The sequence below is a fragment of the Chenopodium quinoa genome, unplaced genomic scaffold (assembly GCF_001683475.1).
Source record: "Chenopodium quinoa cultivar QQ74 unplaced genomic scaffold, ASM168347v1, whole genome shotgun sequence".
Classification (NCBI taxonomy): Eukaryota; Viridiplantae; Streptophyta; class Magnoliopsida; order Caryophyllales; family Amaranthaceae; genus Chenopodium; species Chenopodium quinoa.
In genome coordinates this window covers 226,536-357,294 of record NW_018745542.1, presented here as the reverse complement: position 1 = coordinate 357,294, position 130,759 = coordinate 226,536, and the positions used below count along the sequence as shown (strand labels likewise).

Here is a 130,759-nt window from a genome sequence, read left to right as displayed (position 1 = left end):
CGTGAACGGTTTACAAGTTCCTAAAACTTGTTGGCGACTCTTTTGCTCTATCTTCTTTCCCTTTAGACGCCACCGTACTTTAGTGTATGATCACAGTGGGGTTCAAGTCAGGGATAATGCTTGAAATATTCCCTACAGCATCGAACAGGTTTCCCCCCTAACCTGCCCCAATAAAGGAATATTAACACGGGAGCTAACCGTGCCTGTATAAAAGAACCACTCGTCAGTGGCGGAATTCTTGCTCATAATAAAAAGGAATGTACAGCGTCCTGTAATCCCATTAGAAGTTATGGTTAAATATAAAACCCGATAACTCCCCCCCCCCATATGTTCATACTCAAGGTATATACGTTCCAAGAGTTTTTTTGCGTAATCTCTTTCACTTTACATTATTTACATTTTTTTAGACTTGGTGATGACTCTCAAACCATAAGTCCATAACACAATCAATCATTATAAATCATTCAAGCAATCAAACATACCAATTTAATTCTTGAATAATTAGTGACCATATAAATATAATGTTGAATCCTTTTTAAACTATTTCGGTGTTAAATAACACCTTTAACGCATAATGAGCCACAAATCTTATTTCTCGGTGTTTAAAACACCTTAAGTTCACTTAGGCACCAAAATATAATTTAATTATCGTGTACATAGACACTTAAATATATATAGCTCCTTTCTCATGCTTATAGTATAAATAAAAATTATATGAACCATAATAAAATACCCTTTCAATACTCTAAACCAAATTAAACATTTAGTTTAATTAAACATGTTCTCAATCATGCCAATAATAAAAGTGTGGTTCATAAACATGCCAACATAATTAATTCCATCAACAATTCACCACCAATAATTCATACTACACAAATCAATCACCAACATCAATCCAATCAACAAATTCCAATCAACACCTATCATGATACTACTTTGCAATTAATTAATCAAAGCCTAGCATGCTTTTATACACTTAAATAATTACCTAGTATGCGAACGTACCTCGAATATAATCTCAAAATCGCCACGACTAAATGAAAACACTCACTTGGAAGTCTTCTACAACCCAAAATTACAAAGAGACATTAATACCTATTCAATATAAATTTCCAGCAATATATAAACTCTTTAAATCACTTATAAATTCTGTAAAACAAGCTGAAAATTAAATTAAAACCCATGCTTTTATTCCCAATTAATGGGTAATTAAAGATCCTTTCAGGAAACATATAATTCTAACTTTCGTATAAAAATTCCTACTTTATTGTTTTTGGTGTTTAGAGAGCCACAAGGGTGAGTGATGAGAATCGATCCCATAATGATCACCTAGATCGGAAGGGGGGCTCTAACAAACCACTCATGTGTATCTCTAGCAAACCACTCAATAAAATCCCAACCAAAAGATTCTTCACTACATATAAACTCAACAATAAACTGGCTTCTTCATTTAGACCCTTATAAATCACTAAGCACATATCCCATTCTTCAATTCCATGATTAGGACCAACAAAGTCACCAAGCCTATAACAATATCTCCAAAACACCTTATTCTCATATTGTGAAAAATATAAAATAGCCATTAAAATAAATCCACAAAAGAGCAAGAAAACCTACAAACACAAGAATTAGTAGAAGAAAAAACAAGAAAGAAAAAATATATACAGATTAATCTCACCAAATAAGAAGCTAAATAAATTAAGACGTCTCCTCGGCAACGTTGCCAAAATTTGATAGGTTGTCGTATACCTGTCAAAATTAAATTCCTAACAAAATCAACTAACAATGTAGTAGGGCAAGTAGAGTCAAATCCACAGGGATATGGTATTCTATCTGACTTCTAAGAAATTGGAGAAACTAAAGTTATTGTCGGATTATTTCTAATTATTTTACTCATGAATGGACTAGTAGCTAGCCATTGTAATTAGAAACAATTGTGTAAGTTGTACTGCAACCGTGCAAGTGCAAGCGGTTATATAGGAGAAAGCAGACGTTTGAGAGAAAAAAAGGAAAAAAAAACGATGGAATAAAAAGATAGTCTAAATTAAAGTAAGAATAAAAAACAATTAAAAGGCCTAGGGTTATGGTTAACCATGCTAATAATTCTAAATCTATCAAAATATATATGAATAACAATTCGATTAATCAATAATCTAGATCAGTGGCTAAGCCTACGGTCGGGTCTTAATGCTCCCAATTCAACATGTGCAGTTTGGTCGCTAACATAATCAAAATTGCTAATTGTAGGTAAGCCTCTAAAAGTAAGAAGAGCTTTTGATTCAAACTCTTATTAACAATAATTAATCAAACAATTGATCAGGTTGCAAGATTAACAATATAACACTATCAATTAGAGAAATTAATACTTAAAATATCAATAAGATCAGTCAAGATTCATCATATAAACATGGATTCTCGAACCCTAGCAATAAAACTATTCAAACATAAAATAAATAATTAAACTAACTCTAAGGAATAAAACATAATTAAAAGTAAGAAACATAAATAAAATGGAAAATTTGAGTTTATAATTCCCAACTTTGGGTGGTTTACTATGAAAAATCTCAACTATGTATTATCCCTAAAAAAATCCCAACTTTGATACCCATCTTCTTTTAAAGATCTTAGATGACCGGTTACCTGAAGAGAAGGTTAACTCATTTTTTCTAAAAAAAATGTCACTTGTAAGAATTTTAGAGGTCCAAAAAATAAAATTAATTGTTTTTTTAAAAAAATCTGATTTATTCAAAAAAAAAAAAAAAAAACAATCCAGCCCCCACCCCATCCTGGAAAACACCTCACCCCCACCCTAACCTGCCAGAAAATCGCCCCTCATCCCCGAAAACCACTCCTTGTCGTTGTAAAACGGCGCCCATCCTTCCCCTACCCCCGATAATCCCTCCCTGTCGCCGAGATCCGGCGAAAAACCCTCCCCCACCCTCGCGAAACCCTCCCACCCTAAACCGTTAAACCCCCTCCCAAAACCCCCACCTCGAAATCGCCCCCTTCCCTACCCCCACCCTTGAAATCAACTCACGATTGGGGAAGGGGAAGGGGGCGTTTTCGAAGGTGGGGGTTAGGGGAAGGGTGTTTTTCGGGTTAGGGGGGTTAGTGGGTGAGTTTCACGAGGGTGGGAGGAGCGATAGGGGTGGGTTTCGAGGGTGGGAGAGGGTTGGTCGTTGGATTCCGGCGACGGGGAGAGGTTGTCGGGGGTGGGGGCGATAATACGGCGGAGGTGGGGTGTTTTCCGGGATGGGGTGGGGGCGGTTGTTTTAATTTTTTTGGTTTTTTAGTTTTTTTTTTGAATTATTTTTTGACCAATCCCGTGTTGACACGTGGATTGTAACCTAAAGTAACAAGTTTGGTGACCTGTTGGGATCTTTAAAAGAAAATGGGTATCAAAGTTAGGATGTTTGAGGGATAATGCATAGTTGGGATTTTTCATGGTAAATCTCCCAAAGTTGGGATTTATAAACTCAATTTTTCCTAAATAAAATACCTCAATGAATTGAAATAATAAATCCAAGAATCATCCATGGAAGAATCCATGGAGATGCCTTCCATGAGAAACTAGGGTTCCAAAGAAAACAATATCGGATATAAAAGTAGCATAAAGGAAAAATAATATCCCTTGAGATATTTATAAATTTCCTAAATTCTAATATAAAAATAATTAAATAAATAAATAAGAAAATATATACATAAGTTGCAATACTATTAGACGATAGAAGCTGACGTGGCACGAATAAGATCAATGGAATCGAGGGACGAGTGAAAATGTGCGGTGATGAAGCCTCGTGGTCATGGGCTGGTTGTGCACTCGCCATATCATTCGGGCGCAGGCTAGGCTGCAGCCTAGCAGTAGCTACGGAGCTTTGATTAGACACAGGGTATGGTTGCAGGCTATATAGCTCGGATTAAAACAGCAATAACTTCTAGTCTAGAAGGCTTCTTGGGGAAGGTGACCTATCATTAGAAATCTATTCAAGTCTACTTCCCAACGCAATTTGAATCTCTTCAATTTGTTATGTAGAACTTAAGTTATGATTAAAAGAGTGAGCAAGGGTTAGTTAGGAGACTTCATAAACCATCGCTTTTCTTTGTTTCAAACTCAAATTAAATTTCGAAAAGTGAATAACGATCCTTGTGGATTCTATATATATTCATTTCCCATGCATAAAATCCTTAGAGCCAACATCCACGAGCATAAATCCCTCGATTAATGAACTCGAACAATTGAATTTCATTCAAATATCTTCTGAATCATCTTCAAACACTTCAAAAGCGTCCAAATGACTATGAAATCGCCTGAAACATTATGAAAAACACAAGCAAAGTCTAATAAAACCTTAAACAGACACTTTGTGCAATTGCGACCTAAAAAGCGACGAAAAACTAAAAAAATAATTATAAATGTGCCCATAAATCCTATATAAATGTGATTCATCAAAACTCAATGAATTGTTTCATTTTGAAACCGTAGACCAGTAACTTATGGTGACCAGCTTTCACTTTTCTTCATTTCTTACTGGAACTCACGGTCTAAGTTCTTGTGGAACTTGTTGTTATCTTCTCTATTCCTTGTTGGAACTCATAGTCCATGCTGCTATTATGCCGTCCCTGTGATAAATTTTGGGTCAAGTGAGAATGGAATAACTTAATTATTATTCCAATCTGTAAAATATTTATACAAAACCTACAACATAAGATATTAAACAATCTTCCTAAAAGATATACTACATTAACTATATATCCTAAATATATAGTCACTATATATTTACTTTAACATAAATAAACCTAAACATATTATTCTCCTAATAAGATCAATACAAAAAAATATATCACACATATATTTTTCGATAATATTGATTGTCTCATATCTTTTCACCCTCTCGCAATCATAATGGCAGTAACACGAACGTTGTGATTGGAAATTATTCACTTTGTCGAAGTTGAGATGCCTAATTTGGTGATGTCGCCTTCATTTTTTTTTCTTTTGAACAATAAGAATGTTCAGCTTTTCGAACCCATCAATCGTTAAACAAGCAAGAACATCATTCGTTTTGAACCTGCAAAAATAGCATTACAACGAGAACGTCTCTTTTTCTTGAACTCGTCATATGTTTTCCCTATCGTCTCAAGGTACAATGTCATGTCCTCTCAAGGTACAAGGAAACCAATATGCACTACTACAAAATTGGCCAAAGAAACCATATCAAATTGGCCAAAGAGACTACCTTAGGGGTGGTCTCTAGCTCACAGGTCTCTTTATGGTCTCTACTTTTAAAAAGAGAGACTGATTATTTAAAATAGATAGTCTCAATTTTTTTATAAATTTAAGACCATTTATTAAAGATAGATGGTCTCAATTTTTTAAAATTTGAGACCACTTATTTAAGATAGATGGTCTCAGTTTTTTAAAAAGTGAGACCACCTATTTCAAATAGGTGGTCTCTTTCATGTTTTTTTTTAAAAAAATAATCCCAACCCCCCGCCTGCACCCACCTTGATCGAAACCCACCCCAACAACCTGCACCCACCTCAACGCCCCTCACCCACGCCCACCTGTACCCACCTCGACCGAAACCCACCCCAACAACCTGTACCCACCCTCGACGCCCCTAACCCACGCCCACACCCTCATCAACCGAAACCCACCTCTATTGAAACCCACCCCAACAACCTGCACCCACCTTGACGCCCCTAACCCACGCCCACTTGCACCCACTTCGACCCAAACCTACCCTCATCATGACCCAAATAGCCCACTCCACCCACCCAAATCCCACACAATCACCACCTAATCTAACCACTCCATCCACGGCCTCCCACAACCACCACCCACGACAACATCATACAAAATAAAAAAAAACTTAAAAATTACAAAATTACCAACAAATATATCTCTAAAATAAAACAATTCAAATTCAAATGTTTACAGCAATTGTACATAGAAATCTAAAATTTTGAATATAAATTATAACATAATCTGTAGGTGTCGCTCGAAGTGCGCCTACGTTAAAGCATGTGTGAATATGCTTCGCACTCATAGGAAGTGGGAATTGACATAATACGATTAGGGACAAGGAAAGTAAGGAGCTGCCAACAAGTTTTTAAGGAACTTGTAAACCGTTCACGGATCATAAAAGGCAACCACGAATAAGGGACAACGATAGGAAACACTGATTGACCTGTGAAGGTTACACCCCATTCATAATCCATGAGATTACTAACTCCATATGGTTCGGAACCACGAAAGGAGGATCGGGGATGATAGTACGAAGTGAGTCATGGAGTCATATTCGCCCGTACTGGCCTCTACTCGATTCTTAGTGAAAAGTGATTCCTGCGATCTCAAAGGCATTTAAATAAAATATTCAATCTGCTCCAAATTATTATTAAGCTAAATTGGTTGAATATTAATGCAACATATAATTCTAAAATATTAGTGATCATTTTAATTAACAACAAGATTAAAAAGGAACCTAAACCTGTTGTCCAAATTATCTTATTAGACGTGATTTTCAATTACATATTCCCTTTAACATGCAATATGGTGATCATAAAATATAATAGAATAAACATTAATATTGGAAGCAATTCAACAATAAATTGTTAGTCAAATCAAATGTAAAATGACCTAATCAAGATACTAGCAATATTAAAATAAAATAAGAGTAATTGAATTAATTAATTAATTAATTATTCATATTCTGCGCGTTCCTTTAAATTGCTTTCACGCCTTGGATTAAGGACGGAACCTCGGGTTAAGTATGGACTCCTTGGAGCGCTTAGGGGAATTATTATGGAAGAATAAGGAGGCTAGAAATTAGGTTGAAGAGGGAGAAGAGAATGGTTTTTGATGTAAGGTGAGAGAGAATGATTATTGGTGCCCCGAACTATAGAGAGGAGGGGGTATTTATAGGGAAAATAAGTAGGGAACACACGGAACCATAAAAAAATGGATAAAAACCCTAAAAACCCTACCGTGACACGACAGATTCCATTGCGACACGGTAGAACCTACCTTGACACGGGGGAAACTTGTTTGACGCGGGGAACTGTTGTGTGACGCGGAGGGTTTTCGCGTGAAAAAATAACGCAGATAAACATGGGAAATACGAAACCCTAAAAAGAGGATAAAAACCCTAAAAAAAGGTTACCGGTACACGGTAGATTCTACCATGTCACGGTGGAATAAGCATGCGGAAATGGAGCGGAAAAGCACCGTGTCACGGTACCTGTACCACGACACGGTACAGACTGCTGTGACATGGTACAAATCCCCGTGCCACGTCACTCTCTCCCGCGACGTGGCAGTTATGCTGTTTGCGCGGTAGTTCCAGTTTTTAACCCGTTTTTAAAATCATCATAACTTTTGATCCGAAACTCAGAATAAGGCATATAATATATCATTGGAAATATTATCAAGTCTAATTTCCAACCCAATTGGAATAACTTTTAGATTTTAAGATATGGCCGTTTTAGTGGAAGGGTGTCGGTTTTGGGCTGAGTTTAGTGTTTTGCTCATATCTTTTTCGTTATAGCTCGAAATTGGGCTTATGATATATGGTTGGAAAGCTTATTTCAAGGCCTATTCAACCAAATAATAATTGGATCAAAATTACAAGACCAAAAAAATCAGTTTCTCTCAGTTTTGCGATGTGGACACGAAAAGTGGTTAACAAGCTATGGTTTAGGAAAATGAGCAAGGAAATGGATTAATTCATGAAATATATTGGATAGAACATGGATTTAATAACTCCAAAGATTAAATACTCAACCCGACCAATAATGGCGGTGAAAGGTGTTCATCATCGGGTTTGGTTTTGGGGAGACATTTTTAGGTCAAAGTAGTCAATAGGGACGGAGAATTATTTAAGACGTTCTACGATCCTAAATCACTCTGTATACGCCGATACCTGCAGAAAAATGTTAGTTCCACATATAAAAGAGTAAAGGAATAGAATTCTTATGTAACACTAGTGTATCGGTGACAAATGAGTTTGGTAGCTTCCTATGCTTGAAGGAATCCACTGAATGATGTTTTGATGAAATACTTTCCATGACTAAGGAAAGTCGACTGATGAGTTTGGTAGTTTTCTATGCTTAAAGAAATCTACCAGATGATACTTTCCATGCTTGAGGAAAGCCGACATATGAATTTGGCGGTTTTCTATGCTTGAAGAAATCCACCGGATAATACTTTCCATGCTTAAGGAAAGTTGACAGATGATGAGATTGCAAGTCTCTGTGTATCGAGAACCTTGTGCCGTGAAATGATGGTGGTTTGATTGTCCCCAACGTGGGTGTAGACACCCATTTGTGTATCCCCAAAACCAAACCCGGTGATGAGTACCTTTCACGTCGAATCATAATCGAATGAAATGAAAGTGTGGAAAGTCTAGTGTTGCAGATAGTTTTAATTTCTTTTCTCTTCTCTCTATTTTTCAAAACCTATTTTAAGAAAACAGCCAATCCAGTTTGGTTGGTATATGATAAGGGTCTAATAATAGTGTAGTTGTATGGGGCTTGAAAAGACCTTTTCAAATATATATTATAAGCCCAATTCCGATGAATAATGAGGAATTTATGGCCAAAATACTAAACTAGGCCCGGTTTGAGCCTTATATGCGGCCCAATGATCTAGGGGAGGGCCTAATATGGATTTATCATTCCTAATGCAATTAGGAATGATTTTAGTCTTCTAGATTCTTCTAGAAGGTTCTTTTCATTCCTAATTTAATTAACATTGATAAATTGACTTTTATTGACTTTTGGAATTTTAATTAGAATAAAAGAGTGTTTTTGAGGAAAATACGATTTTATCCTCCTGTACGGTTAAATTCTATCTGGTTTTAGAAAATGCGTCAAAAAACTGATTAGCGCCTAACGCAAGCATTAGCGCCTAGCGTTAAGCTGGGCGTCTGGCGCTAGCGTTAGCGTCTGGCGCTAACTCCGTTTTTTCGCGTCAGAACTCTGGTTCGATTTTCTATCTTTTGGCCGATTTTCTCTATTTATAGCCTCCTAAAAACTCCGTTGTCAATCATCTACAATCATCAACTCCTTAGTTCTCTAATTCTTTTCTCTCTCAAAGCTAGAAGCTTTCTTTTTCTCTCTTTTTTCTAAACCACCCTTTACAAAAAATTCCGCATTCACAAGACCTAGATACACCTAGCATAATTCGAAGTTGCCTTCGCCCTAGACGTGAAAGGTTTTAATTTCTGAGGGTTTGGTCCCAAATCTCTCTTTCAATTATTTAATTTAATTGCTTTGATTTTATATTTTCCTTGAAGTTACTAACGTGTGTATTTTGTTATTAGAAAGAGATTTGAGGCATTCAAGTAAGTGCTTTAATTGTTTGCATTGATATTATGATATAGAAATCATGTCTAGGGTGTTATTATGATTCCTAGTATCATGTTTAGGGTGACAACAATAAGTTCCTAGTATCATGTTTAGGGTAAAGGATATAATGTCAATTATGATTCCTGCGATGCTAATTCCTATTTTCTTCCTAATATTTTTGTTAGTATCATGTTAGGGCTAAAGCTTTGATTTTTATTGTTTAGTGACATGCTAGGGTTTGTTATTAATCTTGTTAGTATCATGCTATTATTATGCTTTAACATGAATATTATGAATATTATTGTTATTCTGATTATTATGTTGCTTGATTATATTTATTTTTATTGCTTGATCACACCTTTTATGTATGTTTAAAGAGAATTGATACTTGTAATCACGCTTCATAAGATAATTAATAATCTTATTTAGGGTTAATTTGATTATAATTCAAGTGATCGCCAATAATAGTTTATTTGTGCATTAATATTCAACCAACATAGTTAAACAGGTTTAGAGTTAAACCTATTGATTGTATGTTAGTTAGAAAGCGCACATGAATACGATCAGAATAAAGTAAAGGCCTATTATTAAGGCAGGTTCAATCTCTTTTAGGTTGGATCTGTACCTTCATCCCTGAACTACCAGTCATGGTTCCAGACCTATTGGAGCTAACGATCTTCTGGATCGTTAAGGGGTGTAGCCTTCACCTCGTGAACGGTTTACAAGTTCCTAAAACTTGTTGGCGACTCTTTAGCTCTATCTTCTTTCCCTTTGGACGCCACCGTACTTTAGTGTATGATCACAGTGGGGTTCAAGCTAGGGGTAATGTTTGAAATATTCCTTATAGTGGGCTGTAGTTGGTTCGCTTGTCCCCGAACGTGGGTTGTAGATGGTCCTCTTGCCCTCGGATGTGGGCTGTAGATGGTCCGCTTGTCCCCGGACGTGGGCTGTAAATGGTCCGCTTGACGTGGGCTGTAGATGGTTTGCTTGTCCCCGAACGTGGGCTGTAAATGGTCCACTTGTCCCCGGACGTGGGTTGTAGATGGTCCGCCTGTCCCCGGACGTGGGCTGTAAATGGTCCGCTTTTCCCCGGACGTGGGCTGTAGATGGTCTGCTTGTCCCCGGACGTGGGCTGTAGATGAGACCTGCAAAATAAAAGTTGCCAAGGGACTCGTATATACTGTGATTGACTTGACCAACTAACTTGACATGACATGACATGTGTATGACTTGTGATTGTATGTGTCTTGAGTGAGTGTGTGCATTGACAAAAGCAATTAAAAATGGCAAAAAATTTCCGTCATTTTTGTCATGAGTGGAGGGTACCGACTTTTCTCCCAAAAAAGAAAGACGTGAAAAATGAAGTTTTGTTTTTAAACTTCCCCAAAATAAAAGTCATGATAAAAAGGGAAGAAGTTTTGAACTTCCTTGTTGAGCAAGACGAAATGAACCACATGGATTTTCTTCTTGCCATATTGAACTGCTAGTCTTGTATGCATGATGCATGTTCTTAGGCTAGGAGGCTAAGGACAATTACGTCATGTGACACGATAGGTGAATGAACTTAGGTCATGGAGCTAAGCATCATATATGGTGTAAAGAAAAGATCTTGAATGTTACTTAGGTCTGGAAGCTAAGCACATATATATAAATGAAGTGATCGATGAGTATCGCATAACATAGGTCAAGGAGCTAAGCACGATATGTGATGTATGAAACAATGAACATGGTTTAGGTCTAGAAGCTAAGCAAGTATACAATGTCTCTTTTGATGTTGTCTTGAAAGATGACGAAACATGCACTGCGTTGAAGTAAGATTTCATGATAGAGGGTTCCTAGAAGGAAAGGTGATATGAATTTGTGAGTGAAGTGTGTGAATGTGATATTAAGGCTGGCTGTAAGGGTTATGGTGATGGAAATATATGTGAGAAGAGTCAAAGATGATGACTTTTTAGGCTAGGTAGGCTAAATGATGTGGGTTCAAGCCCCCAAGTCTAACTCTAGATGTAGGGTCATAGGGATAAGCATTGGATATTCTTTGACTCAATCATGCATATGAATGTGGCCGCACCTCGATGTGAGGTTGCCTACGTATCCGTTAGAAATCAGGCCGAACGTAGCTCTAACCGAACTTTGCACAAGTGTATGTACACCTCAAAGAGGTCTTTCAATGGTTGTAATGTGGTTAAGTTGATGGTTTAAGGAAGAAAGGGGTAAAAGGCTCAAGACCCGAGAGAATCCCTAAGATGTGTAATTTTGAATTTGAAAATTTTGAATTTTGCAAGTTTATTTTCATTTTTTTTTGTTTTGAATTTCTTTATTTGTTTTATTCTTTTGAATCAATGTAGGCAATCTCATATCATGCGGTCCATCACTCACTTAGCATTCATGTTTCTCAGGCACGGTACCAAGCACTCGATGAGAGATGCAATTTGAGACGTGTTCATATCAAAGACATTGTTGACATTGTTTTATTGTTGCTTTGCTACTTTTTTTTTACTTGATTTTTGAATGTTATACAATTACACATCTACCAATCCCAAGGTTAAGTGAATGTGGGTTGAAGAAATGAAGGCCAAACGTTAGACGAGGCTCAAAGTGGTTGATGAAGAAATGGAATGTGATTGAACGGGTAACAGGGAATGACAGGGTTGCAAAGGCGCCTCAAATCATTAGTGTACCTTGTTTTTAGTTCGACAATTGATTTTTTTTTAGTAGGAGTGAATGAAAAATGCTATGATCAAGATGTAAAGGAAATTGCTCATTTTATTAATGGAATAAAGGTGAACGAAACACATGAATAATATAAAAAAAAATTGAAATGAAAAACCTATGCTAGACATGATTGGGGGAATGGAGATGAATGATAAAAAAAATCATGAAATCTTGCACAAAAAATCTGTTGTGCGCCTTGTGTTCATTACTTCTTGCCGCCTGGAGGGACATGAAGTTTGTTTGCATCCACCAAGTCTTGAATGACGTCCTTCAAATTCCAACATTGCTCTGTAGTGTGGCCCCTTCCTTGATGGTACTTGCAATGGGCATTGGGATTCCATTTGGCACTCCTTTCTTCGGGTTTTGGCTCTGGAAATGGCCTAATAGGTGTGATTAAGCCTTGATCGTAAAGGCGATCAAAGGCCGCATCATAAGTCATTCCTAAAGAAGTGTAAGTTCTTTTCTTCTTGGGCAATGGAGCATCAAGAGCTAACACTTCATTGAGATCAACTTGGCTTATATTGTTGGTAGTATTTTCGTGCTTAGAAGACGAAGAAGAAGGGTGGTCGTTCTTCTTGTTTTTCCGAGTGTTATTATTGTTACTGCCAACAGTCTTTATTAGATCATCCTTGATATTGATTCTAATGTCATATACAGCTTCAAAAGTGTTAAAAGGAAGAAATTTGAGATGTTGCTTGTATTTGTGAGTCAAATTTTGGATGAAGAGGCGAATCATCTCTTTTTCTTTGGGAGGATCTACCAAGAGTGCAGCTGTTTCCCTCCACCTGTTCAGATTAGCAGTGAAGCCTTCATTCTCTTTCTGTTTGAGAATGGAGAGTTCACGTTCAGAAGTTTTACTTTGAATGTTACACTTGTAACGGTTCATGAAACTGTCGGTGACATCTTTCCAAGTCGCAATATGCTTGGCATCTAGGGAATAAAACCATTGTTGGCAAGCATGTTCTAAGGAGAGAGGGAACACCGTAGGGAAGAGTGTTACGTCCAATCCCTTAAGAGCCATGATTGCAGAGAACACCTTCTAATGGAATATTGGATTGTCAGTAGGCTTGAACTTTGGAATATCAGCAGTGGAGAGCTTTTCAGGGAGTCGGTCCTTCACATCCAAAGGAGTGGGAGGCCGTTCCACATAGGTGAAATCCTCATAAATCTTGCTCATTTGTTCTTTGATCTTGTCCATTGCAGGTGCAGTAACGTTGTTTTTCTCTACTGTGTTGACTCTGGTAGTGAGTGCTTGTAACATGTTAGACATTGTCTCAATGGACTTGTTAATGTTCTCAATATCTTCCTTAGTGGCCATTGGGACAAACTGAAAGTAGTTTGAAGGTGATGAGTGACGTGGAGATGGAAAAGTTCTTTTTAAACGCCTCTTAGGTCTGAGAGGTTGATGTAGTAATGACTCGAACCGTACCAATCTACCCCTGCTCCATGACCAAGTGTTGTGAAATAAAAAAACCGCACTTAATTGTTTGACACATTGCTCAAGATAGGGAAAAAAAAGTCATTTGAAAATAGGTGAGAATAACTCCGATCCACTCATCTTTTATTATGACGGAAATGGGTGTGCATGAACCTAGTATACGATCATAAAAGACATGGTGTATGACTCGAGTAAAAAAAATAAAGAAAGTGTATGGACTATATACTTGACTCGTGAGTGATTAAGTGATGTTATAAGACTCGTGGTATGATCGTATGGCTAGACATGTGAACAGTAACAAAAATGACTGACGCGAGGACCAAATTTACACGGAAGATTAAAAAAGAAAAGTTGACTGGACTTATTTCCTGGGCACCGTGACACGACAAACTGTACCGTTGCCGTGTCACGGTATAAGCTTCCGTGACGCGGGTGATCATTTCCAGTTTTTTTTTTTCTTTTTTATTTTTTTTTTTGGAAATCTACCATGACACGATGAACTTTCCCGTGCCCAGTGGATGCTGACGTGGCACGAGAATTTTTTTTTGCTGGAAATCTACCGTGCCACGGTGGAAACTGCCGTGACACGGTGAACTTTCTCGTGGCACGGTGGATGCTGACGTGGCACGACAATTTTTTTTTTTGCGCTAATTACTAAGTGAGTACAATCCATTGGAAATCGTTAGTCATAAAATAATCCACCATAGACAAAGAAAGATCGTTAAGGTTAGGATCAAAACGACCAAACATAAAACACGTAGGCACAATGATGCAAAGAATACTTCGCAACCTAAGGTTAAGTTCTATGTTCGACTATGGTCAGGTTTATTTGGTGTCAATAGGGTACCATGGTTAAGAGTTTGGACACGTTAGCAAGGCAGCCTCCCTTGAGGGTGTATGCCAACGGGCGGCTCTGCGAGTTCATGATGAAATTGAACTCAACTCCATGGTTTGGTTGGATTTAATAACTCGGATGAACCCTTATTGCCATGAGCGTTTTTGGGTTGATAGAGTTTAAATCCCCCAGGGCTAAGATGCATGTAGAACACACACATTTTTTCAGAAAAATCGAAGGGAGTTGACTGTGAGAAGAGAAAACAAGCCACCGGACTGATTTTAGGACTGGCGTGACACGTCAGAGAGCATCGTGCCACGGTGTTGCACACCGTTAGATGGTGTACTGCACCGTAACAAGGAAGATTCCGCCGTGGCACGACAGTTAGAAAATCTGACTGGTGCCCTGTTTTCCTTCGTACGTAATCAAGTTATTCAGTTTTTCCTACGGGACAGACCTAAATTTGACGTTAAAACGTCTATGCTTATGCAACAATGCTAAATTAATCACAGGAATATTTTTCAAGAATATTTCAAGTCTCATCCACTCATCTTAATTAAATACCGATCACTCAAATCGATAAATAACCAAGAATCCTCCCCAGTGGAGTCGCCAAATTGTAGGCGTCGCTCGAAGTGCGCCTACGTTAAAGCATGTGTGAATATGCTTGGCACTCATAAGAAGTGGGAATTGACGTAATACGATTAGGGACAAGGAAAGTAGGGAGCCGCCAACAAGTTTTTAAGGAACTTGTAAACCGTTCACGGATCATAAAAGACAACCACGAATAAGGGACAACGATAGGCAACAACGATTGACCCGTGAAGGTTACACCCCATTCATAATCCATGAGATTACTAACTCCATATGGTTCGGAACCACAAAAGGAGGATCGGGGATGATGGTATGAAGTGAGTCATGGAGTCACATTCCCCCGTATTAGCCTCTATTCGATTCTTCTAGTGAAAAGTGATTCCTGCGATCTCAAAGACATGCAAATAAAATATTCAATTTGCTCCAAATTATTATTAAGCTAAATTGGTTGAATATTAATGCAACATATAATTCTAAAATATTAGTGATCACTTTAATTAACAACAAGATTAAAAAGGAACCTAAACCGGTTGTCCAAATTATCTTATTAGACGTGATTTTCAATTACATATTCCCTTTAACATGCAATATGGTTATCATAAAATATAATAGAATAAACATTAATATTGGAAGCAATTCAACAATAATTTGTTAGTCAAATCAAATGTAAAATGACCTAATCACGATACTAACAATATTAAAATAAAATAAGAGTAATTGAATTTATTAATTACTCACATTCTGCGCGTTCCTCTAAATTGCTTTCACGCCTTGGTTTAAGGATGGAACCTCGGGTTAAGTATGGACTCCTTGGAGCGCTTAGGGGAATTATTATGGAAGAATATGGAGGCTAGAAATTAATTTGAAGAGGGAGAAGAGAATGATTTTTGATGTAAGGTGAGAGAGAATGATTATTGGTGCCCCGAACTGTACAGAGGAGGGGGGTATTTATAGGGAAAATGATTAGGGAACACACGAAACCCTAAAAAAATGGATAAAAACCCTACCTTGACACAGTAGAACCTACCGTGACACGGGGGAAACTTGTGTGACGCGGGGAACTGTTGTGTAACGCGGGGGGTTTGCGCGTGAAAAAATAACTCGGATAAAACACGGGAAATACGGAACCATAAAAAGAGGATAAGAACTCTAAAAAAAGGTTACCGCTACACGGTAAATTCTACTACGACACGACAGATTCTACCGTGTCACGGTGGAATAAGCATGCGGAAATGGCGCGGAAAAGCACCGTGTCACGGTATGTGTACCACGACACGGTACAGACTGCCGTGACATGGTACAAAGTCCCGTGCCACGTAACTCTCTCCCGCGACGCGACAGTTATGCTGTTTGTGCATTAGTTCCAGTTTTTAACCCGTTTTTAAAATCATCATAACTTTTGATCCGTAACTTGGAATAAGGCATATAATATATCATTGGAAAGATTATCAAATCTACTTTCCAACCAAATTAGAATCAGGTCAAAATTATTTTTATATTTTATGATATGACCATTGTAGTGGAAGGGTGTCGGTTTTGGGTCGAGTTTAGTATTTTGCTTATATCTTTTTCGTTATAGCTCGAAATTGGGCTTATGATATATGGTTGGAAAGATTATTTCAAGTCCTATTCAACCAACTAATAATTGGATCAAAATTACAAGACCAAAAAAACCAGTTTCTCTCGGTTTTGCGATGTGGACACGAAAAGTGGATAACAAGCTATGGTTTAGGGAAATGAGCTAGGAAATGGATTAGTTCATGAAATGTATTGGATAGAACATGTATTTAAGAACTCCAAAGATTAAACACTCAACCCAACCAATAATGGCGGTGAAAGGTGTTCATCATCGGGTTTGGTTTTGGGGAGACATTTTTAGGTGTCTACACAATCATATAAAAAATTATAAACTTTAATTACAAACATATCAAAAGAATAATCATACTTCAAAAATCAAAGAAAAAATACCTAGATCTATTGTTTAATCTAAACTAAAATAAGATCTAATATTAAAAAAAAACTTAGGGTCGGGGTAAATAAAGGTCGGGCTGCGGCGGTTGTGTGTTGAAGGTCGGTGTGCGGTTTGCAGTGCTCGACGTGAGTAAAGAAGGAGATTGAACATGAGATAAAAGAGAGGAAAAAGGATAGGATCAGGATGAAAGAAGAGAGAGGAAAGAGATAAGAGAGAAATAATTTAGGGGGGGGGCGGCTGAGCATATAGAAGATTAGAGTTTTAGGTGTTAGGGTGGTGGTCATAATAAATAGATAAGATCAAAAGTTTTACTTTTTTCTTTTTTGAAAGAAAGTTTTACTCCATATTTATTTACTGTTATTAATTAAAAAGAAGGGAAATCATTTCTCTTAAATAAATGGTCTCTCTCTTTTTTTATTTTAATTGAAAAAAAGAGAGACCATTTATTTTAAATAAATGATCTTTCTATTTATTTATTTAATAAAAAGAGAGACCATTTCTTTTAAATAAATGATCTCTCTATTTATTTATTTATTTAATTAATAAAAAGAGAGACCACTTTTCCTAAACAAATGGTTTCTCTCTTTATTGATTCATTTAATTAAAAAAAAGAGAGACCACTTATCTTATATAAATGGTCTCTGGTACATTTCATCATCTCCCTAGTATAGTACCTTAGAAACCAATTATTTTAAATATGTGGTCTCTTGATACAAAGAGACCAAATATTTAATTAAATGGTCTCTTACTTGTGGTCTCTTTGGCCAATTTTGTAGTATTGATGCTTGTCTTGTCTTTCAAGGTAAAAGATCTTGTCATTTCAAGGTACAAGGAGAACCAAACCTTGTGTCACGGCATAAGGAGAACCCATATAGAATACCCTGTCTCACAGCACAAGGAAAACCAGTATATAAACCCTGTCTTACGGTAAACGATATATCATATTTCACAACGTAGCAGAGCCGAAATAGTTTTTTTTTATAAAAATATTGGGAAAAACATTTATGAGCGGCTTTTCTTCATCTCTATAGAGATGTATATTACGGAAGAAATCTCACTCACATACTTCAACAAAATCACATACCATCACATATAGGGGTGAGCAAAAATTCCGGGTACCCGGAATTGGAACCGGAACCGGTTAGGAACCGACGGGTCCGGAACTGGAATTGGATCCTGTGGTTCCAATTACGGGTAATAAATTAAGAACCCGGTTATAACCAATTCCAATTCCAATTCTCAACTTTTTTGGAACCGAAACTGGAATCGGTTGGGTATCCGGTTACCTAATATATGATAAACTAAATTAATTTTAAATAATAAAAATATGTTGAATGTATCTAATTTGTAAATTAAAAAACTATTATTAATACCTAACATAAATACAAATAGCTTAATGCATACATTAATATAAGTATTAAACGCTAATAATGAACCTAACTAAAACTAGAATTATAATTGTATTATATTTTAACAATTACATACATAAGTGGGTACTCGGAACCGGAACCGGTACCCGGTGATTCCAATACCAATCCCTAAATTTTAGGACCCGGTTGAACCAATTCAAATTGCGGATCCGAATTTTAGGACCCGGTTCCAACCAATTTCAAGTCCGGGTCCTAAAATTTTGATCGAGTACCCGATTTGCTCACCCCTAATCACATATTCATATATGATTGATTAATCAAGTGTACCAACCAAAAAACTTGCACAAATTTTTTTTTTTTAATGCATTTTTGGCTAAAAGTTTATCCCACCGGTGGGTTTAATTGTGTACTTTCCTGTTATGGACCACTCCTAAAGAACCTTCCAGCTTCTCATTTGAGAACTTCCTTCCAACTTCTCCTTTGAGAACTTCCTTTTGAAACTCATCTTCTTCTAAGATACTTGCTAGTTTTCAGTACTTTGAGTTAGCTCCGTTTCAAGCTTCTCTTCAACTCCCTGAGTTTACTTTACCTTTGAATAGTTAAACACTAAGGAGCTCATAAATTGAAGTTAGCTTGTCATCATTAAAATCTTACAAGGTCAAGACGAATAAAATTAATTAATTAAAACTCAACAAAAACCACCCAAAGACCAAAAAAAAAAAAAAAAAAAAACCAACACCATGAAAACCACCACCCTCCTTTTAGAGTGAGATGAAAATCATTTGTTCATAACCACGACTTAACATGGTCAAATATACCATAAAAACTCTAAATTAAAAGTGTTGATGATGGTTTTGATCTCTAAAACTTTCACAAGAACAATGTTGGAAAATTTGAGAGGTTGATGCTAAGGAAAACGAATGTTTATTTAGAAAGAAGGAAAAGAGGAAGATAACAAAGAAAGAGGGAGGAGAAGACATTGTTCTTAAAGTAAAAAGAGAAGGTATTACGTCAGTCTGGACTGACGAAATGCATATTTTTGATATTCTCAATTGGCGGGATGATATCCTCTATTGACTATATGATATCCTCTATTGGCTGGATGATATCCTTTATTGACTATATGATATTATTTATTGGCTGGATGATATTTCTATTAGCTGGATGATATCCTCTATTGGTTGGATTGATATTCTTTATTGGCTGGATGATATATTCTATTGGCTGGATGATATCATATATAGCCAATAGAGGATATCATCCAACCACTAAAGTATATCATAGACACAATCATAAATGATATCATATATCCAATAGAGGCAGCCAATAAAGGATTTTAAAGACACAATCATAAATGATATTATATAGCCAATATAGGATATCATCCAGCCAATAAAGGATATCATAGACACAATCACAAATGATATCATATAGCATCTAACTTATAAATGATATTAGCCAAGAAATAAATGATATCATCTATACAATTAACCATGTCATATATATCCACTTAATCATAGATTCATGATACCATTAGCATTTGTTTCGGGTGAAAACAATGGGACCTTGTCGAAGGTCCGATGAAGTGGAGAAGACTAGATTCGATCCAAGTAATGTTGGGCCGAAGGTTTCCTGCACAGTAAACTAGCCTCGGGGGTGTTGCCGAGGAAGGCCCCTCCGATGCTAAAGTCAGTACAGTGCGTAGAAAGAGAACACTATGCAAGAGAATTAATTGCTTGAGGCTTTGCTTGAATGAATGTACAAATGTAATATTGATGGCTTTTATACCTCTGCATACATGGAGAAGTTGGGCCTTAGCCCAATTGGCTAACCTTGAGGACTTATCTTTGACTTTAGCACAATTGGAGACAATGAACCTTGACCTTGGGCTTTTAATTAGATCATTTAATGCCTAAGCCCAATTGGACTAAATTGGACCCAAACAACTTGCCCCCCAGACCCGATTTGGAAGGATGACGGGTCGGGTTTGATTTAATCAGAAAAGGAGGGAAGTGAATGATTTAATTAATCCAAAAATTTGAATTTAAACCGTAATTAATGAGATAACAACAGTTAAGGCGGATAATTGTGGAAGTTGGACGGATAATGGGCAGTTTAATCGCAAGGTCGTGTGTTTAACGGTTACTTAGTGGGGTATTTAAGAGAAATTGAAACGCGGACTCCCCGTATTCCCATTTCTGGAGATATAGTCAGAGGCGCGTCATCTCTCCTCACTTATTCACCAACACAAACCCAGAATTTTCGAGAGAACCCAAGAACCCGCATTAAAACTTCGCAAACTCCCCGAGCATTAAGCTTAGAAACTGAGACTTGCCATTACCAATTCGTAAATCGAAAACTTTCGCTTCAGATTAAGGTAAATTCCTTTGATTTTAGTTTATTTTTCTTCGAATTTGAGCTCCTTCCCTTTTTTTCGACTTTTTTCTTCGAAATTATCAATGGCAAGAGGAGTTAGGGGTAGAGCCCGTGCTCCAAGAAGAGCAAGGCCAATTCCCGATCTCAGGAACAGGATTAGGACCTGGAATGGACGGAGAGCAGAGTCTGACCCTGCTGAAGGGATCAGGGCGACTCCAGTTTCCTCGGCTCCTCCTCAGAGAACGGAGGGGCCGAGCGCTTCTGGGCGGGACGATGAAGTTCCCGCTGTCCTTTGGGATATCCTTCCCGGGTTTTAAGAGTGGGAGGATGCCGAAGTAGCTTCGGCCATGATAAAGAACCGCCCCTACTCATGGTGGGTGGAGAATGCCGAACAGTATCGGTTTGCCGAACAAATTGAGTTGCATTACGGCATCCTTGAAGCTGATGGGTATTGGTGCCGAATGCCCGTGGCATCCGATAGAATCCATCGTCCACCCCCGGGGTATGTGGGGGTGTACACAAGACAACTTCAGTATGGGCTGAGGTTCCCTTTGGACGTATTCGTCCGAGACTTGCTGATCCATTACAATATTTCCCTATGTCAGCTAACTCCTACTAGCATCCGAAGGGTGATGACATACTTATGGGTCTGCAAGTTCTTCAGGTATGTGCCGAACCTGCACTGCTTCAAAAAGCTTCATCGGCTAGTGCCAAATATTCAAAGTGGGCACGGAAGTCATGGTTTTGGGTGGTACCGGATTGAGTCTCGGCCCCAGTACCTAACCATGTGGCCGAACGACTCTTCAGACAAGGACTGGAGAGGTCAATGGATTTGGGTTAGGGCACCCACGGACCCGGGCCACCCTTGCGTCTTCAGCGCTCCCCGGTATCTTGCTGAGCCTGATCCCGACATGGGAAGTTTAGGTCCCCCCGCAGATAACGGCCCAGATCCAAACCTTAATCAACATAATATCTTCGGCAAGCTGCCGAACCGGGGGGGGGGGGGGCAGCGGCCGAATGCAGCATATCCCGGAGACTTGGCTCCCCGATACGCATTATGTTTTCCAAGAGAACATGCTAGCAGCTGTCGGCCTCAGCCGAAAGTTTAAGGATGGTAAGCTTCTTCGGCTGGGGCCGAGGCTTTTTAATTATCTCTTTTTCTCCTCTCACTTCGCTTTTTTATGCCGTGCCAGCCTAACTGAACTGACCTTTCCCCTTTTCTTTTTCAGAGCGGGACGAGACCAACGTCGGCATTAACTACGCTCGTCTTGGCGTCAACCGAGAACGAGTTGTAACTGATCGGGCCCCCTCTATCACTGAACCGCGGCATAGAGAAGTTCATCTAGACTCTTCCCACTTCCAAATTGAGGCTGTTGCTCTATATCAAAGGCAGAAGCCTTGGTGGAAGAAGAGAGATCCCTGGTTTCAGCTGCTGGACGAAGAAGCTGAAGCTGCCCGTATGGCCGAAGAGGTTGCACGGGTTATTGAAGCTTGTGAAGGAGGAGAAGGGTCCTCCAGGGCTGCTGAAGAAGAAGCTGCAGCTAGGGCAGCTGAAGAAGACGAGGCTTTGCTGAAGACCTCGGTGAGCTTTCAGACTTAATTTTGTCTGTTTCTGTTTGTTGTTTTGTTTTTACTCACATTCTTCCTCCCCCCTGTCTTTTACAGTCTAAAGAGAGTAATAGACACAGAGAAGGGAAAGCCCCTATTCGTCCCGAAGACCAGATACAAGAAGAGTCCTCAGACTCAGACATGGACGAGCAGCCGCTTCAGAAAAGGCGCCGAAGAATGGCCATCATCGGCCCCCATGACTTTCAGCGGAGGCCGATGACCATCGGCGTCGAAATAAGGGAACCCGAGGAAGGCAATGGATCGCCGAGGGTTCCCCGGCCACCACCTCAATCACCTCCAAAGACCCCTCTGCCACCTCCCGAGATGGAGGTGGATCAGAAAACTCCCGAACCTAAGGGAGGGGTCCAAGAAGAAGTTCAAGAGAGTGCTGTTGAGCACAAGAATGAGGATGTCGTGATGCCCAATGCTGAGGGTTTCACGGCAGACATTGCAAGAGAGGTTGAGGCTTTCGTCCTCACCCCTGAAGAAGAAGAGGTCATAATAATTGACTCTTCTGAGAAGGAGGATGCTGAGCCATCCAAAGTTAAAGAAGCTCCGTCGTCATCCTTTCCTTCCTTCCAGACTCTGCAATCTGGAGAAATGGGTTTCTCGGCCCCCCAAATTCCAATCCCAGATCACATCTGGGACCTCATATGGGGTCAGAATCGAGAAGGTGCTGCAGCCTACTTCGGCGATTTTGCTGGCACGTCCGAAGTAGATAGGGCAAGAATCTGGTCGCCGAAGGCCACTGCTGGGATGGGCGAATCTAGCAGATCAGTTCCTGACCCAGCCAGGTCTAACCAACTGCTGATGATGCAGGTGATTTTCCTTGCCTTTATCTCCTCTAAAATTCAGCTCTATTTTTTATTTTAACTTGTGCTCCTGTTTTCAGTTCGTGCACAATCAGACTCTCACTGTTGAGCTGATAGATACCCTACAAGATAGGGTAGACGCTGCCGAGCACGACAAAAAGGTAGCCGAAGAGGAGTTAAAGCTTGCTAAGCTGAAGCAAGCAGCAGCTGAAGAGAAGCAGCAGAAGGGTGAAGAATACGAGAAAAAAGCTGCTAAAGCCTTCAAAACCTTCTGCGACGCTATGGAGAAGGAAGTTTTTCCCCCACTAATGGAAGGGGAAAAATTCCTCCAAGAGCACATGGGAGTGGACATCTCCAAATTCAAGGCTACCATTGAGAGCCGAATCCAGGAAGGAGCTGCTGCACAAGCTGAAGTGCAGCAACGGCTAGAAGCTCTTGAAGCCAGCAGAATGGCTGCTGAAGAGATGCTCCAAGCCAGGGATGTCCAACTCTCAGAGGCTGCTGCTGCTGCTGAAGCTCAGAGAGCTAAGCTCCAAGAAGCTGAGGATCAGCTGATGGCCAAAAAGGAAGAAGTGGCCCAGGCCCAGACAGAGGCTTCCCAAGTTCAGCAGCAGCTGAATGAGCTAAAAGGTTCCTCCTTCAAGCTCGCCGATGAGCTGAAGAAATCCAAGGAAGACTTGGAGGAGACCCAGAAGAAGTTGGCTGATGCTGAGGCTCTACTCAAAGTCTGTGTCTATACCCAGGAAGAATATGAAATGGGTTTCAGAAACGGGTTCAGAGTGTGCCGAAGAGTCTGACTTCATGCTGAGCCGAAGTTGGACTTGTCCAAATGTGCTGAATGGGTCCAGAATCCCGAAGACCCTCATATGAAGTATGCAACTCCAGTCGAAGCTGAAATCCTTAAGGCTGAGGAAGCCGAAGAAGAAGCTGAGAGAATGGAGTTGGAGGCTGAACAGAGGGAAAGGGAGGCTCGGCAGAGTGCAAAGCCTGCAACTTCTGCTGCTGGGGCTGAGACCACCATGAGGCCCAACAATGCTGACCAGTCTGATCCTCGGGCTGAAGCATAGGAACTCGGGCAGTCGTCTTCAGAATCTTGCGGTTCATCATGCGCTCAACTTTAGACTTGGCGCTTTCTGAATTTTTTGCCTTGTTTGTTTTTTGCTTCAGCTTGCCTTGTCGTACAAAACAGTTTATTTTTTTGCTTCTGTACGTATTTCGGCAGCTGTTATTTTCCGCTTGTGGGCGGTTGCCGATATAGTTTCTTAACTTATTTGAACTTGTAGCTCAATTTCTGAGCATAAATTATTAATTTGATGTTCTTTTCTTCAGCTGCTTTGTTTTTGAGTGCTTTACTGTTCCTTCAATTCTGCTGAACATACTGTTCCTTCAATTCTGCTGAACATAAACTTGCACTGGTAGTGCTTCTTTCCCCCCCAGAAATTGAAGTATGGCTTCAGCTGAATAAACAATTTCTTTATTTCTTAAAAATGGGTATTCGAAACACAAGGCCAACTGAAGGCAATGCTTCGGATAATGGCTTTCTGGGATAGGCAATATCCCAGAATTTTCCATGGACTCATGCCTTTGGAGAACAAATCTTACTGAAGCTTGACTTCATCTGAAAGACTAGAGTTCTTTAAAAAGACGAGTTTGCCAGCAATCAGAAACCTAGTTACCCGAAGGCGAAGGTTTCAGACGAGGCTGAATAAACAATTTCCAACAGTTGCTGTTATCCTTGATTTTCTGTCTATCATTGAAAAATGGATATCCGAAACACAGGGCCAACTGAAGGCAATGTTTCGGATAATGGCTTTCTGGGATACAAGGCTCAGTTAAGGCAATATCCCAGAATTGTCTATGGACTCATGTCTTTGGAGAACAAGTCTTACTAAAGTTTGACTTCAGCTGAAAGACATGTGTTCTTTAAAAAGACGAGTTTTGTCAGCAATCTGAAACCCAGTTACCCGAAGGCGAAGGTTTCAGACGAGGCTGAATAAAAAACCCTTAAAGAGTAGATAGAACCAAGAAAACTTTGAAAGGATAAAAAGTTGCAAACATTTATATAAATGGTGGCTCCAAGGCCTTTCATTAGTTCAAAATGTACTTACAAAGATTGTCCTGCCCCGAAGGGTTTACACATGATATTTTTTCAGTACATCAGCGTTCCAGTGATTTTTCAACTCAGTTCCATCCAATTGCCGAAGTCGGTATGTCCCTGGCTGAAGCTCATCACAGATTTCATAAGGCCCTTCCCATGCAGCTGAGAGTTTCCCATGGATTCGGCCTTTCTGAACTGCAGCAGCATTCCGAAGGACAATGTCTCCACTTTTAAGAGGCCTTGCATGGACCCTTCGGTTATAAAATTTGCTGATTCTCTGCTTATAAGAGGCCATCCTGTCTCGGGCTGAGTCTCTTACTTCGTCGAGGAAATCGAGAGATTCCCTCATCAGTCGCTCATTCTCAGCCGAGAAGTGGTGCACTCGTAGGCTCTCAGAGCCAATTTCCACTGGAAGAACGGCTTCGGCACCATACACCAGTTCAAAAGGTGAATAGCCCGTTGCCTCTTTTTCAGTTGTCCGAAGGGACCAAAGGGTTCCAGGGAGCTCCTCCAGCCACTTGGACTTTTGATCTTCCACCCTCTTCTTCAGGGCATTTAGGATCTGTTTATTTGCAGCTTCGGCTTGTCCGTTACTTTGCGGGTGGCATACCGCTGAATATGCCAGTTTGATGCCGAACTGATCTGTATACCGCTTCAACGGTAAGTTATCAAATTGCCTCCCATGACCGAAGACAAATACTCTCGGGATGCCAAAACGAGTGATGATATTCTGCCAAATAAATTTTCTGACAGTTTGCTCTGTAATGTTCGAGGCTGCTTCGGCCTCGATCCATTTACTGAAGTAGTCAACACCAACTACCAGCCATTTTTTCTGGTACACAGTCTCTGGAAATGGTCCTAGTATATCCAGTCCCCATTGGGCAAACGGGAGTGGATTAAGGATCGGCTGAAGATCCCTTGCTGGCTGGTGGATAACTGGAGCGTATTTTTGACATTTTTCGCATTTCCGGACCAGCTCCTTAGCATCTGCGATCATGGTGGGCCAGTAATATCCAGCCCTCAATGCCTTGTGGGCTAAGGTCCTTCCCCCAATGTGGTTCCCACAGATGCCGAGGTGAATCTCCCGTAGGATATAATCTGCATCTGTTGGTCCCACGCATTTCAGCAATGGGGCCGAGAAGGACTTTTTCAGAAGTTCCCCCCTGAAGACAATGAACCTTGAGCTGGTTCTCTTCATCTTGGAGGCCAAAGCTTTATCTTCGAGAGTTTCTCCCCGAAGCTTGAAAGCTAGGATGGGGTTCATCCAACTAGGCTCTGGGTCAGCGCAGCACACTTCAGGTGCTTCGTCGACACTTTTCTCTCGACGCACTTCTACATATACAGATCTGTTCAGTTCGGTAAGAGATGAACTGGCAAGTTTGGAGAGTGCATCGGCTTGAGTATTCTGACCCCTTGGGATCAGCTGAACCTCAAAAGTTTTCAGCTCTGCAATAACTGACTTGGTCTTGGCAAGATAAGCTATCATGGAGGGCTCTTTGGCCTCGTAGCTGCCGCTAATCTGATATGCCACTAGCTGAGAGTCTGTTTTCAGGCAGACATGATCGGCTTCCAAGGAGATGCACAATTCTAGGCCGGCGATTGCTGCCTCATAATCGGCTTCGTTGTTCGAGGCCTTAAAAGAAAATTTTAGTGCATACCTAAAGGATTTGCCTTCGGGAGAAGTTATCACTACTCCTGCCCCCGAACCGTTTTCGGTAGAAGATCCATCCGTAAACACGGTCCAGACTTTCTTTTCATTGTCTAGCGCTTCTTGGTATGAGCATTCGGCCAAGAAATCCGCTAGGGCTTGAGCCTTTATGGCAGCCCTCGGACGGTAGCTGATGCTGAATTCGGTGAGCTCAAAAGCCCACTTGGCTATCCTACCAGATTTTTCAACCTTGCCGAGAACTTTTTCCAACGGCTGATCAGTTAAGACCACTATCTGGTGGCAATCAAAATAGGGCCTCAACTTCCGAGCAGCTACTACTACCGCGAAAGCGACTTTCTCGAGTAGAGGGTAGCGAGTCTCGGCATCCGTCAGTGTATGACTGACAAAGTAGATCGGTTGCTGACTTTTACTTTCTTCCTTCAGCATTACTGCACTGATGGTGGCTGGGCTAACGGCCACATACAGGTACAAAGTTTCTCCTTCTGCTGGGCTAGCCAGCGTTGGGAGTTGAGCCAGATGCTCCCGAAGCTGTTTAAGGGCGTCTTTTTGCTCTTCCTCCCAAACGAGCTCTTTTGTTTTCGGGAGTTTCAGGGCTTTGAAGAAAGGTAACCCCTTATCCGAAGCTCTGGAAATGAACCTCGAGAGGGCTGCCATTCTTCCGGTGAGCCGCTGAACATCCCGCTTTGTTTTCGGCTTAGGAAGGTCGAGCGCTGCTTTGACTTTGGAGGGATTGGCATCAATCCCCCTTTTGCTGACTATGAACCCAAGGAATTTCCCTGACTTCACGCCGAAGACACACTTCTTCGGATTCAGCTTCATTTGATGCTTTCTTAAGGTGGCGAAAGTTTCAGCCAGGTCCTTAACATGGTCCTCAGGTTTTTTTCTTTTGACGATCGAATCGTCGACATAGACTTCCATGTTTCGGCCCTTTTGATCGGCAAAAACTTGATCCACCAGCCTTTGATAGGTTGCCCCCGCATTTTTCAATCCGAAGGGCATCATTTTGTAATTGTACACCCCAGCGTTCGTGACGAATGTTGTCTTTGTTCGATCGTCGGGGTGCATGAAGATCTGATGATACCCCGAGAATGCGTCCATGAAACTAAGCAAGGCATGGCCACTTGTCGAATCGACTAGCTAATCGATCCTCGGCAAGGGATAGAAATCCTTCGGAAAAGCCTTATTTAGGTCCGTGAAGTCAACGCACATCCTCCAGGTACCATTGGCCTTCTGAACCATCACCACATTTGCCAGCCATTCTGGATATTGGCAAGGTTCGATGAAGCCTGCCTCCAGCAATTTTTTGACCTCGGCTGCGATGTCTCGGTTCTTATTAGCGGAGTAATTCCGCTTCTTTTTCTTAATTGGTCGACACGTTGGGTCAACATTAAGCTTATGGGAGATGAGGTCTGGATTTATCCCGGGCATATCAGCTGCCGAGAAAGCAAACACATCTCTGTTTTCCTGAAGGAGCTGAATAAGTTCACAACGGGTGTTCGGATCAAGGTCCATCCCGATTGTTACACATTTCTCAACGTCTCCTTCGGCCAACTCAACTGTTTCAGTCTGTTGGTCCATGTCCATTGCTGATGGACTGGACTCTTCATAATCTGGCCTGCTGCCTATGTCAGCAGGTGTCCTAGTCTTTTTGTTCTTCGGCTGGCTCTCTGAGTCTTGCTGTTCAGCTGAAGAGCTAGCCTTTTCCCTTTCGGGCCCTTTACCTCTGGGTACAGATCCTTGGGCCGAAGCACTTAGGCCTTTCGGATTTTTTGTGCTTGGCTCTCTTTCTTTTTCTTTCTCCTCCTCATCCTTGTCGTCATCTGGGCGACTACTGGATGGCTTGAGGTAGTTGCACCTTCGGGCGTCCTTTTGGTTGCCCTGTATCCTTTCGGGGAAGCCAGCGTCTGAGACGTAAATCATCAGCTGCTGATAAGTTGAGACGACCCCTTGGATCTCATGAATTATGAGTCTCCCCAAAATCACGTTGTACACTGAAGGAGCGTCAATGACCAAAAATTCAATTATGACGTTCCTGGCTGCCTCATCGCAGCCGATGGTGATAGGAAGTGTCACCTTCCCATCTGGATAAGTTGAAGCCCCGTTGAACCCGGATACCGGGTAGGGTACCGGCGTAAGGTGCTTGGGCTTCAGCTTGATTTGATTGTAGGCCTTTCGGAACAGAATGTTTGCTCCGCTGCCACCGTCAACAAGGACCTTACTGACGTCGTGGTTGGCCACCGTGGCGATGATCACCAACGGATCCTCGTGAGGGAACGTAATCCCCCGGCAGTCGGCGGCTGTGAACGTCATGTTCGGCACCGGCGACTGGGGAGATTGAATGTCAGCGTTGTTCACCTGATGAGTCAAAGCCCTAAGGTGTCGCTTGTGCTCCCTCCGAGAGCATATTCCTCCCGAGATAACATTGATCGGAGAGAATTTCCCCTCCGGTTTTTTACTGTTCTTCCGGGGGAAGTCGAGGTCTTGCCGAGAGTCCTTTGCTGACTTCTCAGACTCTTTTTTCTCGCGGTGATCCGTGATGTATTTTTTCAAGTATCCCTTCCGGACCATGTCCTCTATCTGGTCCTTCAGTTGGATACACTCCTCAGTGTTGTGTCCCGGAGACTCGTGGAACTCGCACCACTGATTTTTATTTTTTCGTTGATACCACTCTGGGAGTGGTCTCGGCTTTCGGTAACTCTGCTCCTCCTTCGTCACGCTGTAAATTTTGGCGCGTGGAAGAGAGAGCGGAGTGTAGGACTCGTATCTGCCAGTGTATGAGGCAGATTTTTCCTTCTTTGGGTCGCTGGCCGAAGATTGCTCTGAGGCCTTTGACTTTCCCTTTGCCTTATGGCCTTAGCCTTCAGACAAGGGTATTTGTCTTTGTTTCCCTCCCCAAATTGAGGTTGGGTTTTCGCTTTGTTCCATTCTTCGGCTCGGATGAACTTATCCGAGGCATTCAGAGCTTCCTCCAAGGTCTGCGGGGTATGCATGACCATGAAGTCTAGGAACTTCCCGGGCTGAAGGCCATTCTGCATTGCAAAAACGGCTAGCCCCTGGTCCAGCTGAGAGACGCTGGATGACTCGTTACTGAAACGGGTCAGATAGTCTCGGAGGCTTTCGGTTTCCCCTTGTTGCAGACTCATGAGTTCTGCAGTAGTCTTCTCTCGGCGGTTTGCCGTGGAAAACTTGCTCCTAAACTTGGAGGACAGATCATCCCACCCTGTTATGGAGCCTTGCTTTACTCCCTTGGAGATCCACGCTTGCGCGACCCCCTTGAGAGTGGTTGGGAAATATTTGCACCAAGTCGCTTCGGATCTGGGGCAAAGATGCATATGAGTCTCATACGAGGCCACGTGATCCTTCGGATCCGAGGTCCCGTCATATGTGATGTGCGACGGTATTTTAACCGTGGGCACGTGCTCTTCCAGTATCCATTGCTCGAATGGCGAACTGGCGGGTAGCATAACGGCCTTGCCCTTGTTCCTGGCCGAAGGGACCGCGCTCCGCCCTCTTAGAGAGGTAGGAGTGGTTTTCGTCCCTGGCTGGGAAGTTTGGGCCTCGGCCGCAGGGAACGAGAGGCGACTGTGCACGCTCGGTTCCTTGCCGCCGAGTCGGCCGAGGACGCTTCGGCGAACAGTCTCAGGTTTTTCTCGGTGAGTGGATTCTGGCCGAGAAGTTGAGCTGCTGCTCTTTTGCGTTTCTGGTCGGGAGGATGAGGATCCTTTGAAAAATTGAGGGTTCTTTTTCCTCTCTTTTTCATTTTTCCAGGTATCCTCTTCCCACTCTTCCAGTTCCCGGAAGGAAGCTTCCCTCCATCATGGTCTAGCTTCCTCCGTTGATGCCGGGTATACGGAGGAGTTCGATCACGAGGTGGTGGCATATTTTGTGCCCTCATTGCCTCCATGAGCACTGCCAGCGCTCTTGCCACCTCCTCCGAGCTGGGCCTCGTCAAAGGGGTCCTCGGCCGAGTATGGGAATGAGGGCGCACAATCGATGGTTGGCTTTGGGGCACTGCATGTGTCCTATGATCGGACTCACCCCTGCTAGACCGAGAGTGACTCGGCCTATGATGAGAGTTATGAATTACGGGAGAAAGGGAATCCTCCCTGTATGATCCTCCCCCCGAGCTGGCACCCTTGGGAGAGTTCCGGTCCGGCGAGGGTGATGGTGTAGGGGTTTTAGGCTTTTCGCCCGCTCCTTGACGGAGGCCTTTGCTCTTGCGGTTCTTAGCCATTGCTACTAAGATTATTGCAAGATGATCTTGGTTAGAAATTTGGCTTAAAGATTTTTGAAAGTCTTCCCCACAGACGGCGCCAAATTGTTTCGGGTGGAAACAATGGGACCTTGTCGAAGGTCCGATGAAGTGGAGAAGACTAGATTCGATCCAAGTAATGTTGGGCCGAAGGTTTCCTGCACAGTAAACACACGTAAACTAGCCTCGGGGGTGTTGCCGAGGAAGGCCCCTCCGATGCTAAAGTCAGTACAATGCGTAGAAAGAGAACACTATGCAAGAGAATTAATTGCTTGAGGCTTTGCTTGAATGAATGTACAAATGTAATATTGATGGCTTTTATACCTCTGCATACATGGAGAAGTTGGGCCTTAGCCCAATTGGCTAACCTTGAGGACTTATCTTTGACTTTAGCACAATTGGAGACAATGAACCTTGACCTTGGGCTTTTAATTGGATCATTTAATGCCTAAGCCCAATTGGACTAAATTGGACCCAAACAACATTTTTACCTCCACACATGAAAACATATCACTTGGCTGCAATTGAACCTCATCTCTGCCACTAGATTAAACCTCATCTCACCTCCGCCACAATTGCCACGTGGACGAGAGGAGAACAGGAGAAGTTCGCGAAAGAGAATGAACACAACGAAGGACCTCTTATTAGCAATTGAAACAACAAATTCATTTGTTTGAAGCAATGAAGGACGTTGACAGAGAAGATCGCCATTAACAAACAAAGGACGTCGACGGAGATATCATTAACGAGCAAACTCTAGCAATTAAAGCAGCGAACTCCAACAATTGAAGCAACAAACTTCAGCAATTGAAGCAGCTATTTAACCAGCAAACTCCCCTGCGACCTCAATAAAGGTTAATGTTGATGGATGCAAAAGGAAATTTGCCGAATCCGTAAATTGCGAACTCCACAACTGCAATTGCACCACCAAATCGCAGGAGAGAGATAGAGAAGGGAAAAGAAGGAGAGAGAAAGAGAAGGGAAAGAGAAGTAGAAAAGCCGCACACCACCAAAACGCTGTCGCACGAAACTATAGGTGGACTGACGAAATTATTGGTCAGGCTTGACTAACCCAATAGTTTATGAAGTAAAAATAGGTAAATTGTAGACGACCAATATATTCCTAATAAAACTCAATCAAATCGAAGACGTTTACTACTTTTATATTTCTTCGATTTAGCTAAAGTCAAAATTGACTTTGATCACATTCATGCTTATTGGCATCAATTTTGTTAAACTTTTTCATCAAAGTCGATCATTTCATTTAGTTTTTTTTCATAGTAAGGAAAATTTGTTAGAATCTATAACCAAAACTTCTAATTTCAAATATAGTTCGGGTCTCTCAAACTCTAACAAATAACTCGAGTTTTACCAAATTTATAGATTTTAATTCCGTAAAACGCAACAAACAAAAAGGAACAAAGGTCGCAAAGCAACCCTAAAAACATCAAATAACGGTGAACGGGCCCCGCACGCCCTCACTTTCCTAGAACCCCACCACTTGTTCAAACTTAAAAACACCAAAGCCTCAGCACGTGCATTACCCCCCGTAATTTGGGGATAATACTTCCCCCCTTCAATGGTGTTTTCGTAAATACTCCCCAACTCCAACCCCATTTCCTAAACCCTACTCATTTTTTACCTCTATCCTTCTCTCACTTTCTCTCCCCGCACAAAACCACACTTTCTCTCTTCTCATTCACCCCTTTCTCTCTCTAGAATCCAAAATACCACCCCCGGTTTTCCGATCAGGAAAGTGGTTTTCCGGCCACTGGTAAAATGACGGGAACAAGGATGCCGACATGGAGAGAAAGAGAAAATAATAAGAAGAGAGAAAGACGACGTCGTGCGATTGCTGCTAAGATCTACTCAGGCCTTCGTATGTACGGTAATTATAAACTCCCTAAACATTGTGATAATAATGAAGTTCTTAAAGCTCTTGCGAGAGAAGCTGGTTGGGTTGTCGAAGAAGACGGTACTACTTATCGCAAGGTAATCCCTTTTTTTTTTTTTTTTTGTGGTAGATTTTGTGTTAATTTAATGTTCTGGTCTCCGGAAAATCGTGAATTTTTCCGGGTTTAATTGAACCCACTTGTTTTTATTTCAAAAAAAAAAATGTAAATTCCCGGATTAGTTGAAACTAATGAACCCATACTTGATCCGTCCCTTAAAATGTAAAATTCCGGGTTTAATTCAGCTGAACCTATTGAACCCACATTTTAACGGGGGCGGAAAATGCAGAATTCACAAATTTTGATCTGAATTGATAATCTTGATTTTATTTGGTTGAAGATCAATTTCTGGTAAAATCTTTTATTGTTTTGGTTAAAAATGATGGAATTTGAGGTGGGAAATGGCGTACGGAAGAAGGTGGATGAGTACAGAGCAATGTCATGCTTCTGGAAGACTCTGCACTTCTGTACTCGTATTACCCAGCAATGGATCTAAATTTTCAGGAGAGAGATTATTTGGTGTCATTATTCTGACATAATTACCCTTGAATTTACCGTTAAATAAGCTTTAAATGTCGTGTACGTAGTTTTGTGTATGATTGTTAAGGGTAGAATTGTCATGTTAAGTAAAATTCCGCCATTGCTGACGAAAAAAAAGGCAGAAAGCGAATCAGAAACTGATGGTAATTTATTCTATAATTCAGAGTCGTAACAAACAGTCTGTTAGTCTTATGTGAACTTTGTCCTTCTGTCTTCATTATTTTCTCGGGATTCCAAATTTTTTATTTTTATTTTTTATGTTGTCGCATAATTTGCCATTTTGCCCCTTATAGAATTACAAATGTCTTCCGGAGTATGTTTTTTATTTCCTTATTTTAATTATGGTTTAATTATTAGGAGTACATTGCTCAGTATTTTTTTTTTAAAAATATATACAGCCTATATATAAGAAGCTAAAAATGGAAAAAAATCGACAATAAATGAATATTTATTACACCTATTTGTGAATTGTTTATAAATTCTCAATTTAATACTAATAAATAAAGTAAGCTTAAGGCTGTATATAACATTACCTTATAAAAATAAAAAAAGGGGAAATTTGTAATTGTACTGATGCACTAATCGTTTGATTTTTGTTATGTTTTTTTGTTTAGTAATTAAGTATGTTTTAAAATTAAGTTTAATAAACATTTATTGATATCCAGCAATATTTAAATATGTTGAATTCTTGGTTCAATACTTTATCCGTCTTTAACTATTATTCTTACTTGATTTTGATTTTATATGTGAGAAATATAGAGAGAGTGTGTCCATTTGCAAAATAGTTACTTCAATTTTTGATTACATGATAATGTAAGACGGATAATATTCTACCTTCCAATACTTGTAACTGGCTACTTCTATTATCTTTTGTGGTTAATTCCGTGACAAAAGTGATACAATGTACTCCCTCCGTCCTTTTATTAGAGTTCTATTTCTTTTTATTATGTGAGTAATAAATGTTAGAAATAAAATTCTAATAAAAAGATAGAGGGAGTATCTCGTACGGAGTATAATACTTGCAATTAGTTAACTCCTCACTTGTACTAGTAAAATGAGTCCAAATAAGGTGTAATCCTTTATATTTCATTTCCGTAACTTAACTCCGCTACTGATGTACTCCCTTCATCGGTTTTTATTTCCATATATATATTGCTTCATAGTCGTCCTTAAAAGATTATCCTATATCAAAAATATCGACAAGGGACCATAATTAGTTAACTCCTTAATCAACGTAAGGTGGGGGGTAAAATGGAGAAATGAAGTGCATTGGGAGGGTAAAATTTAAGGTAAAAAAGCGAGATTCCCGGGAAAAAACTTTAGGAAACACGAGCATGGGCATGCGTGGAGGAGAGAGAAAGAGAGTATTGTGGGGTTGATAGGGAACGTGACTTGTGATGACACACCTGTGGGCAGTGGGATCCACTTTTTATTGTGCTTGTTTTATTTCTCTTTTTGTTAGTTTTGGTCAAGGTGAGGGTCCCATTTTGCTTCATTTTTCTTGGATTAGTTTTATTTAATTGGTGGAAATATTGGGGTTATGTTTTCATTATTTTATGTTATCACTAATAATAATGATAATAATCTATGAAATTATGAAACCGTGTGCCAATTAGTATAAGCTGGACTATTATGCCGTGTTTATTACGTTTTGAGGTGGTAAAGGAGTTTTGTATAAGTTGATATTTGACTTTTTTGGGGTCTGGATGTTTTAGTCTGAAATTAAATGAGCAATTTTAACTGAATTCAAATGTACTGTACATGGTATCGTGATATGGTACTCCTTCCATTCTTTTGTGTTTGTCCTATTTGGAATATTCTATTTTGGGATGAAGAAAATTTGACGCTCATTGATATATTGAAAAAAAAAAGAAATGCTCTTGTGGGATCCTGATAGATTTGTCTCAATGTTTGGTATTGAAGTACTCTGTATAAATTTGTCAAAAAGATTTAATTATACGTAGTTAAAGATATAGGTAATTTTTTTTTCATAGATATTCATTGAAAATCGTGAAAGAAAAAGTCAAATGAGAAGAAGATCAAATAAATTAGGGAGTAGAGTTGAGAATATGGAGTGTAGAGCAAAATTAGAACTTGTTTTTACTAATTCTACTCTTGTTTTTTAAGGGCTATGTTTAGCAATTTAACCATGAACTAGACATAGGCCACATAGCTCATGGTTGAAATAGTGGTTGGAATGTCTTTTGATTTGGAGTAAGTGGTACGTGATGATATTAACTAGATTAGTTGGTATAGTTTCAAGGGGAGGGGACGGAGATGGAGACTTGATTGAAATTGCATTTCAAGGTAAAGTTAGGATGATGAAATCTACAATAGTTTGTTAGAATAATACATGATAAAATATCGATGTCCATTTGCTATGTGTGGCTAAGGTCAAGGAAGTAGGAACACGAGGGGAAAATGAAGGTGGTGGGACAATGGGGCTACAACCCCATTTTGGAGGTTTTGGACCATGGAGGAGACAACTCGAGTGTAGAGGCCCACACGGGTCCTATACATGGGATTATGATGTTTATAGGTTAAGAGACAAAAGCTCATGGTCAATATTTGGTCATAATTTTGAATGGTCTGGCACCTTCTGCTTTCTTTTGTGAACATTTATCTAAAGAGGAATTGAATTGTCAAAGGATCTAAACACAATGAATAATCTATTTGCCTTTCCCATCATGAGTATTTTCAACTCCTAACCATGATGATTTTGCAAGGCATGAACAGTGAATCCCAACCTAATTAATTATGCCGAAAAGAGATCTCTCTTTATTATGTTCCGTGTGTGAGCCCGGTTGTGTAAATATACAATTTGACCTCTGTAGCACACGCATTTGCACCTACACTTGAGAACATGATGACCTGTGCATAATTGCACCTGTATCTGAGAACATGCTCTCTAGCTAACAAACTGCGATGTCATCTGGTGTAGGATGTTTCTCAAAAAGTACCTAATAACCTAAAGTTGGGTATGTAAGTTCTCTGATCTGACTGATACACAGCAGACTGTAATCCTTTATTTCAATCTATGTTTTACTGGAGTATGTGATGTTCTGTGATGTATGAGAATTGTGCTCCTACCCCTGCTGCCACTTTTTATTCCTGTTGTTTTTTTGCTCATAAAGGGCATTTGTTTTGCAGGGATGCAGACCCTTGGAGTCCATGGATATTATTGGTGGCTCTGCATCAGTAAGTCCATGCTCATCATACCCAGTCAGTCCTCGAGCTGGTGCATCCTATAACCCAAGTCCTGCTTCCTCCTCTTTCCCGAGTCCTGCTCGTTCATACTTTTCTCCTAATGCCAATGGCACTGCTGATCCTAATTCCCTCATTCCATGGCTGAAAAACCTGTCTTCGTCTGGCTCTTCATCTGCATCTCCAAAGCTTCCTTATTTGTATGGCCCTGGAGGCTCAATAAGTGCCCCTGTGACACCTCCATTGAGCTCACCGACCTGCAGAACTCCTAGAACCAAGACTAACGACTGGGATGATAATAATGTTGCCCCACCATGGGCCAATCCACAGAATTACTCTTTACCTTCTTCGACACCACATAGCCCTGGCCGCCAAAGCTTTCCTGAACCTGGTTGGCTTGCAAATATCCAAATTCCAAATGGTGCGCCCACATCTCCAACATTTAGTCTTGTATCCTCCAACCCATTTGTCTCAAGAGATATGGTGATGGCTGCAGACGGGGGTTCAAGGATGTGGACCCCAGGTCAGAGTGGGACGTGCTCACCTATTGTTGCTACTGGCTCTGATCGTACAGCAGATGTTCCTATGCCAGACGGAATGGCAGCTGAGTTTGCATTCGGTAATGGAATGACAGGAGGCTTGGTTAAGGCTTGGGAAGGAGAGATCATTCATGAAGACTGTGTACCTGATGATCTTGAACTCACTCTTGGAAGCTCAAGAACAAGGTGATCACATTGTACAAACAGACTAGTTCTGCGACATATTTAGAGTCAGGAGGTCATCTGCTTCCGCGTTCCCTGTCCAAGAGTGCCTAAAATTTGTCCCCTGTGTTCAGTTGGTTGCATTTTCTGGGATGACAAATGATTTGGTTTACTGGAAAAAAGCCGGAATTTCTCCCTGCTACCTTGAGGAGAAGATGAGCAGGGTGAACATGGATAGTTTTGTAATGCGGGTGGTTTTAATTCGTTTATTTTTCCTTTTTAGACCTGGTTTATTTTCCAAAATTTGGGGAAAAAGGGAAAAGAAAAAAAATCACAATACCTATAGGCTATACAGCATTATAAATTTTGATTTGTTTGAAGACTGGATTTGTGATTTATAAGCTATTAATACCAGATTAGAGATTGGTTTGTGTAGTCCTGAATTGCTAGAGCTCCTTTTGCATTCTTCATATCTGTGACTTCAGGCTGCTATGGCCTTCTTTACAGCATCGTTTACAAACAACCTTCGCATCCAAGCAAACATGATAGATTATACTCCCTCTGTTATTAAATAATTTAACGCTCTTGCTTAAGATCATTTTGAAGGAACAGCTATGATTACAACTTTGTAATATTACTCCATTCTTCGTCACTATCATAGTAATTAGAGTGAATATAGGTACCTTTTTTTTTGAACAAGAATAGGTACTTATTAAAAAGGAAAATATATAGTAATTATGAAAATAAAAAAGTTTGGTGCTGGTATTGTATTATTGTCTATAAATCATCATTACTGTTCGAAAAATTATAATAACCACTCGTACAATTAAATATGATTAAAATGAATTCACATCAGTAAGCACTTGAGCAATCTCTATGTACATGGAGTTGCTTATGCTTATGGCTCGAAAGGCTCGATTAATCTCTTCTTTTGAATCATCAACATTTATACAATGCATGGTTCGTGCAGGCGGATGCACGATCCACATGGTGCATCTCTTCCAAAAAAAGGCAGAAAGAACATTGCATAGAAATATAAAGAACATTTAGTTTAAGTAAAAAGAACATTTTATAGAATTGTAAAGAACATTGTATAGAAATATAAAGAACATTCCGTTAAAGTGCAAATGACATGTTATAAAATTGTAAAGAACATAACGTGTACTTAAATAATGTTCTTTACCTTCATGTTCTTTGATTGTCAGAATAATGTACTTTTATTTGTGACATGTTAATTGTTTATTTTGAAATGTTCTTTGAATTTTGTCTTTAGATTATGGGGTTGAATAAAAGTAATGTTCATTACATTATATTATCATTAATTAAAGGTGATAAAAAATTCGGGTCGGGCTGGGCTATAACATAATATCTCGTGTCCAAAAAACCCGGAAAATGTAGTGGGCTTTTCGGCTTTTTTTCGGGCCGAGTTTGGATTTTTTTTAGCTAAAAATGCAATTTTAGGCTTGTCTAAACCCGCCCTATTTTCGGGTTGGATCGGGTCGGATCTGGTCGGGCCGAAATTGATCACCTCTAATTATCATGTTTTTAATTAATATTACGGATGTTCTTTAGATATATATAAAGAACGTGAAGTTGGATGTGTTTTTTACAAAATAGGTATATGTTCTTTATAAAACAACTATATGTTCATTACAATACAACTATATGTGATGTTCTTTATGAAAAAGATATTTGTTCTTCACAAAACAAATGTATGTTCTTTACTGAACAACGGAATGTTCATTCCGCGTTTTTAAAGAGAAAACGGATGCACGGAGCATCATGCATCCGCCTCCACAGAAAAAATTTCTAACATTTATAATCACCCTTATTAGATAGACTACTCTCATTGCCATAATATCATCCAAACGAATATTTATGAAGTGAATGCCCTTGATTAGTAGTTGAGATCATATGTCCCATCTATGTCTCGGCAATCATCTAACGCCCTTGTGTTTTCTGATTTTGACACATCAACAAACTTAATAAGAAAAACATTTTAAGTAATGAAAATTGGTGTTTTAAACAGATGATGTGGCAAAATTAGAGGTTAAAACATACGATTTGACTTAGAATGAGACAGATGATCCAGCACACCACGTGATTAATTTCCAGGTTTCTGATACAGATCTGCCACAGCTTGATAGAGAATAGATGCAGCAGGAGGACTGGGCAATGAACCCAGCAAAATATCCGAAGCACTGATAAACTGACTCACATAAAATCGAGTATTTTCCCTTGTCCTAGAGGTAAAAATATTTCCATCCAGTGAACAACCGAGAAATGCACCTAAACAAAGATTTTATAAAAAGACGAATACAACAGGACCTGACCACAGGAGCCAAAAAACAGAAAACAGAAACATGTTTCCAGATAGGTTTCTTAAAACGAAAAACTACAAATGTTGAATATGCTAGAAAAATAATGGTTAGACCACGTTGAGTTTTCATTAATGGACGAGGGATGATGTAAATCTGCATCAAGCAGATCATATGGAATAGTCTGAGGCAGTTATATATGGCAGGTAACTACTAGATTGTTACATTTTCACAGTTCCTAGCAATCAGCTTGATGGTTTTTTTCCACAAGGCATATTTTGCACATATAAAAGCTTTAATTAGTTGGCCATGCTGGCACGCTATCTGTTGGTAGGGGTGAACATGGTTTGGTTTGGTGTGGTTTGAGTCTAAACCAAACCAAACCAAACCGTGAAATACGGTTTGGTCAATTTTCCAAACCAAACCAAACCATATTAGTATTGAAACCAAACCAAACCAAACCGTAATAATGCGGTTTGGTGCGGTTTATGATGAGACGACATTTTTTCCTAAAAATTGTCAAATATTAATAAATTTATAATAAAGTTCAAATAATTAGCCAAAGGGCTTAAATTCTACTACAAATTTTAATAAAAATAACAACCAACTAATCAAGTGCTAAGTGCTAACACAAACACATAATAAAAATAATACATAACAAATTAACAGTGGAAAAAATCATAATACATTTGTCCAGAAAAATAATTCATACTACATTATAGTTTTGAGATTGAGTATAGAGTATAGCAGTATACTGACCGTATAGTCTTCGAATGAATTTTCATGTTTTTTTTGTTTTTTTTGTTTTTATTTTTTTTTAATAATATATAATAACTATTTTAATTTATTTAAAAATTATTTAAATATTAAAATGCGGTTTACTGGTTTACGGTTTGGTTTGGTTTATAATTTTTGAAAAACTAAACCAAACCGCAAACCGTATTTCCCAAAAAATCGAAACCAAATCGTATTTTTCCAAACCGCAAACCAAACCAAACCGCTAAAATGCGGTTTGGTCTGGTTTGGTTACGGTCTACACCAAACTGTGTACAGCCCTATCTGTTGGGTTTATGATGGTCAAACATATTTTGACTTAGTTTGTTAGTTGCTTCCTTCGCTCAAATTAAGTTTGTTAATCATGTAATTAGTTTGGAGAGTATAAATAGGTTGTATATCGTATTTAGTTCATTCTTAACACAACATAATAAAATATACACATTTTACTCTTTCTTCCTTATCTCTCTCTACTGACCAAAACTCAAGCTCTACTTTAATGGCTTCCCTGTCTCTTCTCGTTTCTTCCTCCTTAAATTCACATATTTATTATGGTATCAAAGCTTTGGGTTGTGTTGTGATCTGGGCCAATATCATGGACAACTCAAATTAGAAATAACCATTGAGGTTAATTTTTTATACCCGGTTTTTCGACCTTGAGGCTGATTTTTTTTCATTCTCATCCATATTTTCGAACTCCCTTGCCTTCTCTCTCTAACTTTCCCATTTTCCTTGAAACCCTAACCTTCAAACTCATCAAAACCCATCAAATCTCACTCAAATTTCTTCATTATACCATCACAAAACATCAAATTCATTACTTCACATTCTCCATCAACAAAGGTCCGAATTTTTCGTGGTTTTTCATGGGTAAATCTTGAAGCTTGCATGGGATTCTGGTTCATGAGGCTAGTTAGAGTTGATTTTGGGTATAATTTATTGGTATAATCACCTCATCTCTAGTTTTATTTGAATTTAGAGCATTGCTTTGGTGATTAAATTTGTTATATATGTGGATTTACTTGGTGAACTTTGATGTGTGAATGGTAGTTTGTGTTAAAATTTGTTGATTATTCTTGGTTAATTGTTGTTTGTTGGTTGAAATTTGTGATTGTTGGTGGTTTGTCTTGATTGATTTGTGTTGTTTGGTGGATTGTGGAGTGTGTGAATTGTGAAAGTTTGGTGTAGTAAGCGGGATTGTTGCTTGCTATTGGAGTTGTGCTATTTGAGTCTTGGTGATTGTGAATATGGTGGGTAGTTCTAAGAAGAGAAAGAGTGGGAAGGGGCTTTAACGATTCTCTTCTCAAACCCCTCAAAACACCGAACAACCACCACCACCTTTGCCACCACTCAAATTCAATAACAAACACCACAAGCCCATACATGAAAACTTGCTATCCCAAAAAATCCTACCCACCAAGCTAAGAACTACCACAAAGCCACAACAATTAAGCTTGCCATAGATGATTAGATGAGGATTGTTGGTTCTTATTCAACAATTTAAGGTTGGGTTCCTCTATGAATAAAGCATAGCGAACCTATAGAGAGCCTACCCTTAAATTTCTAGCCTTTTTTGAATGTCATGCCACTAGGGATGGCAATGGATCTAGACCCGACCCGGATCCGTGGATCTAGATCCGTTTTTCACGGATCCGGGTCTTCAAATTTTGGACCCGACGGATCCGGGTCCCGCTGACAAAAACGGATCTGGATCTGGGTCTGGGCCCTAGACCCGGATCCAGATTCGTGGACCCTTTTATTTTTTTTTATTTTTCCTATTAAAAAAAAACTAAAATTGTTTGTTTCTTTATTAAAAATGTTGATAATGTTAGTAATAATAAAGATTAACCCTTTCAAGAGAAAGAATTTTGGATGCTTATATTATATATATCATCGTTATTTTTTCACTAGCTTATATTTAACATCGTATTTTTTTTTGTTGTTTATAATTTTAATTCAAAATATGAGTGTATAAGTTGGTTAATTTGGGGTTGAACTTAATAACTAACAACGTAAGTTTGAAATAAATTTTTTGACCCGAGCATTACATTTATTACAAAAAATTAGGCAAAATATATTGGACCCGTTTTGGACCCGGATTCAGACCCGGATCCGTTGGACCCGACGGATCCGGATCCGGGTCTTCATTTTCTAGACCCGACGGATCCGGGTCGGATCTGGATCCTATATACTAAAACGGATCTGGATCTGGGTCCATCCGGACCCGGTCTAGATCCGACCCGTTGCCATCCCTATATGCCACTAGTGACAAAGACCTTGCCATCTCCTTCCAACTTTTCAACAAGAAAGAAACCATGAATCTTCGTCAATTCAATCAACACCTCAATATTAACCTCGATGCCAATCTTTTCTTTCCCGAACATGAAGGTTTACATGACTATAACCCCTTACATATTGGAATTGCATCTCAAGAATGGATAACTTCAATGCTAAGTAATCCTTAGTTTGTCAAATCAAGCACCCTGTCCTTTGACTTTTACACTGAATTCTTGGGTATATGGTTTTCAATAAGCAAGACTTTTTTTTACAGCAGAGAAAAAGGGACTTAATCCCCACATTTGCTAATACTAGACACTGAAATAAAGGAATAAGGTTTTGGATATTGTTGAGCAGATGTCAGGTATGATATGCCCCTGCTAAGTCACCCTGCACCCATTTGGCCAGCCTGATGTCTGGAGCAAAAAATTTTAAGTGCCACTGCCGCTTATCCAAAGCCATTCTGATTCCTTCCAACATCGAACCAACCATGTTGCTCACTCTATCAATAGCATGCTGCGAAGCCTCTCCCTGGTACACAGTGCCATCAGTACATGGCACTACTAGAAATAGGCTAAATAGCGACGAATGGCTTCTGACGGACATTATTTTCCTCGCAAAGTTTAAAAATTCCGACGGAATTTGTTTCGTCGCAATTTATTGACGGATTTCACTTGTTCCGACGAATTTTCTGTTGTAATTATTTCGACGGAAATATATTCCGTCGTAATTTCCATCTTCCATGAAATTTTCCGTCGAAAATAGCTTTGCGACGGAAATTTTCGTCGAAACATAACAATTACGACGGAATACTTTCTGTCGGAAAATATCAGATTTTTTAAAAAAGAGACCCAAATTAATTTAACCTAAAAAAAGAAGGGGAAAGAACGGGGAAATTAGGGATCGCACACAGAAGAAAGAGAAGGAGTCGGAAAGAGAAAAGGGGACCACCGTCGCCGACGAAGACGCAAACGCCGCCGACAATGTAAGAGAGAAAGAGGACGAGAAGGAGGAAGAGAAAGACAACGACGGGAGCTTGATATCCCTAACCACCACAACGCATCTGCTCCTTGTTTTCCGTCAAGCCTCCCTTGACGCTACAAGTTGTTGCCGGCGCCGCGTTTAGATCAGTTACAACCATTGTTTTTTTGGTTTTCATTTTTTTTAAAAAAATTCCATTCAAATCTGACTTACCCCTGACCACCACAACCGCAGCCTCCGGCCTCCTCCCTTCCCTTGCCATGGCTAAATCACATGAGGAAGGCAGTTAGAAGAAAATTCTGGTAAGTTGTCCTTTCCCCCCACTTTTTTTTCAATTTAATTTTTTTAATAATAAACCCTTATTTATTTAATTTAATTTTTTTTTTATATTTTGTAGGATTTGTACAATTAGATGGTTTAATTGTCAAAAAGAAGTGAAGATCTAAAGGTTAGTTACATTACAAACCCTAATATAATGTATGTATGTTAGTTTGGTTTGGTTTTGTTTAACATAACTTAGTTTAGCTAAGTTTATTCTAATATAATGTGTTTTAGTTTAGTTTAGTTTACTTTTTTTTGTAAGTATGTTAGCTTAGTTTAATATAATAAAACGGTAGTTTGGTTTGGTTTGGTTTTGTTTAATATGATATGTTAGTTTAGTTTGGTTTGGTGTGATTTGGTTAAATTATGATATATTTGTATAATATTTTGTATGTTAGTTTAGTTTTAATATTTTTAAATAAATCATTTGCATAATCATATGGCTAGATACCCGTTCAAGGCACGCATACACATTAGGAGTATGGCTTGAATAGTCCCTGGTTGGGGCTGTCCTTGTACGTTTATTCTCACTTAGGTGGTGAATGTATTCCTTTTTTTAATTCTAAGGAAGATCCTTGCTTGTCATTTCTGTAAAATGTTCTCTAGGTACATATATAGGTATTTTAATCGCCTAAATCGTGTACTTGGAGAACTGTAGGGAAATGCTGCCGGATATTTCATAGAATTGAAATCCTGGCATACATTCACTAGTGAGATTGAACGTCCAAGGATGGGTTAGGTTGGAGTGATAAGGACCCTTGGAAATCTTTTCAAATCTCATTTGCATTTTTATAACACTTTGATCTATAATGAATATATATTGTGCTTTGTGACTAATGTGATTAATGGCATATGCGCGAGTTGTGTAGAACTTGTAATCATGAAACGAAGAGAACGTAGCTGGATGTACGAAAGGAAGGTTAGGAATTCTATTAATCCTGAGTTCGTGAAGGGGGTAGATGAATTCCATAAATATGTCGAAGATCATCCCAAGAGTAGCAACCCGAATGAAGTTACGTGTCCATGTTTTAAATGCAAAAACAAACGTCTTTGGGATGCGGAAACTGTTAAACTTCATTTATATCACAAGGGTTTTTTTTACCTAATTACTATGAGTAGATGTGTCATGGGGAAGGGTTTCTAGGAACTCGTGAAAGGCACTCAAATGAATATCGTGAAATGGTTTTGGATGCATTTGGTCATTCTCAAGATCAAGGGCATTCCGAAGAGGCTAGTGTATCATTAGAGAAGGAGCTTAATGCACAAGCTAAGCATTTTTTTGATTTGTTAAGGGCTTCTGAACAACCGTTATACGAAGGGAGTTCATTGTCTGTGTTAGAGATGGCTTCTAGAATCACTAGCCTAAAGTGCGAGTATAATTTTCCGCATAGATGTGTTGATGGATTTGCTTCTTTGGTTAATGAAGCGATTCCTAACAACAACCACATGGCCGAGACATTCTATGAGGTCAAGAAAATTGTTAAGGGGTTAGAGCTGCCCCATGAAAAGATTCATTCATGCCCGAAAGGATGTATGTTGTTTTGGAAAGATGATGCTCAATTATCTACATGTAGGTTGTGTGGTAGCGACCGATACAAGAAGATTTATAAAGGTAGCTTAGTGCCTTTGAATGTTCTATTTTATTTCCCTATCACACCTAGGTTGCAAAGGCTTTTTGCAACTAAAAACATTTCCGAGGAAATGACATGGCATGATAAAAATCCTCGAGTTCAAGGCATAATGACACACCCTAGCAATAGTGAAGCGTGGAAACACCTTGATAATTGCTTTCCTGAGTTTGCCTCCGAACCTCGTAATGTTGACTTGGCCTATGTACGGATGGATTTGCTCCACATGGTCAGTTTGGGGGACAATATTCTTGTTGGCCTGTCATTTTGACCCCTTATAACTTGCCTCCGTCAATGTGTATGAAAAAACAGTTCATGTCCCTTTAGTTACTTGTTCCTGGTCCTAAAAACCCTAAGGGCAACTTGGATGTTTACATGCAACCGCTCATACACGAGTTAAAACAGCTATGGAAAGTTGGGGCAAGTACTTACGATATTTCGAGAAAACAGAATTTCAATCTTCGAGCAGCCATCCTATGGACCGTTAGTGACTTCCCGGCTTATGGTATGTTATTTGGTTGGACCACAACTGGTAAGAAGGCTTATCCATATTGTAAGGAGAAAAGCAAAGCATTTGGCTTGAACACGGTGGTAAGGTTTTTAGGTTTGATTGCCATCGTCAATTCCTTTCGACAAATCATCCTTTTCGAAATAGTAAAACTGAATTTTGTAAAAATAAAGTCGAAAAAGGTTCACCACCTCACATCATGTCAGGAGAGAAACTATGGGAATGTGAGAAAAACCTCCCGAAGGTAACAGATGGCCCCGAGGCACTGAAACGTCTCAAGAAAGCCAAAAAAGGGTGGTTCAGGTAAAGCACTCTATGGGACCTTCCATATTGGAAACAGCTGCTTGTTCGTCACAACTTAGATGTCATGCACATTGAAAAGAACTTTTTTGATCAGTTGATTCACACTATAATGGACGTGAAAAAACTATCTTGTGACTCGCCATCAGCTCGGAATGACATTGCCAAATATTGTAAACGACCCCATCTTCATCTTCAAGAGGATGATAGAGGATAAGAATTCATGCCAAAGGCTCCATTTGCTCTTGATAAGGCTCAGAGAAAGGTTTTGTGTGAGTGGGTCAAACAGTTGCGGTTTCCTGATGGTTACGCTTCCAATTTGAGCAGATGCGTTGATTTGCAAGCATGTAAGTTACATGGAATGAAAATCCATGATTGTCACGTGTTCATGGAGAGGTTGTTTCCCACTGCTTTGAGAGAATTTCTCCCTAGCCATATATGGAATGCAATTACAAAGATAAGCTAATTCTTTCGTGATTTATGTGGCTACACAATTACAGTTAGCGACATGGAGAGATTGGAAAAAAACATAGCTGAGATCCTGTGCAAGCTTGAGAAGGTTTTCCCTCCTTCATTCTTCAACTCCATGGAGCATTTACCAATTCATTTGCCATATGAGGGCAAGTTATATGGACTTGTTCAATATCGGTGGACGTATCCTTTCGAAAGGTAAATCAAAGGCCCTTTCTCAAATCTTTCTTTCATCTCATTCATTGATAAGGGCTACTTATACATCTATATCTATATAAAAATAATTACAGTTTCCTCAATCACCTGAGACGGAAAATTGGTAATAAGGCTCGAGTTGAAGGTTCCATATGCAACGCTTATCTCACTAAAGAGATATCAAACTTCTGCTCCAATTACTTTCAGCCCTCAGTTGACACAAAAACACGAGATCTAGGTCAAAATGTGAATTCTGATGTGGAATCCACGACTGACAACTATGAAATCCCAGAGCTATTCACGGTGGATAAGGGTCGTGTGTCAAATGTGGGTAAAACTCGGTTTTTAGATGACAAGGAACTCGAATGTGATCATTTGTTCGTTTTGAGTAATACCGGCATTCTTGGTGAATACGAAAGGTATATATGTTTAGGAGAAAATTTTCAAAAAGCCTTAAATTTAAAATAATATCTGCAATGATTAACCTTGTGTTATTAATCTATTAGGCAGTTTGAGGACTACATTCTTAGTACTCGAACTTATTTACGTAGAGAAGATGTCATGGAGAAATGCAAAAGTGAATTCCCTGATTGGTTTCATCACAAGGTGATAATACTTTTCAAACATTACATATTGATTAACTTGTGATAAACACTAAATTTCATTTCAAGAAGTGTGACATTTGTATTCAAAACGATTATAGGTGGTGGAATAGAAACCAAGTTCCGATGTGTTGCGAGCATTGTCTATGAGACCTTTCAAGCGTGTTCGAACTTGGAACCAAAATTTTGTCGGTGGCTTTAATTTCCACACACAGTCCTATGGCAAACACAAATCTACGATGAGTTATGGGGTGTGTGTGTCAAGTGAGGACGGTGGAGAGTAATTTGGCATTTTAAACGATATAATTGAACTTTTCTACACTGATCCGGAAAGAGAGTACAAAACTATTTTGTTTTAAGTGTAATTGGATGGATTGTGGTAGAGGAACGAACATACATGAACAATACAAGCTTGTCGAAGTAAATCATACTAAGAAATATCCCAAGTATGATCCATTTGTCTTATCTTACCAAGTGTCTCAAGTGTACTATGCATCTTACCCTAGCCTTAAACGTGATCGAATTCAATGGTGAACTGTATTTAAAACACAAGCAAGGTCGGTGGTTGATGCTCCGGTGGATTTAGAGTGTTTACAGGATCCTTCACCACAAGTACATGCAACTCTTTGTCCACTAATTGACATTCCAGACTATGAACTTGATATTGATGATGATGATGACGATGGCTTTGTTATCTCAAGCGATGAAGAAGAAGAAGAAGGAGAAGAAGAAGAAGAAGAAGAAGAAGAAGAAGAAGAAGAAGAAGATTGATAGTGACGAAGAAGAGGACATCAATGTATTTTTAGATGACACTAGTGATAGTGATAATGATAGTGGTAGTAGTGATAAGAGTAATGAAGAGGAGAATATGTAGTTACTCCTTTAACTATTGTCTTGTAATTTTTATTTTTTAATGACTACTTGGACTTGTAATATTGCATTACATATTTTGTCTCATTTTATTTTTTATGTAATATGGTTCTAATTTATGAAATTACAATGTCCGATCATGGTACTAACAATTTTTTCAGGTGGTCATGGCGGGAGGAAATAAAGGAGAAACGTCCAAGAGGAGAAAGACTAAGGGGAAATCTCAGGTTATACGTGATGATGAGGACGAGTCAATGGAGGAAGAGGAGGCACACGATTTGGGGGCGTCTCAAGAAATCATCACTTGGAGACAGATTCAAACACATGTATAGGAGCAACAGGAGCAACATGACCCACAACCTAATGACTTGCCGGAGTTAGACCCTTCCACACTTTGGTGCGTTTTGTTCACTTTTTGTTGATTATATACTTTCCTGAATATCTATCCTTTATTATAGGTTTGATGATAAGCCGATGTGGAATATGCTCTCTAACACGCTAACCGGCTACTATCGAGAGCCTTGGAAGAATTACGGAGAGGTTGATGAAAAAACAAAAGAACACTTTTGGAACTTGTTCAGCGTATGATAACTTTAACCTAACATGATACATATTTTTATAAAGTATATTGATGGAGCAAAATTTGTAATAAAGACACTTTCTTGATTTACAGAAAAAATTCAAGGGGGCATGCACCTGAGTTAAACGAGCATGTGAAGCAAACTTTTGAATTCAAGTTTGCAAATCGCCTACGTGACATGTTCTACCAGATCACAAAGAGGATGAATGGTGTCAAACCAAAATGGCTTAATGAAGATGTCCACGAAGCTATGATGGAAATTGTTGCCAATGATCCAATATATAAGAAGCGGTCAGAACAAAACAAGAAGAACAGAAGAGGCGGATCCATGGAAAATGTCGTTGAATCGACCCACTTTCAAGGTTTTATGTCAGCTGTACAACATGCTAAAAGGATGGTAAGGTTCATAAAATGTGTCCAGTAACAATGAAGTCATTTGTGTATTAATGAACTTTTATAGGCTGACATGTTTTCATTGTTTTTCTGCATGTACATTTAAAGGCGGAAAAAAAACCAAGGCCAATTACCAAATGCCCCTGATCTTTTCTTGAAGACACACTTCAAGGAAGTGCCTGGGAAAGGACAAGTGGCTGCCAACACCAAAGCCAAAAGGATTGCGGTAAAAACTTATTATATGACTTGATATATGGCAAATTAGCAAAGTAGAACTCATTATATGCTAATTTCAATGAATTTGGATGAAAAAGGGTCGCAAAATGACTTATGATCTCATTTATCTTGATTTATATCCATAACCACCTAAAATTATTTGATATTGGAATGTTAGAAGAAAGAACGAGTTCATTTGATTGAAAACATAGAAACTAGGCAAGGTTAAAGCTATATAGGCCAAATTTGCTTGAATTTGGATGAATGAGGGTCGTAAAGTGACTTATGTGCCTTTTTACCTTGATTTCTATCCATAGGAACCTAAAATTATTTGATATTAGAATGTTAGAAGAAAGAAGGAGCTCATTTGATTGAAAACATAGAAAATAGGCAATGTTTAAGCTACATAGGTCAAATTTGCTTGAATTTGGATGAATGAGGATCGTAAAGTGACTTATGTGATTTTTTATCTTGATTTATATCCATAGATTCCTAAAATTATTTGATATTGGAATTTTAGAAGAAAGAAGGAGCTCATTTGATTGAAAACATAGAAAATAGGCAAGGTTTAAGCTATATAGGTCAAATTTGCTAGAATTTGGATGAATGAGGGTCGTAAAGTGACTTATGTGCTTTTTTATCTTGATTTCTATACATAGGAACCTAAAATTATTTGATATTGGAATGTTAGAATAAAGAAGGAGCTCATTTGATTGAAAACATAGAAAATAGGCAAGGTTTAAGCCATATAGGCCAAATTTGCTTGAATTTTGATGAATAAGGGTCGAAAATTGACTTATGTGCTCATTTCTCTTGATTTCTATCCATAGGAACCTAAAATTATTTGATATTTGAATTTTAGAAGAAAGAACGAGTTCATTTGATTGAAAACATAGAAAATAGGCAAGGTTTAAGCCATATAGGCCAAATTTTCTTGAATTTGGATCAATGAAGGTCGTAAAGTGACTTATGTGCTTATTTCTATCAATTTATATCCATAGGAACCAAAATTTATTGGATATTGGAATGTTAGAATAAGGAAGGAGCTCATTTGGTTGAAAACATAGAAAATAGACAAGGTTTAAGCTATATAGGTCAAATTTGCTTGAATTTGGATGAATGAGGGTCGTAAAGTGACTTATATGCTTTTTTATCTTGATTTCTATCCATAGGCACCTAAATTTATTTGATATTGGAATGTTAGAAGAAAGAAGGAGTTCATTTGATTGAAAAACATAGAAAATAAGCAAGGTTTAAGCCATATAGGCCAAATTTGCTTGAATTTTGACGAATGAGGGTCGTAAATAGACTTATGTGCTCATTCTCTTGATTTCTATCCATAGGTACCTTAAATTATTTGATATTGGAATGTTAGAATAAATAAGGATCTCATTTGATTGAAAACATAGAAAATAGGCAATGTTTAAGCCATATAGGCCAAATTTGCTTGAATAATCAAGAATAAGAAACCTTACCTTATATTGTTAATTGTTTTTTTAACAATTTTTTTTATTATCTTCTATATTTTGTTGGAGACCTACCAGAAGAAGCTCGAAGAAGCAAGGAGTCAGGGGATTCAGAAGATTCCTAATGAGTTGTACTGGGAGATGGTGGGTGGGCGCAATTAGAAGGGTCGTGTGAAGGGACTTGGCCAAAGTGCAGAGCTCTACTATGGCAAACGGATGGGTCGAGTTTTCCGTTCTTTACAACAATACACGCCGTCTATCATTTCTCAGATGCAAGATCAGATGGAACATAGGGTGCAAGCTCTCCAAACTCAAATAGAAGTCGAGATGCAAAGCCGAATTGACTCTCGAATGGCTGAAATAGATAGGAGATACAAGGAGAGTATGGATGAGATGATGATAGTTTCACAAACAACGACGCATGTTCCACCATTCATCCTCAGCATCAAGACCCTAGAGATGACCCGGGTAGTGATGGAGCAGGCTAGGGTACCCAGGCGATTGTGTAACTTAGCTTCAATCTAGCATAGATTCACTCTAGCATAGCTTTTGTTTGGTATGGATACCAAATTAGTTCGGACTATCTTTTGTACTATGACATAATTATTATATATATATAAATAATTTCGTAGGTCGGTAATTAATTTTTTTTAAACAGCAACTTCTGCAGGTGTTTTGTCGATTTATTATAAACAAAAATTCAGGTTTGGAAATGCATTTTTTTTTCAAATATTACAGGCGGGTTTGAAGGTCCTTCCGACGGATTATATCCATCGCAAACAGCATTGATTAACGACGAAAAAAATCCGTCGAAAGTTACCGACGGAAAAGTCCCTTGCACATTTCCGACGGACTTTTTTCCTTCGGAATATTGCGACGGATCTTCAATTAAAGTGAAATTAAATTCCGACAAAATCATTGCCATTGGAAATGAAGTTTACGACGGAAATTCCGTCGGAATATGGCTTATTTCCTACAAAAGGTTTTCCGATGGACGTTTCCGACGGAATTCTGTCGCAACCTTCATTTCCGACGGATTTTTTATATTTTCCGACGAAAATTTTCCGTCGCATTTACGCTGTTTTTTTGTAGTGTGGTAAGATCCAAGAGCCATAGATTGTTGGTGTTCCTGTATCTTGCTTTCCTCAAGCCAAGGGTGGCATTCATGCAATCGCTGCACCCTGCAATTAGCTGCACAATATCATAATGGCCAAGCAACTTGTTATTCACAACACTATCTTCAAAGCCTGGGGGCCAGATCAGAGCCAAGTGTATCAGCACACACTTCAGAATGGTTAGTAATCCTGTAAGCTTTCACTTTCAGTTCCATACTCTTAATAGTTTACCATGCATTCTGCTTGTTTTTCTTGAAAATTAGGTTGTTCCTTGCCTCCCAAATGCTTTCCAGACCTGCAACAAAAAAAGAATAACTCTCTCTCAATCCTCTCTTATTGTCACATAACAATCTTTGCTAATTATAGACCCAATCAGCTATAGGAATGTTATCTTGGTAATTAACATTGAGCCCCAAGGAGCAACCCTTCCAAATATGACTAGCAAAAGTGTAGTCTCGAAAAAGGTGTTCAAGTGTTTCCAAGCTAGACTTCTCACGCTCTTCCTCATTGAAACATAACACACAGTGATGATCAGAGCCAAGTCCTCTTCTCTTTCTTTCACTCCTTGTAGGAAGAACCCCTTTTAGGATTTCCCACATAAAAGTCTTTTGCCTAGGATTTCCAGGAAAACTCCAAAAAAAGCTTCCAGTTGACGTTGCTATCTTCATAGTGTTGATCATGTAATTGATTACTGTTGAACATGAACATGTATCCACTCCTTATAGAGTAACAAACCTGCCTATCACCATTCCAGACTATTAAATCTTCATGGCCAGTCTCTATTAGGTGGATGGAAGTGGTTTTCTCAACTGTGTCTTCATTAAAAAGAAGATTACATTCATCCAAATTCCACTCTCCATTACAGTTAAGAAGAGAAAATATAGTTGCATTAGTTGAACCAGTATGACCATTCCAACCTGGCACCTTGCCATAGATCTAGGGGTGGTGAATTTTAGTTGTGCACCCATCCCCTACAGACACGAGCAGCCTTGTTTCAACATTTGTAAGGCCCATTTGATGCCCATCAAACCCCACGAGCCAAAACTCTTGTTACTCCACCTATTCTCAAAAAGAGTTGTCCTGTCGATCCCATATTTAGCACTAAAAACCTTACTTACCAGGGAGTCAGTATCCATAATTATACGCCAACCTTGTTTTTCTAATAGATCTTGGTTGAAAAACCAAGCATCTAGGATACCAAGACCCCCATTCTTCTTAGGGGTTGTGAGGTGATTCCAACTCTTCCAATAAACCCCTTTACAGTCCTTATTACCCATCCACCAGAATTTAGCAATGATACTATTTATTTTCTTGAGAATCCCCATAGGGCATTTTAAGATTGAAAGGACATAAGTCCCTAGACTAGAAAGGACGGATTTAATAAGAGTGAGTCTTCCTGCAGGGGATAGAAAAAGAGAGTTCCAAGCATTTAGTCGTTCTTTCACTCTGTCAACCATGAAACCGAAGATTTCCTTTTTTGTAGTTCCAAAATCAGCCGGGGTACCCAGGTAAATTCCAAAATTATTGCTTCTACTAATGCCTAAAATATTGCTAAAGTTGTTGATATCCTCCTCCTTTGAATTTGGGCTAGCAAGAAGCATTAATTTGCTTTGGCTAATAACCTGACCAGAAGCCTTGCAGTAAATATCAAGGGCATTTTTAAGAGCTCTCACATAGTTTTCTTTCCCATGAAGGAAGAACATCGAGTCATCAGCAAAAAAGAGATGGCTGATGTTAGGAGCTCTTTGGGCCACTTTTAAGCATACAATGTTCCCAAGCTGTTCATTATTACTTCTATTTAGGACCGACAAAGCTTGCATGCACAGGATAAATAATTAAGGTGATTGGGGATCACCTTGACAAAGGCCACATCTTGGGTTGAAAGGTTTTTGAGTGCAGCCATTAAGAATTACAGAGAAGGAGACAGAACTAACACACTTCATAATAGTCTTAACCATAAAATTAGGGACCCCAAAGTTGTACAACACAGTTTCTAAAAAAATCTCACTTAATTATATCATACGCTTTTCTCATGTCCGTTTAAATGGCAATTTTCCCCTTTACTCCTTTCTTAGTTTTCCTAATGTTTTCAAGAAGTTCATGAGCAAGAAGGATGTTATTCGACATAGCTCTACCCGGGATAAAAGCATTTTGAAAGTGGCTAACCAAGTCATTAATCACCCTCCTAAGTCTATTAGTGATGCACTTGGAAATAATCTTGTAAATGACATTGCACAAACCAATAGGCCTTAGCTTATCCATAGACTCTTGATTCTCACATTTAGGAATGAGAGCGATGTTAGTGAAATTAAACTCTCTTAGAAGGTTAACTGTGGTTATGGCCGATTGAACGACTTCAATAACATCATCTTGAACCCGACTCCAATTTTTCTGGTAAAATCTAGCTGGTATCCCATCGGGTCCTAGAGCCTTCCATGGTTTCATAGTAAAAAGTGCATTCCTAATCTCCCTTCTTGAGTATGGTCTCGAAAGCCAGTCCCTCTGATCCTCTGAGAGGGAGGTAGTGATTCCCCTTGCGACTTTTGCAATTTCAGCCTCTCTGTTTGTAGAGTGAGGTTGGATGTTTCTCTCATAAAGCTTTTTGAAATAATCCACAACAAGTTCTGCAATTTTCCCCTCCTCTGTCAACCAATCCCCATTTTCGTCTTTAGTAGCTTCTAATTTATTTCTTGCCTTTCTCCTTTTAACAAAGTTGAAAAAATACCTAGAACATGTATTCCCTACAAAATTCCAATTTAATCTTGCCCTTTGCCTCTAGTAAAAAGCCATGTTTCTTGCATATTCCTCCATCTTCTTGCTAACTCGCATGAAGTCCTTTGCTTCTCCTTCGTTCTCCAGAAGCAGTTGTGCTTGAAGGAGGGCCTTTTTAAAATTGTCCCATTCTCCATCCCAATCGCATCTTTTATCAAGACTCCATTTTTAATTCCCAACTTGGCATGTTGAGTACGCCTTGCTAATTTGTACATTGGTGAACCATTCTGCTCCCTGTTCCAATTCACACGTGCTACCTCAATACAATCAGCATAATTTAGACTCCATCTCTCTATTTTTGATGCACTCTTCTTTTTGGTAGGCAGTTGTTGAATTTGGAAGACGATCGGGGCATGATCAGAAAGTTGAATTGTTTGATGACTAATGATCGAATGGGGGGGAAGATTTAGCCACCTTGTGTTTATATATCCTTTATCAAGCCTTTCCAATACCAATTCATATCTCTGTCTACCATTTGACCAAGTATACCTAGGTCCTTGGAAGATAATATCGTGAAAATTATTGCTAGTCTTACATTCCTTAAAAACGTTGACTCCCTTAATATTTGAGGAGTGTTGACCCGTTTTGTCAAGGTGAGAGTCCACTTGATTGAAGTCCCCTACAATTGCAATTGGAAGATCAAGGGAGGGATTTGTCCATTGATTAAGACAATCCCAAACCCCACCTCGTTGTGAAGTACAAGGTTCCCCATACACCAAAATCAATCTCCATTTTCCATTAATAACATCGTTAACGTTTACAACAAGGAAATTGACACAAGTAAAGACTACTTCAAAAAGGGACTTATTTTTCCAACCTAGCCAAAGACCCCCACTTAAGCCCCTAGGAGCTACTTTTAGTTTCCGCAAGAAAAATAAAATCCGGACCAAAAGACCCAACAAGCCTTTTAAGTTTTGGAATTATCGGTGTAGTTGGGCTTTTAATACCCCGACAACTCCACAAAAGACCAATCACTGAGATGGAGTTGGTTGAATTGGGTTAACCACCGCAAGCCCATCACCTACAAAAGTGAGCGTGAGACAAGCATCAAAAGAGAGAAAAGGACCTGGCCCAAACCCAGGCTTGGAAGTAGACGGGCCTGCAGACGATCCTCCATCATCAAGGCCTTTCCCTTTTTTCTTCTTTCTTGTTAAAAGAGAATCATCATCATCTTCAGTCTCGTCTATAAATTGAAGAGAGACGAGGTCCAGGTCTGAAATTGCTTTTCTTTTGAGAGGGCAATTTTCTTGTTTAAAGAGCCTCTTCTCTTCCCTTTCTTAAAACGCCTGTTCTTCACCCTCCTCCCCTTTCTAGCCTTCTCACCCCATCTGGTAAACAGGACCGCGCTGTCAGACATGGTTTCTGATGGAGAGTGATAGTCAATCCCCCTGATCCAAAAATAGCAACCTCCAACTGTTCAATTTGGGGGCGAGCTTGAATTGGCAGATTTGCTTGAGCATTAATTTTGTTCTCCTCTAGTTGATTGTCTTCATTAACATCAATCTGGAACTCCCCTTCCCATGGGTTCAAAGGGTCTTCCGGAATCTGACCATTTGTCTTCATCTTCTCATTGAAAATCCATCGGCTTATACACCGGTGAGTCAGGTTCCTTGATCTCCACTGCCCTTGGGTTGTTTTGCGCATCGAATTCAACGAAAAACGTTGGTTATAGCCCGAGTTGTCCAGCCGTCTGTCAGCTATTCCATCGTTCAATTCCACCCTTGATTGTATCGTCGAGCTCATAAGCACATCAAAACGAATCCGTTCAATTTCCGGTCCATACTAAGGTACTGCAGCTGTCGTGTTGGCTGCCGGAGCAACCAGATCTGCTTCACCTTGGCCTTAATCTGCTGCTGCCGCGTCCTGGTAAGGATCGCCACCCATGGAATTAATTTGCTGGTTTGCGACAGGAGCTGCTATCTCCCCTTGCTCTTCTTGCAACCCTTCACCACCCTGTTCCACCTCCATAGCTACCGGGGCGTTTTGAGGGTTTGTTTGGAACGATCCCCCAGCTTCTCCCATCATTGGGCCCCTGAATGGTGCTCCCATTCTGTTGAAAACTTGCCCTAGCTGGACTGTCCTTCCCCCATTCTGAATACCCAAATCAAAGTCCACCAGAATATCAGATGCTCTGAAATTAGGTGATGGAGGTCTGTCAGGTTCTTCGATCAGCCGTGCCCTGGTGGTGATGGTGCGTTCCGACGAGGGGGTAGCCCTCATATCCAAGCTGAACATTGAGAACCCCTCCTCCGTCTCCATGGTTAGAATACCCTGAGAAAGATACTCCATCATCTTGTGATTAATGTCTTGTTTAATTAGGTCCTCGTGTCTCGTGCACCTCGTGTACTTGTGCCCGATTCTGCCACACCTAGTACAATATTTAAACAAATGTTCATACCTCAACTGAATCCAGATGATTGAATCATCACCTAGCTTCAGAAAAAACCCTGGGATGAGCGGCTCTCCTAAGTTTAGCATGACATTAATTCGGAGGTAGTCATTTCTGGGCACAAAGTTAGGTTTGAGGTCGATTTCTAAAGGTATGCCTAGCATTTCCCCTCTAGCTTCATCCATGTGTGAGTTAAGATACTCACATGGCAAGCCACAGATTCTTACCCAAAATTTCACCCTCCTAAATCTCATAGTTTGTGGCATTTCGTTAGGCCACCATGGGGAGAACACCATTGGCGCTCCATCGAAGCAAGCTTTTGTCATAGCAAGCATTTTCCTCTTATCTTCATCATGTGAGCAATTGAAGACGTAGAGGTCGTTCATTTTGAAAACCTCAATGAGGCCTCTTTTTCGCCATCTAGAATTGATGAATTGACTGATTGAGTGTACGCTTAGGCTACGGTAATCCATGAGGTAGCTATACACGTAATGTTGCCAGAAAGCCCTGCTCCCTTGAACTCAATAGGACTCAATTTCTTCCAAGGGAGCAGCTATGTTGATGTTGTTACTATTATTGTTTTGGTTATTCATGTTTATGGAAGAACAAAGAAAGACAAGAGTGGAAATGAAGGGAAAGAAGTGAAAACAATAGTGGAGAAAGAACTGTATTGCGATTTGAAAAGGAGGTTCTATATTTAATAGCCACCTTGACAAGGAGGCGATTCAAATCTTGTCTTGGAGGGGGAGACCAAGGCATGCAGATTAGCATTAGAGGAAAACAAATTATAGCCGTAATTAAAAAGATACTCCGTAAAACAAAACGGCTCTAAAGCCCGATTCTGTTAAAAAGGTAAACGCCGTGACGAAGACAAAGGGAATAAAGAAGAAAGGGGGGAAACGACGCTTAACAGGGGGTAAAGATTATTAACACTGTTAGTTTAATAATGATTGCACTTAGGAAAGCTATTGGCCTTTTATGAAGGCACCAAAGAGAGATGCCACTTGGCAGCTCTGGGTGAAGAATAGCTAGGAAAAGAAAAGTCGTAGGCACAACTTACCACAAAAAGGAAATGATGAGTTGAGGGTAATTAGATGAAAATAATTGGGTGGCCACCACCACTATATAAACTTTTCTAGATAATTAAACTCTAATTCTAGAGTAAGAAGCTCTCTTCTTAGAGAGATAAAGCTATTTTTTTGTTGACATATTAACAAGCCATATCAACACTCCAATAAGCAAGACTTAGGTAAGATAACAGCGGAGGAAATCCGGGTTTTGCGGCTTGCTATTCAGCCGGATTTGGGTCATAGAGAGAATTTTGGTTATCTTTTCACCAACTGTATTGAGGCTATTCTTACGGGGACAAAGATGAGGCAAATTCATTGTGGGGGTATGGCACAAGTTTTGCGGAATAGTTGGATCATTTGGATAAGTTACGTTCTTGCACCCCTGTAGGGAAGAGTGATGAAGTGATACTTGGTTTGATATTAAGCCATTTAAAACTATGAAATTTATTGCGGATATGGAGGATAAAGGAAGGACATGTAGCTTGCTTGTCTCCCTTGAGAATCAATGTTTCCTCCCCAATCCGGAGTTCACTTTCTTCACTAGGGAAAGAGTTAATCACCCATGGTGGGTGAGGAAGGTTACGGGTGTCCTCCCTCAAGAAAGAATGGAGGATGATGGATATGATGAAGAGGATGGTAATCAAGAGGTGGATGTAACACCCGTCGTATCTCCCTCAACGGAAATACTAGTATAATTGTAGGGAATAATTTCAAGCTTTAATCCCACTAGCTTGAACCCCACTGTGATCATACACTAAAGTACGGTGGCATCCAAAAGGGAAGAAGATAGAGCAAAAGAGTCGCCAACAAGTTTTAGGAACTTGTAAACCGTTCACAGGGTGAAGGTTACACCCCTTAACGATCCAAGAGATCGTCAACTCCATAAGGTCATGAACCAAATAAGGGTTCGGGAATGAAGGTACAAATACAACCTAAAAGAGATTGAACCTGCCCTAATAATGGGCCTCTACTTTATTCTGATCGTATTCATGTGCGCTTTCTGATTAACATGCAATCAATAGAATTAACCCTAAACCCGTTTATCTATGTTGGTTGAATATAATGCACAAATAAACTATTATTGGCGATCACTTGAATTATAATCATATTAACCCTAAACAAGATTATTAATTATCTTATTAAGCGTGATTACAAGTACAAATTCCCTTTAAACATGCATAAAAGGCGTGATCAAGCAATGATTATAAATAAACATCAAGCAACATAACAATAATCATAACAATAATAATAATTATAATAACAATAAATATCATCATCAGAAGAATAAATTATAATTGAAATAATGATGATACTAATCATAAAATAAAATAATCATCATCAAAATAATAATAATAATATTCATAATAACAATTATAAATTATAACAGTTATAATCATAATCAAAACAATTATAAAAATAATCATAAATCATGTTAAAGCATAATAAAAATATCAAGATCCTAGGCATGATACTAACAAGATTAATAACAAACCCTAGCATGTCACTAAGCAATAAAAATCAAATCTTTAATCCTAACATGATACTAACAATCATAAATATTAGGAAGAACATAGGAAGCATCGTAATAATCATATTCAACATTAAAAATACCCTAGACATGATACTAAGAATATCATAATAACAATGTAAACATGATATCTACATCATAATATCAATTAATCAATTAAAGTACTTACTTGGATGCCTCGTACCTCTTTCTAATAACAAAAAACACACGTTAGTAACTTCAAGGAAAAATAATAAACAAAATAATTAAATTGAATAATTGAAATAGAGATTTGGGACCAAACCCTCAAAAATTAAAACCTTTCACGTCTAGGGCGAAGGCAACTTCGAATATGGCTAAGTGTTTCTAGATCTTGTGAATGCGGTATTTTGTATGAAAAAGCAAGAAAGAATTGAATGCTAAAGAATACTTGAGAATGGGAGAATTGGATGAATGTAGATGATGATGATGAATGAAAACGGAGTTTTTGATACGATATTTATAGAGAAAATTAGCCAAAAAAGATAATTTAACAAAACAGAGTCTGAAGATCGCAAAACAAGGTTGGCGCCAACCCTGGCTAGCTGGCGCCAAGCCTGGTTCCAGGAGCCAAGGCCTGGGGTTGGACGCCAAATTGGATTTCAACGTGTTTTCGTAAATCTGATAAATTTCCCGTACTGGAAGATAAAATAATATAATTCCTTCGAAAATGCTATTTGATCTTGATTAAAACTCTGAAAAGTCAACAAAGTCAACTTATCAATGCTAATTGAATTAGGAATGAAAAGAACCTTCTAGAAGATTCTAGAAGACTAAAATCATTCCTAATTGCATTAGGAATGATAAATCACATTAGGCCCTCCCCTAGATCATTGGGCCGCACATAAAGCTCAAACCGGGCCCAATTTAGTAAATTGGTCATAACTTCCTCAATATTCATCGGAATTGGGCTTATAATATATCTTTGGAAAGGTCTTTGCAAGCCCCATCCAAATACACCACTATTGGACCCATATAATGGACCAACCAAACTGGATTGGCTGTTTTCTTAAAATAAAGTTTTCCAAAACAGGGAGAAGAGAAAAGAAATAAAACTTTCCGCAACACTAGACCTTTCCACACTTTCGTTTCATTCGATTATGATTTCACGTGAAAGGTACTCATCACTGGGTTTGGTTTTGGGGAGACACAAATGGGTGTCTACAGAAGCCCCCACTTTGACTGAGTTTGGAGAAACGCAAGTTTCGAAAACAAAAGTCAAAGTATCGATAGGGACGGAGAATGATTCAGAACGTTCTGCGATCCTAAATCAATCTTCTAACGCCGATACCTGCAAAACTAGCATTAGTTAAACAGATAAAAGAGTTAAGAAACGCGTATCTTGCACCGTCGAGCACACGTCTCTGAAAGTAACCGATTTGCTGCTTTACTGTATCCTCGCTGTTTTGATGACCTTTTGCAAGCTAGAGAATGCCATCCTGCTTGAAAACCGCTACGCCTGTAACTTCTTCCAATATAGAAGATTGCTTCGCCTGAAACGATCCTCCTTCGCATTAATAATATTCCACGTCCAAGGGAATACTATCGAAGATTGCTTCTGTTGAAACATCCTCAGTTGTTTGTGACAACTCTCCACAATCTAGGGAACGCCACCTTGCTGTTTCGATGTTCACTCGTCTCTGAACAAAGAGCTTGATAATAGAATGCCCATACGTCTCTGGACAATAGAGCTTGAATGAAATGTCCACGCGTCTCTGAACGAAGAGCTTCAATGATATGCCCACGCGTCTCTGGAGCAATAGAGCTTGAAAATAGGGAATGTCCACGCGTCTCTGAACAAAAGAGCTTGAATAATATGCCCACGCGTCTCTGGAGCAAAGAGCTTTGATGATATGTCCACGCGTCTCTGAACAATAGAGCTTGAAAGAAATGTTCACGCGTCTCTTAAAAAAAGAGCTTTGGTGATATGTCCACGCGTCTCTGGAGCAAAAGAGCTTCTGATGGAAATGTTCACGCGTCTCTGAATAATAGAGCTTCGGTGCTTGAATGTTTGTTGCGATAATGTTCTGAAGAAAAATTTCCGAAGACCAACGTTTGTCGATCTCTAAAGCTCGCCTGAACTTTGCTTTCGCTAAAACCAGTATGTCGGTGTTTCCGTAATGAGCCATATCTTAGGCGCTTTAAGCTAAGCGAGACGATCTTTCATCAGGTCGACCACTTTATTGTGATTGTAATCAAACTGACTACTTAATCATGTCAAATTGCTTATAAGGGCTAACTGGCGTACCAAGGAACCCAAAATTGCTGTATGAAGTCGAAATCACCTTTCTGAGAGGCTTCGAGCTCTGTCGTTGTTGAGATATTTCTGGCGCCAAGAATTAGAGTAGGGTCTTCCCTATTCTGCTGCTCCTGTATTATTTTGACAATAGAACTTTGCCAATTTCTTTAATTATCTTAGGGTTGACCTAAGGCTTAATGTAGCTTGACTCATCGACTTGACACGACTCAAGGTATAAACTTGACTCGATATGTTTGACTGACTCGAGGTTGACTCGACTCGAAGTGAAATGACACATGTGTTAGACTCAAATCAAAGTGATATGACACGACATGACTCAATGTGTACATGACTCGTGTGTGCATTGTAATGTGATCGTGCGACTCGAAAATGCAAAAAGCAAAAAGCAAAAATTTCCGTCATTTTTATGGAGGGTACCGACTTTCTCCCGAAAAAGAAAGACGTGAAAAAGAAAAATCAAAAGTTTGAAGATGCATGTTGAATGAGCTTAGTCAAATGTTGTTTGATACTATCTCTCAAGGTTCAAGGATTAATTCATCCTAGGCTATCTCAACTGTTGACTCCATGATGAAAGTATTTGGGTAACTTAGGCACGGAGGCTAAGCACTTCATACTTCGTGATGCAATGATGATTATGATTGATGAGTGATGTTGATATGATAAGGCATGCTTCAGCGTTGTGTTAAGATTTCATGTCAAAGGGTTCCTAAAGGGAAGTATATTTGGTCATGTATCTGTGATGTGTGTGATAGTGACACTAAAGTTAGGCCGCAAGAGCTAAGTGTGTGAAAAGATATTATTTATTAAAAGAGTCAAATGGTGGTGACTCTTAAGCTAGATAAGCTAATGATGTAGGGATCAAGCCCCCAAGTCTAGCTCTAAATGAATAGGGATGAGCATTGGAGATCCCTTGATATGATCATGGTGTAAGTGTTTGAATGTGAATATGAATGCATGTTTATTACGGCCGCACCTCGATGTGAGGTTGCCTACGTATCTGTTAGGAATCAGGCCGAACGTAGCTCTAGCCAAACCTCGCACAAGTGTATGTATACCTCAAAAAGGTCTTTTAAGGGTTGTAACGTGGTTAGGCTAAAGGCTGAAGAAGAAGGGGATAAAGGCTTAAAACCCTAGATAAGCCCCCACGGTGTGCAACCTTGCTTTTGAATATTTATAATTTTATGCTTGAGTTTCTACTCTTTTTTAGCTCTTTTTGCTTTAGCATTTATTTTATTTTTATAAGTGTGGGAAATCCCGATCATGCGTTCTATCACTCACTTGGCATTCATGTTTCTCAGGCACGGTACCGAGCACTCGATAAGAGACGCAATCTGAGACATGTTCTTATCGAAGATACTTTCATAACAAAGACATTGGAACACTTACCCTTTTGTACACTTGTTTTCGTTCTTTATTATTGCTTATTTTTTGCTATTGCTTTCTTTTGAATTTGCTCAAGCTTTCTTTAGAATTGCATAAGTTGCACGCCATCCCATCTCAAGGTTAGGTAGATGTAGGTTGAAAAAAGAAGGGTCCATCGGTAGACGAGGCTCAAAGTGGCTTATGAAGAAAGGATTGTATATTTGAAGGGCGAAAGGAGATATGATGTGGCTACAAGGGGTGCCTCAAATCATTGGTATACCTTGTGTTTAGCTCGACATGGATTTTTTTTTGATGTAATGCAATGAAATGATCATATATAAGGAAATAAATGCTCATTTTTATTAAAAGAAAAGGAAAAAAGACTACAAAATTAATCTAAAGGAAAAGAAAAGGTGCCTATGCTAGACTTATTGAGGAAAGGAAAAAATGAAAAAAATAAATAAAAAAAGTGGTCATGAAATCTTGTCGTTGAAGCTCGCCTCTTGTCTTGTGTTATTTCATCATCACCCTCATTTTTGTTTGTCAATCATATGACTCAAACTCGATTCAACACACATGGATGGAGGAAGTGAAGAAAGATTGGAACAGAATGTGAAAGAATATTTAGATGGAGGGATATGAAGAATTAGGAGCAGAATGTACCCTCAACTCAAATGACGGAAAAGACCGACTCATGCATGAACCTAAGACATGGTCATGGTGATGCATACTCAAAGTGTGTGCTAAGATTAGTGAGTGTAGGTGACATGTTGAGACTCGTGTCATGACCATGTGGCTAGACTATGTGACCAAGACTCGATTAATGACTTGACAAGGTGTTATTGACAGCGAAAATTAACCGAATTAATTAGTAAACTGGTTAATAGACCTTAGGTGATGACACGACCAATAATCCGAACTGTCGGCTAAGCGACAGGACTGGCGTCGCAATATGGTGGTTGGCGCCAGACAATTTAGTAAATATCTGGCGCTACACACTATAATGTGATGCTACAGCTCCGACTTTGGCGCCAATATTGGAGCTTCGGTCTGGGACTGTTTTCGGTATTATTAGTCAACTGGGGTATGCCTAAAGTCGTACTAGGTCAATTCCGATTAAAAAAAACTTTATTGACTCAAATTAATTAATTAATTAGGCAAAGTTCTTTAGGTCATTAATTTTAGTCTCAACACAAATCAACAAACGGTTAAGAGAAACATAGAATATATATGCACAACAAATAATGCACAATTAGTCAAGTAGTCACAATATGATTCAATGAGTTTGCAACCTAACCATGGCTCTAGTTCTCTAAAGTTCGGGATATGGTTTAGTCAATGGTTAATTGTCCGGATGCACCGCGCGGAAGCCTAACCGTGAAGGGTTGGCGCGAGTGGATGGGACACCGCGAGTTTAGAAAAAAATCACTTCCATGGTTTGGTGAATTCAACATCTCGGATGTACCCTTTGTTGCCAGGAGCGTTCAATCGGGTAGATGGAGCATGAATTCCCAGAGGGATATGTCCGTATGTAGAACACATATGGGTTTCAGAAAAGTGAGAAAAAATTCAATCAAGAAGTAGGATCGAGCAAACAATACGAAAAACTGGTCGAAATTAGAACGCATATTTCTGGCTCAGTATTAGGGGAAATTGGCGCCAGCAAACAGAGACTGGCGCCAACTTTTAACTGTAGCGCCTGACTCCAATATTGGCGTCTGGCGTTACGGCTAAAAGTGTGGCGCCAAGCTCTGGCCCCTAACGCTACTTCCCACATGCCTCAGCAGCTTTCTGTGCTCGATAAAATCTTCCAGTTTCGCGTGGTGTTATTTCAGTCCTAGTTGTTAAAGACATTTCTCAAATTTTCTACGTGTAAAATCCTATATTTTTGACTCATTACGGATGGTATTTCCAATGAGAACCTTTTTATGCATATGAAAATAATGTTAATCAAAATTACGCACATGAAATACTTAGAACTTTTCGAGTCACATCCACTCATTCTAGATCATTGCCGAAACAAATTCAGGAATTAAAATAGAAATCCTCGCCAGTGGAGTCGCCAAAAACTGTAGGGAATAATTTCAAGCCTTTAGAATCCTACTAGCTTGAACCCCACTGTAATCATACACTAAAGTATGGTGGCGTCCAAAGGGGAAGAAGATAGAGCAAAAGAGTTGCCAACAAGTTTTTAAGGAACTTGTAAACCGTTCATAGGATGAAGGTTACACCCCTTAACGATCCAAGAGATCGTCAACTCCATAAGGTCATGAACCAAATAAGGGTTCGGGGATGAAGGTACATATCCAACCTAAAAGAGATTGAACCTGCCCTAATAATAGGCCTCTACTTTATTCTGATCGTATTCATGTGCGCTTTCTGACTAACATGCAATCAATAGGATTAACCCTAAACCTGTTTAATCTAGGTTGGTTGAATTTAATGCACAAACAAACTATTATTGACGATCACTTGAATTATAATCACAATTAACCCTAACAAGATTATTAATTATCTTATTAAGCGCGATTACAAGTACAAAATTCCCTTTAAACATGCATCAAAGGTGTGATCAAGCAATAAAGAATAAATAATGTATAAAGCAACATAATCAATAATAATCATGAAGAATAATAATAATTATATCATAATAATAATAATAATAATAATAATAATAATAATAATCATAAATAAAATAATCATCATCAAAATAATAATAAATTATAACAATTATAATCATAATCATGTTCCTGTTAATATTAAAGCATAATAAAAATAGCAAGATCCTAGGCATGATACTAACAAGATTAATAACAAACCCTAGCATGTCACTAAGCAATAAAAATCAAATCTTTAGCCCTAACATGATACTAACAATCAAAAATATTAGGAAGAACATAGGAAGCATCGTAACAATCATATTTGATATTAAAATTAACCTAGACATGATACTAGGAATATCATAATAACAATATAAACATGATATCTACATCATAATATCAATTAATCAATTAAAGTACTTACTTGGATGCCTCGTACCTCTTTCTAATAACAAAATACACACGTTAGTAACTTCAAGGAAAAATAATAAACAAAACAATTAAATTAAATAATTAAAATAGAGATTTGGGACCAAACCCTTAGAAATTAAAACCTTTCACGTCTAGGGCGAAGGCAACTTCGAATATGGCTAAGTGTTTCTAGATATTGTGAATGCGGAATTTTGTATGAAAAAGCAAGAAAGAATTGAATGCTAAAGAATACTTGAGAATGAGAGAATTGGATGAATGTAGATGATGATGATGAATGAAAACGGAGTTTTTGATACGATATTTATAGAGAAAATCAGCCAGAAAAGATAATTTAACAAAACAGAGTCTGAAGATCGCAAAACAAGGTTGGCGCCAACCCTGGCTAGCTGGCGCCTGCCACCAATGGCTAGCGCCTGGCGCCAAGGCTGGTTCCAGGCGCCAAGGCCTGGGGTTGGACGCCAAATTGGATTTCAACGCGTTTTCGAAAATCTAATAAATTTCCCGTACTGGAAGATAAAATAATATAATTTCTTCGAAAATGCTATTTAATCTTGATTAAAATTCTGAAAAGTCAACAAAGTCAACTTATCAATGCTAATTGAATTAGGAATGAAAAGAACCTTCTAGAAGATTCTAGAAGACTAAAACCATTCCTAATTGCATTAGGAATGATAAATCACATTAGGCCCTCCCCTAGATCATTGGGCCGCACATAAAGCTCAAACCGGGCCCAATTTAGTAAATTGGCCATAACTTTCTCAATATTTATCGGATTTGGGCTTATAATATATCGTTGGAAAGGTCTTTGCAAGACCCATCCAACTACACCACTATTGGACCCATATCATGGACCAACCAAACTGGATTGGCTTTTTTCTTAAAATAAAGTTTTCCAAAACAGGGAGAAGAGAAAAGAAATAAAACTTTCCGCAACACTAGACCTTTCCACACTTTCGTTTCATTCGATTATGATTTCACGTGAAAGGTACTCATCATTGTATTTGGTTTTGGGGAGACACAAATGGGTTTCTATAGATACTTATTGTTAATTATTTGACTCAAACTTTATTCAACATGCAATGGATGGAGGAAGTGAAGAAAGATTGGAATAGAATGTGAAGAAGATTTAGATGGAGGGATATGAAGAATTAGGAGTAGAATATACCCCCAAGTCAAATGACGGAAAGACTGACTCATGCATGAACCTAAGACATGGTCAAGGTGACATATACTCAAAGTGTGTGCTAATACTAGTGAGTGTAGGTGACATGTTGAGACTCGTGTCATGACCATGTGTCTAGGCTATGTGACTAAGACTCGATTAATGACTCGACAAGGTGTTATTGACAGCGAAAATTAACCGAATTAATTACCAAACTGATTAATCAGACTCTAAATGATGACCCAACCAATAATCCGAACTGTCGGCCAAACGACAGGACTGGCGTCACATCGTAGAGCTTGGTGCCAGACGACAGAGCTGTCATCAGGCGCTACACTCCATAATGTGGCGCTACATCTCAGACCTTGGCGCCAATATTGGAGCTTCGATCTGGGACTGTTTTCGGTGTTATTAGTCAATTGGGGTATGCCTAAAATCGTACTAGGTCAATTCCAATTAAAATATTAGACTTTAATGACTCAAATTAATTAATTATTTAAATAAATAGGCAAAGTTCTTTAAGTCATTAATTTTTTAGTCTCAACACAAGTCAACAAACGGTTAAGATAAAACATAGAATATATATGCACAACAAATACTGCACACTTAGTCAAGTAGGCACAATATGATGCAATGAGTTCGCAACCTAACCATGGCTCTAGTTCTCTAAAGTTCGGGATATGGTTTAGTCAAAGAGGGTCTGTGGTTAATTTTCCAGATGCACCGCGCGGAAGCCTAACCGTGAAGGGTTGGCGCGAGTGGATGGGACACCGCGAGTTTTAGAAAAAACTCGCTTCCATGTAAACATGGGCACGGGCCGTGCCCGTGCCGCCGCGGGCCGTGCCGGGGTGGGGGCCGTGTCGTGCCGGCTCCGCGGCGGGCCGTGCCTGAATTTGGCACACCCCAGCCCACGGCACGGCACGACCCACGTGCCTTGCGGGCCGTGCCGTGCCAGCTTATTTTTTTTTTATTTTTTTTAATAAATGAAAAAAAAACGAATTAAACGATATATATTTTTTTAGTACAACTAAATATATGTGATTAATTTATGTTTATGTTAAATGTTAATGTAAATATATTTTGTTTTCATTTTTTGAACAACTTTATTTTAATTTAGGTTATATAAATTATTTATCTAATTAATAATTATGTTTAAGTTTATTTAAACAAATAAAAACAGTTTTATTAATTTAGCAAAAAACAACAATGCATATAATAAAAAAAAAATACGAGTGCGATAATCCGAAAACACAAAAAATTGAAGAATAACTTATTTTATTATATGACGGTAGTCGGTACGAATGTACGATAATTCAATAATACCAAATAAGTAATGATAATTAAAAATCGTACAATAGTGTATGAATATTGAATAACTTCATTTATTATACGGAATATGAAGTTCGATAATACAAAAAGAATACAATAGTGTATAATGTAAATATGTAATCATGTAATTATTATTGGTCGTCTTCGTCTTCGCCTTCGTCTTCATCTTCGTCTTCGTCTTCGTCTTCGTCTTCGTCTTCTAGAGGTTCAAGTTCATCCGCCAATTGAGTTGATTGAGAAGTATGAGAACTAAAAGAAGTCGACGTTCCTTCATCGTCGTCGTTTTGTGCATAAGTACGATCTTGAGAACGAGTTTCGGCATCCACCCAATCCTTGAAGCAAACACACATTTCAAGTGTTTCGGGTTTTAGTCTTGTTCTTCTATCGTCTAAAACTCGTCCCGACGCACTAAAAGCTCTTTCGGAGGCAACGGAGGAGACTTGGATTGCAAAAATATCACGAGCCATTGCCGACAAAATTGGATGTTTCACGGTTTGTGATTTCCACCAATCGAGGATGTCGAGGCCAAAGTTCTCTTCATCGTCCATGCCTTTCATGAAGTCGTAACTTAAGTACATTTGCAACTCCGAAACATCGCTTTGTGTTCTCTTACTTGATGATGATTCCGTACCTGAAAACTTGGACATCATGTTAGCAGCTTGTGCAAATAAACCTTTGGCCCGTTTACTTACATTTTTGGATGTTTGAGAAGGGGAAAATTGAGACACTATTCCATATTTACTTTCATAGGTGGAGTATAAAGAAAAAAATTCATTTGTCACCTTAGTTTTAAAAGCTTCAACATCATCTTTAAAATTCATGTTACTATAATAAATATAAATTAATAAAAATGTGCCATCATATTTTTGCCTAGGATCTAAAATAGAAGCAAAAATATAAATCATAGGAATATCAGTGTAATATTTACGCCATTTTTCCTCCAAGGATGGAAGATATCCACGATAAACATGTTGAGATCGGTGTTCCGCAAAAAGTTGTGCAAGTAAACATGCATTACTAAGAAAAGAATGAGAACAAGGATTATATACAGAAGAAAAACAATGTGTCATACAATATAGTAATTGTAAAAACTGCATATAATTTTCACAATTAACCCAATCATCTTCTAGTAAAGCATTTTGTGGAAATTTCATATTATAAAAAAGTGTTAAATGAACCTTGTACTCGATTGCCCGACTCAACATTTCATAGGTGGAGTTCCACCTAGTTGGACAATCCGGTGCTAATTTTATGGTTTTTATCCGTTGTTGCCTGCAAAAACCTTTCCATTCTTGATATCTCATGTTAGAGCTATTAATAGACATAATAGCATTCCTTATTTTGTGATAAAATGGACCAATTGCTTGTGTTCCATCCTTCACACACAAGTTAAGAACATGACAAATGCATCTAACATGAAGTGCATCTCCATCTAATATAACATCGGTCAATTGGTTTTTGACCAAATTCGCACTATATGTCATAGAAGTTGCATTATCGAAAGTCATTGACATGATTTTATCCCTAAGACTATATGCATCAATGGCTTCCATTAAATGATGTGAAATGTTAAGACCGGTATGAGGGTATTCAAGCATTTTGAAATGAATGATGCGTTTTTGTAACATCCACTCAATATCTAACCAATGACAATTAACACATAAATAGTGGAGTCCGTAACCACCATCCCATGCATCGGCGGTTAAAGAAACTCTACTAGGAAGATTAGCTAATTCATTTACTAATTTCAATTTGTACTCTAGATAACTCTTCATGGCAGCAGATCGAACGGTTTTTCGGGAGATTTTTTTGTGTTTTGGTTGTAGTGCTCGGTTAATGAAGTTGTTGAAGGCATCATTTTAGGCGAAAAGAAAAGGTTGTTCCGCATGTACAATCATTCTCCCAAGTTCATCCTTATCTCTCTCGTAATTGTAAATGAAGCCTTGTGGATGGAATTGAGAAATTTTGGGTTGGGTTGGATCACTAGATGGTCCACCACATTTTTTTGTATGTCTATTAAGGTGTCCCATCCCTCCCTTGGTATCGGCCGAGAAAATTTTACCACAAGTCCGACACTTGGCCTTTTGTCCATTTTTACTTAATTGATAATGTGACCAAACTTCACTGTTTCTTTTGGTTTGAGCAAAATCCTCTTCGGTACACCACTCTAATATGTTAGGATTTTGGGTGTTGGGAATTTGGGTGGATGGTTCACTCGACCCGCAGGCTTGTGTTTGGCTACCTTGGGAAGGAGGAGGAAAAGGAAATTCATGTTGTTGAAATTGGCTTTGTTGAAATTGGGTGATTTGGGTCCAAGGAGCCATATCATCCATTTGTTCTTTCCCTCCCGTGTTTTGGGGATGAAAGAAAGGGGTGGAAGTGTTTGGAAAGGGCATGTTAGGGGAGGGAAAGGACATGTTAGGGGGGGCATAGGCATTGAAGTGTTTGGATTTGGTAATTCCCTAAGTTTTGACTTGGCTTTTCTAGAGGAGGAGGAAGCGTTCGGGTTTGATGCCATGATTAATTAATAATAATAACAATAAAAGTAACAATAACAATAATAATAATAATACAAATAACAATAACAATAACAATAACAAAGTAACAATAACAATAATAATAACAATTCACAACAATAATAATAACAATAACAATAAGAATTAGTAAGTAGTTTTTATATAAATTAAATTTTTAAAAATAATTATAATAATAGTAGATTACTTGGATCAATGAGATCCCAGGTAGGAGAGGTTAGGAGCGACGTTGTCCAGAGCCCAAGTCCCGCCTTAGACAGATTTCAACAATCCAAATAACCCACAATTAAAATAGAAAGTAGTTTTTATATAATTAAGTAGTTCCAACTTCCAAGAATACAATAATAATAATAATAATAATAATAATAATAATAATAATAATAATAATAATAATAATAATAATAACAATAATAATAATAACAACAATAATAATAATAATAATAATAATAATAATAATAATAATAATAATAATAATAACAATAATAATAATAACAACAATAATAATAATAATAATAATAATAATAATAATAATAATAATAACAACAAGATTAACAACTAACAATAAAAAATTAAAATAAAGTTGAGTTAGATCTTACAATGACGCTTCAATGCTTTCCCAAATTTATAATTTCCCGAACTTATAATTTCCCGAATTTATAATTTCCCAAATGTAAATATAACAATTTTTTTTTGTAGTAGACTAATAAAGGTAATAATAGTAAAAATGTAAAATTTATAAGAGAGTAGGAATTTTTTTTTTCACAAAAGAGAGCAAGATTGTAGGATTTGTAGGAATTTGAGAATTGAGAATTTGGGAGTAAGAAAATTAGAGAATAAGAGAGAAGAGATGAGTTGATGAATTGTGAAAATTTTGGAGGAATATATGAGGTATTTATAGGGAATTTGGGTGAGAAAAGGGGTGGAAAACTAGTCGTTTATAGCTGTTGGAAAACGGCCATAAACGGCTAGTTTTCCAACGGTAATTTGGCACGGGCCGTGCCTTGCCGGGCCAGGCTCGTGCCGTGCCGTGCCGTGCCCGGCCGTGCCACGTGCCGTGCCGCCGGGTCGTTCCAGCGTGCCGGCCCACGTGCCGGCCACCGTGCCGCCCGGCGTGCCACGTGTCGTGCCCGTGCCAAATCCCACAAATATGTTCACGGCCCACGGCCCACAGGTGGGGCCGCCGTGCCATGCCGGGCCCGTGCCGGCACGGCCCGTGCCCATGTTTAACATGGTTTGGTGAATTCAACATCTCGGATGTACCCTTTGTTGCACGGAGCGTTCAATCGGGTAGATGGAGCATGAATTCCCAGAGGGTTATGTCCATATGTAGAACACATATGGGTTTCAGGAAAGTGAGAAAAAAATCAATCAGGAAGTAGGATCGAGCAAACAATACGAAAAACCGGTCGAAATTAGAACGCATATTTCTGGCTCGATATTGGGGGAAATTGGCGCCAGCAATCAGAGACTGGCGCTAGATTTTAACTGTAGCGCCTGACACCAATACTGGCGTCTGACGCTACAACTAAAACACTGGCGTCAAGCTCTGGCCCCTGACGCTATTTCCCACATGCCTTAGCAGCTTTCTGTGCTCGATAAAGTTTTCCAGTTTCGCGCGGTGTTATTTCAGTCCTAGTTGTGAAAGATATTTCTCAAATTTCCTACGTGTAAAATCCTATGTTTTTAACTCATTATGGATGGTCTTTCCAATGAGATATTTTTTATGCATATAACAATAATGTTAATCAAAATTACGCACATGAAATACTTAGAACTTTTCGAGTCTCATCCACTCATTCTAAATCATTGCCGAAACAAATTCAGGAATTAAAATAGAAATCTTCCCCAGTGGAGTCGCCAAAAACTGTAGGGAACAATTTCAAGCTTTAATCCCACTAGCTTGAACCCCACTGTGATCATACACTAAAGTACGGTGGCGTCCAAAAGGGAAGAAGATAGAGCAAAAGAGTCGCCAACAAGTTTAAGGAACTTGTAAACCGTTCACAGGGTGAAGGTTACACCCTTAACGATCCAAGAGATCGTCAACTCCATAAGGTCATGAACCAAATAAGGGTTCGGGGATGAAGGTACAAATCCAACCTAAAAGAGATTGAACCTGCCCTAATAATAGGCCTCTACTTTATTCTGATCGTATTCATGTGCGCTTTCTGATTAACATGCAATCAATAGGATTAACCCTAAACCCGTTTATCTATGTTGGTTGAATATAATGCACAAATAAACTATTATTGGCGATCACTTGAATTATAATCATATTAACCCTAAACAAGATTATTAATTATCTTATTAAGCGTGATTACAAGTACAAATGCCCTTTAAACATGCATAAAAGGCGTGATCAAGCAATAATTAGAAATAAACATCAAGCAACATAATAATAATCATAACAATAATTATAATTATAATAACAATAAATATCATCATCAGAAGAATAAATTATAATTGAAATAATGATGATAATAATCATAAAATAAAATAATCATCATCAAAATAATAATAATAATATTCATAATAACAATTATAAATTATAACAGTTATAATCATAATCAAAACAATTATAAAAATAATCATAAATCATGTTAAAGCATAATAAAAATAGCAAGATCCTAGGCATGATACTAACAAGATTAATAACAAACCCTAGAATGTCACTAAGCAATAAAAATCAAATCTTTAATCCTAACATGATACTAACAATCATAAATATTAGGAAGAACATATGAAGCATCGTAATAATCATATTCAATATTAAAAATACCCTAGACATGATACTAAGAATATCATAATAACAATGTAAACATGATATCTACATCATAATATCAATAAATCAATTAAAGCACTTACTTTGATGTCTCGTACCTCTTTCTAATAACAAAATACACACGTTAGTAACTTCAAGGAAAATAATAAACAAACAATTAAATTAAATAATTGAAAGAGAGATTTGGGACCAAACCCTTAGAAATTAAAACCTTTCACGTCTAGGGCGAAGGCAACTTCGAATATGTCTAAGTGTATCTAGATCTTGTGAATGCGGAATTTTGTATATGAAAAAGAAAAGTTTAAAGAAGAACGATGAATGAATGCTAATTAAAACTGATTGTAGATCATGAGAATTGGTGAATGATTAAGAGAGAATTAGAGAATTAATGATTGCGAATGAAAACTGATTGTAGGTGTATGAAAACGGAGTTTTTAATATGATATTTATAGAGAAAATCAGCCAAAAAGATAAATTAAACAGAACAGAGTCTGACGCACAGAAAACAGAGCTGGCGCCACCCTTGGCTAAGTGCCGCCAGGCACCAACACAAGCGCCAGGCCTGGTTCCAGGCGCCAAGGCCTGGGGTTAGGCGCCAAGCTTATTTCCAACGCGTTTTCAAAAATCAGATAAGTTTACCGTACTGGAGGATAAAATCATATATTTTCCTCGAAAATGCTATTTGATTTTGATTAAAACTCTGAAAAGTCAACAAAAGTCAATTTATCAATGCTAATTGAATTAGGAATGAAAAGAACCTTCTAGAAGATTCTAGAAGACTGAAACCATTCCTAATTGCATTAGGAATGATAAATCATATTAGGCCCTCCCCTAGATCATTGGGCCGTATATAAGGCTCAAACCGAGCCCAGTTTAGTAAATTGGCCATAACTTCCTCTATATTCATCGGAATTGGGCTTATAATATATCGTTGGAAAGGTCTTTGCAAGCCCCATCCAATTATACTACTATTGGACCCATATCATGGACCAACCAAACTGGATTGGCTGTTTTCTTAAAAATAAGTTTTCAAAAACAGAGAGAAGAGAAAAGAAAATAAAACTTTCCGCAACACTAGACTTTCCACACTTTCGCTTCATTAGATTATGATTCGACGCAAAAGGTACTCATAAATGGGTTTGGTTTTTGGGAGACACAAATGGGTGTCTGCAGAAGCCACCACTTTGACTGAGTTTGGAGAAACGCGAGTTTCGAAAACAAAAGTCAAAGTATCGATAGGGACAGAGAATGATTCAGAACGTTCTGCGATCCTATATCACTCTTGTAATGTCGATACCTGCAAACTAGCGTTAGTTAAACAGATAAAAGAGTTAAGAAACGCGTATCTTGCACCGTCGAGCACACGTCTTTAAAAGTAACCAATTGTTTTAATGACCTCCTGCAAGCTAGAGAATGTCATCCTGCTTGAAAACCGCTACGCCCGTAACTGCTTCCAAATTCGAAGATTGTTTCGCCTGAAACGATCCTCCTCCGCTATGATTATATTCCACGTCCAAGGGAATACTATCGAAGATTACTTCTCTTGAAACAATCCTCAGTTGTTTGTGACAACTCTCCACAATCTAGGGAATGCCACCTTGCTGTTTCGATGTTCACCCGTCTCTGAACAAAGAGCTTCTTTTTGATATGACTCCAATTTCCGCTGTGATAGTCTTCGAAAAGATCACTGCTTTTTAATCTTTAATGCTGCTATGCCAGTACGTCAGCGCTTTGTTGCTTGTGAACCAGTATGTCGACAATCCTCTTTTATTTTGGGAATAGTTGCCAACACAACTCTTGTATGATGTATGACGATCCAATTTAGGGAAAGTTGTCAATGCACGTAACAATCCATCCCTGGAAATGTTGCCACGATGAAGCGATAATCCGTATCTCGAAAAATTTGCCAAAATCTAATCTTTGGAAAAGTTGCCAATGCTTCATAACAATGTTTCATAAGAACTTTGCTACGATCGACAATCCACATCTTGGAATATAACTCTTGAAAGCAATCCACCTTCGAAATTTTCCAACGCTATGCGACAATCCTTTTAGGAAAATATTGCCACGATTGACAATCCGCGTCTTGGAACATTTGCAAAAAAGGGTCGACCGACAATCCACTTCGGGAAAATTTTTTCCACTTGCTGAAGACAATCCACGTTGAGGAACTTTTGCCGAAATTTATGATGAGTACAGACCTACGACAATCCTTTGGGAAATTTTTCCATAGGGAACTGGGTGTGACAATCCAATCTCGGAAAACTTGCCAGCGATCAATGAATGTATGACAATCCGAACTTAGAAAAACTTGCCAAACAAAGAAGGAGCACGACAATCCACGCTTGGAAACTTTGCCAGAGATGACAATCCAATCTTGGAAAAATTTTCATTGAAGAAGATGCACGACAATCCATTTTTGGAAATATTGTCAGTTGGGGATAACAATCCAATTTTTAGAATACTTTGTCGTTTAATAAGAATGCGTGACAATCCATACTTGGAAATATTGTCGTTTAAGTGCTTGCTTTTGAACCGATTGTAATGAGCCAATATTTTAGGCGCTTAAGCTAAGTGAGACGATCTTTCGTCAGGTCGATCACTTATTGCAATTGTAATCAAACCGACTACTTAATCATGTCAAATTGCTTATAGGGGCTAACTGGCGTACCAAGGAACCCGAAATTGCTGTATGAGGTCGAAATCACTTTTCTGAGAGGCTTCGAGCTCTGTCGCTGCTGAAATATCTCTGGAGCCAAGAATTGGAGTAGGGTCTTCCCTATTCTGCTGCACCTGTATTTATTTTGACTATAGAAATTTGCCAATCTTTTTAATTATCTTAGGGTTGACCTAAGGTTTAGCATTGCTTGACTCATTTACTTGACACGACTCTGAAGATAATTTACTTGCCAAAAAAGATAATTTAACAAAAAAGAGTCTGAAGATCGCAAAACAAGGTTGGCGCCAACCCTGGCTAGCTGGCGCCAACCACCAGTGGCTAGCGCCTGGCGCCAATGGCTAGCGCCTAGCGCCAAGCCTGGTTCAAGGCGCCAAGGCCTGGGGTTGGACGCCAAATTGGATTTCAACGCGTTTTCGAAAATTTGATAAATTTCCCGTACTGGAAGATAAAATAATATAATTCCTTCAAAAATGCTATTTGATCTTGATTAAAACTCTGAAAAGTCAACAAAGTCAACTTATCCATGCTAATTGAATTAGGAATGAAAAGAACCTTCTAGAAGACTAAAACCATTCCTAATTGCATTAGGAATGATAAATCATATTAGGCCCTCCCCTAGATCATTGGGCCGTATATAAGGCTCAAACCGGGCCCAGTTTAGTAAATTGGCCATAACTTCCTCAATATTCATCGGAATTGGACTTATAATATATCGTTGGAAAGGTCTTTGCAAGCCCCATTCCACTATACTCCTATTGGACTCATATCATGGACCTACCAAACTGGATTGGCTGTTTTCTTAAAAATAAGTTTTCAAAAACAGAGAGAAGAGAAAAGAAAATAAAACTTTCCGCAACACTAGACTTTCCACACTTTCGCTTCATTCGATTATGATTCGACGCAAAAGGTACTCATCACTGGGTTTGGTTTTGGGGAGACACAAATGGGTGTCTACAATATACGCATAATTATACCGTAGAGATAGAATTGGGCGTATTACCGTCGCGTGATTACGCAAGGCTACTTAAAGTACTTAACTCTACTACAGAACTTGCAGCGGAAACACAATTTTCTTTTATTAATACTTATAAAATTAGTAACATTGTTATAAGTGCTAAAAAATAAAGACAAGACTAACATTCCTAAACTAGGTGAAGCAAATCCCTGGACTCTCATATGCTCATTCATGACTCCACCTGAAAACAGTCAACACTGCTTACCATTACGGTAAACAGGGTGAACCAAAACAAATAAGAAATACGGATTAGAAAAATATGCTAAGTACAATAAGTGCAAGATAGTGTAAACTCAATTTATAACATGCTTTTAAAACCAATTCCAATAATTAATCCAATAAATTCAAAACTCATTATTCCAAAACCGATTCCAATGATTCAACTTTCAAAATAATAGTTAATAAAACCAATTTCTTTATTAAGAACCAATTCCTTTTAATCCAATTCCTCACTGTAGAAACCAATTTGTGTCTCCCCAAAATCAAACCCAGTGATGAGTACCTCTCACGTCGAATCATAATCGAATGAAACGAAAGTGTGGAAAGGTCTAGTGTTGCGGAAAGTTTTTATTTCTTTTCTCTTCTCTCTGTTTTTGAAAACTTATTTTAAGAAAACAGTCAATCTAGTTTGGTTGGTCCATGATATGGGTCCAATAGTGGTGTAGTTGGATGGGGCTTGCAAAGACCTTTCCAACGATATATTATAAGCCCAATTCCGATGAAAATTGGGAAATATGGCCAATTTACTAAACTAGGCCCAGTTTGAGCTTTATGTACGGCCCAATGATCTAGGGGAGGGCCTAATATGATTTATCATTCCTAATGCAATTAGGAATGATTGTAGTCTTCTAGATTCTTCTTGAAGGTTCTTTTCATTCCTAATTCAATTAGCATTGATAAATTGACTTTTGTTGACTTTTCAGAGTTTTAATCAAAACCAAATAGCATTTTCGAAGAGATTATGATTATAATTGTTATAATTTATGATGACATTATTATTATTATTATTTTGTTCATGATTATTTATTATGTTGCTTGATTTTTATTGTTATTGCTTGATGACACCTTTTATGCAAGTTTAAAGGGAATTTGTACTTGTAATCACGCTTAATAAGATATTTAATAATCTTGTTAGGATTAATTTTGATTATAATTCAAGTGATCGCCAATAATAGTTTATTTGTGCATTAATATTCAACCAACATAGATTAAACAGGTTTAGGGTTAATCCTATTGATTGCATGTTAATTAAAAAGCGCACATGAATACGATCAGAATAAAGTAGAGGCCTATTATTAGGACATGCTCAATCTCTTTTAGGTTGGATTTGTACCTTCATCCCCGAACCCTTATTTGGTTCTAGACCTTATGGAGTTGACGATCTCTTGGATCGTTAAGGGATGTAACCTTCATCCTATGAACGGTTTACAAGTTCCTAAAAAACTTGTTGGCGACTCTTTTGCTCTATCTTCTTCCCTTTTGGACGCCACCGTACTTTAGTGTATGATCACAGTGGGGTTCAAGCTAGTGGGATTTTAAAGGCTTGAAATTATTCCCTACAGTTTTTGGCGACTCCGCTGGGGAGGATTTCTATTTTAATTCCTGAATTTTTTTCGGCAATGATTTAGAATGAGTGGATGAGACTTGAAAAGTTCTAAGTATTTCATGTGCGTAATTTTGATTAACATTATTGTCATATGCATAAAAAAGATCTCATTGGAAAGACCATCCGTAATGAGTTAAAAACATAGGATTTTACACGTAGGAAATTTGAGGAATGTCTTTAACAACTAGGACTGAAATAACACCGCACGAAATTGGAAAATTTTATCGAGCACAGAAAGCTGCTGAGGCATGTGGGAAGTAGCGTCAGGGGCCAGATCTTAACACCAGACTTTTAGCCGTAGCGCCAGACACCAGTAATGGTGCCAGGCGCTACAGTTAAAAAACTGGCGCCAGTCTCTGATTGCTGGCACCAATTTCCCCCAATACCGAGCTAGAAATATGCGTTCTAATTTCGACCGGTTTTTTGTATTGTTTGCTCGATCCTACTTCCTGATTGAATTTTTTCTAACTCTTCTGAAACCCATATGTGTTCTACATATGGACATAACCCTCTGGGAATTCATGCTCCATCTACCTGATTGAACACTCCATGCAACAAAGGGTACATCCGAGATGTTGAATTCACCAAATCATGGAAGCGAGTTTGTTCTAAATCTCGCGGTGTCCCATCCACTCGCGCCAACCCTTCACGGTTAGGCTTCCGCGCGGTGCATCTGGACAATTAACCATGGACCCTCTTTGACTAAACCATATCGTGAACTTTAGAGAACTAGAGCCATGGTTAGGTTGCGAACTCATTGCATCATATTGTGTCTACTTGACTAATTGTGCATTATTTGTTGTGCATACTCTATGTGATTTTCTCTTAACCGTTTGTTGACTTGTGTTGAGACTAAATAAATTAATGACTTAAAGAACTTTTCCTAATTAATTATTTAATTTGAGTCAATAAAGTCTAATATTTTAATCGGAATTGACCTAGTACGACTTTAGGCATACCCCAGTTGATTAATAACACCGAAAACAGTCCCAGACCGAAGCTCCAATATTGGCGCCAAGGTCTGAGCTGTAGCGCCACACGATGGAGTGTAGCGCCTGACGACAGCTATGTTGTCTGGCGCCAAGCTCCACAGTGTGACGCCAGTCCTGTCGTTTGGACGACAGTTCGGATTATTGGTCGAGTCATCACCTAGGGTCTAATTAATCAGTTTTCTATTTCATTCGTTAATTTTGCTGTCAATAATGTTTAATTGAATCAATGATCGAGTTTAGGCACTAAGTCCCATGGTCTTACACAAGAGTCAAAGCATGTCACTTACACTCAACGCACACACCAATACACATACTTTGACCATGATTAAAGAGTCTTGTGTGCGCGTTTTTTCTGTCATTTTTTAGGGGGGTAAGTCGGATATTAATCCTCCAATAAAAATAATAATACTTAATTCCCTAAAAAATATGTACATTATTTTTGCGAAAAATATGCACCCTTTTCTTTTTCTTTTTTCCCTTAAAATAAACCATAAAGTCAAGATGATTCGAGTCAAGTAATTAAAACGCAAAATGATTTAATTTACACCGTGTGGTCAAGAAAAGAAGGACGATTAATCAAAGATAACCTCTTCGTACAAGTCCAACTTTTCGACAAACCTATAGCCTGCAAGAGAAAAGCTAGGATTATAATGGCAACTCAAGAAGAAGTCAATGATCTTAAGAACCAACTGGCCACTATGACTGAGACACTGAAGCTTCTTGCACTTAGGATCGACGATCCCGTGAAGCAACAACAAATGGACCTCATGAAAGAGAGTTTAAGCAAGCTGTCCAGCGACTACAAGTTTCAAGAGCTTACATCACAAGGGGTCTCGGTGGACAAAGATCTTCTTCCGCAGAAGTTCAACGCCAACGACATCCCAAAATTCAGAGCAATTGACAACCCTTACTTTCATTTAAGAGCATTTGAAACAATAATGAGTATCAAGGGTATCGATAAGAAGGTCTTTCCTTCTCTGTTCTCCCTATCTCTCGAGACCGTTTGCCAACAATGGTTCTTTTCTCTCGAGAAAGAAAAGACCTCTACCTGGGAGTCTATAGCAAACGCTTTCGTTGATAGGTACAAGTGCAACATTCAAGTCGAGACTGACCATAGAGAACTTGAAATCCTCAAGCAGAAAGAGAATGAAGGCTTCACCTCTTTCTTTAACAAGTGGAGAGAAACCTCAGCTAAGATGATTGAGGTGCCAAGTGAAAAAGAGTCTGCGAGAATGTTTATCAAGAATCTCCAAGAAAAAGATTCCAAGCATCTTAAATATCAAAATAATCTTCATACCTTCAAGGTCGTTTATGACATTAGGATCAATATTGAAGATGACTTGGCTAAGTCAAAAGCTGCCAACAATAACTCCAACAGTGGCTAGAAAGGAAAGAAGAACGACAATCCTTCTTCTTCCAAAACCGCCCACTCAAATAATGTTAGCACCTTTAATTTAGGAGAAGTTCTTGCCATGAACAACCAAGGACAGAAGAAACCATTTAGGAGGAACTTCACTCCTATTGGCATGAGTTATGATACCGCATTTGATCGATTAAATGCAAAAGGTCTTATAACTCCTATTGGACCATTTGGGGACCCACCAGTTGAGAAGAGGTCGGTTAACTGGAACCCCAATGCAAACTGCAAGTATCACCAAGGTAGGGGCCATTCCACTGAAAGCTGTTGGAAGCTTAAGGAAGCTATCCAAGACCTAATCGACAATAACAAACTGCCGTTGCCCCCTTCCAGTAAGAAGTCGAGCATCGACAATGCACCTCTAGCTCATACCCTAGCAATCTCCGATGAAGAAAACGAGGTTGACCCCTCCTCTCTCATTAGACTTGTTGAAGAAATCAATGCCATAGAAAAAGAAGAGGAGATCTTTTTCGATGTCAAGGATAGCCTTCCAGAACCGGCGAATAAGGAAGATATACAATTGCTCACACTGTCTATGAAGGATGCATCGCAACTACTACGTGAAGCTCTAAAAGTTATGAACGAACTCCATAAGAAATATGATGAGCTTCCACTTCCAAAAGAAGAACCTAAAAAAGATGTCACACCAGTGAGAATGACTTATGAGGCAAAGCACTTTCCCTTACAAGTCACTGAAAAACCCAAGAAGAGCAATAGAATCTACACTCCAATTAGGATCCCATATGCGCAAATGTTTGAAATGCTCTCCGAGAGTGGCGAGGTCAAACCTCTCGAACCGAGACCATTCGAGTCATTAAAAAGGACAGATAGATATTATTGTCAGTATCATCAATCAGGGGGTCACACTATAGAAAACTGTTTCAAATTCAAGGATTTGGTACAGAAAATGAATGTGTGGAAACTTCTGGCAACATCTCGAGAGCATAGGCTGGCTGTAATGAATGCCTTGGATAAAATCGGGATAGATTCTGACACTACTCCTGAGGAACTAGCCAACTTCCTCACAAGTGACCTTCCTAGTCCGATTAATTTGATCACCTTTGACCCTCACGGTAGTCTGCAAAAGAATGAATGTTCCTATGACCCTTGTAGACAATGGATCGGCTATCAATGTCTGTCCACTTAGAACTGCGAGGATTCTCGGCATAAGAGATGAAGACCTAACTCCGTCCACACAAGGAATAAGAGCGTACGATAATACTCGTCGTCAAGCTCTTGGCAAGATTACCCTAAATGTAACGGCAGGAGCAATAGAACATGCTACTACTTTCCAAGTAGTGGACATCAAAGCTTCATTAACTTATTGTTAGGACGCCCTTGGCTTCATGATCTAAAGGTCGTTCCTTACTCTCTCCACCAACAAGTGAAAGCTATAGTTGGAGGAATTCCAATCACTATAGATGCTTCGCCTATGAGAATCAAATCCATAGAAAATCCAATCATTAACGTAGAGCACGACGAAGATGATGAAGACCTATATGGCTTTAACGAAAAAGTCTCCTTAATCCAGGAGGATGAAAGGACATCTCTTTTCCATGACCCCATTCCAACATGACCGTCAACGCCATGCTGAAGAAACAAGGACACTTTCTTGGAATGACTTTAGGAAAGAAGAAAGGAATAGCAAAACCGCTGGAGTCACCTGGCCTCCCTAAGTTAGATACTTTCGGACTTGGTTTTGAACCGACTCGGAAAGATCTTAAGCGAGCCCAGGAAAAGTTGAAGGCGTGTAGGGACGCTCGCATTCAGAAGAAAGAAATTCCAATGGATCAGTACCCTCTTACGCTTGATGGTCAGTTCATAAAAGAAGGAGAGGACTATCCATGCCATGAATTTCCCGAGCCATTTGTTGTAAACGGAATAAGACAACCGGGATTCGAGATTTTCTTGGATTTCTACTTCACTGATGAAATCCCAACTCCCGTCCATAAGGAGAAAGCACCCCCATGCTTTGACTTTAACGTCATGGGATTACTGTTTGGGCGAGAAAAGAATGAGCCAACTTATGAAGAAGATAACTCCTCACTCATTCAAACGGTACTACAAAGTGAAAGCTTTGACCCCTCGAAGCTAATTACTCCAGCCGAAGGATCACTACACGGATGGCGCAAGACTATCAAAGTGACTACTCCAAGCGGAAGGAAGATATCAATCACGACAGGGCAAGGACCGATGTTTGAAGAGTCGTCTAAGTCAGAGTCTTTCCCTTTAGAGTCTTCTAAGTCTTTAGTAGTAACACCTCCCTCTCCTATTTCTTCTCCTAAGATAGTTAGTGGTCCAGTCCCTGAGGACATATCACTCTTTGATGTAATGATCTCAGTGTATAATAATATTTCTCATTCTCCTTACTTCTTGTGTTCTTCCCTAACCCAAGATGACGAGCATTGCTTAGCTAACGATGAAAAAGGCAAAGAAATTATTAAAGCAATGGAAACACTCGAAAAGAAAACACCGGTAATTGAAGAAACTGAAACGGTTGATATCTCGAATGACTCAACCCATAAAAGAGAAGTTAAAATCGGATTAACATTGAATAAACAAGAAAGAACCGATTTAATTAACTTACTTAAAGAATTCATCGATGTATTTGCTTGGTCATATGAAGATATGAAAGGCATTAATAGAGAAATAGCTCAACACACTATACCACTAATTTCAGGAATGAAACCTGTAAAACAAAAGTTGCGTCAAATGAAACCCGACGTAGCACTTAAAATAAAAGAAGAAGTTCAAAAACAAATAACTGCAGGTTTCATCGAGGTATCCAAATACGCCGAATGGGTCGCCAACGCCGTCCCATTTTTTAAGAAAGACGGAAGGGTAAGGATGTGTGTCGACTATCGAGATCTAAACAAGCCAAGTCCAAAGGACGACTTCCCTTTGCTACACATCGATATTCTGGTAGATAACACGGCAAACCACGCGCTTCTCTCGTTCATGGATGGGTACGCAGGTTATAACCAGATTCTCATCGCAGAAGAAGACATGGAGAAAACAACCTTTATAACACCATGGGGCACTTACTGCTACACGGTAATGCCATTCGGGTTAAAAAACGCGGGTGCTACTTACCAACGTGCAGCAACTGCCTTACTCCATGACATGATGCACAAAGAAGTCGAAGTATATGTCGACGACATGATTGGAAAATCAAAAGACCGTCCAGGCCATCAAGTAGCCTTAAGGAAATTTTTCCAAAGGCTAAGAAAGTATAACATGAGGTTGAACCCATCAAAATGTGCTTTTGGAGTCACCTCAAGCAAGCTCTTGGGATACGTCATAAGCTCAAGAGGAATAGAGGTAGATCCAACCAAGATTAAAGCAATCATGTCAATGCCACCGCCCAAGACTGAGAAACAGATTCGAGGATTTATTGGCCGGTTGCAGTACATAAGTAGGTTCATATCAAAACTGACGACGATATGTGAACCAATCTTCAAGAAGCTCAAGAAGAATGTACCAGTAATATGGGATGACGAGTGCCAAAAGCCTTTGAAAAGATCAAAGCCTATCTCGCAAATCCTCCCGTATTAGCACCAGCACTTCCCGGAATACCTCTTAGGTTATATTTGACGGTTACCAAAGAGACAATGGGAGCCATGCTAGCACAAGAAGTAGAAGGCAAAGAGAACGCAATTTATTACCTAAGTAAAAAGATGCTCGAATACAAAACACGCTATACACCGCTCGAGAAATTGTGCCTCGCCTTAGTATGGGCCACAACTAAGTTAAGACATTACATGTTGGTGCATACCGTTTTCGTAGTCTCCCGATTAGATCCACTCAAATATCTATTCGAGAATCTACACTCAATGGACGCATATCAAGATGGATAGTCAATCTAGCCTAGTTTGATGTACGGTTTATGCCACAAAAAGCTATTAAAGGATCCGTGGTGTCAGACTTTCTAGCAGATTTTCTAATAGAAGACTCGACGCCAATACAAATGAATTTCCAGATGAAGACCTAATGTCACTGAAGATGATACTTGGACCTTGTATTTCGACGGAGCCTCAAACCAAAAGGGATGTGGCGTCGGAGTGCTACTAGTATCACCTAAAGAAGAGCACGTTCCAATCTCAATAAAGCTTAATTTCGACGTTACCAACAATGCTGTTGAATATGAAGCATGCGTGGTAGGCCTTGAAACAGCTTTGGCATTGGGAGTAAATAAGTTAAGAATATTCAGAGACTCTTCTTTGATCATCAATCAGATATCTAAAAGATGGAAAGTAAGGAGCGAAAGCCTAGCCCCTTACCAATCCTATCTAGAAACTCTTACCGATCAGTTATAGAAGGTAGAATATACATATCTACCTAGAGAAGAAAACCAATTTTTTGATGCCTTGGCAAGATTAGCCTCAATGGTTAGGATTCCCACAGAAATCGAGCAAATGCCTCTAACTATCGAAAAAAGGCACAAACCGGCATACATCCAAGCTATAGAAGACGACGACTTAGTCAAAGAAGAAGAAGAAGAAGAAGATAAAGAAGAAGAACCGTGGTACACGGACATACTCAATTATGTCACCAATGGAGAATACCCTCCTCATGATGACAAAAGAGCAAAGCAAGCGTTGAGACTTTTGGCTTCTCAATATGTACTCATAGACGACGAGCTACATAAAAGGGTACCTAAAGGTCGAGCTCTCCTATGTGTAGGAAAGGTGGATGCACAAAGAGTAATGAGAATAGTTCACGAAGGAATCTGTGGCACTCATGTAAACGACAAAATGTTAGATTAGAAAATAAAGCGAGAAGGATATTATTGGACTACAATGAATAGGGATTGCCATCAATACGTAAAAAGATGCCCTAAGTGCCAAATTTACGCCAAATTACAACATGTCCCTCCATCTTTGCTCTACACCTACACATCGTCATGGACATTCTCTACATGGGGAATTGACATAATTGGAAAAATCACTCCCCCAGGAACGGGAGGCCACGAATTTATTCTTGTAGCAATTGATTATTTTACAAAGTGGGTCGAAGCGCAATCATACGCTAAACTCACTACAAAACATGTAGCACTCTTTATCGAAAGAAATATTATCTGTCGATATGGAGTCCCACATGAGATGATAAGTGACAATGGAACTCACTTTCAAGCCGAATGTGAAGAATTGCTACAAAAATACGGCATTCAACATCATCATTCTTCCCCTTATAGACCTCAAGCAAATAGAGCAGTCGAGGCAGCTAATAAAAATCTAAAGACTATCATCAAGAAAATGACAGAAAATTATAAGGACTGGCCTGACAAGCTTCACTTCGCGTTGTGGGGTTATCGCACGTCAATCCGTACATCAACAAGAAATACGCCATTCTCCTTGGTATATGGAATGGATGCCGTACAACCTGTCGAATTAGAAATACCATCTCTACGCATTGCGCTAGAGAGTAAACTTGATGAAGTTGAATGGACTAGGGCAAGATACAAAGAATTGATTCTACTCGATGAAAAACGACTAGAAGCTCTACATCACACTCAGTGTTACCAAACTCGTATGGCCAGGCATTTTAATAAGAAGGTCAAGACAAGAAATATCAAAGTAGGAGATTTGGTATTAAAAGCGCTAAGGAAAAATGTTTTAGACCCAAGGGGAAAATTTAGACCTAACTGGTCTGGCCCCTACATTGTCAAAACAATCCTGTCAGGAGGTGCAGCAAATCTAACTGACATGGATGGCAATGAATTCTCAAACATGACCAATCTTGACAAACTTAAGAAATACTACCCATAATTACTTGAGTAGGATACTCAAGAGAGCTACGTTCGGCCTGATTCCTTAAGAAAGGATACGTAGGCAACCCTTTACGGGTGAGACCACTTTATTTTTCGACATCTCCGCGTTCCAGAATCGATTAAAAATTCAACAAAAAATCGGCGAATTATTGGCGTCGCAGAACAGAGCTTGGCGCCAGCCAGAAGTCATCAGCGTCAGCCGATGGAATTGGCGCCTGGCGCCAGACTTCAATGGCAGACGCCAAATGCCAATAACTCGCGCCAATCTGGAATTAAATCTGGGCGAATTTCGGTGTTTTTCGGAAAATTTTCGACTTCCATACTCGAAGAATTTCTGGAAAATCTATTTTTTGATTTTCATTGCTTTAATTAAATAAATTTAAAGTAAATAATTTAATTGAAAGCTAAAATTTCATTAATAAAATAAAATTACATTATTGATGGAATTTAAATAAAAGATGAAATAAATTAACCTTAAATAACAATCTAAGTCTAATAAATCTAAAGCTAAGCAATGCTCTTAATCTTTCTTTTCCTTTCAAGCTCTTTTCCAATTCTTGTCTGCTTCCTCCTCTTCATCCATGACTTTAGCTATAGACATCCTTTAGAGGACCTACATTCAATTTTGGAGTAGATGGTCTCCCCTTCAGCTAGCACTCCATGCTTCTTTTCCACCCAAGTTTTTTTGTCTGTGGTGTTAGCTTTCCTTTTTCCTTTTTCTTTGGTAGTATTTTTCTTCCTAGGCATTGCAGGTGTTTTGAATTCAATTCTTGCAACTAAGCGTTCCTTGGCAGGAGTCACCCTGTCACCTAGACGATTCTTCACATCGGTTCTACCCTGATCAATCGAAGATTTCTTCAGCAACCACTTCTTTACATCATTAGGAAAAGAAGGAGGAACCTTTTGGGTAATCACTTCCCATAAAGGTCTAGCGCCCCAGTAAGTATCAAATATGTCTACTTCTTGAGAAATAGGGTACTCAAAGGGAGGACAAAGATCTCCGGAAGGAATATTCTGAAGCAAGCCGTATTGTCTTTTTACCCTGCAGGGGTAATAATAAGTTACACGAGACAAGCTTGGAAGACGGCAGAAGGGTTGCTTGTTAACACCAACCATCCTTTCTATTTTCCACCATGGGATGACCCACTTGATAGCAAAATCACGTGATTCAAAGACTTTTCTCCACCCATGGCGCCCAATTTTAGGGATGCGCTTCTTCCTTCTCACGAAGCAATTGGGAGTATATTTTTCAATGTCGTCCGGAGGGCTAATTAATCCTAGCCTCTCCATTAGCCACATCTGTAAAAATTTGCAATGCAAATATATTATTATTACAATACAAAAATATATTTTTTGATTTCTGTAATTAAAAATATTATTTTTCTACCTGTAATAAAATTAGAGAGCCGCGAAGAGACGCTTTTGGGTCCCTTTTCAATTCGTCTAGACTAATCATAGTCTCTCCAACTATTAATGGCATTGGATTTCTCCCTGATTCAATTTGTTCTAGTATAGTGGTTATAATTGATTGACCCTCATTATTTTTACCACTTCTAAGAAAAAATTGGTTAAGCATGCAAAATAGGAATGCCCTTCTTCTATATATATGAAAAGATTCGGAAAGAGATTTATCAAAATAATAGCGCGCAAATTCTTTCAAATTCACTATATTGCCATCTACTATTTTTGATAAACCCCTTTCCTTTAAATTAAAGAAGCGCTCAAAATCCTTATAATAGTATGCATCTATTCTAGGGATTTCTATAAGGTCTATCACAGGGAAGCCTAAGATAGCACCAAATTCCTCCGGCAAAGGGCTAATCTCATCATACCCTATTCTGAAACAATGAGTATCAATATTCAAAAATTCTAAAGCGGTATGTACGAAGTATAGGTCAAGATCTACCCCTTTGATGCCATAAATTCCCCCCAGGTGAAATAAATCTAATTCTTTTCTCTCCCTCGCATTAAGAGATCGACACCATTCATGAGTGTATTGGGTGAAGGTCTTGGTGACTAAAGACATGATTATTGTTTTTCTATAGAAGAGAATTATTTATTCGCTGGAATTATGAGAAGAATCGACTAGGCAGGGGGGATTTTTATACAAAAACCGCAAGGAATTTAAATCAGAATAAAATACAGCATCAGCGTCGATTGACGCCAACCGCCAGTGCTTGGCGCCACACGCTAAGTGTAGCGCCTGACGCCACACGCCATAGTGTGGCGCCAGCTGGCGCCAAGTTGCCAGACCAACCGCGCGTGCTCAACCTGTGTTTTTAATTTTAGACTCGAGTCGGTTAATGACTTTATGGCTCCGTTTAATTTTCCTAGACATATTTTTCTATCCTTTTTTCTTAATTAATTACATATAGCTATTATTTTTAATTTATATTATTCCTTTTGGACTTTATTTTAATTTCCAAACACCCGACATTTTATTCGATTTATTTTTTCCTTTTTTATTTTTTCTTTTTGGGGGAGAGAGTCGGATACCCTCCATCAATAATAAAAATGACGGAATTTTTGCGCAAAATTGTTGTCACACTTTTCTTGCACACACTAACATACACATAATAATAACAATCTAATAAACTCATAATGGCATAAATATACAAGATGTGTCGATGAATAATGAGTCTAAGGCAAAGTTCTATAAAAAAGTCAAAATAAAATATACACAGGAACAAGCTACGGCGCCGGAGGACGTAGGCCCATCATGTCATAAAATTGCGCCGTACGAGGAGTCACCTCTCCACCAGCTCCAGTCCCAGCTCCAGTCTCCGTAGGAGGAGGAAGACTCAATATAGGACCACTCCAGCCAGGATCAACCTGAGGCCGAGGCCTCGGAGGCTGCTGCGATGACGAGCCAACCTCGTACATCCCACCACCTCTGAAAGCCGAGGTAGCCTCTCCTACCGATGCAGCAGGATCACCCTCAGAGGAAGATCCCGAGCCCTCTGCAACATCGGCCCGAGCAGCCTCAGAGCGACCGCCTCTACCCCCTGACGAAGTGCGACGACGTCTCGAGCTAGACCTCGCTGGGTCCCTCCGCCCCTCAGGTCTCGTGCGGGTGTGAGAAGCGATAGGTTGGCCCTACAAAAAGAATTAAATAAAAAACAAAGTAAAATTGAAGCAGCAATGCAAAAATAATGAGCAAAGAAAGGCTACCTCTCGGGTGACGTCAACCCGACGGCAAGTGGCCGCGTTCCTCATCCGGACGAGCCGGCTCCGGAAGGCATCTATACATCGTGCCATCGTCGAAACCACCTTGCGTGAAAACTGTCAGAAAAATAAGTTAGTAAATATACGTGATATATGAACATAAGATTCTGAAAAAAAAAGCTTACTCTAGTCTAGTGGCGAGGAATCGATTGCTCTACGAAGCGCCCTAGTAGTGGATGGACATACGGGGTGGCACAAACTCAACAGCACCATCCTGATTAAACGGGAAAAAATCAGTAAAGCATTACTTGGGGGCTACTTAGTGGAAAGTAAATCTAAGAAAATCTTACCCTCACATCCTCAGCCGGAACAGGGGCTGGAGCTAACAAAGGTAGTAGCTCCTCAGCATAACACCGCCCGAGGATCACATGGGACCGTCAAGGGGTACCAACTCCCTCAGACATGCTTGACAACCGCGCCTCGTAGAACATATGACGTGGTGGAGCGGTAGGAACGACGAAGACATCAGAAGAGTGTTGTCTAGCGACTCTCTCTCCCAAATACGCGACCGCTCCATAAGTCCCCAGAAAATAGCGACGCTCGGTAGAATAATGTGCGGCTAACCCAGGGACTGTCCAACCGCCCCACGGCCGGTATACCACCTCAGGTCCCTATAAAAAGCAAGATAAACAATAAAAGTCGTACCGAGATGATCCGGCTCCGGACATGTGTAGTGGACATGTCCACATGGTGGCCGCCCCAAGAGGCGCTCACTAGAAATCCTCGCGGCGATGGTCTCGCCGGCGCAACGGAAGGAAAGTACTCGTAGAACCAAATCTACAAGGAGCTAAAAGTGTGAGCAAATGCTAACTAATATACAGAGCTAAACTTTATAGGGAATAAATGTTTACCTCTATGACCTTCCAAAAGGCAGACAAAGCAACGTTCGTCCCAAAGGACCGGTGGCGACACGAGTCCCTCAGCGCACGAACGAAGTCAGCATAGGCCAAGCTGGCCCTACTACCCTTATCAGGGGAGAATGTACCTCACAACAACATCAGCACAAAGATGTGCACCCGCTACTCTTGGGTGGTCGCATCGTCATCAAGAGTCGCTGCCAGCGTCGAGCGGCGAATTCCTCTAGCACTAAACTGAGTCGTCTCGACCTCAGCTCGGGCCCGAATAGCAATCAGCCCCAACAGCTCCTCGACCTCTGAAGAAAAGACGTCGATTCCACTGTCAAAAGGCAGTGGCACAGAGGTGAACTCCAGTCCTGTGATGAGACTGAAGTCCGTAGGGGTGACCATCATCTCGCCCCAGGGGAAATGAAAAGTGTTGGTGGTGTCCCAGAAGAACTCCACCAAAGCACGCACTACGTGATGACCCCCGCTGGAGGTGATCATAGCCTCGGAGGTCTCAAACAGAGTAGCTAGTCCGCAAGACTCCCATAGTTGTCTCGTCTCAAGATCCCTGGCGATGTACATCCTGTACAAATCGCCTAAGCCGTCACAGCCAGAGCCGTGATGTCGTGTCCTCCCGAGCGCGATGCCCTGTCTCACCCTCTCAGAAATATGGTGGACAAGGGCGAAAAACAAGGTCCGCTCATCCCACTCCGGAAGTCGACCAAGCGAAGTGGAAGGCGTGATGTCATCCTCTACGGACTCATGCTCCCGTCTAGTGTTTCGAGACCGTGAACCCGAGCCTCGCTGTCTAGCCATGCTACATTGTGCAAAATTATCATAAATTAAGGTTCTATGGTATCTAAGGTTCGCCTAGCCGCATGATACTATGTTCGCAAAAACAGAGTACGTAGTACTAAAACAGAGCACAAATTCAAATTGAGCATGACATCATTTTTCAAGCAATAAAACAATTTCTTGCAACACTATAGTGATTATTGTGACAAATTGAACAAGAATCGCTAGCAAAAACATCAAGAACAATTCACATTGTTCTTCACGACCTTAAGAGGTCCAACAATGGCAAATTGCTCATTTCTTCACCAAATTGAGTCAAACAAGTCTCAAATTACTCCCATGGCAATATACAAACATAATCAATCAATTTCATGGCATAAAACCTGACAAACAAAGCAAATTGAGCATTATAAGTTTCGAATTTTCATGAAATTCGTGAATAAACATGCCAAGAATTCATAAAAACTGATGTGAGTTTGAAGAAAACTTACATAGATCAGGAAAATAGATGAAAAGAGCTTTGATTTGCAACAAATTTGAGCGAATTCGGTTGAGAAACGATCAAGCAATGAGCAATTGAAGTTTTGGACTTCTTTCGAGCGGTTTCGCGACGAGCAGCCAGCAAAATGAAGAAGGAAGGGGGTATTTAAGGAACTCCCCGTGCTGGCACCAGGCCCTATGCATTGGCGTCACAAATTAGGCTTGGCGCCTGGCGCCAATATCAGTGCCTGACGCAAGGCCAACTGTGTGGCGCTGATGGTTTTTCAGCGACGCCAAAGCACCCAGCCACCTGATGAGGTTGAGCTAGTCTTCTGCAACATAATTTTGGGTTCCTTGGTATGCTAGTTAGCCCCTCTAATAAATTTGACATGATTTAGTAATCGACTTGATTACATAGAGTGATCGACCTGATAAGAGATCGTCTCACTTAGCTTAAAGTGCCTAAGAATTGGCTCATTAGCAAAAAGAGCACCGACATATAGGTTCATTGGCAAAAAAGGCACCGACATATAGGTTCAAAAGCAAAAGAGCGCCGACGTACAGGCATAGCGGAAGCAAAGTTCAGGCGAACTTTTAAAGACGACAGGCGTGGATCTTCGGTAATTTCCCTGGGGAAATTGTCGCATCAAACGAAGGTGACTTTAAGAGAAGATATATTCGACAGCGTTCCCTAGCTTGCGGAGAGTTGTCACAAACAACTGGAGGTAATTTCGGGCGAAGTTGTCTCCGATCATATTCCCTTAGGCATAGAAGATGATCATAATGCGGATGAGGATTGTTTCAAGAGGAATAATCTTCGATGGGTATTCCCTAGGATGTGGAATACTATCATTGCGGGGAGGATCGTTTCAGGTGAAGCAATCTTCCAAATTGGAAGCAGTTACAGGTGTAGCGGTTTTCAAGCGGGATGACATTCTCTAGCTTGTAGAAGGTCATCAAAACAACAGTGAAGCGACAACAATCGATTACTTTCAGAGACGTGTGCTCGACGGTGCAAGATACGCGTTTCTTAACTCTTTTATCTGTTTAACTAACGCTAATTTTGCAGGTATCGGCGTTACAAGATTGGTTTAGGATCGCAGAACGTTCTGAATCATTCTCCGTCCCTGTCGATACTTTGACTTTTGTTTTCGAAACTTGCGTTTCTCCAAACTCAGTCAAAGTGGGGGATTCTGTAGACACCCATTTGTGTCTCCCCAAAACCAAACCCAGTGATGAGTACCTTTCACGTCGAATCATAATCGAATGAAACGAAAGTGTGGAAAGGTCTAGTGTTGCGGAAAGTTTTTATTTCTTTTCTCTTCTCTCTGTTTTTGAAAACTTATTTTAAGAAAACAGCCAATCCAGTTTTGTTGGTCCATGATATGGGTCCAATAGTGGTGTAGTTGGATGGGGCTTGCAAAGACCTTTCCAACGATATATTATAAGCCCAATTCCGATGAATATTGAGGAAATTATGGCCAATTTACTAAACTGGGCCCGGTTTGAGCTTTATGTACGGCCCAATGATCTAGGGGAGGGCCTAATATGATTTATCATTCCTAATGAAATTAGGAATGGTTTTAGTCTTCTAGATTCTTCTAGAAGGTTCTTTTCATTCCTTATTCAATTAGCATTGATAAATTGACTTTTGTTAACTTTTCAGAGTTTTAATCAAAACCAAATAGCATTTTCGAAGAGATTATATTATTTTATCCTCCAGTACGGTAAACTTATTGGATTTTCGAAAACGCGTTGGAATCAGGCTTGGCGCCTAATCCCAGGCCTTGGCGCCTGGAACCAGGCCTGGCGCCTGGCGCTAAGGCTGGTGCTTGGAGCCAGCTAGCCAGGGTTGGCGCCAGCCCTGTTTTCTGAGCGTCAGACTCTGTTTTGTTAATTTATCTTTTTTGACTGATTTTCTCTATAAATATCGTAATAAAAACAACGTTTTCAGGGCCGATTCATCATCAATTCTCATCTACATTCATTTATTCACCAATTATCATCATCTATCATTCACCAATTGAAATCATTCATCTCTCTTAAAACATTAAACATTCAATTCTTTTCTTACCTTTGCTTTTTCATACAAAATTCCGCATTCACGAGATCTAGAAAAACCTAATCATATTCGAAGTTGCCTTCGCCCTAGATGTGAATGGTTTAATTTCTGAGGGTTTGGTCCCAAATCTCTCTTTCAATTATTCAATTTAATTGCTTTGATTATTATTTTCCTTGAAGTTACTAACGTGTGTATTTTGTTATTAGAAAGAGGTACGAGGCATCAAAGTAAGTACTTTATTGATTAATTGATATTATGATGTAGAAATCATGTTTATATTGTTATTATAATATTCCTAGTATCATGTCTAGGGTAACTTTAATATTAAATATGATTGTTACGATGCTTCCTATGTTCTTCCTAATATTTATGATTGTTAGTATCATGTTAGGGCTAAAGATTTGATTTTTATTGCTTAGTGACATGCTAGGGTTTGTTATTAATCTTGTTAGTATCATGCCTAGGATCTTGTTATTATTATGCTTTAATATTAACATGAACATGATTATGATTATAATTGTTATAATTTATGATGACATTATTATTATTATTATTATTTTGTTCATGATTATTTATTATGTTGCTTGATTTTTATTGTTATTGCTTGATCACACCTTTTATGCAAGTTTAAAGGGAATTTGTACTTGTAATCACGCTTAATAAGATATTTAATAATCTTGTTAGGGTTAATTTTGATTATAATTCAAGTGATCGCCAATAATAGTTTATTTGTGCATTAATATTCAACCAACATAGATTAAACAGGTTTAGGGTTAATCCTATTGATTGCATGTTAATTAAAAAGCGCACATGAATACGATCAGAATAAAGTAGATGCCTATTATTAGGGCAGGTTCAATCTCTTTTAGGTTCGATTTGTACCTTCATCCCTGAACCCTTATTTGGTTCTAGACCTTATGGAGTTGACGATCTCTTGGATCGTTAAGGGATGTAACCTTCATCCTATGAACGGTTTACAAGTTCCTAAAAAACTTGTTGGCGACTCTTTTGCTCTATCTTCTTCCCTTTTGGACGCCACCGTATTTTAGTGTATGATCACAGTGGGATTCAAGCTAGTGGGATTTTAAAGGCTTGAAATTATTCCCTACACTCACCCAAATGTGCACACCCCCTAACCTAGTCTCCTTATATTACAAGGCTATTCTTGAGGAAAGAATCGGTCATACAAAGTCCAAGGCCTTATCAATAAACCAAATCCGCATAGTGGGATTACTAACATGCTTATAAAGCATTAATAATAATAATTCAATGGTTCAACAAATCCTTTTAATATCCAATAGTTTCCAATATTATTTAAACACGATAAGTAATCCAAACCATTCAAAACATGATTTAAAAATCAATCATTCAAATACTTTTATTAAAATAAATACCGTCAAACATAATTTATTTCAAAATCAATTTAATTCAATCACCAATCAAATCATGTAAAACATGTTATTCAAACCAATTACTTTCAAAGGTATCTAGCCACCTAAACGTACCTTGATCCTTGCTAGAAAAACCACACAAAAAGAACCTCAAGAACCTTGATTGAACACACCCTAAAAATAAATATAACCTTAATCAATATAAGGTTAACAAATAATCACAAATAGTTAAGTACTCATGAACCTTTCAACTATATGTACATGAACCTTTCAACATAAACATTATTAAAAATCTGATTTTATATAATTAAAACTACTCATAATAATTATTTATAAATCCCCCATAATAATTATGATAATAATTGAATAAGAGAAGAGAATAAGAAAAGATAAGAAACCAAGGAAAAGAGAAGAAATGGATTTGCGTTGGAAAGAATAGGCAGAACTTGCAGAGGCTATAACTCCTTCGATATAACTCCGAGTTGGGTGATTCTTGAGCCTAACCTCAAGGATTTTTTGAGAGGAACAATATTCCGTGACCCCAAAACTGTCCAAAAGTGCCCGAAAATTGGCTTCAAAGATAAACGGGATGATTTGTGTAAAAAGAGGAGAAGAAAAGTAGAGAATTAGTGTGAATAAGTGGGAAGAATTAAGGGTCTATTTATAGTGTTGAGGGTGTATAAAGGATAGAGCTTAAGGTGGAATGAGATTAGAATAAGAACATGATAAGTTTAAGTTTGTTGAATGAATTTGAGTAACATTTGGTCTAGATTAGTAGGTTGGTTAAAAGATAAGAAAAATTAATAGATACACATATATGGTTGGGAGAAGGAAGATAGGAACAAAATGAGATAGAGAATTAGAGGTTAAGTTAAATAATTATTAACAAACTAAGGTGATAAAATCACTCTTAAAAACATGATAAGCTCATGTTCACAAAAATTTCTTTTCCTTTTTTTTTTAAATAATAAAAACGAAAGTCATAATAAAATAATTGAATAAATAAATATTTTATATAATATCAAAATTAGTTAAATACATAATGTATATTAGATATTTCTCTTGAAATAGTTAGTATAAAAAAGTATGGACCGACCTTAAAAAAAGATAATTAAACCTATATTATTAATTTAGAAATCCGAAAATAATTTATTACTCAAAGATTATATAATTATATTTGACGCCAAAATTCAAATATTATTTTGGCTCCAAATAATGAATTTACTAAAATACCCTTTTATAAAATAATTCTTAATTAATTAATTGGAAAATACGTATGAAAATATAGGGTATTACAGTGGATCGGAGGTGGTCCCTCCTATTCAACAACAACATCATCAAGGAAGAAGAAGAGAGCAACATCAACAACAACAATATGACTACCAACAAGAGATGGTGGCCATGAGCATCAATCTAGTCGAGTTAATTAGCATGTTTGATTGTTCGGAAGTGAATTAAATGTGTTAATTTCTCCTAATTTAGCTCTTGATCATTTATGCACATTTGGTTGGTTGAATTCATCAATATGCGTCGATTCCCCAATCCCTAGTGCTTTTATCACTTGATTTTATTTATCTTTTGTTACTTAATCTTCTCTCCCAACTTCTTATCCGATCTAGTTGTTTAATTGACTTAAATCATTGACCCTTAGTCCTTGTGGTCTGATCCTTTGCTTGCCCCTATACTTGTTTTAGGGTAGTAAAATGTTTATAAATATTGTTTGATTAGGAGGAGATAGTTCGCGACCTATATTCCTACCTCTTATCAAAATGCATTCAAAAAATTAAGGTCGCCATTTTTAACTAAAGTATAGATTTTCCCAATTTCTAGGGTTCTTCCAATTTCATTATTTATTGTTTGAATTTGAACAATAAGCCACAAATTGTAAGAGTTTTTCTTGTTAAACCTTCTGTATTTGAGAATTTTCAGCTGTTTGGCCTTTTTTTGGTGGTTTAATTTAATGGATATTCTTGAAGATTTTTGATCGATTTATGGGGTTTCGTGTTATGGATTTAGAGATGTTTAGAGATTAAAGATTGTCTCGGATTCAAGGTTCTGGGTTTTTCCGCTGATATTACTGCCCGTGAACTTTGGTTTCTATGTTCTTGTTAAGCCCCGTTGTTGGTAGCCACCACCGTCATCACTTCGAGTTGCTGGTATGGTTGTTGTTGATGTTTGTGCCTTCTTTTCTTCAATGGTTATTGAAGGAAATTGGGTGTCTGGTTCAATAGGATTTTTTCCCAAATTAAGCTTTATACGGAAATTATTTACGAAATTGGTCTCGTGGCAAAAGTATTTCCCAAACTAAGCTTCTGAGGTCAAACGCTGTCTCAGACAGCGTTTTACACTCAGTTTTTTTAAAAAAAAATTCAAGACATAAAACGCTGCCTGAGGCAGCGTTTTATGGTAGTTTGACTTTTTTCAAAAACTTCGTATTTCATACCTGTTTTATACAAATAAACGCTGCCTGAGGCAGCGTTTATATCTTTAAATGAAACACTGCCTCAGGCAGCGTTTAATGTACAAGCATAAAACGCAGCCTGAGGCAGCGTTTTTATCTGTACATTAAACGCTGCCTCTGGCAGCGTTTCTTGCGGGAATTATAACGAATTCCAGGCCTTTTTTTCTCAATCTCTTTCACGCAATTTACACTCTCTCTCTCACTAACTCTCATTGTCAGCAACAAAGAACCACAGCTGTTGCCAACGCCTCCCCTGCCGTGTCGCCGCCCCTGCCGCCGCCAAAGTGAACGGAAGTTGTTGCCGGCATTGTCTCACTCACTCTTTAAATCCGGGTAAACCCTAAATTCGTAGTACATTGTTGAATTTTACATTGAATAGTTGGTAGTAGATAGTTGTTGTATGTTGTAGCAAATTGTGATGTAAATTGTATTAATTTGTTGCTAATTAGTAATGAAATGTGATAAATTGTTGATAATTATTGATGATAATGTGGTACATTGTTGAGGAAAAATATAGACGAAATTGTTGATTAAATTGTCGACGAAATTGTTGATGAAATTGTCAATGTTAATGTGGTTTGTTTTTGATGAAATTCTTGATGAAATTGTTGATGGTAATGTGGTCTATTATTGTGAAAAAATGATAAAATTGTTGATGGTAATGCGGTATTAGTATGTTGATAGTTGTATGCGGTACTAAGAGTTTATGAAATTGGTGATGAAAATGTTGATAATGAGAATGGACTTGTTTCATTGTTGTCATATTAGCTACACATGTAGGTTCTCGAAATTTGATATAACTTTCCATTATCGAAACTATGTATGTTATGTATTGTTAAATTAGGGTTTTTTGACGTTGTTTTAGAATTCGATTATCCTTAAATGTGTTTTGGTTGGTATATAGAATATGGCTTCACAAAATGTAGTGTTGTTATGCCGGTGGGGAGGTGAAATTATGTGCGATGGATCAAATGTTGAGTACACTTGTCTTTTACCTGTGACAGTCATGTCAATTTCATTGACTAGTAATTCTGTTTTTTAATTGGTTTGGCCATATTGTTTTGAATGAACAGATATCATGGTCGGACACGATCGGATACCAGGACCACTTGACCCTTCTGTCCTTACACTGCAGGATAAACATCGGAGTGTTGACATATGGGAGCAGACGGTAATTTCTCACGTGCCATTTCATATACAGATTTGTCTTGTTTTTTTGTATACTTGACCCTTATTTACAGTTTTTAAATGAATTACCAGGTGGACATAGCGGAAATGTTGGGGTGCAGGCACTTGAGGTCCGGCTAGGCAGTCGATCCACGCGTTCTTCAATACGTCGACTGGGTTGGCTTTGGTGGTATTCATCGCGTGGGCTACAGAGAAATAGATCGAGGGCTTATCACAGCATTAGTTGAGAGATGGAGGCAGGAGACACACTCCTTCCATCTTCCTGTGGGGGAGGCGACAGTCACGCTGCGGGACGTCGCGATACTCACACGCCTTTCCATCCATGGGAATGCGGTGACAGGGGGTGTGGTACTTGACCCCGCAGGTTTAGTAGGTCGGGTTTTAGGGGTTCAGCCAGAGCCAAACGAGATCAGGGGCAGCGCGCTGAGGACCGGTTGGCTACGCGACACTTTTGGACATTTACCTCAGGACGCTGACGACGCCACAGTGCAGAGATACGCCCGAGCTTACTTGTTCTTGCTCATCTCGGGCGTGCTCTTTGGAAACAAGAGCGGAAGCCATCTTCAGATTATTTACCTGCAGCTGTTAGACCACGACTGGGATGAGATCCGTGGATACAGTTGGGGTAGTGCTTGTTTGGCGGTCTTGTATCGCCATCTGTGTAGAGCATCATAGCGTGGAGCACAGCTGATTGGAGGTCCTTTGGTTGTGCTACAGGTAAACCTCATCATTATCCTTAAGCCTAGTCTGATAATGACTTGACGTTATTTATGCTTTACCTTTTATTTGATTTTTAAAACAGCTATGGGCTTGGGAGCACATCCATGTAGGGAGACCAGGTAGGCCTGTTGTACACCGTTCAGGGCAGCTGGACCAGGACGATCAGTACGCAGCATACGATGCTCCCCCGCTCCCTGAACCCGATCAGGCATACGGTTGTAGGTTCGTAACATTATACTTGTGTACTCAAATTTTGTTATAATTAGCTAGTACAACTTCTTAAATAATTTGTTGCCACAGGTGGGTGGTTCCCAGACTAACACATGCGCATACAGCGAGAGGTCTTCTCTACTACTGTGACGCCCTCGATCGACTCTCGGATGAACAGGTGGAATCTTGCACTACATTTGTAATCGTTTGTTTACTCTTTATACTGTTTATTGGCATTGCCCTAACCTTTTCACAATATATCCTTGTTGCAGATGACATGGGATCCCTATTCTGCTGTGTTGGTAGAGGCCATGCCGGAACACTTGCTCGAGCATCGTGCTGAGTGGCTTGCCAGGACCCCCATGATCTGTTTTGAGGTCGTAGAGAGCCACCTACCGGACTGAGTGTTGCGACAGTTCGGACTTCACCAGCCTATCCCCATGCCCTGTGACACTAGTATTCGCCTCCACGGCATTGACCGTCGTGGAAAGTTGGAGACAAACTAGGCACTGGAGCATCATCAATTCATTGAGCTTTGGGACCAGCGGTTGGAGTCCATCGTTGACGGTCACCTGTTTTAGGGTGTTATGGATCCGCGTGATCCTTACATGGTATGGTACAGGCAGATTACACGCCTTTTCATCAACCCTACCTACACCCCACCGTCCACGCACTACCATCCAGCTTATGATGTTATCAGCGGACTTGTGAGTTTTTTTAGTTTCTTGTTTTCCAAAATTATTTGAAATTCTATATCATATTACTAATTCATGGATGATTACTGCAGGCGGGGGATATGGGTGCGATGGTTGATGCACTTTCAGATGCCTTAGCAGCCGTACCCACTAGAGCCCAGGTTGAGCGGGTGCGAGATATGGGCATACATAGCTTGCAGAGATATGGCCATGGCCATCTCGTCCACCCCAGGGACGATCATGACCCCAACTCCTTCCATTCACAGTTCGACTTCGGACAGAGTAGTGGTGGAGGTCATACTTCGGGCTCTACACAGGCAGAGGATTACTTCATCCATAACACCGCTCCCGGCCACAGCCAGGGTGACTCATCGTCTCGCCAGCTGACTCCTCCATCGTCCCGAGACCCATTCACCACCATTCAGCATTACACGAGGCGTCCGAGGCGTGTTCGTAGACAGATGGAGGACACACAGGACGGAGATCAGTTAACTCCAATACATGAGTCCGGATAGTATTAGTTAGTTGATCCTTTTGTGATACTCAGATATTTAACAATGTTGTATATAACGCTTACATTATTAATACAAGAAATGTTTTCTAAATGACTCTCTGTACAATTTGAAGTTTATTTCCCTTATTTGTCCGAATTTGACTTTTGTTAGTGAAACTATATCTTTTATATCCGTTATATGTATCAAGCAGCATATATTTGGTCTCCTGCACTTAAAGTGCTGTTTCACGATGGTTATCATGTTGTTAGGGTTGTTTCCAGTGTTTGATGGTTGTTGGTGGTGGTCGATGGTGGTGGAAAGGTTGGGGCTGGTGGTGGGAATGCTCTTGCGTTGTTTAGGGTGTTTTATGGTAGTTTATGGGTGGTTGAGAGTGGCGGGCGGTGGTGGTGGGGGAGGTGGTTGATGGTGGTGGGGGTGGTGGTTAATGATGGGGGTGGTGGGAATGTCCTTGCGTTGTTTAGGGTGTTTTGCATTGCATAGGGGTGGTCGAGAGTGGCGGCCGGTGGTGGTGGGGGAGGTGATTGATGGTGGTGGATGGTGGTGGGGGTGGTGGATGGTGGTGGGGGTTGTGGTTCATGGTGGGGCTGAGTTGATGCTGCTGGGTGAGGGTTATGTGTAGGGGCAGCAGCAGATTGCAGAAACTGCTGGTGATGTAGTGTAGCAGATGCTGCTGGTAATGCAGTCTAGCAGAAAAACGCTGCCTGAGGCAGCGTTTTATGCTTCAAATAAAACGCTGCCTCAGGCTGCGTTTTATGCTTCAACATAAAACGCTGTCTCAGGCAGCGTTTTAAAGCCCATATACATATTCCAGTATAATTTGGCAAAATATACTAGTATATTTTGCCAAAATACATACCAGCAGGTCAACAAGGTAAAACGCTGTCTGAGACAACATTTTACTTCTTGAATTTTTTTTTAAAAAAACTGGGTGTAAACCCCAGAAGCTTAGTTTGGGAAAACTTTTCCCACGAGACCAATTTGGTAAATAATTTACCAATAAAGCTCAATTTGGGAAAAAATCCAGTTCAATATTACTTCTTACATTCTTGATTAGCTTGAGACTTTCTGCGAAAATTTGGTATAATCCTCATGCTTTCAATTTCAATCCTTTCTAGCTTGGTGATTTGGTTTTTTTTGGTGTATTTTAATTAATGCGAAGTACAATCAGAATTTGGTTATGTTATTGTGGTTTAAGATTCTAGTTACTATTGGATCTAGATTGTTCTTGATTGAAAGTTGAATTGAGGTGTGTCTTGTATTGTTTGCTTGTTGTGGATATTAAGTGGTAGCATACGTTGTTTGTCATTGTTTGGTGGCTTTTTCTAATTGAACTTATGGTGATTTGTTGAAGTTTTTGGTGTGACTAAGAAGGTTAATTGTGAATAATTTGTTGCCAATAGAGGCTTGTCTTCGCCCATAGTAGCTTGTTGATTGCCCATGGAGGCTTGATTTTTCCCATAGTGGCATGTCATTTTGTCCATAGAGGCTTTGAATTCTGAGAACCATAGTTGGTTATTTTGTTGTGCCCATAGAGGCCTTCTTTTATGATCCATTGAGATTAGTTTTTCAGACCCAATAAAAGGTCATTTTCAAGACCCATAGTGGTCAGTTTTGTAGTGGCCAAAAGGTCAGTTTTGAGATCATTTGGGATCATTTTTAGTGAGACCCATTGAGGCTCATTTCTTCAAAGACCCAAGTGGTCAATCTCAGACCCAAAGAGGTCAAATTTTCAGATTCTTTGTGATCATTTTCTTCTCTTTTTCAGCTTTTAAACACATTCTCTTCCGCATTCATTCTCTTCTTATTTTTTACATTGGAGCTATAGTGTATTTCTATATTGTTGGAGATTGGATTAATTGTTGAATTTGGACAATAAAATAAGAGTCTGCATTGTTGATGGTGTTTCTGGTTGGAGATCTATGGTGATTGTGTAGTGTTCTGGTATGAGCTTGTATGTATGAAGTGTGACAACATGTATGACTTTGGACATCCTTGTTGAGTGTTTATATATGATTGTGGGGGGTATTTTGGAGACTCAAGACAACATACAATAGTAGCTATCTGAGCATCTGGTGATTTTTGGTTCGACTGGTAGTTTTTGAGATTGGTGTTTTGGTATGCAACAACATAGATTAATAGTTCAACACGTTAAGTTAATGGTGATCATGTCTTGATGCCTTTTTCATACTAAATGAATATGAATGAACTTCAAACTGGAATGGTTTTTGAGGGGGAATGTTAGACATTGAGAATAAGAATATGGTGTAATTGTCTGCTGGCATATGATATAATCATCACATGTGAGAGTTTGGAGCTTTGAGCACAAATTTAACACTATCTTGAACTTATAACCATAATAATTTTCCACATTTAGTAATAGGAAATATTAACACAAATAATCCGAACTTTTCGTGATCTTCCAACAATAAGTTAAACTTTGAGTTATTCGAAAAAAAAAAGAAAAAAAAAGCACAACTTTACTACTACCATTCTATTAGAAAAATTTGCCAAGAATAATACGACCTTTCAGCGGTCTTCCAAGAATGGAATGCCCTTTGAATTATTTCACAATAGAACGATCTTTGATATACATTTGCCGAAAATAGACCAAAAAACCTGTAACTTGTTTCACAGGTTACTTTGGACACGTGTCACATTTGTGATTGGTTAAAAATTTATTTATTTTATTTTAACATTTTTCTTTTAATAATATGATATAAAAAATAAAACTTAAATTAAAATTTTTATAAAAAATTTAAAACAAAAAAAAAAAAAAAAAAAAACTGGAAAAAAAAAATCCCTCCCCCTTCCCGGCAGCCACCCACCACCACCTGCTATCCCCATCCCTTAACCCGCCAATGGCCAGAGCCTATACCTGGTGTCGGCGGTACCCTCCTGACCCAAATCCCGACTCCGACCACCTATCCACTCCCCTTGAACCACCACCCGAAAATTCAATGAGGTTAAAACCACCACTCGATTTTAAGGTTTTCGAGTGGTGGTTCAGGGGAGGAATGGATTGGAGATGGGCGCCGGAGGAGCGTGATGGATTCGCGGGCAAAGAGGAAAGGGTTGGAGCGCCGGTCGGTCGAGCGGTGAGGAGGGGTGGGTTTTCAAGAGGAGGGAGGGGGTTATAAGGTGGAGGGAAGGTGGTTTATTAAGGGAAGGGGAGGAGCGTGTAGGCTCGAGATCTAGGTCAGGAAGGGTGCGCCGTCGCCGGGTAGAGGGATCAGGCCGCCGGTAGGGGGTGGAGAGGGGGAGAAGAGATGGTGGTCGAGTGGCTGCTACGTGGCTGCAAGGGGGAGGGTTTTTTTTTTAATTTCAGTTTTCTTATTTAGTTTTTAAGTATTTTTTTTATTTTAAATTTAAAAAAATTTGTTAAACAAATTGACCAACGACATTGTGACATGTGTCATTGGTAACCTTCAACAGGTCACGTTCTATTTATGGCAAATGTGTATCAAAGGTCGTTCCATTTTGAAATAGGAAAAATGGAAATTAAAAATCCAACCTTTGCACTTTTTCCTCCTAAAAATCCAACCTTCGTTTTATTCCTCAAAAATCCAACCTTTATACCCTCCCTTCATCTAAAGGTCCATTACCTATTGATGACCGGTTTTTTAAGTTAGATTCCACGTGTCAGCTATTAATGGGTCAATTAATTTTTTAATTATTAAAAAACAAAAATAATTTAAAAAATTTAAAAAACAAAAAAAACAAAAAATATCAGATTTTCCGACCACCGTCCTCACCACCTACATTAAACCTGGCCACCATTCATCACCACCTCCCTTTCCGACCATCCTCCCCTTACCCTCCCTTTCCAGCCACCCTGCTTATCCGGCCACAACCCAGCTTGCACCACCACCTAATTAACTCCGGTCCCACCCTCCATTTCAGCAACCCTGCAAACCGCAACCACCGACTCCAAACCGCCCAGCCACCAACTCCAAACCGCTATAATTCCTTGCTCAGCCCAAACAACCGCACACACAGTGACAACCCACAATACCATACAACCACCATCACCACCACCCTAAACCTTCAGCCACAACATCGACATGAAACACAATTCAACAACACAATTATAAAATACCCAATTGAAATTCCCAATCAGCCAATAATAACATAAAACAACCCAAATTGAACAAAACCCACAAATTTAACAAACAAATTGATAAAAAAAGACCTGTTTTTTTTAGAGATTCAAGGGAGGGTTTTAAGGTATCAACTGTGAAAGGGAGAAAAGGGAGACGATGACGAGAAGTGGGTTCATGAATTTCATTGATAAGTGGGGGTGGTGCGGGTGGAGGGGCTGATCGGTGGTGTTTAGGCGGTGCACTGGTGGTACGGGGTTGTGGTGGTGTTGGTGGCGTACCGGTGGTACTAGTGGGTAGTTGGGTTTCCGTTTTTAGGAGAGAGGAGAGAGAAAGAGGAGGAGTGAGAAAAGAAATTGAGGGAATTAAAATAAATAAATAAATAAATAAAATAAAACTTTTTAACCTGCTTAACAGGTTAAAGGTAAAATGGATCTGTTAGAGAAGGAGGGGTATAAGAGTTAGATTTTTGAGGAATAAAATAAAGGTTGGATTTGTAGGAGGAAAAAGTGTAAAGATTGGATTTTTCTTTTCCATTTTTCCTTTGAAATAATCCAAAGGTCGTTCTATTTATGGAAAACCGCTAAAAGATCGTATTATTTTTGGCAAATTTTCCTTCTATTATTGGATAAATGAAAATTTTAACCGAATTATGGAGATCAACTTGCTTATGTGGCATGGGCAGTTGATGAGTTGGAGGTTTTTTATTTTTTATTTTTTATTTTTTAAATTTGTTCTTTTAGCTAGTTAACCTCTTTTATTTGTTTTTTTTTTCCTTTTTGTTCCATTTCAATGGTCCATTTCTTTCTTTTGTTCCTCTATTTCTTTACATTCTTCTACATTCTTAACCTCAACTTTCAAGGTAATTTTTTATTTTTATTTTTAATTTTTATAAAGAACATGGCTGGATGTGGAACAACCTCAAATGTGTGTGGCTCATCCGCAAATTTGTCAAAGGCTAATTACCCACAATTAAAATGTAGGTGTGGGAATGATATGGTGGTCAGTGAAAAATTCACTAATTATGTGTAATGTAGTATTTTGTACTTGCTTTATTGATGAATTCCCATAATTTCATAATTAAAATGGAGCAAGGAATTGTAGTATGTTGCTGTAAATTTTTGGTGTTTGTGTGCTGCTAATTGTGCGAGAGCCAATATACAACAATATTTTACTTCTAACTAATAAGTAAGGGGACACTACAATATTTTATGAACTAACATACGACAATAGCATAAACAAACATAACTTTTCATGTCATGTAATACAAAGAACCATGCTTGGTATAGATGGAATAAATTAGCCAAATTAAACAAGGTTATAATGGTTTAAGTGACACTCCGTCTATTTTTAAATACTTGTTTCATTTCTCCATGCGTGGAGTTTTAGGAGAATTTGGAGTATGTAATAAAACATGGAGGTAGTTGGGTAGTTGAAAAATAAAAAATGGTAAAAAAATAAAAAAATAAAAAAAAACGAATGTACTTGAGAAATTGGAGGAGAGAGAATATGAAATTTAAAAAAAAATTGATTTATGTTAGGTCCACTAGTTGAGAGAAATGAATTAAATATTATAAAAACTTTCCAAATAAGAAAATGGAACAAATATTTAAAAACAGAGGGAGTACTACAAAAGTTCAACATTTTGTTAAAAATATTACGTAAATTCAAAATAAGTTTGTAGGGAATATCATTACATAACTATCATCAAGTTCATAAAAATATAGTCATTAGGGAAGCCTAAGGGTAGGTCCCGAGTGCGGCCGCCTAAGGCCCACAAATTAAAAAAAAAATCAGCTTCAATACTTATAGAAAGTTGCTTCGTACTTTTACTTGTTAAAAAAAAAAGACAGCTAGTTTTAAAAAGATAATTATTTCCTTTTTTTTAGCAATTAACATTAAATTAATTAGCTGTCAATTTAGGTGGAGATTACAAGGCAACGCTTCACTTCTTCTTCTACCTACTATCTTCTATGAGAATTTTCTCCAGAATTTTTTATCTTTCCAAATACACCGATTCAGATTTATTTCATTACCGAAATTCAAGACTTTTAATTTTGGCTGATTAATATTATGGCAACGGTTAAAATATTAAACAAGATAATAGCAATAAAAATAATTCATCTATCACCAAATATTCAACTCTCATCTTCTTATTATTGGTTGTTTACGATGTATTTTATGGCATCATTGGCAAATTGATCTTTTTCTTTGGTTACCGATTGGGCAAAGGTATACAATTATACAATTCTTCCTCTGTTTGTTTTTTATTTATCAAATTTATCATGTTTCAAACTTCTAATTTCTGTTTTGAATTGTAACAGATTATCAATCAGTTAAATTGTGTATTTTAGAATTGTGGAAATTTGAGATTGCTGCCAATTACATATGCTCACTTTAGATTCTACAATTTTTCTTCACAAATCTATATTTTACCGTTGCTATTGTTCTTAATCTAGCTCTTTTTTTTTTTTTAATATATGATATGTTGCTTAAAAGGCATTTATCTGGCAGTCAAAAACAAAATAAAAGAAGAAGAGATGAGGAGTTGATAAAATCACAACATGTAGCTCATGATAAATTTGTTGTTAAAAATGTAGCTCAGTCCAACGAAAATATTGATCAGTTAAATGACAATATTGATCATAAGAATGATGATTTGATGAGGTTAATAATGATGATTCGAGTGTTCCTACTGACATGCCTAACACTTCTAATCTTGATAATTTTGGTGTTGATAATAATGAACAAGAAATTCCTTATATTGATATTTATGATCCAAGAAATTGGGAGAATATTAACACCAAATCAAAGGATATTTTAGTTGAAAAGGGGCCTATTAGATAAATGAATCTTGAATTTCCGTTGGACAAAAATTTTAGGCATTTTTCATATTCCTGAAAATTAAGCAATGGTGAGATTAATGATAGAAAATGGTTAGTTTATTGTAAAGCTAATGATAAAGCATTTTTTTTTTTTGTTGTAAGTTGTTTAAATCTCCTAGTAACTTAAGTTTGCTAGTGAATGATGGTTTAAATGATTGGAAACATATTAGTCAAAGACTCAAACAACATGAAAATGGTATTGAGCATATGACTAAGATGAATACTTGGAATGAATTGAGAATGAGATTGGATAAAAATGTAACAAGATCATGTGAAATATCTTGGAAACAAGTTCTACGTAGGATATTTTCGGTTGTGAAGAAATTATAAAAGAAAGGGAGCGTTGGAGACAAGTTCTACGTAGGATATTTTTGGTTGTGAAATTTCTTGCTAAGAATAATCTTGCCTTTAGAGGAACAAATGAAAAATTATATCAAAATAGCAATGGCAATTTCCTTAAATTGATTGAAATGATTGCAGATTTGATTTAATAATGCAAAATCATGTGAAACGCATTCAAGATCGGGAAATTCATTATCATTATCTTGGACATAAAATTCAAAATGAGTTTATTTCTTTTTTGTCCCAAAGTGTTAAAAAGTCTATTACTAATATCATCAAAGAGGCAAAATATTTTTCTGTAATTCTTGGCACCCCTGATGTGAGCAATCAAGAATAAATGACTCTTATAATTCGTTGTGTAAATATGTCAAATAATAAAATTAAAATTGAAGATTTTGGAATTTTTAAAAGTTGATGATACATCTTAGGACTATTTAATGAGCTACTAGATGTGTTAACTGCCCTTGATCTTAATGTTGATAGTGTTAGGGGGCAAGGATATGATAATGGTTCCAATATGATAGGAAAGCATCAAGGTGTTCAAAAGGTTTTTGAAATTAATCCTAGAGCATTATACATGTCATTAGACCTGGTTATTGGGCGGGTCGGGTCAGCGTCGGTTGCGGGTCGGGTCAAAGAGGGTCACATTTTATAGGGTCAATATTGGGTCCGGCTTATGCGGGCCGCGGGTCGATAATGTGCGGGCGTACAAAATATAAATTAAAAAAAATACTGGACAAAGTCATTATTAAGTATATATGAATATAAGTTTATCTATGTAATTATTTTTATATTATCTATTTTCTTTATCAATTAAATTGGAAAAACATTTTGACCCTATATTGACCCTGCCCAATAAGGGCCTTGTCCATTAAAGGCCCTGTCTATTAAAAGCCCTTTAAATTTGGCCCTGATCCTATTATCATTGGGCTACCCTACCCAATAACCACCTCTATATGTCATGTGCTTGTCATAGTCTTAATTTAACTTTTGGTGATATGGCTCACTCTTGTGTTAAGGCTATTTCCTTTTTTGGAGTGATACAACGCTTATATTCACTCTTTTCGGTATTTACAAAAAGATGGAAAATTTTACTTGGTAATGTTCCCGGTTTAACAATGAAATATTTTACTAATACTCGTTGGGAAAGTCGAATTAAGAGTGTTAAAGCTATTAGATTTCAATGTCCTCAAATAAGATTGGTATTGTCGGAATTATATGATTCTTGTGATAATGATGCAAAGACAAAAAGTGAGGCAGAGAGTTTATTTAATGCAATTGCAAGTTTTGAGTTTTTGCTTGGTGTGGTTATTTGGTATGATATTTTGTTTGCTATAAATATGATAAGCAAAAAATTGCAATCTAAGAATATGTGCATTTATGGTACAATAAAACATGTAGAAGATGTTTTTTCTTATTTTGAAAAATATCGAGAAGAAGGTTTTACAAAAAGAATGATTCTTGCAAAAAGTATTGCATTTGAAATGGATGTTGAACCCATCTTTCCAACAAAACGTACTATGATAAGGAAAAAAAAACATTTTAGAGAGAAAAATGAGGATCAAGATGAAAATATGTCACCCGAAGAATCATTTAGAGTACATTATTTTCTTGTTGTTGTTGATATGGCAATTACATCCTTGGAAAATAGATTTGAGGAATTGAAGACATTTGAAAGGATTTTTGGTTTTTTATATGATTCAAGAAAGTTAAAGTCATATGATGATGATGAGTTACAAGAATGTTGTGTTAGATTTCACACTACCTTTTCTCAAGACAATTTATCGGACGTTGATGTATATGATTTGTTCTCTGAATTAAAGGTGTTACAATTTAGTTTTCCAAACGCATTCATGTCTGCCATTGATATTCTTAAATTTGTTAAACTTGCAGACTGTTATCCAAACGTGTCCATTGCATATCGAGTTCTATTAACGGTGCCTATGACCGTGGCAAATGCGGAAAGAGATTTTTCAAAATTGAAGTTGATCAAAACTTACTTGAGGTCATCAATGTCAGATCATAAGAAAGGTTGAATGGTTTGGAAACATTGTCAATTGAGGCAGATATGCTAGAAAACATCGATGTTGATGTAATTATAAATGATTTTGCATCAAAAAATGCTAGAAGAAATCAGCTTTTATGATTTTTAAGGAGGGAGAAATTTAATTTTAAAATTATGCAAAGTCATTATTGTGTAACGAGACTTACTATTTAAATAATATAAGTTATTTTCATTGTATTTTTATTTAAATCTATTGTGTATAAAAAAAATTTCTTTATGTAGAGGGCCCTCTTCTTACATTATGCCTAGGGCCCATAAATTCTCAGGAACGAGATTATTTGTGACATTAAACATTTACTAAGAATTGTGAACGGATGAAGCTTGGCTTGATTGTGGCCCAAATGTTGATATATCGATCACAAAAGGAAATGGACCGTTGAAATGGAACAAAAAGAGAAAAAAAATAAAGAAGTAAATTTTTTTAATAAAATTCCCGACGTACTGTCCACGTCATCTTTTATTTAAAAGAGGTTCAACTAAATTTTTTTTTATAAAAAATACAATAAAAAAAACCTCCAACTCATCAACTGCCCATGCCACATAAGCAAGTTAATCTCCATCAGCCGATTAAAATTTTCATTTACCTAATAATAGCATGGTAGTAGTAAAGTTGGGTTTTTTTTTAATAAATCAATGTTCGACTTATTAATGGAAGATCACGAAATGTTCAGATTATTCATGTTAATTTTTCTGTAATAATAAAAAATACTCTGTAAGATTTGACCTAGATATCCGAAACTGTATACAGATAAAACACAAGTGAATCAGTAAAACTAATTTAAGCTCGTAAGGTGAAGGAAAAATGATCTCGATGTTAGGAGTAAGCCTATAAGAGCATGTACAATGATGGTCATGAGATATGGTACACAGGTGAGAATTAGCTTAGATATTTGTCTGGAGTTTAATTCTAGTTGATTAGGCGGCAGTATGAGACTATTTATTTTGAAGTTGAAGGTAACAAATTCTTCAAGCAGATTTGTTTCTCAAGATGTGCTACGTCTAGCAAGTTTCTTAGTTAACTAGATATAACCTACCAATAAAATCCTCTAGCCCAACTCCCCCTACATTCCCAATCAGAGAAAATCAAAAGCTTGCCACCGAAATGAGAGCTAGAAGCACTAATCACAGCACCATCCCTTGATAACAGCATATTATGAATATATGGCATACACAAACAATACATCCATAATAATCTTTAAGAACAAGCTCATGCTTTAGGAATATTAACTAAAAGTACCTTTGCTGAAACTACAGGTATAATAAGCACTGTAGCCACCAATGCCAGCCCGAACATTAGCCCAAATGGTCCTTCCAGAAATGCCTAAAGCTCCACTCATTCCAGCTCCGACTGAAATATGCCCACTGCCACTAAATGTGTTCAGAACATCAGTTGTTCATAGCACAATTACGAAATCTATCAAATCACCTTTAGCCTGAATAGTGCAATAAAGGATAATCCACTATTAATAAAGGAAAATCATTGTGACCTGATTTACAAAATTCAAGCCATAACTGGTCCTATAAAAACTACCTAAGTGCATCAAAAGTCCATACTGTATTTTTTTTACAAACCATCATACAATCATTTTTGTGTTGTTCACCAGGCTTTCTTGTATTGCAAAGTTAGAATTCAAACACTGCAATTACACCTTCATTTACCGATATTTTTTTTATATCTATGGAAATATAAAGCTTACAACCAAGGTGTGCTCAAAGTTTGAATATCAATTAGATCTTTTTTTAAATCAACCTCTCTACATAAGCAATAAGAAGTAAAAAATCAAGGCAAATATAAGATCAACAGCATGCTAATATCAAGATAAGATGCTAACTTGAGCTCCCCAACTTACACCAAATGGTGACATTGCTGATGGAGGAGACCATGAATCGTCTTCCCTACGTGCAACTACAAGTCCTGTACCAATGTTGTAGCTCATCATGACCCCAAATTTCACAACATTAAGTATTGCTAGGCCTTTTGCTTGCTTTTAGATGACACTTGGAATAGCCTTCTCTACTTTTAAAGCACCCACCTAAGCAGCGATGTCATGAATGTGGTTTAGCGTGATGGAGTTAGGAGATGTATGTACTGAATTATCCAATAAATATATTAAGTACAGTTATATGATATATGTTAGAGGATATCACACAGATGAAAGTTGGCAGGTAGGCAGTAATAGATTAAGTGGAAGCCCCACTTAGGTTGTAATACGCCACAACATAAATGGTATTAAAACTACTCCATCCATTTGGGACCCATGATTCTTGAGGCAAGTTTGGCTATTTATTAGTAGTATTCTTTATACATATTGAGAGCAAATTGCAAGGGAAATGATATCACGAACAAAATTTTTGATATGTATCTGGTGGTATATACAATAAAAATGAACTATCCAGTGTGTTTATAGTCTTTACTTACAGTATAACTTGCATAAGATATGATACTTCAAAGAACTCACAGTAGTAAAATCATGCACAGGGGTAATTATCAAGCCCTCACTTAGGTGTCTCAGTACAAATGATAATTAATCTACTCCATTCATTTTATTCTATAAGGAATGTGCAGTTTTTCAAGCTTGAACTTTGACAATTGATCAATCTTAATGAATATAGAAAATTAGAAGGAAATAATCTTATGAAAGTAATTTTTAAAATAAATTTAATGGAATAATAAGAAACTATAAAAGGATGTACATGCCTTGATCAAGAAACATATCAAGATGGAACTGTATGCATTAAGTACTTTAATAACAGACTAAGAAATGAATGTTTACCTTACTATAGTACCCACGAATTGTGTTTGTTGCCTTATTTATCTCATGTTCCATTGAATCACCCCAAGGAAAATTTAACCATGACCTTAGGGTACTAAGGTCTGTCACATCATGGATTGGCAACTAAGCAGCACGACTTACGTGATCCATCAAATATGGTTTAACTGATTCTAGGCGCACCCAGCATACATCACAGCCACGTTGTGGATCAGGAAGATGGAACCTTGCAGGTAACAGGCTCCTACCTTTAGTGCAGTTACCACAAAAAAGGCCTCCTCAAAACCGGCAATGATGCCTTGAACACATGATTAGTTGAAACCTTAGACCACACAACATACAAGAATATAGGAGGGTCCATCTCTATTATTTTATTTATGACAACAAGATTAGCTTCTGTAAGGGTCGCAGCTACATCTTTCCATGCTTGCTCTAGTAGGTGGCCAAAAGTTGAACCTCTACAAGCCACTAGACGACGAAGAGCCAACCTTTTCTCTCCCAGCAAGTAATAGTTCAGCAACCACATCCCATATTGTCATGTCTTTATCATCTCCCAACAACAATCTTTCTTCTAATAGTAGCCTCCATTTTAGGGTAATCCATGCATCCACTCTTCATGCTCTATTTCTGAAATTGGGGTATTGAAATAGGGATCCACTCTCCAGTTTCTTCAACAAGTGCGGCATCATAGTCGAAGTACTTTGTTTGTTTTAAGTTACAATGATCATCTTCAGTAGGAATGACAAGCATATAGTCAGTCCGATCAACTAGAGCAGTGTATACTTTGTTCACAATAGACACAAGGCTTGTTTGAGGTATACATATAACTTTTACCTTTACATGCAATCAATAATTTTTTAATTACTGCATAAGATTTTGCTAATTTAAACTACACTATTCACTACATTAAACAAGAACATTCAATAATGCAGCATATGATGGCAAATAAGTCACACAAACAAGGATGAACACATGTGTATATCATTTGTTTGAAAGAATTACTTGCCATATCAGTAAGCACCTACACGCCTAATCCCCTAGTTACAACCTCTACATTTTAATGGTAATTAAGGACGTTGTGTCGTTGCATTAGTATAAAATCCCCAAAATCCCTCAAATCATTACCTATGTAAGATGGAGTCTTCAGTTCAACTCAAGTATTTGTGTTACATACCCAATACTATGATTACCTTGGACCAAAAAAAAAAAATCAAAATTTGTAAAATGCACAAGTCGATAGTTCAAACCATATGTCAATTTTGAGTAACACGGACTATAGCCAAGTCTGAGTAACAAGCTGAATTACCCAATTCCAAAGAGCACAATCAGTACATTGTGAATTGCATATTTGCACATCATCTCAAAGGAATATCACACTGCCAACGAACAAACAGAAGAACATAATAAGTAAACCTTAGCTACAGTTTCTACTTGCTAGTGTTCACATTATCCTATCCTACAAAATGTTAATAGTCACTGTCCTCAAATGGCTATTGCCGATTTCTCTTCTCGGTTCACTTACCAAGCTTGCCAACAGCACTTTGCTCACCCTTTTCTCCACAAGGTATCCCCTCCCATTATGCCACAGACCTAATAAACACCCTAACCTAAGGGAAACCCCCCAACCCGACCCCGATTCCTGTCCACCTCATCCTATTGGCAAATGTATGGAGCACCCTCAAGGGCAACCCCCACCAACCCATCTCTATCTCCGGTCCCGGTTCTTCCACATGCCACCTCTTCCTATTGACAAACCTATGGAGCACCCTAATGGGAAGCCTCCCACCCCAAGTTTTATTTCTTCTTCCAATAATCCAATTGATCAGAACCGAATTTTAGCCTTGCTATACTAGAAGCTTGTAACTTTATGTTAAGTTCCATTAATTGAGCATCAGTTTGCAAAGATACACATCTTAATTCCTTAAATATACAGATCATGATCATATTTTCAACAACTTATTTTGATTTTGACAATGATATATTATTCATCCAAAAATTATGTAGGACAATTAACCATTTGTAATAGGCAATTTCTTAAATATTTTGGCAACTTTACAATCTAGCAAATACAAACAGACCAATAATTAGGAAAAACATACGAGTACTATACGAAATATTCATATTAAAACAAAAAAAAAAGTTCAAACAATTCTAAAGCAGAATTACATAAACAAAAGGTGTGGTATATAATAAATTTATTGTACCTTTGTAAATTCCAAAAGATGGGTTTTTGAATATCCCGTTGAGGACATTTGGGGTTTTTGTTACCGTTGTAATCCATAATTCAATTGCATTAATACACAAGTTCTAAATGCAGTCCAAAATAACCTAAATGCAGAATTTACTTAAATATTTAAAAGACAATATTACCCTTTTTATGATTCATAGTATCCCACCCAATTTCATTTTAAATTTATTAACCCCAATTTCTCCATTTTTCTATGCAATGTATATCACTGTATCGAAGAAAAAACATTTTATACTTGTTGACGCTGCCATTTTTCACCTGCACCTTCTATTCCCCATTAATCCAACTCTTCAATCTCTCTTGATAATAATAATTGTTTGGGTCCAATTTAGTCCAATTGGGCCTAGGCATTAAATGATCCAATTAAAAGCCCAAGGTCAAGGTTCAACTCTCCAATTGTGCTAAAGTCAAAGGTCAGCCCTCAAAGCAAGCCAATTGGGCTAAGGCCCAACTTCTCCATGTATGAAGAGGTATAAAAGCCATCAATATTCATACATTCATAGATTCATTCATAGATTCATATACTCTCATATACTCAAATAAAGCCTCAAGCAACAAATTCTCTTGCATAGTGTTCTCTTTCTACACATTGTACTGACTTTAGCATCGGAGGGGCCTTCCTCGGCAACACCCCCGAGGCTAGTTTACGTGTGTTTACTGTGCAGGAAACCTTCGGCCCAACATAACTTGGACCGAATCCAGTCTTCTCCGTTTCTGCGGACCTTCGGCAAGGTCCCATTGTTTTCACCCGAAACAATTTGGCGCCGTCTGTGGGGAAGACTTTCAAAAATCTTTAAGCCAAATTTCTAACCAAGATCATCTTGCAATTATCTTAGTAGCAATGGCTAAGAACCGCAAGAGCAAAAGCCTCCGTCAAGGAGCGGGCGAAAAGCCTAAAATCCCTACACCATCACCCTCGCCGGACCGGAACTCTCCCAAGGGTGCCAGCTCGGGGGGAGGATCATACAAGGAGGATTCCCTTTCTCCTGTAATTCATGACTCTCATCATAGGCCGAGTCACTCTCGGTCTAGCAGGGGTGAGTCCGATCATAGGACACATTCAGTGCCCTAAAGCCAACCATCGGCTGTACGCCCTCATTCCCATACTCGGCCGAGGACCCCTTTGACGGGGCCCAGCTCGGAAGAGGTGGCAAGAGCGCTGGCAGTACTCATGGAGGCGATGAGGGCACAAAATATGCCACCACCTCGTGATCGAACTCCTCCGCATACCCGGCATCAGCGGAGGAAGTTAGACCATGATGGTGGGAAGCTTCCTTCCTTCCGGGAACTGGAAGAGTGGGAAGAGGATACTTGGAAGAATGAAAAAGAGAGGAAAAAGAACCCTCAATTTTTAAAAGGATCCTCATCCTCACGACCAGAAATGCATAAGAGCAGCAGCTCAGCTTCTCGGCCAGAATCTACTCACCGAGAACCTGAGACTGTTCGCCGAAGCGTCCTCGACCGACTCGGCGGCAAGGAACCGAGCGTGCGCAGTCGCCTCTTGTTCCCTGCAGCCAAGGCCCAGACTTCCCAGCCAGGGACGAAAACCACTCCTACCTCTCTAAGAGGGCGGAGCGCGGTCCCTTCGGCCAGGAACAAGGGCAAGGCCGTTATGCTACCCGCCAGTTCACCATTCGAGCAATGGATACTGGAAGAGCGCGTGCCCACGGTTAAAATACCGTCGCACATCACATATGACGGGACCTCGGATCCGAAGGATCATGTGGCCTCGTATGAGACTCATATGCATCTTTGCCCCAGATCCGAAGCGACTTGGTGCAAATATTTCCCAACCACTCTCAAGGGGGTCGCGCAAGCGTGGATCTCCAAGGGAGTAAAGCAAGGCTCCATAACAGGGTGGGATGATCTGTCCTCCAAATTTAGGAGCAAGTTTTCCACGGCAAACCGCCGAGATAAGACTACTACAGAACTCATGAGTCTGCAACAGGGGGAAACCGAAAGCCTCCGAGACTATCTGACCCGTTTCAGTAACGAGTCATCCAGCGTCTCTCAGCTGGACCAGGGGCTAGCCGTTTTTGCGATGCAGAATGGCCTTCAGCCCGGAAAGTTCCTAGACTTCATGGTCATGCATACCCCGCAGACCCTGGAGGAAGCTCTGAATGCCTCGGATAAGTTCATCCGAGCCGAAGAATGGAACAAAGCGAAAACCCAACCTCAATTTGGGGGAGGGAAACAAAGACAAATACCCTTGTCTGAAGGCCAAGGCCATAAGGCAAAGGGAAAGTCAAAGGCCTCGGAGCAATCTTCAGCCAGCGACCCAAAGAAGGAAAGATCTGCCTCATACACAGGTGGATACGAGTCCTACACTCCGCTCTCTCTTCCACGCGCCAAAATTTACAGCGTGAGGAAGGAAGAGCAGAGTTACCGAAAGCCGAGACCACTCCCAGAGTGGTATCAGCGAAAAAATAAAAATCAGTGGTGCGAGTTCCACGAGTCTTCAGGACACAACACTGAGGAGTGCATCCAACTGAAGGACCAGATAGAGGACATGGTCCGGAAGGGATACTTGAAAAAATACATCGCGGATCACCGCGAGAAAAAAGAATCCGAGAAGTCAGCAAAGGACTCTCGGCAAGACCTCGACTTCCCCCGGAAAAACAGTAAAAAGCCGGAGGGGAAATTCCCTCCGATCAATGTTATCTCGGGAGGAATATACTCTCGGAGGGAGCACAAGCGACACCTTAGAGCTTTGACTCACTAGGTGAACAACGCTGACATTCAATCTCCCCAGTCGCCGGTGCCGAACATGACGTTCACAGCCGCCGACTGCCGGGGGATTACGTTCCCTCACGAGGATCCGTTGGTGATCATCGCCACGGTGGCCAACCACGACGTTAGTAAGGTCCTTGTTGACGGTGGCAGCGGAGCAAACATTCTGTTCCGAAAGGCCTACAATCAAATCAAGCTGAAGCCCAAGCACCTTACGCCGGTACCCTACCCGGTATCCGGGTTCAACGGGGCTTCAACTTATCCAGATGGGAAGGTGACACTTCCTGTCACCATCGGCTGCGATGAGGCAGCCAGGAACGTCATGATTGAATTTTTGGTAATTGACGCTCCTTCAGTGTACAACGTGATTTTGGGGAGACCCATAATTCATGAGATCCAAGGGGTCGTCTCAACTTATCATCAGCTGATGATTTACGTCTCAGACGCCGGCTTCCCCTAAAGGATACAGGGCAACCAAAAGGACGCCCGAAGGTGCAACTACCTCAAGCCATCCAGTAGCCGCCCAGATGACGACAAGGATGAGGAGGAGAAAGAAAAAGAAAGAGAGCCAAGCACAAAAAAGCCGAAAGGCCTAAGTGCTTCGGCCCAGGGATCTGTACCCAGAGGTAAAGGGCCCGAAAGGGAAAAGGCTAGCTCTTCAGCTGAGCCGCATGACTCAGAGAGCCAGCCGAAGAACAAAATGACTGGGACACCTGCTGACATTGGCAGCAGGCCAGATTATGAAGAGTCCAGTCCATCAGCAATGGACATGGACCAACAGACTGAAACAGTTGAGTTGGTCGAAGGAGACGTTGAGAAATGTGTAACAATCGGGATGGACCTTGATCCGAACACCCGTTGTGAACTTATTCAGCTCCTTCGGGACAACAGAGATGTGTTTGCTTTCTCGGCAGCTGATATGCCCGGGATAAGTTCAGACCTCATCTCCCATAAGCTAAATGTTGACCCAACGTGTCGACCAGTTAAGCAAAAGAAGCGGAATTACTCCGCCAATAAGAACCGAGACATCGCAGCCGAGGTCAAAAAATTGCTGGAGGCAGGATTCATCGAACCTTGCCAATATCCAGAATGGCTGGCAAATGTGGTGATGGTTCAGAAGGCCAATGGTACCTGGAGGATGTGCGTTGACTTCACGGACCTAAATAAGGCTTGTCCAAAGGATTTCTATCCCTTGCCGAGGATCGATCAGCTAGTCGATTCGACAAGTGGCCATGCCTTGCTTAGTTTCATGGACGCATTCTCGGGGTATCATCAGATCTTTATGCACCCCGACGATCGAGCAAAGACAGCATTCGTCACGAACGCTGGGGTGTACAATTACAAAATGATGCCCTTCAGATTGAAAAATGCGGGGGCAACCTATCAAAGGTTGGTGGATCAAGTTTTTTCCGATCAAAAGGGCCGAAACATGGAAGTCTATGTTGACGATTCGATCGTCAAAAGCAAAAAACCAGAGGACCATGTAAAGGACCTGGCTGAAACTTTCGCCTCCTTGAGAAAGCATCAAATGAAGCTGAATCCGAAGAAGTGTGTCTTCGGCGTGAAGTCAGGGAAATTCCTTGGGTTCATAGTCAGCAAAAGGGGGATTGATGCCAATCCCTCTAAAGTCAAAGCGGCGCTCGACCTTCCTGAGCCGAAAACGAAGCGGGATGTTCAGCGGCTCACCGGAAGAATGGCAGCCCTCTCGAGGTTCATTTCCAGAGCTTCGGATAAGGGGTTACCTTTCTTCAAAGCCCTGAAACTCCCAAAAACAAAAGAGCTCGTTTGTGAGGAAGAGCAAAAAGACGCCTTTAAACAGCTTCGGGAGCATCTGGCTCAACTCCCAACGCTGTCTAGCCCAGCTGAAGGAGAAACTTTGTACCTATATGTGGCCGTTAGCCCAGCCACCATCAGCGCAGTATTGCTGAAGGAAGAAAGTAAAAGTCAGCAGCCGATCTATTTTGTCAGTCATACACTGACGGATGCCGAGACTCGCTATCCACTACTCGAGAAAGTCGCTTTCGCGGTAGTAGTAGCTGCTCGGAAGCTGAGGCCCTATTTTGATTGCCATCAGATAGTGGTCTTAACTGATCAGCCGTTGGAAAAAGTTCTCGGCAAGGTTGAAAAATCTGGTAGGCTAGCCAAGTGGGCTTTTGAGCTCACCGAATTCAGCATCAGCTACCGTCCGAGGGCTGCCATTAAGGCTCAAGCTCTAGCGGATTTCTTGGCCGAATGCTCATACCAAGAAGCGCTAGACAGTGAAAAGAAAGTCTGGACCGTGTTTACGGATGGATCTTCCACCGAAAATGGTTCGGGGGCAGGAGTGGTGATAACTTCTCTCGAAGGCAAATCCTTTGAGTATGCACTAAAATTTTCTTTTAAGGCCTCGAACAATGAAGCCGAATATGAGGCAGCAATCGCCGGCCTAGAATTGTGCATCTCCCTGGAAGCCGATCATGTCTGCCTGAAAACAGACTCTCAGCTAGTTGCATATCAGATCAGTGGCAGCTACGAGGCCAAAGAGCCCTCCATGATAGCTTATCTTGCCAAGATCAAGTCAGTCATTGCAGAGCTGAAAACTTTTGACGTTCAGCTGATCCCAAGGGGTCAGAATACTCAAGCCGATGCACTCTCCAAACTTGCCAGTTCATCTCTTACCGAGCTGAACAGATCTGTATATGTAGAAGTGCGCCGAGAGAGAAGTGTCGACGAAGCACCTGAAGTGTGCTGCGCTGACCCAGAGCCTAGTTGGATGGACCCCATCCTAGCTTTCAAGCTTTGGGGAGAAACTCCCGAAGATAAAGCTTTGGCCTCCAAGATAAAGAGAACCAGCTCTAGGTTCATTGTCTTCAGGGGGGAACTTCTGAAAAAGTCCTTCTCAGCCCCATTGCTGAAATGCGTGGGACCAACAGATGCAAATTATATCCTACGGGAGATTCATCTCGGCATCTGTGGGAACCACATCGGGGGAAGGACCTTAGCCCACAAGGCATTGAGGGCTGGATATTAATGGCCCACCATGATCGCAGATGCTAAGGAGCTGGTTCGGAAATGCGAAAAATGTCAAAAGTACGCTCCAGTTATCCATCAGCCAGCAAGGGATCTTCAGCCGATCCTTAATCCACTCCCGTTCGCCCAATGGGGACTGGATATACTGGGACCATTTCCAGAGGCCGTGTACCAGAAAAAATGGCTGATAGTTGGTGTCGACTACTTCAGTAAATGGATCGAGGCCGAAGCAGCCTCGAACATTACAGAGCAAACTGTCAGAAAATTTATCTGGCAGAATATCATCACTCGATTTGGCATCCCGAGAGTATCTGTCTTCGATCATGGGAGGCAATTTGATAACTTGCCGCTGAAGCGGTATACAGATCAGTTCGGCATCAAACTGGCATATTCAGCGGTATGCCACCCGCAAAGTAACGGACAAGCCGAAGCTGCAAATAAACAGATCTTAAATGCCCTCAAGAAGAGGGTGGAAAATCAAAAGTCCAAGTGGCTGGAGGAGCTCCCAGGAACCCTTTGGTCCCTTCGGACAACTGAAAAAGAGGCAACGGGCTATTCACCTTTTGAACTGGTGTATGGTGCCGAAGCCGTCCTTCCAGTGGAAATTGGCTCTGAGAGCCTACGAGTGCACCACTTCTCGGCTGAGAATGAGCGATTGATGAGGGAATCTCTCGATTTCCTCGACGAAGTAAGAGACTCAACCCGAGACAGAATGGCCGCCTATAAGCAGAGAATCAGCAAATTTTATAACCGAAGGGTCCATGCAAGGCCTCTCAAAATTGGAGACCTTGTCCTTCGGAATGCTGCTGCAGTTCAGAAAGGCCAAATCCATGGGAAACTCTCAGCTGCATGGGAAGGACCTTATGAAATTTATGATGAGCTTCAGCCAGGGACATACCGACTTCGGCAGTTGGATGGAACTGAGTTGAAAAATCAATGGAACGCTGATGTACTGAAAAAATATCATGTGTAAACCCTTCGGGGCAGAACAATCTTTGTAAGTACATTTTGAACTAATGAAAGGCCTTGGAGCCGCCAGTTTTCTTTGTTCTATCTACTCTTTAAGGGTTTTTTATTTAGCTTCGTCTGAAACCTTCGCCATCGGGTAACTGGGTTTCAGATTGCTGACAAAACTCGTCTTTTTAAAGAACACTGGTCTTTCAGCTGAAGTCAAACCTCAGTAAGACTTGTTCTCCAAAGACATGAGTCCATGGAAAATTCTGGGATATTGCCTTAACTGAGCCTTGTATCCCAGAGAGCCATTATCCGAAACATTGCCTTAAGTTGGCCCTGTGTTTCGGGTATCCATTTTTCAAGGATAGACAGAAAATCAAAGATAGCAGCAACAGTTGAAAATTGTTTATTCAGCCTCGTCTGAAACCTTCTCCTTCGGGTTACTGGGTTTCAGATTGCTGACAAAACTCGTCTTTTTAAAGAACACTGGTCTTTCAGCTGAAGTCCAACTTCAGTAAGACTTGTTCTCCAAAGACGAGTCCATGGACAATTCTGGGATATTGCCTTAACCGAGCCTTGTATCCCAGAAAGCCATTATCCGAAACATTGCCTTCAGTTGGCCCTGTGTTTCGGATACCCATTTTTAAGAAGTAAAGAAATTGTTTATTCAACTGAAGCCATACTTTAATTTCTGGGGGGGGCAAGAAGCACTATCAGTGCAAGTTTATGTTCAGCAGAATTGAAGAAACAGTAAAGCATTAAAAAACAAAGCAGCTGAAGAAAAGAGCATCAAATTAATAATTTATGCTCAGAAATTGAGCTACAAGTTCAATTAAACTGTATCGGCAGCCGCCCACAAGCGGAAAATAACAGCTGCCGAAATACGTACATAAGCAAAAAAATAAACTGTTGTACGACAAGGCAAGCTGAAGCAAAAAACAGGGCAAAAAATTCAGAAAAGCGGCAAGTCTAAAGTTAGGCGCATGATGAACCGCAAGATTCTGAAGACGACTGCCCGAGTTCCTATGCTTCAGCCCGAGGATCAGACTGATCAGCATTGTTGAGCCCCATGGTGGCCTCAACCCCAGCAACAGAAGAAGCAGGCTTTGCACTTTGCCGAGCCTCCCTTTCCCTCTGTTCAGCCTCCAACTCCATTCTCTCAGCTTCTTCTTCGGCTTCCTCAGCCTTAAGAATTTCAGCTTCGACTGGAGTTGCATACTTCATATGAGGGTCTTCGGGATTCTGGACCCATTCAGCACACTTGGACCAGTCCAGCTTCGGCTCAGCATGAAGGCAGACTCTTCGGCATACTCTGAACCCGTTTCTGAAACCCATTTCATATTCTTCCTGGGTATAGACACGGACTTTGAGTAGAGCCTCAGCGTCAGCCAACTTCTTCTGGGTCTCCTCCAAGTCTTCCTTGGATTTCTTCAGCTCATCGGCGAGCTTGGAGGAGGAACCTTTCAGCTCATTCAGCTCCTGCTGAACTTGGGAAGCCTCTGTCTGAGCCTGGGCCATTTCTTCTTTTTTAGCCATCAGCAGATCCTCAGCCTCTTGGAGCTTAGCTCTCTGAGCTTCAGCAGCAACAGCAGCCTCTGAGAGTTGGACATCCCTGGCCTGGAGCAGCTCTTCAACAGCCATTCTGCTGGCTTCAAGAGCTTCAAGCCGTTGCTGCACTTCAGCTTGTGCAGCAGCTCCTTCCTAAATACGGCTCTCAACGGCAGCCTTGAATTTGGAGACGTCCACTCCCATGTGCTCCTGGAGGAATTTTTCCACTTCCATCAGTGGGGGAAAAACTTCCTTCTCCATAGCGTCGCAGAAGGTTTTGAGGGCTTCAGCAGCTTTTTTCTCGTACTCCTCACCCTTCTGCTGCTTCTCTTCAGCTGCTGCTTGCTTCAGCTTAGCAAGCTTTAATTCCTCTTCAGCTACCTTCTTGTCGTGCTCGGCAGCGTCTACCCTATCTTGTAGGGTATCTATCAGCTCTACAGTGAAAGTCTGATTGTGCACGAACTGAAAACAGAAAGACAAGTTAAAAAATAAAAATAAATAAAAACAGAGCTGAATTTTAGAGGAAATAAAGGCAAGGAAAATCACCTGCATCATCAGCAGTTGGTTAGACCTGGCAGGGTCAGGAACTGATCTGCTGGATTCGCCCATCCCAGCAGTGGCCTTCAGCGACCAGATTCTTGCCCTATCTACTTCGGACATGCCAGCAAAATCGCCGAAGTAGGCTGCAACTCCTTCTCGGTTCTGACCCCATATGAGGTCCCAGATGTGATCTGGGATTGGAATTCGGGGGGCCGAGAAACCCATTTCTCCAGATTGCAGAGTCTGGAAGGAGGGAAAGGATGACGATGGAGCTTGTTTAGCTTTGGATGGCTCAACATCATCCTTCTCAGAGGAGTCAATTACTATGACCTCCTCTTCTTCAGGGGTGAGGACGAAAGCCTCAACCTCTCTTGCGATGTCTGCCGTGAAACCCTCAGCACTGGGCATCACGGCATCCTTATTCTTGTGCTCAGCAGCACTCTCCTGAACTTCTTCTTGGACCCCTCCCTTAGATTCGGGAGTTTTTTGATCCACCTCCATCTCAGGAGGTGGCGGAGGGGTCTTTTGAGGTGATTGAGGTTGTGGCCGGGGAACCCTCGGCGATCCATTGCCTTCCTCAGGTTCCCTTATTTCAACACCGATGGTCATCGGCCTCCGCTGAAAGTCATGCGGCCCGATGATGGCCATTCTTCGGCGCCTTTTCTGAAGGGGCTGCTCGTCCATGTCTGAGTCTGAAGACTCTTCTTGTATTTGGTCTTCGGGACGAACATGGGCTTTCCCTTCTCTGTGTCTGTTACTCTCTTCAGACTGTAACAGACAGGGGGGAGGAGGAATGTGAGTACAAAAAAAAAAAAAAAAAAAAAAAGAAGACAAAGTTAAGTCTGAAAGCTCACCGAGGTCTTCAGCAAAGCCTCGTCTTCTTCAGCTGCCCTAGCTGCAGCTTCCTCTTCAGCAGCTCTGGAGGACCCTTCTCCTCCTTCGCAAGCTTCGAGAACCCGTGCAACCTCTTCGGCTATACGGGCAGCTTCAGCTTCTTCGTCCAGCAGCTGAAACCAGGGGTCACTCTTCTTCCACCAAGGCTTCTGCCTCTGATACAGAGCAACAACCTCAATTTGGAAATGGGAAGAGTCTAGATGAACTTCCCTATGCCTCGGTTCAGTGATAGACGGGGCCCGATCAGTTACAACTCGTTCTCGGTTGACGCCAAGACGAGCGTAGTTAATGCCAACGTTGGTCTCGTCCCGCTCTGAAAAAGAAAAGGGGAAAGGTCAGTTCAGTTAGGTTGGCAGCATAAAAAAGCGAAGTGAGGAGAAAAAGAGATAATTAAAAAGCCTCGGCCCCAGCCGAAGAAGCTTACCATCCTTAAACTTTCGGCTGAGGCCAACAGCTGCTAGCATGTTCTCTTGGAAAACACAATGCGTATCGGGGAGCCAAGTCTCCGGGATATGCTGCATTCGCCGCTGCCCCCCCGGTTCGGCAGCTTGCCGAAGATATTTTGTTGATCAAGGTTCGGATCCGGCCAGTTATCTGCGGGGGACCTAGACTTCCCATGTCGGGATCAGGCTCAGCAAGGTACCAGGGAGCGCTGAAGACGCAAGGGTGGCCCGGATCTGTGGGTGCCCTAACCCAAATCCGTTGACTTCTCCAGTCCTTATCTGAAGAGTCGTTCGGCCACATGTTCAGGTACTGGGGCCGAGACTCAATTCGGTACCACCCAGAACCATGGCTTCCGTGCCCACTTTGAATATTTGGCACTAGTCGATGAAGCTTTTTGAAGCAGTGCAAGTTCGGCACATACTTGAAGAACTTGCAGACCCATAGGTATGTCATCACCCTTCGGATGCTGGTAGGAGTTAGCTGACATAGGGAGATATTGTAATGGATCAGCAAGTCTCGGACGAATACGTCCAAAGGGAACCTCAGCCCGTACTGAAGCTGTCTTGTGTACACCCCCACATACCCCGGGGGTGGACGGTGGATTCTATCGGATGTCGCGGGCATTCGGCACCAATACCCATCAGCTTCAAAAATGCCGTAATGCAACTTAATTTGCTCGGCAAACCGATATTGTTCGGCATTCTCCACCCACCATGAGTAGGGGCGGTTCTTTATCATGGCCAAAGCTACTTCGGCATTCTCCCACTCTGAAAACCCGGGGAGGATATCCCAAAGGACAGCGGGAACTTCATCGTCCCGTCCAGAAGCGCTCGGCCCCTCCGTTCTCTAAGGAGGAGCCGAGGAAATTGGAGTCGCCCTAATCCCTTCAGCAGGGTCAGACTCTGGCCTTTGTCCATTCCAGGTCCCAATCCTGTTCCTAGTATCGGGAATCGGCCTTGCTCTTCTTGGAGCACGGGCTCTACCTCTAACTCCTCTTGCCATAGATTATTTCGAAGAAAAAAGTCGAAGAAAAAAAAGGGAAGGAGTTCGAATTCGAAGAAAAATAAACTGAAATCAAAGGAATTTACCTTAATCTGAAGCGAAAGTTGCCGATTTACGAGTTCGTAGTGGCAAGTCTCAGTTTCTAAGCTTAATGCTCGGGGAATTTGCGAAGTTTTGATGCGGGTTCTTGGTTTCTCTCGAGAATTCTGGGTTTGTGTTGGTGAATAAGTGAGGAGAGATAACGCGCCTCTGTTTATATCTCCAGGAATGGGAATACGGGGAGTCTGCGTTTCAATTTCTCTTAAATACCCCACTAAGTAACCGTTAAACACACGACCTTGCGATTAAACTGCCCATTATCGTCCAACTTCCACAATCATCCGCCTTAACCGTTGTTATCTCATTAATTACGGTTTAAATTCAAATTTTTGGATTAATTAAATCATTTACTTCCCTCCTTTTCTGAATTAAATCAAACCCGACCCGTCATCCTTCCAAATCGGGTCTGGGGGGCAAGTTGTTTGGGTCCAATTTAGTCCAATTGGGTCTAGGCATTAAATGATCCAATTAAAAGCCCAAGGTCAAGGTTCAACTCTCCAATTGTGCTAAAGTCAAAGGTCAACCCTCAAAGCAAGCCAATTGGGCTAAGGCCCAACTTCTCCATGTATGAAGAGGTATAAAAGCCATCAATATTCATACATTCATAGATTCATTCATAGATTCATATACTCTCATATACTCAAATAAAGCCTCAAGCAACAAATTCTCTTGCATAGTGTTCTCTTTCTACACATTGTACTGACTTTAGCATCAGAGGGGCCTTCCTCGGCAACACCCCCGAGACTAGTTTACGTGTGTTTACTGTGCAGGAAACCTTCGGCCCAACATAACTTGGACCGAATCCAGTCTTCTCTGTTTCAGCGGACCTTCGGCAAGGTCCCATTGTTTTCACCCGAAACAATAATTATAATAACAATAATAATTTAAGCCCTAAAAAATCCAACACCTTTTACCTCCCGAGAGAATTTCTAAATTTCCAATACCCATTATCGACCCCCTGATAGGCTTATCGCGTACCTAACAAAAATAACCTAAACTATTCCTTCTAACTGTGTAGTAGGGCAAGTAAGGATCGAATCCCAAGAGACTATGGTTCATTCAATTAATCAGACTCAATTAATCACTAAGCACGTGACCAATCAATAATGGATGATAATAATCAACTAATTTATTAAATAACACAATTAACTAGAGGAAATATTAATCAATAAACTAAAGCATCCAAGATCAAGCATCACCACGATTATGATTGATAAACTAATAAATCTACCCCCAATATATAAATCAATTGACAAGAAGAAAAGCAATCCCTAATAATAATACCAAAGGTCTCTTCCGAGTTATCAATGGCTTCCCAAATTAACTATCAAGCCTACTTCCGTGGAATCAAGCGAATAAGGGACATTAAACACCATGCCTAGATTCCTAATTATTCAATCATCTACTTCCGTGATGATCTTCAAACCCTTAATTGAAATAACCTAATCCCGTTAATACCCAACTTCCGTTGCAATAAGAACAAAGGGATGATAACAATACTAATTATCCCTAATCTAGTATTGGCATAAACACAATCAATTAAGCATGTCAATTGGGATTATTATTGGGGAATTTAAAGTTTTAATTCATGCATCAATCATAATTGGGCTACCCTAGATCTTGGAATAGAAAATCTACTCACACATATTGAAAGAAACAATAACAATCATGAATATGGAAAACATAATTGAAAGCAATTATAATTGAAAGAGAATGAAGTAGAAGTGAATACCAAGGATTCTTCAATTGAAAGGAATTAAATTGTTGAAAAACAATGCTCAAATCTAATGGAAAGAATTAAAATTGCTTCAAAGTAATAAACTAGAACTCTAGAGAGAGAAAGAGGAATAATGGAAAACTTAAAACTTCTTTCTAATGAAGATTACAAGGGTATTTATACCTTAATGACCTAAAAATAAGAAAATAATAATACGGAGTGTCGCATAACTGTGCCCGGTCCAACCGGGCAAGCACCTCCCGATCGGGCGGTGAGAGTACGGAGTTGCTTTCCTTCGTAGCACTTCTTCCACCACGTGCCCGGTCCAACCGGGCTGACCTTGCCCGATCGGGCGCGTGGGGCGGTCTTCATAAATTGCTTTCTACCTTCGAAAATACCAAAAAATCATCTAACTCCTATGTGCCCGGTCCAACCGGGCGGACCATTGCCCGATCGGGCACGTAGAGGCTGCAGCAAATAGTTTGTATTTAACTCATCTTAAATCAGTCATAACTTCATATCCGGAGCTCTGTTTGAGGCGTGTAATATATCGTTGGAAAGGTCTTCAAGTCTACTTTCCAATGCAATTTGAATCACTCCATTATCATTTGTA

General features: G+C 39.4%; 2 protein-coding genes, 1 long non-coding RNA gene and 1 pseudogene across 7 annotated transcripts; 3 read left to right on the top strand and 1 right to left on the bottom strand.

Moving 5' to 3' along the window:
- The first annotated feature begins 32,649 nt into the window (after positions 1–32,649).
- LOC110716109 (BES1/BZR1 homolog protein 4-like) lies at positions 32,650–37,927 on the top strand. Its single transcript, XM_021894744.1, has 2 exons — positions 32,650–33,079; positions 36,730–37,927. The coding sequence occupies exons 1-2, from the start codon at positions 32,867–32,869 to the stop codon at positions 37,510–37,512; spliced, it is 996 nt and encodes a 331-aa protein (XP_021750436.1). The 5' UTR covers positions 32,650–32,866; the 3' UTR covers positions 37,513–37,927.
- A 1,661-nt stretch (positions 37,928–39,588) lies between these two features.
- On the bottom strand, positions 39,589–115,711 carry LOC110716110 (annotated as a pseudogene).
- Positions 41,008–52,093, top strand: LOC110716155. 4 transcript variants are annotated; one of them, XR_002510401.1, is made up of 7 exons: positions 41,008–41,518; positions 44,069–44,136; positions 44,232–44,282; positions 48,891–49,311; positions 49,403–49,706; positions 49,811–49,928; positions 51,454–52,093. It is a non-coding gene; the product is annotated as an uncharacterized LOC110716155 (long non-coding RNA). The 4 variants fall into 4 exon arrangements; XR_002510400.1 differs by having other exon boundaries at positions 41,008–44,136; positions 48,891–49,105; positions 49,188–49,311; positions 51,454–52,091; XR_002510402.1 differs by having other exon boundaries at positions 41,008–44,136; positions 51,463–52,092.
- On the top strand, positions 99,602–103,179 carry LOC110716154. Of its 2 annotated transcripts, none has more exons than XR_002510398.1 (2): positions 99,602–99,806; positions 102,379–103,179. XR_002510398.1 is itself a non-coding variant. In XM_021894785.1 (2 exons), exons 1-2 carry the CDS (start codon positions 102,179–102,181, stop codon positions 102,799–102,801), a joined length of 543 nt encoding a protein of 180 aa, XP_021750477.1. In that variant the 5' UTR covers positions 101,200–102,178; the 3' UTR covers positions 102,802–103,179. The 2 variants fall into 2 exon arrangements, 1 of the variants encoding a protein (XP_021750477.1); XM_021894785.1 differs by lacking the exon at positions 99,602–99,806 and adding an exon at positions 101,200–102,298.
- Positions 115,712–130,759: the final 15,048 nt, after the last annotated feature.

Excerpts from the sequence above, each read along its gene's own strand:
- LOC110716109 (XM_021894744.1), top strand. The coding sequence starts at position 32,867 with ATGACGGGAACAAGGATGCCGACATGGAGAGAAAGAGAAAATAATAAG. Across the intron at positions 33,080-36,729 it reads ACGGTACTACTTATCGCAAG|GGATGCAGACCCTTGGAGTC; the intron begins GTAATCCCTTTT and ends TTTGTTTTGCAG.
- LOC110716154 (XM_021894785.1), top strand. The coding sequence starts at position 102,179 with ATGGATCCGCGTGATCCTTACATGGTATGGTACAGGCAGATTACACGC. Across the intron at positions 102,299-102,378 it reads ATGATGTTATCAGCGGACTT|GCGGGGGATATGGGTGCGAT; the intron begins GTGAGTTTTTTT and ends TGATTACTGCAG.